Genomic DNA, 140,211 nt, shown 5'->3' on the forward strand with positions numbered 1-140,211 from the left:
AAATATCAGACCCTTGGCAATAGTTTTCTTGTTGTAGTTACCTTTCATGGTCCCCTTAGAAGTAGCCAACAGACTGTTGCTGCTGCTGAAAACCACTGCTCTACTGGACTGAACTGGGAGGAGCAAAGAAGGGATGCAAAGAAGATACTATCAGGTTGGTGGGAGACTAAGAATTCTCTCACAGCCAGCATGGACCAAACATTTGCCACAAAGAGCTGGAAACCTATAACACTAGAGGAAAAGCAAAGCAAACAAACAAACAAAAAATCCAACAAAAATGCTTTGCAACCACCTGCTCACCAAACTCAGTTTTAATTTTACAACACTTAGGAATGGAAAAAAAGATGACTTCTGCTTCTTCAGCCCATTGTGATAAATGTTATTTCACTCGAGACTTGTAGATAAAATCAGTTTAAGCCACATGTCTTAAATATGAGACTTTATCTGAATCAGTTTTAGAACCTGACCTTTATTGTAGTGCAGCAACACAGTAAGGCAGTTTATGCTAAATACGGTGATTTTTTCAGCATTCAGAATATACCAACAAATACAGAGCAGTTCATGAATTAGCTGAAATACCTTAAAGATACCTCAGGAGCGGGGGTGGGGGGGTGAAAGGAGACTTTTATCTGAGAGGAGGATATTTTTCTGATGTGTTTAAAGAAGAAAGTGCTTTAGAAACTGAAGAAAGGGCTGAACCGTGTGTGTGTGTGTGTGTGTGTGTGTGTGTGTGTGTGTGTGTGTGTGTAGGGCTTCACTTCCCCAGCAGGCTTGGATGAAGCTGGGTGCGCACGCTTGTCCTCTGCCATGGGGAGTAAGTCATAGCAGGAAAAGCACAGAGTTAACAAGCCTATTCACTGCATTTGGATGCTCTGGTTAAAAACATCCTCCACAGGAGCTCTCTGGTTAATACAGCCTTCACAGCTGAGCACAGATGTGGCTAGCAGCACCCCGTGAAACACACACCAGGCTGCCGCCCTCCACCACAAGGCTCAGACACCTGCAGGTGATGTCACCAATATCGCTTGTGCACCGGGAGGTCATTAACATGCCAAGCAGGTGCCACAAACCCCCAGACTCTTCGAAAGCACATGGCGCTGCCGCTCAGCAGCACAGAGCGTGTGGGTGATGGGATAACACAGGTGTGGCTCTCTCCAGCCAGGGGCTACATCAGCTTAGAGGTTCTGGAGAGAGGCTGATCTTCGCCTGCTCGTGTCCCTGTGAGTAGACATGCACCTGCTGACAGATGGGACAGCTTCTCTTCTACTTTGAGGGCAATAAATATCATTTGTACCTACTTGAAGCTCTTGGAGCTGTGCTCAGGCTCCCTGGTGTTAGCCAGAACCAGACCTTCATCTGGACAGTGGGCAGAGGAGACGGTGGATGCCAAGGTTTGGATCAGTGCTCACATCGGAAGGCAGGATTGGGTTCAGCCAAAATATGGGGCTTTTTTCAGCGTTACGTTGTCAGGGGAGAGAGCCCCAGCTGCCCAGGAGGTTGGGCAAATGAGTGACAGAAGTTCAAATTCTTCCTCTGCCTTGGCTTTGGAGAGTTCCCAGGCCATGGATCTGTCCAACTCGTCACAGCTGCCCTCTCTCTGGCCAAAAGGATAACTCAGCATCTGTTAGGGTGATGAAGCACCACCTTTCCCATGTCTCAGACTGAGACATCATCCGACAGACACGAGTACAAATCCCTTATGTAAAGGCAGGGACTGAATCTAGGTCTTCCACATCCTGGGTGAACAACAAGCTACTGAATTAAAAAAAAAAGAAAAAAAAAAGAAAAAAAAAGCTGCTTACTCCTTCTCCATCAGCTTGGCAGTGATCTCATTGCTTGGGTTCCATGTTACAAACAGGTGAAGGTTTTATATATGTGTGTGTGTGTGTGTGTGTGTGTGTATTTGTTAAAAAATCCATCTAACATATCTCTGTCAAATTTTGCTATTCTTTGCCTTTCATCAGAGGAGACTTTGCCAGCTCCCACAGCCACTGACAGACACTTTTATAGCAGCAAGGCCTTCTGGAGGTAGGAGATGGAGACCTTTTCTTTCAAATACAGACCTTCCCATCATCAGATATCTTGTCTAGAACAGACCACCGTAACTAATACCCTCCCTGGAGAGCACTAACGCAGCCTTATAAGGGTAGCGAGGAGCTTGCTAGCGTAAGAGCTGAGTTTCAAGAATAGCCTGTATCTCTTGGGGCAAGGTGGAGGCCCTGGTCCAGGACTAGCCGACCATGAACACAGTGTCTCTCTTGCTTCTTTGGTGATTAGGTTGTGATCCCAAGATCCAGAGCACAGCCTGGGAGAGTGAAGGGACCCCTTGGATCCAGGCTATTACTGAGAACTTTCCACTCATGACCCTGTGGTCTTTGGAACAGGGGTAGATACAGCCTGGATGGAGGAGGGCAGCAAGGGGTTTGCTGTCGCTTTGATTTACTGGTGGTTGAAGTTAATTCGTTACCTGTTTAATGGATATTTCACGCTAGGTGAAATTATTTGTTGTCCCTAATAGGGCTGATTAACATAGCCTTCAGCAAAATTAATGTCTCACCTATATGGGAATTCTGACTGCTGCAAGGTGCTCCTTGCTTCATTACTATGCATCTAATTAATTGGGCAAGGCGCCTGAAATTTTTAACAACTTTAAACTTTTTTTTTATTGCTTAAAAACTGCAGTTAAGAAATTTGGACTGCATTGGGCTGTGGCAAGGATATGCTTGGACTGGGTAATTCATGATGGATTGCTACCAGCAAATAGTAGAGAACATTAGAAAAACAAGTGCCAGACACTGGTCCCAGCACACCCCCAAGGCACAGCACTATGGCAAAGAGTGAAAAGTGAGTAAACTTGGGTTTTATGAAGAAGAAAAAGCAAAGCCACCTACGCATCAGGAAATCTCTCCTCTCTGTGTAGGTGGTGGAGGCCCCAAGATGAGTTATCTCTAAAGGGCGACTCTGGGGATACCTAGAGATCTTCATCAGTGTGGATTCAGCTCATGCAGAGGAGGAAATATCAGCTTTGCCAGCTGGGGCTTTTGGGTTTTGTGTTTTTTTGTTGTTGTTTTTTACAGCTTTTTCAGTAGCTCATTTTAAGATCAGTTAAAAAAAATGAGATCTTCTCCACCTCCTCAAATCATTTCTGTTGACCTGTTCTCACAGCTGTCATTCTACCAGACCCCTCTTTGAACGGGGCATGCTACAACAGATGATTTTACATCCTTTATCCCTCCTGCTTCTTCATGAGTTGTATTCATGGCTCTGACTTAGCAACAGGACTGTGGGACTTCTTGAAAATAGGGCAGCTTTTTTTTTTTTTTTTTTGCCGTGAGCCCACCTGCCGTTGCCCCCTTGCACTCCGTAGCATTTGGGGCAGGGCAAGGTTCGCCTGCAGGGGTGCTCTGAAAAGCTACCCCATACTTTGCTAGCTAAAGCCACCTTTTGCAGTATATCCAGCTGGAAGGCTGCTTTGTAACCTACCATGCTTGCTGTTTGCACCTGGTTTGTGAAAGGCAGAGGGTGTGGAGGCTCCTCCAGGGATCTGGCCTTTAACAGTCTTTGTGTCACCAAGTAATTGCCGCTTCTGCCAGCGTCCACTGCTGACTGATCTCTGCTCTACCGGTTACACCACCCCCTGAAGAGTGAGTGCATGCCTGGGGGTCTGCAAGGAATGCAGCTGCAGCAGCCTGGAGCTCAGCACAGCTGAACTGCTGCACCTCGTGGGTGGGTTTTGCATCCTGCTTTGAGTTTGCGAGCTGGCCTGTTCCTGTTCACCATGCCAGCGTGCCCACACTGCCCCAGGAGCGTGGCACAGCTGCAGAGCAGGCTCAGCTTGCAGCACCTCAAGCACTGAGTCAGCCAAGGGCCACTAGGTGTAGTTTGGCTTTGAGCAGGTCTGTTGGAGAAGCCAACCAGCAGAGCACAAGGATTACATGCTTTTTCACTGCCTTTTTGTCTAGGATTTTCTAATACATAAACCGCTGTCTCTTGCAGGTGCCTGTTAAGCCATGATCCATTGCACGCCTATTCTTGATTACCACAGTATCAGTTTTTGTTTTTCCTACCACCATTGCCGTCCACATGCATTTTTTTAATCAAGAAGATGAAGAAAAGATAACAGGCTTTGAGACTGGGAGCTCAAGGAAGTGCAGGGTCCAACAAACCACTCTTGTTGGACAGTGAATCCAGCCACTTCTGCTTGATGTGACGTAAGATCTACTGAACTCCCCTCTGGGGCACAATCATCTTACAGTTCCTATATCTGTGCCTTCATTTCCCAGGCTAACCCAGGCACACAAATTTGTTAGCCCACACTTACGTCTTGCTGCTTGCTAGAGCTTGAGCAAAACAGCTGGCTTCATCCACTCGCAAGGGGACAGAGGTCTCACCTATTCCTCCTTCAGACACATCATCTGACAGAGACAAGCTTAGCTTTGAGCCGTGCAGCACTCTGTAAACAGAGTTTTGCCCTGTGTGTGTAGCATCCCATATTCAAGGTGGAAACAGTTCCCAGGATCCCAAATTGCAACTGTTTTGCTTGGCTTTCTCTGTCTCATCAGATTTCTGCAAATCCCCCCACTTCCTCTGACTCAGCTGCTATAATTACAAGCACTCCAGCTCTTCATTTTCTGAGAAACAAAATGATTGCAGGTGACAGATTATGTTTTATTGGTGCCATCCTGTCATTTCAGCAGGGGAAAGTACAGCTTAAAAATCTGACTCTGCAGCTGTTGTTGGAAATAATATTAAAACTTTAAAGCTGTTTCTCAGTGACCTTTTGAATGGAGGATACTGAGGACCAGCAGTCATAAATCTAAACCCATTCATGAACCTGGATAGAGAGTGTCCCTTCTGCTGTCATAGCCCTATCAGCTATTGCTACCTCAAATATTGTCCTCTACCAGTACTTTTCAGGGAGGCACGACTACTGGCTTAGTCACAGTAATTTGTAGTAAAGCCATCTCAAGCAGAATAAGATCTCAGAATGACAAAAATCAAGGTGATTACAGATAGAAATCCCATATGCTGAGTCCTCACAGCTGTGCAGCTTCCATAGGAATCCCTGCCTGCAGGACAGACAAAGCTGGAGTTCATTTTTAGCTAACACACCACATAACTGCACTGACCCAGGCTCTCCTGGATTTGTGCTCAGTTTTCATTCAAGTCATACATCTGAAAATGAGGAGAGTGAGCCTGTGTTTGCAGAGATATGGGAGGTCTGCCAAGCTCCTTCTGCAATTGCAAGGAGGGTTTTACAGTGAATTTTAGTTACCACCTATTGCCATATATAAAGATATGAAACTATTACACCCACACGCTCAGGCAGAACCTCTTTTTCTGCTTAAATGGTCTGACATTTGAGTTTTAGTGGCATTGGGTTACAGCTGTTGATCATAGGTGTACAGACTGCACCTGTACCCTCGGAGGAGTAATGTGCAAGTAAGATTTATGTACCTTAAAACACTGAGGCCTTCATAGATTTTATAATCTCCTGAACTCTTCAAGTTTGCATGGCATGACCTCTCAACATCTTTGCTTGCAGCTTGCTAGTTTGAGCCTTGGTTTCCCAGCCCAAATGACCACCATCCTAGAATCTCCAAACTCCTCATCTCTCTCTCAGGGTATTTAAATTAGTGCTGGTCTCCACCTTACCCAAATCTTATTTCTACTTGCTTAGCTTGAGCCCAGTAACCTTGCTTGTGCCCGTAGCTACTTGACACCTTTGGTCCTGCTGGACCAGCTGGATTCTCTCAGCTCTTCCACTTTGAGATCTTTCCCATGTCCTGATAACCTCCGCGTTTTCCTCATTTGGTTTCTGTCCGTGACCCTACCCCAGTAACGGTCATCTTTTCCCCAGCAACATAGGAGCAGCTCTCCGTTTCTCCTCTGGTTTCCACCGCCTTTTACAACATCTGGTTAAAAGCACCTCTTTTGTCTGTGTCTTGTTTCTTGGGAGGCAGCACTTCACAAATGCCAGGCCAGTAGCACTGTTCCAGAACAAGTCCTGAGTTTGCTGAACGTGATCAGTGTAGCAGCTAACTCTGCCAGTGGCAGGAAGACGGCAGCCTTCTCACTTTCTTCTTTCTCACAAGCACGCACAGCTTACAGTGCCAACACAGAGAGCTATTTCCATCTTTCTGAGCTGCGCTTGTTTTCCCCAAGCCTCTAACTCTGAGGACTTTTGAGCAATGCCTCCTGCTTATTTTCTTTTTGTTCCTGGATTAGTGCAGGGTCCAGGAGTCACTCTGAGCCCAAGGAACACAAAAACATTTCCCTATACTGGTCTGATGTTTAAGCTCAGGCTGTTAAAACGTGCATCTCTGCACCATTCCTCCCTCGACTTTCAGTGACTGGAAAGCAAAATCATCAATCTAAAAGGTACATAAAACATATCTGCCGGGGGGGGGGGGGGTGCCTGAGGACAGTATTATTTCAGGACAACAATCGCCTTTGCAAATCACCCTTGGATGCTAAGGCAGGTTGGAGTAAGCACAAATTAAGGTGGAATAAACCAGTGTAGGTTAGTTTACTGTGCAACACTAGCAGCTCCACTGCCAGCTAATGAGATGATTCTCTGTGAATGGGGCTAAACATGCAGGTTAAGACTTTGTCATACTGAGGTCCTTCTCTGTACTTTTCAGAATGTTACATGAGGTTGTGTGAGCTGAAGGACTAAATATATACATATAAAGTATATATAAAAATACACACACACACACACACATATATATATGCTTGTATGTATATAAAAACTTGAGCCTGGCAGAGTATTTTGCCTGGGGAACATCTGGCTTCAACTCAAGTCATAAGAAAATTAAGCTAAGGAGGAGGAAAAAAAACATAACATTTAATGTTTACATTTCCACCAGCTACAAGTAGGCTTCTCCAGCTGATCTGCTTCATGGTGCAACTTGCTACAGCTGAGTTGTTAACCAGCTGTTTCATATCAAATCTGAAGGCTTTCCATATGACACAGAAAGCCTAGACGACAGGCAAACCATACTGCATTAAAGGGTAATATGAGAGTAATTTGTCATAAAAACATCCAGAAGAGCACCAGCTGCAGTTAGATGCTTCCTTCAGAATCACAACACAGACTTCATGGTTCTTAAAGAAAACACCCTGCATGGCTGATTACTGAATGACATGTGAAAAGTCCTCTGAAAGTGAGGAAAGAGTGGCATTACTCGACAGATGGATACACTGCTGCTCTGTTTACACGAGGCTTTGGGATCTGCTGGCTGTGTCTCCTGAAACACCAGGCAGGCTAATAGCCAGCTATCAAGCCAAGACATATAAGCACTACTTCCTATTGGAAGAAATTAATCTTGGGCAAGCTTGCTCTTAAACAGCAGAGTCAGAGGGAGGACATCTTACCAGAGAAGTGAAAAGCTAGCCATCGCTACTGGCCAGAAAGTAATACTCTATTGAGACCCCTCACATGAATAGCAGAGAAAAATATGAAGAGCTTGGCATTTCCATTCTTCATCCATGACTGGCTTCCCTTTGCAGATCTAGCTTTATCGACTTGGAAAGTGTGACTTGCATGCTTTGAAAGGACCAAAGTCACATGGAACTAGCCTGAGGACAGCCTTTACTTTTACCTTTGAAATCAGTGGTTGTTAAAGCTAATATTCCTGATAGCTTAAAATCCTAAGGATATCCTTCCAGGATATGATTCACCAGGTTTCTTCAGTCTTTCAGATAAAGATGCACTGATCTGATGGAAAGTTTGGGAGAAGCAAGTGTCAGGATGAGGAAGAAACATTCTCTAGCTTTGTCTTTAAATTTAGATAGACAGAGATGAGACCAGCTCAGCTACACTTCATCTCTTGTTCTTTAGAGAGACAACAGGCAGAACCTTTCCTCCTCTACATTGCCTCTTATGAGAGCAGCAAGGGAAAATTAGCAACGCCAACAGGTGTGGTGCAGAGTTTCTGAAGGGAGACACTAAAATCACTGAAAAAAAATGCTCCATTTTAAAACCAACAGCCCAAAAGGAGTAGAAGATAAACAAATAATGTAACAGTACAGAACCAAGAATACCAAGAAAAAAGTATCAAGACACATTTACTGTGGTCAGCCCTTCCTTTTCTAGTGTAATTGATTTATAAAAACAACATAACAAGCACTTCTCAGTATCTCCACATGCAAATCAGCTTACGATTTCAGCTTACTGTGGGGGTATTTTTTCTTCTGTGGTCCCCATGCCAACACACTTTCTCAGAATAGCAAACCATATGAAAAACAAACTATACATCCATGTTTTTGGTAAGTCTCAGCTCTTTAACCAAATATCCCATTTCTCAGCATCCAGGCGGTGTGTCAAATAGCTTGTAAAGTATTTTGTTTACTTATCCAACTGTAAGCATTTTTAAGTTTAACAACTTAAGCGTTGTCTAACAAAATATACTTCTCAAACACAACAGCAAGCAGAGATTTATGAAAATCTGTTGTTTACCACCCTCTTGTGGATAGATTCACAATTAAAAGTAATGTGTATACCTCACCTGTGTTTTTTCACAGCTCATCTCAATACTTTTTAGAAAGAACTCGTGAACTCACTGAGGCTATGGGACACATCCTAATGAACTGACCCTCAGTGGCACCCAAAGCCAGCGAGGCACAGGGCCAGGCGGATATATCACCAGTCACAAGGGCTGTGCCCATGAGAACTGGGAGAGGTGGCAGAGACAGAAAGCAGAGAGGTCCTCAGCAAAGTAGTTGCTCCTTAATACTTCAACAACACTTCCAAGTACAGCTAGCTGGAGATCATCTGAAAAAACTTTAGAGTATCCCGTTCAAGATATCTCCGATATAATGGCCCTTTGCCTCTCTCTAGAAAGCCTTGCGTGTCAAGCCCCATGGCTGGGACCTTGAAGCAAGAAAATTGAGAGCAGGTAGGAAGTATATATACATATATAAACACACACAAACATATGTGTAATACACATGTGTATACACATACACGTGCACATGCATTTTGGTGTGTGTACACATATCTGCATCTATAGTTTTCCTCAAGCTATTTCATTTCCACCTGCAACAGTAGTTACAGCCCTTTGATGTTGCTCCAGTCACTCAATATGATGGTATGGTAGGTGTTTGGTGCTACAAGATGATACCAACAGTCCAGACTTGACAAAGGAAAAGTTCAACCCATGATGTTTTTTAAGGTTTGAGGTTGGGAAATGATATTTATGTTCTTTCTACTATCACTTACACATGTAGGTTACAGAGCTGCTCCCATCTATACAAAAGTTTTAAAATAACTTCCTCCTTGCTAATAAACATTTTTTTTTCTCCTCTACTTTACAGGACTAACAGTCAGGACATCATAGGAACTTGATTATACAGCAATATCAGATTAACTGAATCTCATTGCTCTAGTACTGTAATAAGCTCCACTGGAACTGATATTTCTGAGCCTCTGGGAGAGCCAAGTGGTCTGCTACAGATTGAAGTCTGAGAGATGAGAATGAATATTGAGGCAACAAGACTTCAAGCAGGAACTGAGATCTCTATCCAAATTCTGCATAATAGGATTAGGTCCACATGTCACTCATGTGCAGCTCAAGTGAAAGGGAACTGGAGGCAACAAAGTCATGCTAACAAAGTCTGAATGCCAGTAATTTCACATGCTGTGCACGCATGTGAGTGCTAATTTCCCCAGAAGCCAGCATATAGAGCTATTGGCTCTCATATTTCCCATACTTTATCATCTTTATGAATCACACCGAATGCTCTGAGTCCTGGGGTACAGCTTCCCATTTGAGTCATGCCCAGAAACAAGGCCTTAAGAGAAGCATCCCAGTGCTGGAGAGAGAATGCCCAAATGAGCCTCGCTTCTCAACAACAAGATGCACGTGACGCTTTGAATCCATTATTTATGGCTTATAAGACATTTACACAAAGTGCTGCCAACTGTCTGCACACAAGGAACAAAGCCCTGTAAGAATTCATTCTTCAAGGTCAATCAACAGCTACAAAAACTTGAACGAATGCGGTAATAAGCTGCGTTGTGCCTTTTAGGTAACCAGCCAAGTTAGCACTTGCTCTAAGCAGATGTAACTCCTCTGCGCTCACTGCAGCGCACAGCCGTTGCGAGCTGGCGAGGGCTCTCCTTGCAGGCTGCAAGGTGGTGCCGCCGACGCGCTTTCGCCACTGAATGGGAATCCTGGAGAGGAGAGAGAAGGCGGGTCAGGACGGTTGGACAGGCAAGAATCCAGCTAGCAAGCACTCAAAAGACACAATAGTTTCTAGATCCTAGGAAAAGGTTGCAGAGACTAGTTTTAGGTGCAAACCTCAGATCATCAATTCTGTGCGTGCCCCATCTAAAGGATGCAGAGTAACGGAAAGAAAGGCTACTTTGTGGGACGGGGAGCTCTCTCGAGAAGTGCTGCCCATCTGCACCGTCACAAGCTACAGCCCACTTCTGCCTTTGCAGTGCCTGTAGACCGTGTTCAGTCCCAGCTCTTCCTGGTGTCCTTCTACATTTTCAACTGCAAGAATGAATACATTGAACAACTTTTTAGAGAAATGGCAAGCAGAGGAAACCTCCGTCTATGATGTTTGCATAGCATGAGTAAATGTAGGTTTATTGATCGAAAAAAGTGATGTCAATTCTCACCCAAGAGATTACACTCTTTGCTCCTTAGTTAAGGAGGAAAATACAACTCAGATATTTCTGTGGTGCTGGTGGGTTCAAGTTGTCTGACAGATTTTGGGGGAATTTGTGCAATTCAGGCCAAGGCTAAGCTGGTCTGTTTAGCATTTGACAAAACACCTATGAAGTCAAGCCGACTTCATGCAAATGTGAATGACTGAGTTGTATGGTCAGTAACAATTCAGTATGTTAGTGCATTAGCCACTGTAATTAAGAAACATGTAGAAATAAATTAAAAAAAAAAAAAGTCAGTTAAGGGATGCTTCACTGGCGTTTTCCAGGATGGTACACCTAGATACCCTAACACAATATCCTGCAACATTAAAGGAAAACCTCATGATGAACAGACAACAGCCATTCAATAAGGAGGGTGTTTTGCCCATGTTTCTATAATAATTTTGATGTGACTGGTCAGAAGAGAATTTAGCAAATGTGGCAAGCGTGACTAAAGTTCTATCTAATCTAAATCTAATCTGCTAACCTCAGTTTCTTTCAACTTAGAAGTTCCTGAGAAAAAGAGTAGAGTAGAAGGGTTTTGAATGCATATGAGCCACAAACCTCAAAGATTTGCAGTAACAGCGCTCTGAGTAGCAGTTCTTGTCTGCACTTTTGTCTTGTGAATGAATTCAAACAGCATTCTCCTCATATATTCATTAGTTATCTCCAAGTTGCTTTTGGTGACTTTTTGGGGGGAAACAGGACCACAAGATCATTCTGTATGACACTCCAGATAGCTGACTTGGTCTGATCTTCAGCAGAAGCATTGATACAGCTTAAGTTCCAGTTGGATGCAGGCAGTCAGCCAGCCTATGTAGAGGTAGCAAGTGTTTGATTAGGTGACACCTAACCAAATAAGAGAAGGGAGCACTCAGAGTGATCCTGGACTTTAACTATGGAGGAGGTATATACACATTAGTAGGTACTGTGAACACAAAGGAACAAAGAAATCCTTACTTCCACTGTTGCAATGATGGAAGCATTAGCTGCTAATGCAACCTCTCCTGAAAATTAAAGACAGGGTTTTTTTAGTCCAGATAAGCCACTATTATCCTTTCTACATTAGAGCTAGGAGGAAAAAAAAGGGGGAAAAAATCAAATCCTCCAAACCCAATAAGACACACTACCATAAAACATCTTTGACCCCACAAGGTTGTTAACAAACTTCCTAAGTCCTGAGGCAGAGCCTCTTACCAAGGATACATTCCAAACAAACCAATAAATAAAATTTTAAAAGTAGTTAGGAAAGGTTGTAGAGGTCAGTGACAACTTGTGTGGTCTCATAACGACAAATTATCAGCTCAAAAAGTCCATCTGAGGCAAACACAGATTGGGAGCTTCTTCCTTGTGTTAAAAATATTAATGCTATTTATACAAGGTTCCAGACAACCTCATACAGAACAGTAGGACAGGTAATTTGTATACATTCAAGAAAGATCTATTACAAGTAAAGAACAGAGAAGGCTGTGATGACAAGCAAAACAAACTGGCTTTTAGAGTATAAATAAGTCTGGAATGTAATGACTCAGAAGTATGCAGTTTCTGCAGTCCTTGAGGCCATCTAATTCTTCCCCTACAATATGCCAGCTCTTCTTGGCAGCAGAAATAGCACTTAACTTTGATGACAGCATTTTCGGTTAACACGCAACATTCTCATTAGGGGCATAGCCCCTAAATATTAGGGAATCAAGCCCTGCACTAATCCTAGAAGCTTCCCGTTAGCCCAGAACTTGCCCCACTAGTTTCAGGGAATTCTTCTTGCAGCGCAAGGATGAAGAAAGGTCCCCTTTCCTCTTCATACAGGCCACCAATGCTTAGCCTCCCTTATCTTCTGCAGAGGTGGTAGACTACCAGCAAGGCAAGCACTGCTAGTGATAGCAGTTTGCTAAAACACATCAGCAAGGTTCTCCCAAACTCTAGAGCTCTTATGCTTACCCTGCATTTGATATCCTAGTGGCTTTCCAAACTCTGCAGGATTCACCTCCTTTTTCTGCCATAGGGGCAGGAGAGATGTTTTCAGGGAATTAGACAGTCATGGTACTTCACCCAGTAAAATCACATCTCTTTCTCCACTTCAGTCTTTGGCAGATAAACTACAACCGATAAACACGGTAAAGTTAAACTGTTCTAGATTTAAATGGAGTATTGTGGCAAAATCCAGTACGTGAAAACCCTCTACATTAAATTGTTTTGGTACCACAAAAGCCAGGATTACAATGGATGAGCTACAAGGACCAAAGAGATCTTCTTGTGGTGAAGGAGTCAGACTCTGCTGAATCCAGTACAACACAGTCAACAAATTCTAATATTAGCAGAAGTACAAGCATCAGCCAGATACTTCCGATATATGTGGCAGGGTCAAGCTGTAGGAACTTTGAGGCATCAGCCCTATCCAAATCCTCCTCCCCAACACTCCTATAATCCTTTGGAGTCTGCAACATGAGTTATAACAGTTGTACTTTCCAGGTTGGAATTTGCATCATTTTTCACTGAAAAAAAGCATTTACATTAATCAGACATCTGTAACAAACAAGCGCAATAATCCACTCACAGCATGAATGTAACAGCTTCCTATTCATCCTGCATAACTATTTTACTTTCTACTAAGCTCTTCATATCACAGAATCCACACTATTTTATTCAAACAGTGCTTTAACAAAAGCTGAGTAGTTTGTTTCACTTAAAGCACACCTTCGCAAAAGGCATCCAGCCTTGCTCTGAAACAAATGAGTCGATCCATGATTGCACCTTGTACTTTGTTCCAATAGTTAGGTCATCCAAAATATCTGGCTTTAGTTTCTGGGTACTGGTTTATATTGTGTCTTCCACTAGATTAGCGCTAGACAGTTACTTGTTCCCTGTAAATGCACAGGGAAATCATGGACAAGGCAAAAAAAAAAAAAAAAATATATATATATATATATGCATCAGCCACCTAAACAGACACATTTCAGAGTCCAGACTATCCAGAGCACAAAGCAAGTCTTCACTGTGGGGCAAGGGGTGGGGGGAAATGAAGCCTTGTCAGTCTGCAGCACTTTGCTGTTTGAGAATTGGAGAATTTCTTTCTTTTCTAGCTTAAAGTTCATACTTGGATCTCTCACAGTAGTACTATGACTCACGCTGTAGTTATTTGTTAAAATATCTATATCCTTATGCTTGACATCAATCCTTTCTGCCACAATAATGAGCAAAGCTAATGCAGAGTACCTGATTTGTCAGCACCCTACTAAAATTTACGCAAAGTCCTTTTTTTCCACTGTACAAATCCTTCTCTGGTTGTGGTCTGGACTCTTGGTTTCATAGATTATCTTCTTCGCTTCATAGGTTTCGTCATTCTGGATCCTTGGTTTTGGAATCATAGATTCTACTGTTTTGGGATAAACAATGCCAAGTGTGCTGTATAATTTGGATTGCTCAATAACTGTTTTTGCCCAGGCTTTCACACACAATTTCACTAGGGAGGTGGGCAGATCCAACTATGCTGGCCTTAGAAGCAAGCCATGGTACTTTTAAGAGAGAAAAGAAAACCAGACCAGTTAATTCCCTCACCACAGTGTAACCTTATCCTCTCACCACACTTTTCAACATGTATAAGTTTTCTTTTTTTAATTAAATTACTATGGCACAAGCAACTTAAAAATGACAAATCATTTAGCTAGCTATAACCAAAGGAAGCAAATGAGTTTTGTACTACACGACTTATTTTCCAAATCATGTTGGCTAAAAATGACATTGTAATCAATAGCAATTTTACTATTTTTTTTGAATGGACTAACCCAACTACAATTATGCCAGTCTCTCCAAGAACAAGTAATGCTGACTCAGCCTTTTGGTTGTTCCCAGTATACCAGGATAATTCTGGTACAGTAAGTTTTTCATCCAAATCTTAAAGAAGAATTTAGACTGTTGAAATGAGCCTGCTGATGTAAAGTATGGAACATCCTCTATTACAGATATAACTAGTTAATTAAGTCTGCCTCTTCTTTCCTAAGTAATTAAAATATATTTTTACTGCTATGTGAATTTTAGTCCTTACAGAAAACCCATCCTCCTTATGCCTACCATAGATTCCCCCCCAATGAAGTCTAGAAAATTACATGAATTCACTTTCTCTTAGCCCGTATTACACATGATTTCACTTCCATGAAAATAGGAAGTCCTTCTTTCATGGGATGCTTACTATTCTTCATCTTTGGAAATTTTATCCTGAATCCTTATGTGTCAGAGAGCAGCCTTCTCCTCATTTAACTGGATTATATTTTTACCCATCTCTTTGCTATAGCATCCATACAAGAAGTTTGGTCTAAACTCAGTATTGACCTTGTTTTGAACAGGAGGTTGGACCGAATGACTTCCTGAGGTCCCTTCAACCTGAACACTATGAATTTTAGATTAGAGGGGGTTGAGAGCAGTTTTTTCATATGTACAATACTTTTCATCTTTTTGAAAATTAAGAATATACATTACAGCTATAGACAATCTCTGAAATGCCCTTGCCTTCCCCTAATTTGACTTGCCTGAAGCTGGACAAGTTGACACTTCATCTAGTTTTCATAAAGTTCCATTACTTGTTTTTATGTAATTTTTTTCATGAAAGCATAGGAAGACAAGTTATTAGTCCTGAGGTTAACACACTAAGCACTTTTATTTATAAAACAAATTGCAAAAAGTTCATACATGAATTTCCCCTCCTCATTATTACAAATGAACTAAATGCTTATTTTCGTGACCTTTTGTGTTCTATGAGCAACACAGCAAGTCTATTCCGAAGAAGTTTTATTTCCTTTGCATATGACTTGCAAAATAAGTCCTTCAGCTTTTTGCGCAAAAATCCCAAATGCAGCACGCTATGGCAGTCTGGTATGTTTAGGATGCTGTTAAAGAACTCTTTCCACAGTTCGGCATTGGCAACCCTGCAAAACAAAAACAAATAACTAAATTCAAACCATTAAAGCACTTTCCTCCGTTTACCTTGTTACCTCCCAAGTTACAGATTGGAGAAACTGTAGACCACACTAGAACAAAAGTGCAGTTTCCTCCTTGTAGCCACCCAGAAAATGGGGATGCCAGACACTTTACCATATTCACTGCTGAAATGCTTCCTGTAGTTAAATCAGCAACATCTATGACACCATTAACGTGAACTAAACTCACAGTTTAGAGCATCAAAAAAGCAAGTCAAGCAGCACTAAAAGCTATGACAGAAACTAACCTCAAACTTTAAATTAATGATACATCTTTCCATTAAAAGGAAGTTTCTGAAGAGATCTGACACCAACCTTCTGAAGGCTCCCTCAGGCATCCAGATACCATTTTCGTTCTTCACTTTCATGTAGTTACCAAAGAGCATGCAGTAGACAGTTGCTGCAATGCCAAAGTAGTCTGTCTAAACAAAGAATGACCAAAGTTCATGTTAAAAATATGCATCCAGCCCACTAGAAGTTATCCGAAAAAAATCCTCAAAGAGCCAAAAGGGCAAGCTCCATAAAAATAATACCTTTAGAGCAAAGATCAAGAGCTGGATCTGCCACACCAGTAAAGTCTAATATTTCTATACTCCGTCTATTCATGTCAGATGCATGCTTTCTAAGGTCCAGTTATTCAGAGTATCTCTATAGTCACATACCTGGTAGTTCCATGGTTTCTGTGTCAGCATTTCAATACATTGAAATCCAGATGTTTCACACCTTGCAGTAAATGCAGTTCCTTCAGGGAAAAGTTTCATGTCTATACTCTGTCCCAAGTCAATGAGTGTCAAGCCATGAGAGAGACCATCTATATCACACATATTATTGTCCAGAAACCTGCACTCAAGACAACAAGTAATGAACACAAAATATCAAAATTGTGATACAATGATGTGCCCGCATCTCGGGTAAAGGGAAATACTTGCTTTTCTCCAAGGATGAAATTATCAGGTTTAATGTCACCATGAATGATCTTGCAGTTGTGGAGCTCTTCAACCATACAAAGAATTTTTACAGCAAAATAGATTACAAGTGCTTGAGGCATCACCTTTTCAGGAAGCTTTTTGTAAATGTTTATGGCATTCTACGAACAAAAGGAAGATAGGGGGAAAAAAATGTTAGTTACAGGGAAACAACTTAATATGGATTGCAAGTCCACGTTGCTAAACACAAAATGTGTTCAGTCTAGTTGTATAAAGCTAACTGTAGAAGACACTTCTAAGAATTATGCTATATAGCAACAGTCTTAGTAGTAAGAACAGATGTTCAGAGCAAAAGCTGAGTACACTTACCAGCAATGTTCCATAGCCGTAGAGTTCACCAATCAAAATGCTTCCATTTTGAAAGAAATGAGCAGAATAAAAGTGGATGTATAGATGGTGTATACTTGGATCAAGTCTTTCTACCAGTTGTGTTGCTATATAGAACTCCCAATGACTGGCGGGTTTTTGGACCTGTAACGAAAGGTTGATTTACTAGGTAAATCTATTGGCATTAAAGCAGAAGATCATCTCAGTGTCTTAATGACAGACTCAAGTACCTAGGCACTTCTTTTAATCAAGTGCCTACTTTTAATCAAGGCACTACTTTAATCAAGTAGAGTACTTATATCTACAGATAACCTCAGAACAATACAATCTGCAATTAATCCTCTTGAAACAAGATTTCAATCAAGGACTGCAAATCCCTTATAGATTATACTTTCCTTTCTGGTAAGGTGTCCAGTGTTTTTTTGGAACACTGATGTCTCAGCCTCTTGCTGGCAACATGTATTTCCTTGAAGAGAAACTGTTTATGGCAATGAGTTCAAAAAAGGAAAGCCTTTCTGATTCTCCATATTTCCTCCAATACATTAAATATCAGATGTTCAAAAGGAAGTCTTAAATCAGCCACTTTTACATACTATAACTTCCACTTAAGGTGTTACACTAAAATGATTTATTTGTTGAAAGATCTAACTGTGGCAGAAGAGATCTACAAAAAGATTCCAAAGGTAAGAAAAAGACTTCATGTGGAGAATGTGAGGGAGTCACAAAACCACATTTTAACTATAGTAATTGTACAATCTAGTATAACTATCTTGGACTAAGCTGACTTTGCAATTACATACACTTTCCTTTCAGCACTGATCCTGGATTAAACACATTCTGTCATCAGTTGCTCATTCCTGCACTGAGAAGCAGCTTGGAAGACAATACAGAGCAGAGGTAGGAGTTGGTCAGTCTAGAATAGCAGGTGTTCTGCCATCAACAGGGCTGTCAAAGTATAAAAAGCCAGTGGAAAGGTAGTGGGCACATCTCTGCAAGAAGTACCGACATCTTCAGAGCAAGCCAATTATTTGAGCAACTTCATTGTCAATTGAGCAGCTTTATTGTCAATTCATACAAGTTTTCATTTGCTGTGGGCTAAGAGCATGCACACAAATAACTGCCTTCATTCAGGTGAAAAAGAGCCTTGCTGTAATTTGTGGGATTTAGGATACTTACAGCTACTTTTAAAGAGAAGATGAAGGTAAATTGAGCTTGGTGGTTAAATAAATTCCCAGGTAGAAAATGCATCAGATAAAGTACTCAAATTGAATAGGACTTTGAGGACAGACCAAAATGCCTTACCTTGTATACAAGGAAATATTCATACACAGGTATAGAGTATATTCATATAAAAGGAAACTCAGCAGAATCCATCAAGGGGTCAGATTAAGATTCCAGAACTTTCCATTTTTCTGAATCAACACTACTTACCTTCAATATTACTTTCTGATTGTTTTTAGGGTTACTTGCATCCAAGATGGAAGCCTGATAGACTTGAGCAAAAGCTCCTTCTCCCAGCAAGCAGTCCACATAGAATGAGTTGGAACCTTATTTTTGGGGTGGGGGGGGGGGAAAGGGGTAAACATCATTAAAGTCCTACTTGCAAACTTTACAAGACATTAATGCTCAGCAAACTAAAACAATAACTTACACTGGCCTTCCACTGCAGGTCTCCTTGCTAGCCATCCCCTCCCATGAAAAGGGCGCCCACAACCACTCTTGAGATCAAGAGTTCTGTGAAACACCATTTACTAGAAATTACAGTATTTAGAGTCTGACTCTCCAAAAGTAATGAAATGCCACAGTGAACTCCTTAAGTAAACACTGACATTAAGTCACACAAATATACTACAATTATCATCATACAGATTTTGTTGAAACAGGACTGCTGCTGTTCTACAGAGCTTGGAGCTGCATCACATATTACTAGGAAAAGGTTTTTGTTCCCTTTTCAGAACGGCTAATCAAAAATTATGTTTCAACTACAGGAGAGAAACAAAAGCAGGTCTAACTTCAAAGCTGAAGTTTAGATAATCTGTAAACTATTTCTTGAGCATCTTGTGAATATATGCATAAGTAAACCAGATTAGAAAAGTACTTTTAAAGGTCCCCTGAAAGACTGCAACAAGCGCTTCAAAGTAAAGTGTTTGAAGTAGCTCTTACCTAGTGGGAGTTCAGCCTTCAGTTTGATGGATGGAAGAGTAGAATCCCATTCAAAGTAGTTGGCATAGGTATTGAGTGGCTTAGGAAGCTTGGATAAGAATTTGCAAATCAATTCCTCATCCCAAGGGTTCTCAACAAGGACTTCAAGGAAAGAAGGATACTTAAGCTATAAGCAAAATGTCATTTAGAAGAGGTAACACAAGCTTATACTTGAAAAAGTGTCCCTCTTTGATCTTTCATCAGTGACAAGCTAGATAAGCATTGATTTTGATTTTTTTAAAAAAGGTGGTGTAGATATAAGTTTGTTCAGATTTTTTTTTAATCACAAGCTAAAAACATATTTCAAGTAAAGTCTTAGCTCGGACTAAGAATCCATCCTTAGGTATTCCTGAATACTCTGCACTTCAGAGCATCATTGGCACCATATAATGCAGATATTGCTCACACTTGTCCTTCCACATGAAATTTTGTCATTGTGCACAAACAGCAATGTCCTTCAAAAACCATAAGACAGTTTGCTCACTTCAGTGAGCTTTGTGTTAAATCAAACCACTGCTCCAAAAAAAAAAAAAAAAAAAAAAAAAAAAGACACTGCTTTCCAGTCTCCAATATGACAGAAGAAAACACCGTAGTCAATGCTCTATACCTGAATTTTTAATGCTCCTGTCCTGCTGAGTTCCAGATGGCTCTTCATAATAAATTTTGTTCACCCCAGCAGACAAGAAATATTCAGTTTTATTAGTTGCAGTTTGCTCACGTAGCTTTTGAAAAGCAGTTGTAGAGATAACTTTTCCTTGAAGCTCTCCTTGTTCTGCAACGTATTCAAGAGCAGGCCTACATATTTAAAACAAAATATTGTTAATCAACAGTACTGCTATGGCATTTTTTTTGCATCTTTAGTAAGCCAAAAGTATGTCAAAACTCCCTGCTTGCAACTTTTGCCGTAACAGAAATCAAAATGAAAATAGTAGACATTTCTTAAAATAAGATTAGGTTATATCCTGCTACTCAGTCTAATAACTTTTCAGTTAGTTCATTGGCCAACAATTTTAGCCAAAATTGAACAGTTTCCATAACGGTCCAAAATGTTTTAGTGGATCAGCGTAATATTCAGTTAACACTGACCACTGCTGCTTTGTGTTTTTTCTAAGATAAGAACCACAATAAATTTATCAGAAAAGCTTACATTAGGATTAAGGACATGTGTGATATATACTCTCCCCTTTTCAAACAATGCTCAAATCTGTTAGCACTGTGAACCTGGAGAACATGACCCTATTGTACATTCTTCCCAATATCAAATATTGTTTTTTTTAAACAGAACACAACTCTGAGCATGGTTATTCATAAAACTAAAATGCAAACCACTAAAATTAAGAACAGAAACCAACCAACCCCCAAATCCCTAAAGGAAAACACTGCATATCTACCTACATCTTTTTACCTTTAATAGTGAATCAGTCTATGGAAAGGCAGAACCTACTAGACTAATCTTAACCAGCATTTCTAGGATTCCTTCACTTATTAAATTCATTAACGTGAGGGTGAATTTCTTCCCTGTGAGAGTGACAAGAACACTGGAACAGGTTGCCCAGAGAGGTTGTGGAGTCTCCTTCTCCGGAGATCTTCAAGGCCTGCCTGGATGCAACCCTGTCTAACGTGCTCTAGGTGACTCTGCCGAGCAGGGAGGTTGGACTAGATGATCTCCAGAGGTCCCTTCCAACCTTACCGATTCTATGATTCTATGAACTCCTCACTGATAACCACAGATTGTATTCCACGAAAACTTGTGTCCAGAGTATCCAAGAACTCTGCACTGAGGTTATATCTCTTGGCATACCTAGTAGCAGTTTGGCCAAGCTGCTCCAGCTGACCTCTGTATAATAATAATATACTGGATAACACATCTCGTAAGTGAAGAATGCTGACAGAACAGGCAAGGTGAAGTCTGCCTTCAAATTCACATAGCATGTTCTCAGTTTCATCATGGCTCTCTGATCACTTGAAACAGTTCTTCTTGCACTTGGGCATGAAGTGTGTATTGCAGAAGAGACACAGGCTGAGCCTCTCAGAGCTTTTACAAACAGTACTGAAGCAGGTTCAAATTCAAGCCTGCACTCAGATTCACTAACTGTAGCCATCCAATTATTGGAAGTCAAAAATTTGCTGAACCTGTTTCGTCCACACCTTTTTGCAAACACTGCTTCCTCAAATGCAGCAATAGTATTGTCAGCTAGCTGTTATCACCACTGCCATCCTACATGCAATACATTTTTACAAAATCAGTACGATTGTTCAAGTCCTTGATGTTCATACAAAGTGTCAGGAAATTTAATCACAGAGCATTTTTAATGGCATCATGCCCATACCCAGATTCAATGAACTCCAAAGTGCTGTGATATACGCTAAGCGGAGACAATCTGATACTAATGTGCATCAGTTCTGGATTACTGGGAAAATATGCACCAGCCACAGCATAACAGGGCTGACTACTGTGACATAATTCCAAGTTTGCATAGCAGTCTAAAAAGCCTTGAAAAATCTTAGCATATAATGCCATACCTTAGATTCTCAGGCTGTGTCTGCTTGTTTGATGTTTCAGAGGGCTCCAAATCCATTTGCAGCAACTCATCCCCACAGGCTGTACAAAGAACAATAATACATGCTTGTTTTCTTCAAAAGGCAAGTGCATCATCAAGTGCTTATTTACCAAGACAAAAAGGCTAAAAGCAAATAAAAAACACTGCTGCTGTGAAACTTGCTAAGGTGCCACAGAGCTATGACTGAACAAGCCTATGTTAAAACATTCAAGGAAAGACAATAGATTGATTTTTCTGGGAAGAGTATTCCAAGCCTAAAGAAAGGCATACAAACAAAGGTCCTCATAGAAGAAGGTGCTGGGACTTAAGTCAGTTGTTTGACTACCCATAGACTTCTGAGAACCTTTTGGAGCAGTTCAGAACAGTTCTAACAGCACCATTCTTGCAACCTTTCTTTTCCTTTCATATTAATAAATTCCTGGAAAGCTTGTGTGTTAGGCAAACAAATTCTCCCACCTGCTCTTCTGCAGCAAATTTAGTTTTAGAGGTGGCAACACTGGTAGCCATATCTATGAAGTATTTAGCAAGTAACAAGGGCACAGAAATGGAATTGTACTGTATTCAGATACAGTGAACCTCAAGTATTTGTTTACTGCTGCCTTTTACCTTTTTCCTCCAAAGCTGATCGTGACTGTGTTAAGTAGCTGAATGGTGTTGATACAAGCTGGGCAGCTTCTGCAAAGTCTCTTGTGCTGTCTGGACTCGAAGCCAAGGTTTTATTGCTGTACTGCGCATACCACACTGTATAATCATCCTTCAAGAACTTTAGTGTCCGAGTTTCTTCCTAGACATGAAAATACATATTTAGGTTTAAAACTAAGCAATGAAAACCATTCTGTCAGACCTGTAACCTAGCAGCAACCTCTACAATCAGCCTCAAAAACAGAGTCTGTACATATCAACTTATCGTACTAGAGAAATAAAAAGGTGACCCAAAGCACAGATTTACATAATTTGGTATCACACACACGTGTTGGCAATCATCAATTTCTCAGCAAAATGGCAGAGAGCAAAAAATTGCCATGGGAGTCTAGAAAAAGCCTCTTCGTGATCATTTACACCTGAACAGCATATAATTTTATATTTCTCTTCAGCTATGAAAATTACTAAGTGGTTAGTAAAACACTAAGTTTCTTACTCCCCACCCTTCTTCCCTCAAGTAGCTGCCAAATCTAGTCTTCTATTGCAGCCAAATTTGTCTAAGGATAAAGGTCTCCTTGAAGTTTTATGAAAATTAACAAACGAAGGTGTTCATCCTCTTGGCAGGAAAGGATACCTAGACTTCAGCTAGGTATGGTTTAAAACAATATTGCAGGACTGGGATAGAATGAAGGTTGCTGCAAGGTCCTACTAAACAACTACCTACAATACACTCTGGTAGCTACATAGCCCATTTTCAAGGCTAACTCTTACAGTAAGCAAGCACTCACTTCCGTACAGTCAGTCAGGGGACGTTCTCCAATAGTTCTGGGCTCTTCTAACTTGTTTCTATGCTGTGGGATCCTGAAAACAAGCAGTTTAAAATAAATTCATAGTTATGATCAGTCTGCCTTGGGAAGACTGAGGCAAAAGTTAAGAATCTCACCTGCTGAAAGTTAGAGAAATTTCATTAGCTCAAAGAAACTATCCACAGTTATCCAGAAGATTAAGCATCTTAATCACATTGTCCAAACAGGAAAGTTGAGCAATTCCAGAGAAAAGCAACTAAAACTTTCTCATGTCACCTCCCCAGTTGCTAGTCATTTTATTCTAGCCAATCACAATACTGCAAATGCAGTCATAACAAAATTATATGGCATTCTCTATATGTAATTCTTAATATAATTCATTGTTACTTGCTTCTCTTACCTGCTGTTCTCTTTTTCATTCTCATCTTCAAAGATAGAAATCACAGGCTCAACAGGGGCAAGGTCATTAACTTGCAGACTTCCATCATGCTCTTAAAATAAGAGATCACTGATATTATCTTCGCCCAGCGAAGATGATTCCAAAGAGTCATGTTTTTACCCCAACCAAACAGCTGATAGACTTGAAATTGTAGATTTAAGGAAACTGCATGCTTATTTTCTATATAGGACAGACATACTGGAAACATCCTTTTTCCTTTTGAGGCTTATATAGAAACCTAACAAAATTGACTAAAAGAAGTAGACATGAAAAAGCTTGACACAGAGCAAGGCAGGATAGAATAGATATGTCCTCAGAATTGCCACTCTGTCCTTGCTGTAAGTTCATGAAATTTGGTAAGATTTTTCTGGCTCAGAACCAAGAGAAGCCAAGAGTACAGAAATCTCCCTGTTGGCCTGCATCAGATCAGCTATAACTGAGATTTTTCTGTGCCCACTGTAGTAAGCCAGTGCTGCTTCCTGACTTTCATACATCCTTAACAGTTATTGAAGAGCTTGCAACTCAGGCACTAACATCTAACCTGCAAGTGACCTGCTCTAGTCAGACTTTATATTCTCCTTGCCTCACATTGCTTGTGATACTCAAGATACACAAAGGGTGGAGACAAGTGTTTTAGAAAAAAAAAATTTACACATACAAAAGCATGTTCATTAGCTCTGCGCTTTTCAAACAGGTTTTGATGCCAGAAAATTGTCTAAAGAGAAGTAATTTGTTTAATATACATATTAATAGGCTTGCTGATAGCGAAGTGTTTCTGCCTTTCCTAGACTGGGCGTCAGAATTTAGAAAGTATCAGTAAATTAATTATCAGGAAAGAATTCGCTGCTTCATTCCACTTTAATCAAACTACTTGTCTCAATTATACAAGGACTGGTGGAGGAAGTAAGAGGGAAATAAAGTGAAGTGTTACTACAGATCATGGACTGAAAAACAGTACATACCACTTTTTCTGCAAAAGGCCTCAAACTGCTCCTCACTTTCCTCAAGAGGAGATGGTTCAGGCAAGATGGGCATTTGAAACATATCCATTAGAAATCCTTCAAAAAACAAACAAACTTCTCAGATTTCTCACCATGTAGGAATCACTGGTAAGCTAAATCAAGTGTCAACCATTGACTTCCTCCACTATCCTTGACTTCACACTTAAGCACTCCAGATAATTGAGCAAACACAAGATGATCAGAGACTTAACAGACATATCTGTTGGGGTCATTACCTTTTCATTTTCTTTTTCAAAGTGAAATTTAAAAGAGTAGAAGTGCCTGACTGTATAGCAAGTTCCTTCATCCTTTTTAGATAACTTCAGAACTAATGAACACCACAAGATTTTTCTATTTTCTTTTTGCAGATCTATATTCAACTGCAGGAGCTTGCTACATTGTAGCAGGTAAACATAATATAAAAATAGAGGGACATGGCAGGTAGTAAAGCATATAGAATGGATAAAATAGTATCAGAATATTATCTCTTCAGGTCTGACATCAGAAATGCAATTGTTATTTCCCTTTAATATTTTGAAAAAGCAATGTTTAAAATTGACAAATCTTTAGCATAAGCCTCCTTGCTTCAGCTTTGAGGAAAACTCAACGTCAACCAAAGCTCAGTTACAAGCTTTCTATTATTCTGCCACATTAGCCTGTTGTGGGTCATCAACTCAGAAACAAGAATCACTAAATGACAGTACAGCAAAACAGCTCAGAGCTTGCTACCCAAAGCAACCTAGTAGTTACATCAGTGATTTATCCAGGAGTTTCCAGTATGTGGCTGCTGGGATGTCAGCTAAAGAAATAGATGCTCTGCTAAGTTTCACTCCCGCCATAGTCAAAGAACACAAAGTTTTAGGTCATCCAATTAACTGTAAAAGAACACCAGTCCCATTAATTTTCCTCTTTCAGTAAATTGTGCATATATACACCACTAAGTAGCCTCAGTTAAAGTTCAGCTCCACTAAAATTACCAGGTAAGATCCTGTTAACTCCAGCAAGATAACTTCATTCCAAATGCTTACCCAATGCTTCCTTTGTATGAACTGTAGGTGAAGGTTGCACTTTGAATGGCGTTGCCTGCATTGGTCCTCCTAATGAAGTGTTTGGTGTAGCTTGAGAAGCATTTCCAGAAACAAAGGAAGAATTTCCAATTCCAGATGCTAGAAGAGAGAACAGTGCAATGACTTCTAAAGCTGCAAGTAGCCTGAGGATGTTTACTTCTCAGTAACTTTTCCACTAACTACTGAAAATTTGTAAACAAGAGTAGCAGAATGACAACTCTGAATTTCAGGGGAGCAGATTTTGACTTAGTCAGAAATCTGCTTGGCAGGTTTCCATAGAGAGACTGCCCTGAAGAACAAAGGCACCTCAGTCAGCTGAGTGGTCTTTGAGGACACCCTCCTCAGCACATGAGAATGGCCAGTTCTGACATGTAGGAAGTCTAGCAAAGGGGCAGGCAGGAAGCCAGCGCAGATGAACAGGGAACTCTTGACTGAGCGCAAAGACCGAAAGGAAGTGCATAGAAGGTGGAAAGAGGGATAGACTATATAGAAGGAATATAGAGTCCAGGCAGGTAGGGATGGAGTTAGGAACATCAAAAAGCTCAGATAAAAGGGGGAACTAGCAAGGGACATGAGGGGTAACAAGAAGAGTTATGTACAGAAAACCAAAACAAAGGTAACTCTGGACAAGCTGCTCTGTGGGACAGGAGACCTAGTAATAGATGACATGAACATGACATGATGCCTGATTTACTTTCATTCCTACTTTAAGTTCTACCCCCAAGTCCCTGAGGCTTGGGTGAGAGAAGTGTTACCTCAGAGGCTTTAAGAGTTTCCAACCTAGATTAATTCACAATTCTAGTGAAATACAAACAGCTTGTAAGGGTTAACAGTTTAGAACTGGAAGGGATTAACAGATCACATAGTGACAGGCCATCCAGTCCATCTCTCTGGATAGGTTATTGTTTCAGCCAGGTTATTCCTATATTGTTTCAATAGTTTGGTGTTATTTGTTCTGCCACATTACCTCTACAGGTAAGTAGAGGACAAAACACGCTCCCAGCAACTTTGCTACCTTAACCTAAGGAAAATCCTCTTCCAAAGGCAAGTCATCATTAAGCCACTCAAAAAGATAACCCCCCTAAAAAATCTGCAACGGGGTCAACTTTCCTGGAGAGCATATGTCCATCAAAATCATTGTAACTAGTTACTACCAGTAGACAATTACTGATGTCTGAGGAACAGGTGAAAAAAACCTGCAGAAAATTTAGTTATGTACTAAGACTCTTATAGAAGTTTATCTGATTGAGAACATTAAATATCTTGGTCATCTTAATGCAGAAGTAGCATACTGTAATGAAAGTTCAAGAAATCGTAATTCACTCTCTGCTCTTAGATCACACATACTCTTTGTGATTTCAGACATTTTCTGGAAAAAACTAATGAAGATCCTGTAATATTTCTAGTCTACAGAATTTCTACTAGAGACCCGATTAGGGGGAATCTCAGCTTAGAAAGTTTCTACTGTTTGTACAGTTCCTTTGGGAAAGAGTCAATAGTTAGGCAATCTTTGTAGCTATGAGAAAAGTGAGTCCTGTTTAAGATGGAAGGGAAATAAAAATACCATCCATGTGTGCCATCCATGCATTTTTTTTCCCAGGCTTCAAGCGTAAGTCAGAGCTACATGGTAAAGCCCCTCTATGTATTTATGCTGAATTAAGCAGGATGTTCTAGATCCACCAATATTTAAAGATCACATGCTATTCATCCCCAGCCAGTAGAAGTCATGGTAATAGCACCAGTTTTTGTCAAAACTTGGTTTATTACCTTCTTTCATGTCCACAGTAGTTAGTCCAGTAGATCTTTTGTTGGAGTGCCTTCAAGGGAAAGATTAAGAACATGAACTCAATCATACCGATTTCTTAAATTCCAGTTTCAGTTTAAGACTTACGGTAATGCACTTCAAGGAGTAAGGAGGTCTTTCCTGGCCTAGAATATAGGAAACATCCCAGGGAGACAACAGCTAATGATCCTATTTTCCCCCTTCCCCTCTGCACATGGGACTACCTTCAACTGCAGTTTATTTCGTGTGAATCAAGAAGTGCCATCTATTTTAAAAAATTAATAAGGCTACGCTACCTGTGACAAGTGTGATGTAAGGAATACATACAAACAAGACTGAGACTTTACAGTGCTACAGCACCCAAGCAGTCTGCACTGCAAAAGTAGAACTAAAATCTAGTTCACAAAATAACACATCATGCCATTAATCTCAGGCTGTGGTTCACTGTCACATGAAACCAATCAAAAAGGAACTCACCTAAACTCCCCCAAAACTGATTTTCTGCTTGGTTAGGAAGCTGAAATGACTCACCTAAGGGTTTGACAAGCTCCTGAGCTCTAGTATAAGACCAGTTGTATTATATGAGCACAAATGAAACATTCTTCTAGTGCACAGCTGTCAGATTAACTCAGATGCTGGTGAATTTCTACTTACTGCCACTAAACACTACTGTAATGTAAATATTTGCAGTGTGAGCAATTGCAAAGCACTAGGCTCCCATTTTCTGGTAGTTTGTTGCTTATATATGCCATGAAATTTGATCAATTTAATAGCCATTACAGTATTTGAACTACTCTATCTTACCATCGTAACTATTATTTATTCATACAGATCAAGTCAAAGATCCTTTAGAATGTTACTAGGAAACACCCAGGTTTCTCACACAGTTACCAATAGGCACAAAACCTGCAAGGCAGGATTTTATCCTTTAAAAAGGATAAAACACAGAGATTAAAGATTCTTCTTGAATGCGGTTTGCCTCCAACTCCATAACAGAAGTGAATGACAACTTATTTTCTCTTGTTGGCCAAGCCTACTCAGCCATGCTTATTTTGCCAGCTTAGTTTCTCCATCCCCTCCTCCTTATTCTATGCCCTGTATTACCTCAATCACACAAGCTAAAGTACACAAGTACAATTTTCTCCTCTGTGGAGCTTCACAGTCAAGATGCAACATACAGGATTAGCATGAACTGAGCATATCCCTTTATATTAGGCATATCAAGGCACCCAATGCTGAATAATCCCCTTCAATGACACACTGAACTTGCCCTAATATTTCAGCTCTGAGTTAAAGTTGTAATAGCTAAGATCAAAGGAATTCAAAGTCCAAAATAGGACTGCCAGTTATAGAAGTTTGATCTATGCCTTAATATTATAGTTTTAAACTACTCTATGAGGATAGAATTTAAAGTATTGAGATTTGCAAAGTCTTTGTTCACAAGACCCTTAATATCATCATATTAGTCTTAAAACACAAGGATCTTCTCTTGGTCATGATGGGGGACAAAGCTTGGTCTGAGAGATAGGCCAGTTACATCACTGGACATTTTCCTTAGAAATTCTGTACAAATTAGCACAACAGGAGGTTGTGTTAGAGACGATCATTTTCCACAGGCTACTTCAGAGTTCTTTTAGAAGAAAAGTAAGTATGCCTTTTTAGTTAATTCCCAGCTAGAATGTAGATACTGAGGACTGCATACTTTGCAGAACAAGAATTAGCCTGGTAATACATACTGTTCTCCAGGGCTCCCATTCTGAATTGAGCCTAGATGTGCTTGTTCCTGAGCTGGAGCATTATTGAACAGAGGGTGCAGCAAACTCTTCTGGAGACATTCAACTTCTGGCGGAGTTTTGATTGTGTCTTTCTTATATGTTGCTTCTACCAAGGAAACTGATGGCATCTGGTGGCCAACTGGTTCAATAGACTGCAGTGTACGAACAGTAGACGGTGAAGTACTTGACTGAGGCTGCTCTGGCACAAGACCCTGAGGGGTCTGCAGATCTGAGCTTTGACAAGATGTCATCCAGTTCTGCTGCAGAGCTGTACCAGGTGTCACATGTGGATGTACCTTTAGATAAGAAAAAGGCTTTTAAACCCCAAAACTGCATGAACAGGTATAATTATTGCTGTTTTACTTTTTATTTCTGGGTAACTAGAACAGTTTATCATGCATAAGAGGTGACTTTCATATGCTGCTATAACTGAATTGCAGAGGAGCAAAAACAAACTTCTGGAATCAACAATTAAAATATATTTCATTATGTATTTAAAATAATGCTAGGTGTCTATACTAGTCAGGCACTGCAGTCTATTTCCAGATTCGATTAACATGCTATTCAAGTTACAGTCTAAAGCACAGGTTATGAGGGTCCTTTTAGTACATACTTACAACTGCCTTATTTGGCTCAGCTGACACTGAAGATGACTGTTCCAATCTAGTTTCCTCCAAGCTTTTGGTGAGCTGAGTGAGCTGTTCCAGTTTCTGCTGCAGGGCTTGCAGTTCAAGGAGAGCCAAGTCTTTCTTTCTTATAGTTTCTCTCTCTTCTTCTTCTAAGGATAAAACCATAATACTAAGTAAAACAGGTAATCAGTATCCCACTGAGTTTCTCAGCACTTAATACATCAGCACTCAGACATAAGCTGCTTGAATTTGAGATTTGACATGTATATGACCAGTCTATATGACCAGTGGAGGAACACACTCAGCTCTGGGAGGGGGGATAAGTTGGGAGGAGCTGACACTTCCCTGAGGACTCATCATGTCTAAGCTTTCAGTCCTGTTTCTTCAAGGGAGAACAATACACTACCATCTCAACACTAGCTTGGCAAACAGTGGTAGTCCTAATGCTTTTAAGCAGGTGGTCACTGCCACAAACATCAGACAATTCATAAGACAGTATATCACTAGGCTGATATGTACTTTCAGTAGTGCCAAGCCTCAGTTCTGCTGCAAGCATGCTAGTGGCACCCTTCCTCAGACAGCAGGAAACTAACTCTGAAAGATTCTATCAAAGTGACCACCTGGTAAAGTTTGGGCAGGAACAGACCTTGTTGTCCATAGTGGAAGAGCTTCCTCTGTTGGGAATTATCATACATAACTACTGAATTTAAAAAAAATTCAGATTAAAAACACTTCATCTTCTCTCCCACCTGTTCCTTTCCCTGGTTCCACTGACTACAGTTTATCCTTTTTTTCCCCTTTGTCAAATGATATAATTACTTTACTCCAGCAACATCCCTTTTATCCCAAGGATAACTCGATTTTTTTTCCTTCTTAAATGGTCTTAGTCATGACTAAGTCACTTCTGAGGGGCTAGTCTTTATTTGCATTTAATTTGGTTTTGCTTCTTTGAGTTCCAAAGAATTTGTCTATCTAAACGCCTATCTATTTTGCCGCTGAAGTATAATCATACAACAAACAAGAGGTACTATATCTACAAGCTTTGCCCTGTCTCTGCATTCAGACCATTCCAGCTATAAATAGTGCTGAACATACAAGGGGCATCATACAGGTACATTTGCTATGCTAAGTAGTAAAAAAGAATTACTTAGCTTTGTTCTACTGCCTATGTAGTAATAGGAATCAAATTTTCAGTCAAGGCTTTTTTAAAAGTTATTTGGCAGCTGCTTTTCATCTAAGTGAAAAGTCTAGTGAGGAAGAGGTTTTCCTAGAAAATGGCTAGTCAGTTTAATTTAGGTGTTTTCTGCATGTAGACAGCTTTGTAAGGTGCATTGTAAAACCAAGCAAAGGTAAGAGTGCCACTTCCTCTGCTGTGGAGTGAGGCCAAGAACAACATTTGGTATCATATGTAACCATATGACAGTTTTTCCTCTAAATGTTCAACCCTTGTAGGGACTGAAGGTAAGTAATGTCATTATAGAGTACTCATCTGACACATTACCTGATGCTTCCAAGCTCATCCCACCCAGTTTTGGTGTGCAGATGCTAACTTGGGCTTTTGGAAAGTTTTCAAGTAACAAAATGTACTCTTTCTACAAACTTTACCTTATCTTTGTGTTCTGACCATTTCAACTACAAGCATGCCAGTGCTGAATATACAAGCGGCAAGACTTCAATATAGAGGTTGCAAAGAAATTCATATAACCCAGTTTCTGAAGCAGCTAGATGGAAATAAAGAAGAATACCCCATTCTTTCTGTCTTCTGAGGCGTTCACATTTCCTGAGGTATCTCTCAGCTCTTAGCTCCTCAAAAGAAAGTTCAGAGCCTTCACAAATGAGCAGGCTTTTATCATACATTACAACCTGCTCATATTCAACAATAGTTGAAGATGACTTAGGAACAACTTCAGATTTGGAGATGTATGTAATGTACTTTCTGTAAGGAAAAATAAAAACATTCTATTTAAGCTCATTATGAAAAAATAGCATGCTTCAAAAATAAATCTAATGTGACTATATCACTTTTTTTTTTTTTTTTTTTTTTTTTTTAAACTTACACTTCTGTTCCACCAAAAGAACAGGACTGAGTACCAGCAGAATCAGGACTCTACAGCAGGGAAGAAAAGAAACACTGTTAATATAGTTAACTACCCATTTTGACCAGACCAACAATCTGCAAGCCTACAATATTTAATTCTTATGGAAGAGAACAATTTAGGCCACAAGCATGGCAAGAACAGATCAAAGAGGTATGCAAGTCAGAGCCTTAAGGCAGCCACAGAATAGGTTGGTATCATCTAAGAACTTTTAGAAGACAGGCAAGATCCCAGAGAACTAAGATAGTCATACATCTGGAATAGATCTTCAGCTCTCAGAAGGATTCTGGAATTAGCTTAACAACTAATTCCTACTCCAAAAAGACAGGATAGTAAGTTACAGGACACATGGTGTCATTAAGAACAGACTGTATGGCTTTCTTTTAAGAGGTGCCCAGCCTCAAGGCAAAAGGGCAGACTGAAGATGTGATAAGGTTTAAGCTCTGTTCTATCATCCAATAAGTCCTTCAATATTTGCAGATGATACCAAACTGAAAGAGTTGCAACCATCTTAGAAGACAGAACAAAGTAGAGAGGAAAAAGGTTACATCAATTTCCTGTCCACAGTCTTCAGTTTCACCTTCCCATTCACCTTTCATTTATCGCATCAGCATGGCTGTGAGGTTTGGTTTTACCAAGCCTCAGAGCTGCCTTCTGGTATTCATTATCTAAGACAAGTTGCAAATAGCACTTTTTTAATTATGGGGAAGGAGATGAAAGACGACTACAGGGTGACAGGAATTGGACTCTGCAAGGTATGTGGATAGAACTTCAGCTAGAAGTTTTTGCAGACTGACCTGTCAAACTACGGAGTGCTCTACCAACATTCCCCTAGAGCAGCTCATTGACTGTGATAAAGTCATTTCCTAATGATTTACCAGATGAGATAGAAGTCTATAGCAGTCACTAATTCACTGAGAACTAGTCTGGAAATCTCTTCCTCTGGGATTGGATTCTTTTATTTGTTCTTAAAGATATTTAAAAACTAAACTTGATTTTTATGAAAGTCTAGTACAGGCAATTTCCAGGAAGCATAGCTGACAATACTATTCCGTCAAGGAGTGCTAACTAGCTGAATGCATCACTCTTTGCCTACAATTCTGGCCATACGTTGAGTGACTAATACATGTCTCCCAGTTCTTTTCAACCAAGATATTTCCATGCAGATGTGATACTTTTAGCAATATCTACCATCTCCAAAAAATGATGTTTTTATGCTCTAATATTCTATCTTTTTCCTTAGTCAATCAAGCTCAATCTACTCAGAGTTGCAGAGAATACGAAGGTGTCTTCCTCATAAAAGAAAATCCACAGACATTTTTCATGTCTCCTTGTCAAGTGAAGTCATTCATTAAGAGTCAGTTACCTGATTTTTGCAAACATATGCTGGATCATTAAGATTTGGAACATCTTCTTGAGGAGTCATTTGATTTTCAGCATGGGAAGTTTGAAGTGGCTTAACAGCAGCAGCAGCTGGGATAGAAAAACAAGGGTTTACATGAATAAATGGGAAAATGATTCCTACTCATTAATTTGTGAATAACTTCAAATATAGGAAAATACTTCATTCTGAAAACATTCATTTTAAGAATTTAAGATATCCAGGAAATATAACTTTCAGTTCCTATAGCCAATTTATTTTACTTCGTAGTAACTAAACCAACTCTGGAATTCAATTAAAGATTTCAGTTGAGTCTTCTAAAGTGCACATTATTACATGCTTGAAGGAAAGTGGTGCTATAATATCAATAGCAATGGTATAAGACATGAATTCAGCTATCAGGTAAGTCTAGCAAGGAGCACATGCTGGTCATGAAACTGAATTTTAAGTTTTTATTATTAAAATACTATTCCTCAGATTTCAAACTCTCAGTTTCAGTATCATTTTGGAACCATGACTCAGCTTCTTCCTCATCTTCATTGCTTACATTCCCAGCTATAATGCAGAATTGTACAGTAATATTATATTGAAGAGATCTAACTGCTTTACTGAAATAAAGCTCTGTTAGATGCCTTAATATTTTGGCTAGAGTAGAATCAACACAACAGGGTTTCCCATACAAACTTCTGTTAACTGAAGATCTGAGAGAAAGGAAGCATCTTCAAAGTAGCTTCACAGTAGCAAAACTGACTGCTTTAGTAATATACACCAGTAAAGCTAGCCAGAAGAGGAAAACAAAGTAGCTAACAATCATGCACAGGCGACTTGTTTAGTAGCCTTAAACAGAAAATACCTGATAGATAAGCAAAATTGCTAGATACCTTTTTGGAAAGCTGAGATACTGCTCACAGGAAGATTATCTTTAGCCTCATCTTGCATCAGAGGAAGATTCTGAGGCTCATAACTCTGCAGCCGGCTAAGTTGAAATAAACAGCAGTTACTATCAAGTCAGTTCTCTCCACCCCCCCACCCCCCATCCCAAGAAACTGTGGTTTCCTTGAACAGTGTTACAAATAACATTAAAGTACTCAGGATCATTACAGGACACTTACTACTGCATATGAACATATACTGTTTCTTTTATATATTCAAAAAGTCCACTCTAATAGATAGCAAAGGATAGAAAGCAGGTTCCTGTTCTGTCAGAACTAGAGGAACACACATGATTGCAAGCACCAACCCTAGTGCTTCCAATAGCTTAATACTGAACTTCAACAGATACCCACTCTCAAATAAGTGCTAAGTGACATGCACCACAAGAAACTGGACATACTCATTATAGGTTTTGGGGGGTTATGCTGACAATAACCCCACATTTCCTTAGAAATCCATCTCAAGATCAGGAACTGACACGTGATTTCACCGCAGTTCCAGTTATGGTTATAAACCAAAGACAGAGAGGGTCCAGCTGTAACTGAACTACACATTCAGCTGTCAGTGACAGTAAAAGCACATGCATGTACAGAGATTGAGTGGTATCCTGACACTGCAGCCAATTCATACATTGTGGAAAGTATATGAACATCACTAATTGGAAAACACAGCAATCATTAGCATGGCTAACTGCTTGAGTTTCCAAGTAACAAAGCTCACACATGGTATTTCCAAGATAGGTTGCCTGAAGTGGGCCAGGCTACATACCTTTTATAATTCAGATCTAGTAAAATTAGACTAGGCAAGAAATGAACCAATTGAGGGATTTTCTTTCTGGGTCCTACTTCACTGAAGACACTGTGGTTCAAGTTTTTCAAAACATCCTCTATAGCAGCCCATAATCAAGATATTTTGAACAGCAAAGCAGCATTAATGTTAAGCTTGTACATAACCTTCACATAAATAATCATTAGTCTACCTCTGCTAAAGCACAAGGTATATGTAGGCAAGAACAAAGTTTAACTGAACACTATCCAAATAGCTCAGCAAGTAAAAGGCATGTCAGAATTACCAGTATAACTGTTGCAATTTGTCTCTTGGTTGTGCCTGGTTGCGAAGTCCATTCCGAAGGATAATTCCAGCACACTGCACATTGCCTTCCTTTACAAGATGCTGAGCCCAAGCAGCATAGAAAGCAGATGACCTGACACCAATTCCTTGTCCATACAGGTAGTCAAAATACTGGCAAGGAGAAGCGAAGAACTCTCCCTGCATAAGATAAAGACACAGAGCCCATTAGCACTTTCAAAAGTCAAAGAAATTTTAAAAAGAAAATCTCTGGAAGAGCACTATTTTTTTCTAAACTTAAAGCAGTTGGTAGATAAGATACCTCTCATAAGCAAAATAGTTTAAAAAAAACAAACAAAAAAACCCCAAAAGTCAGCCTTATAATTAAAAATTCATCACCTCTCAGCAAGTCTGAGAAAGCACTCAAGATTTCCTGAGGAGTATAATATCTCTGAATTCTTTGCTACAACCTGGAATACTCTCCTTCCTCCCCTAGCCTCATTTAGACTTGGTCACTTATAGGCCAACCTACATTAGATGAGTGGGGGGGGGGAAGGGAAGCTAGTAAAACTGCTCATATTAAAGGTGGCCAGGCTCCAATAGAATTAACTAGCTCAGAGTTAGCTGTAATTTTTTTTTTGCCTAGACAAAGATTTTAAAGGAAAATGTATGCTACTTTACTCAGCATTTAAAGGCACTGTACCCTACAGTACAAAAAACATAAATAAAAACTCCCATTCTTCTCAATTTGGCACAAAGCCAGAGTACCTAAACAAGAACACAGTTGTTGCTTGCTGGGGGCTTGGATTCAAGACACTGTGGAGAAATAGCACAGGCTCATACCCTCTGACTCTTGCCCATTACTGCTCATACATATGAGCACCAATGACTCTAAGGGAGAGCTTGAACAACTAAGTGGAGCTCTGGGGTGAAGGACAGGAGAACCCAGGTGTTTTCTACCTTACAGGTGAAAGGCAAAAGGCTCAGGCAAAAACATCCTGTGAGTTAACACCCAGCTACAAGACTACTATCATAGGCACAGCAGGACCACAAAATCCTCTCTGAGAATCAAGAGCTGCTAGGGAAAGATGGGATCCATTTGATGCAACATTGCAAGAGCACCTTTTGATAACAGGCTTGCCAACCTAGCAAGGAAGATTTTTAAACTAAATGCATTGAGGAACAGCAATCACAGCCCACAATTAGGTGAGGCAACAGAGGAGAGGGTGGGGAGTAGGGCAGGGCGAGGGGACAGAAGATACCTAGGAAAAGGGACTCACCTCAAGCATCTATATGCAAACACACAGCTTAGCAAGAAGAGTAAAGGAGTTAAACTTTGTTTGCAGTCAGAGAACTAAAGAATGGCAAGGTATCTCTAATTTTTGTGGGTAGCTTAACTCCCAAACATGTATATACCTACCAGTTTAATACAGCAGTTAATAAACCTTGGGTCCTCATGGTACCTCTTGTCACTGAGGAAAGTCTTCACAAGATGCTGCAGGAGATCTGGCAAGAGGCTTTGCTTTTCTTGGTCGGGAAAACACTGCTCTACCCACTGCACATACCTGAAACGTAACCAAGCAAGATACAGGCCTGCCTGATATCAGAAGGTGATAGCCGGGGTGGGGGGAAGCACTGACCTGTCCCACGGATCCAGGGGGTCGCTCCCTTGGTAGTTCTGTATCTGAGCCTCGTAACTCCTGCGGGACGAGCAGCAGGTTGGGCACGGCTAAGGAGAGACCTGTCGTGTTCCCGCCTCCCCGGTCCGGGGGACGCTCTCCCCAGGGCCTGCCCCGCAGCTCCCAAGGGAGCACCCCCCCCCCCCCCCCCCCCCCAAGGCCCGAGCGCCACTCACCGCGCTGCCGCCTCCATCCCCCACCTCAAACCCACTGGCACCAACGGCTGCCGCCGTCGCCGTTTTAAACTCGCCGCGCAGGCGTGCCGCCTCCCCATTGGCTGCGCCGCTCTACCAATCCCAGCCGCCGCCGCGAGGCTCCTCCTCCTCCCCGGGGGGCGGTGCGGTGCGGCGCGGCCCGGCCCCGCGCTGGGCGGGCGCGGGCGGCGGCGGGCGCTGTCCGGGGGCCGGGCCTCGCTTCAGGGCAGTGCCACCCGTCTTGCTTTCCCCAGGTTCACCTCTCCACAACCTCTCTGGGCAACCTGGTCCAGTGCCCTGTCACTCTCACAGGAAAGAAGTTCTTCCGCAGGCTCAGGTGGAACTGCCTGCGGTTCAGTTTGTACCTGTTGCCTCTTGTCCTGTCACACGGGACAACGGAAAAGAGTTTGTCCCCATCCCCTTGACACCCTCCCTTCAGGTACTTACACACATTGATCAGATCCCCCCTCAGTCTTCTCTTCCCCAGGCTGAAGAGGCCCAGCTCTCGCAGCCTTTCCTCATAGGGCAGATGCTCCAGCCCTCTGGTCATCTTTGTAGCCCCACACTGGACTCTCTCCAGTAGCTCCGTGTCTCTCTTGTCCTGGGGAACCCAGAACTGGACATGGGACTCGAGATGAGGCCTCCCCAGGGCTGAGCAGAGGGGCAGGATCACCTCCCTCCACCTGCTGGCAACACCCTTCCCAATGCACCCCAGGAGACCAGAGGCCTTCTTGGCCACAAGGGCACATTGCTGGCTCATGGTCAGCTTGTCGTCCACCAGCACTCCCACGTCCTTCTCTGCAGAGCTGCTCTCCAGCAGGTCAGCCCCCAGCTTGTACTGGTGCCTAGGGTTATTCCTCCCTAGGTGCAGGACTCTGCACTTGCCCTTGTTGAACCTCAGGAGGTTCCTCCCTGTCCAGCTCTCCAGCCTGGCCAGGTCTCTCTGAATGGCAGCACAGCCCTCAGGTGTGTCAGCCACTCCTCCCAGCTTGGTATCGGCGGCAAACATGCTGAGGAGGCACTCTGTCCCCTCATCCAGGTCACTGAGGAAGAAGTTGAACAGGATGGGACCCCGTACTGAGCCCTGGGGGACGCCACTAGCTACAGGCCTCCAACTAGACTCCACGCCACTGACAACGACCCTCTGAGCTTTGCCTTTCAGCCAGTTCTCAATCGACCTCACTGTCCAGTCGTCTAACCCACACTTCCTGAGCTTACCTAGGAGGATGTTACGGGAGAGAGTGTCCAAAGCCTTGCTGAAGTCAAGGTAGACAACACCCACTGCTCTCCCCTCATCTACCCAGCCAGTCACTCCATCATAGAAGACTGTCAGGTTGGTTAAGCAGGATTTCTCTGTGGTGAATCCATGTTGGCTGCTCCTGATCACCTTCTTTCCCTCCATGTGTTTGGAAATGGTGTGCAGGATAAGCTGTTCCATCACCTTTCCAGGAATGGAGGTGAGGCTAACCGACCTGTAGTTCCCTGGGTCCTCTTTCTTGCCCTTCTTGAAGACTGGATTAGCTTTCTTCCAGTCCTCAGGCACTTCTCCAGGACTGTTCAAAGATGATAGAGAGCAGCCTAGTACTGACATCCGCCAGCTCCCTCAGTACCCATGTGCACATTTGTGGATGTTAAGTTTGCCTAAAAGATCTCTCACCCTGTAGGAATGATGCTGTGGAAACTCTGCAAATAGCTAACAAAACCTCAAGGACAAGGGAGAGAGGATATCCTAAAACAGCATTGCAAAGGACAACCAGCTCCAGCCAAATAGCCTCGAGAAAAGCACAACACTTGAAAGAATGTGAGGGGTAGACAAGACAAAAAGCAGCAGAATAACCTCAAGTAATCTGTAAGTTCATTAAGGCTTAGTAACATATTAAACTACATGCCCCTAAATGAATAATGAGATGATAATGACATGATAATATTGTTACTGCCTTCTTCTCCACTTCTCATGCTAATTAACAGGAATGTAAAAGCAAAAATGCAGAGCAAATACATGATGTAATAAAATTGTAACCAAGAGAAAAATTTGTACAAAGTACTCCCCCCAAAAGTATGCATAAGTAAAGAACGAACAAAGGAGAAGGTCTACTAGCTTGGTGGATCTGCCACCTAGCACCCAATCTCTGCACAGAAATCAAATAAACATCTTGATCCTATGTGTCTATTGGGTGCCTGCACACCCAGTAACAAAACCCAGTTTTGGGATGACAACCCAATCCTCCTCAACCAAAGGAAAGTCTTCCTTTCTCCAGACTTTCTCTCTTGTCTCCAGACACTGGTATTCCTGAAGCAAAGAAGGAATTCAGTAATTCTGCTTTCTCTGTCCTTTGTCCCCAAGGCCCTCACCCCACTCAGCAGCAGGCCCACATTTTCCCTAGTCTTCCTTTTGTTACTGATGTATTTGAAGAAGCTCTGAAACATGCAGCCCAGCAAAGCATTGCAGGACTTTGTGCCTGTTAGCATGTCACGAGGGTTGCAACCTGACCTCCCACCTTTGTGCTGTAAGAACTGCTCATTTTCAGAGACTGCTGCCTTTAACACACTAACATGTCACACACTGTTGCAAGAGCTGTTTATTTCATCTTATGCTTGTTCATATAAAAAAGTGACTGTAACAGAAAATTCCAGTTACAAGAATTAAGATATTTTATAACATAGTGAATGCTATGCTGTTTTGGGTAGTAGTGTCTTACTGTGAGAGTTAGGCACAATACACATGTCCACCAACTCTCCATATGCTTTTTCTTTACAGTATTTCTAGTTTCAACATTTTAAATGAGACTTTACATCAGATAAAGCTCATGCCACAACAACTCCAGCACTTCCAGCATCTGCTGCCTCTTCTGCCTTTTGATCTGGCCCGTAGGCAGATGACTGCAGTGGCAGACTGACTGAAGGCAGCCAGAGAACACTCTTGAGACTTAGGCACAGTTGAGAATTAGGCTCTTCCTTCTTGCTTGCTGTGGATTTCCTATATTACGCAGCAGCCTCAAAAGTGACATTGCTCGGTATAGCATCAGTAGGGGACAGGTTTAAGATCTCTTCGAATGAGGGGCCTTCGTCCTCCGGGGGTATTTCTGCCTCAAACATGCGCTGGAGCAGAGCATCAACTGTTCTGTACCCTGAAGGGGGTGAAAAAGTCACTCAACCTCCATTCCTATTTCTCAGTAAGAGTTAGGTAATGTCTTCCCTAATGAAGTTCCTATTCAAATCTTGTTTCCGCTTCATTTCACACTAATCACAAAACAAGTATCCACAAGTGCTCCCAACTGCCTTCTCCCAGTATTCATCTACTTTTAAGCATCCTGCATATTTGACAAGCGTTTTAACGCTTAAAATAAAGGTCTTACCCTTTATGAACATTCATTGAATGGATGTGTGATCTTACCAGCTGTCATAATGAGAAACATGGGCTTAAAGAGGATCTATCTACAGGACAGAAATAAGGTCAGTGGGAGGAAGAGTGCGTATTAAGCTAGGGGAAATGCAGCATGTAGTTACCCAGTGATCCAAGCCAGGAGGAAAGCAAGTGCATACAGGGAGCAGAGACGAGTAGAGAACAAGCTTCTTAACAGCAGGACCTGGGCCACTAAGACAGTGTCTTTACAGAGCTGATAAACATGCACCAAAGCACGTAGGAGAGTGGAAGAACATTGCTATAGAAGTAAAAAGACACAACAGACAACATTACAGACTGTCCAGGGTTCTGTAAATGCCTCCAGCTGGGTTTTGGCTGCCTTTTTAGCTCAAACTCACAGCCAACCTCATGCCTAGGAAGCAGAAGTGCTCTGGGAGCTTCCACAGAGACAGGACTACTAGACACAGTTCAGAGCTCTAGCCTCTTTTAAAGCAACTTTTGGTCAGACCAGCAGCAGAGTTACCACCTCCAGAAGTTTGTAGGGCAACACTTACGCTTGGAGGCAATTTTAAACACCAGCCCTTTAGCTTGTGGCTTTGATCCACCTTCTCCCTCAAGGTCATGCTCAGCACTCTCCATATTATCAAGGAGTTTTTCATCCTGGAGCTCCTCCCTATACAAGAAGGGACAAGAAGTTATTCCAGAGGATGGCCACATGTACATAGCATTAATAGAGTCTCTCAGAAAGGAGAAGCACTGCGGTCACCCTGCAGGTCTCCAGCATCTCTCCTGTCCTCTGGGCAACAGCCCTAGGCTGGAAGAGCTCACCAAGGCATGCTCTGTACTGCACTTTCACCTACCAGAACAAGGTAAGTGACTTTCTGCTACTGTCTAGACCAAGCCTCCATGCTTATGATACAGATTAGAAAGAGTTTTATGGCAAGGAAGTCTCAGACAAAAGCTGGGAACAGAGAAGGGTATTTTCCTGCCATCACACAGCCCTCATCTGATGTGTCAAGCCAGCCATATCCATCATCACTCTTTAGGGGACTTACTCTTGGATGCCCATTCCCAGTTCCTGGATTTTCTGTTCAATGGCTGTTTCCACTTCACTCTTCTCTAGTGAATACTCCACAAAGAAAGCCTCCAAAATGAATGATACAAAGATACTGAAAGAAACGATGAGCAGGATTACATAGCAGCATTTCATCACTAGCATCCTCCATGCTTGTGGGCATGTACCATTATCTCAATATTCCCAAGCACTACATACTCAGGGCTCATGGTAATGTTTGCTGGAAATGGGGAATTGTAAGTCATAGCACCAGAGAGCACTCAGAGAAAACAGCTGCAACAGGCTTTCTTACAATGAATATCTTGCTTTTCTCCAAGAGCTGCCCCATGCGTGACCCCTGGGATCATCAACACTACCCTGGCAGGAGGTAGAGCCCCTTCTCCTTCACTCCAAAATAGAGATGAGAGCAATTCAAGACTTACTTGACAATAATTATAACCATCACAATGTGGAAGGCAATGAAGTACAGTTTTGCAGGTTGAACAGTCACATTGGCAAATCCGCTGGCAAAGAGTATAACAGAGGAGTTAAGGGCTAGAGTGCTAAGGGAAGAGAACATTTTGCTGTAGAGTAGCACTAAGGGAGGAACCAGATAAAATTGCCTAGCAATGATCTTCTGAGAAAACATTCTGCAGGGATTATTTTTGTTGTGTGGCACTATATACACTTAGGTACACACAAATAGGGGGAGGACAGGAGGCAGGGGAAAGAGTATGGTACCATGGAGCTCTAGTTTGGACTTTCTATCATGAAGCTCTAGGCTGGACCTTCTACCACAAAGGATATCATGCCACTGATTAACTACAGTGAGCTCCAACAGGACTATGAAGGAAGAAGCAAAGTTATTGAAGTTGTTCTTGCAGTATTTCCCACGGGCAAACAGAGAGTCCTTGAGAGCTGGGTTTCCACACTCCAGGGCATAAGGAGCATTTGAGTTTGCAGGGAAGAACTGGATTTTGCCCTGGAATAACTCCATGCCAATGATAGCAAATACATAGTACACAACCTAGGAAGAGAAACTCCATTCATCACCTGTTTCTCCAGTAAGTAGCAAGACCAATAGCAGGTTTACTGGTTCCAGTAGAAGGTTTCCCCCTCCCCACCTCTTTTTAGTTCTGTTACAGCCACTGCAAGCTGCTGCAGAGTATATAGAGACAAAGAAACACAACCAACTTAAAGAGCAATTCCCACCCAGGAATTAAAAAGAACAAAACAAAAACAAACAAACCAACCAAAAACCACCCACACATATAAACCAGAGCTCAAGGACATGGAAATGGGAATTTTCAACCCATAAAGAGCTTGTTTTTAAGAAATGGTTTAAGAAATAGGTTTCTCATTCAGCTTTTTGCCCAAATCAGTTTAATTCTTTACAGTGTCTGAAGCCCAGACTATACAGAGCACTTTCAACGCCCTATGAAGCAAAATACTCCTGACCTCTGACCTGGTGACCAACAGGAACCCAACCTCTCTATGCACATTTACATGTGCAATAACCAAGAATCAAATCAACACTTACAGTTTTAAGGGCCCTCCATCCAGAGCTTTGCATTTATCTTCTTAAAAAAAACCCAGATTTTAAACGCATTCCTGCAAAGCTGGAGTGCTCTGAGCTAAAATACCAGAGTTTCTTACCAGAGTCAGCCCACCAAATGTCAGCATTGTCGGTACGATGTTTATCAGTGTGTTCATGATGACCCGGAACCTACAACAAGTGATTCATGACACCACCTTCCATGAGGATGCTCTGTTAAAGCCCATGCTTGCTTATCTTCACATCCCATCTAGCAAACACTCCCACATGTACCCATTTATTAAAGTCTTCAGAGAGCCTGCAGCACCTGGGCTCACCTCAGGCACATGCAGACAAGGTCTCTGGATGCCTTGAGTAGCCACAGTCAGTCCAAAGCACCCCTGCAGGGCAGCTCAAGAAACTGTCTCTCAGCTAGTCTTTGAGAAGGCTTACCCCACAAATGTATCCCTTTCCTGTTCTGTTAGTTACCTTTGAATGCTGTCAACAATCCTTATGAGCCTGAGGACCCTTAATATGAAGACAATGTCCAGGATTTGTTGGCTATTGTATTCTGTGGCTGAGAGAGGGAAAAAGAAAGATTGTTAAGCACTGACTATTCATAACAGGTAGCAATAAACTGAAAAATGGGCTTTACATCTACAGTTTCCTGCTTTTTCTGAAAAACTAAAAAATGCAAAGTGTTTCCCTCCTTGTAAAAAAAAAAAAAAAAAACAACAACAAAAAAAAAAAAAAACCAAAAAAACAGCCTAGGATAGTTCTTAGAAATCTTACAGGAAATTCCTTGACCTTTCTAAAGGCTTCCCAAACCAAAGATGATTGCAAAAGAGGACTCTTAAGACCACCAGGTTTCCCAAATGCATGCAGGTCATTTAAACTGCACTTACTCGATTTTAGAGTGGTGTTGAGTATTGTTGCAGTCAAGGCAGCAAAGATGATCAGGGTATCAAACCTAGCACAAGGGAAGGGTAATGCTGTTGGATTTGTGGGCAACAGAATAGGCTTTCAGCTGCCACACAAGAGACAAGTAGTGACCTCTCTCCCTATATCTGCACAGGGTACAGTTTTGCTTCATCTTAGATTTGCAGGGCAGGGAGATGGGAAAGCTTTGTTTAGCAAAACACTTCTCCCTTGCGCAACATGAGGGGGGAAGTGTCCGCGCACTGTAAAGCCATCCTCGTTAAGATACATGATCAAGGCTTTTTTTGCCTAGCGCTCAGATAACAAGAGAAAGCTCTGAGTTAGCAGAGGGGACAGAGAAAAGAAGACCCATTACTGCTAAGAAAGAGCATATTATCATCTTGTGCCAACAATCATTTCAACTACACCCTAGCACAGAAGTTGCCTCAGTCAGCCAATCTTCCTCAAGAGACTTTCAGTTCTTGAGAAGTAAAACACAGGGGTCAATTCACACTTCGCACTACCTTCACAACAGCCACCCATTCCACTCACCAGTTCCAGAATTGGTTTTTGCCAAAGAATATCCTTGGTTCATAAGTATACACTTTCAGGAGTATCTCAATTATATACAAAGCAAGGAAGACCCACTCTGCGTAGGAAATATAGGGGCTTTCCTCATCCAGAGCAATGAATATAGCATTTATTAGAATTATGACATCGTAAGTCCAAACAAATCCCCTGCAAGAAGAGAAAGAAAGAGCAATTGGTTTGGAAGTAACTAACTTTGACCTTCTTGGGAGTGGCAAAGTTCTTTGCCATTTAGAGAACTATCATTACTCATCCATTCTTCCTAAACCTGAGAGTTTAGTAGAGTTGCTCTGGCATTTAGCTTTGTTCTTGACATCCAACACTGAAAACAGCACATGCCTTCAAGGTACACCACTGTTTTCCTCAGTGTTAAACACAAACTTAGATACTGACTGCAGCCAATTTTCCACGAAATCAACTAGCATTTTTCAAGTAAAAAGACCAGAAAAGTAGAACAGAAGACTACACAAACTTGGGAGGAGTGGTTTATACACCAGATGTGTTTTACTCACAGAATCGTAGAATCAGTAAGGTTGGAAGGGACCTTGGGAGATTATCTAGTCCAACCTCCCTGCTCAGCAGGCTCACCTAGAGCATGTTAGACATGGTTGCATCCAGGCAGGCTATGAACATCTCCAGAGAAGGAGACTCCACAACCTCTCCGGGCAACCTGTTCCAGTGCTCTGTCACTCACAGTGAAGAAATTCCTCCTCATTCAGGGACCCAGCAGGCTGAGGAAATGGGTAGACAGGAATTTGAGTTCAAAGGGAAATGCAGAGTCCTGCACCTGGGAAGAAATAGCCTCATGCACCTGTACAGGCTGGAGGCCAACTGTCTGGAAGACAGCTCAGCAGAGGAGGTCCTGGGAACCCTGGTGGACAAGTTAAACGTGTGCTAGCAATGCACCCTTGTGGCAAAGGCAGCCAATAGCATCCTGGGCTACCTTACGAAGAGCGCAATCAGCAGGTCAAGGGAGGCAGTACTTCCCATCTACTTAGCACTATAGATCATATCTAGACACCGGCATACAAAGTGAATGCAGCAAAGAACCAGAGATCATTAAGACATTAGATCATTGGACACATGAGATGCTGAGAGATTTGCGATTGTTCAGCCAGGAAAAAAAAAAAGAAGGCTCGGGGGGTGTTATTAGTGTGTATAACCTGACGTGAGGAAGCAAAGATGGAGCTGGATTCTTATGAGCGAAATCCAATGAAACCACAAGAGGCAGCGGGCACTAGCTGAAATGCAATAAGTTCCATTTAAACAAGAGGGTGTGTGTACAAACCTGTGTATGTACATGGTTGGTTCAGGTATTTTTCTCTTAAAATGAGAGGACTGTCAAATGTTGCAGAGACTATGAAGTCCCATCATTGTAGATATTCAAAACCCAAACAGATATAGCCCTGAACAACCTCATCTAGTTGACTCTGCTTTGAGCAAGACTGTTACACTAGATGATCTAGCAGTTCTACAGGTGCAGCATTTAGTAGCTGTTACTGGAATCAAAAAAGCTGAACAAGTGAGACTGGAAGGGGTATGGACTCACAAACAGCTTAGTCTAGTTTCTGCACACCAGCAAAGGTAGACTAGGAGCTGGTCCACAGAATGTTTTTGAAAACAGGACTCAGTATTTGCCTGCACAGAGTATGCAGTTTCCAGTATGTCACTCAGAAGAGCATTTGCTTGCCATACCACTGCTCTGCAGCCCTTTGAATACTAAGGGCTACTTGCTCCAACAGCACAGACTTACCTGTGTCTAACCATGCTGCGCAGGAATTGGCTTGCCACAGAGTTGTAGATATGAGGCAGCCATTGCCCCAGTGGATGTCTGCGTATCTTCAGGGTAATCACCTGGATGTTGAGGAGATCTGCCAGGCGTACAAAGGACTTTTTGTCTGCATTTTTTTTTTTGGGGGGGGGGGGGGGGGGGGGAGAGGGTGAGGGGGAAAGAGGGGAAGGAAAACAAACAAAACAAACCCTGCAGATCAGTCTGCTATCCTAACAAAAAAGAATCCTGCAAATACAAGCTTGCCTGCATACGAGTTACAGCAATTCAGACTCAAAACTTGTTCCCTACAGCAGGCAAAGCACATGCCCTAAGTCGCATTCACCACACATGGAACTCAACACTCAGCAGCTCCTCTGCCCGACTTCTGGCAGACTAGCTCAAGCCAGAGCCCAACAGCTCACACAGACCTTTTATGACCAGGATGAACAGAATCTAGTATCAGGAGACTGGTTCGTCTCTCCTGATGTCCTGTCTCCATCAGGAGCAGAGGAAGAAGCTCCAGAGGAATGTGTGGGACACCACACTGCTTAGAGGAATCTGCTACTAAGGGAGGCTTCTCTTGGCATATGCTGAGAATGGGAGTTGCCACATTCCATGATCAAGCTTGCCATGTGAAGAGTTGCCCATGACATACAGGACACTACAACATAGCTGGTGTGAATAAGAACAGTTAGAGAGAACCACCTTTCAGGACTTGAGCAAACTGGAGAAGGAAGCAAGAGGAGAACCCTGGAGTTCCCCTCTGGGTCCATTACAGACCACAAGTCCCTTCATCAGAACCCCAAAGCATCAGGTTCCTGACCCCAGACTCCCCAGCCTCCTTCCCATTGCCTTGGGCACAGCAGGCCCCTGCTGCTCACCTATGAAGCCCTTTTGCTCATCATCTGATATGTGTAGCAGCAACTCTCGGTGGGAGTTACTGATATCAGGAGCCACCAGTTTGACAAGCCGCTTCCACTGGGCTTCTCTAACCACAAATTCTGCTCCCTCCTCTTCCTTCAGGAGGTTGAAGGCCTCTACCATCTTGCGGCGCTTCATGTAAGCAAGCTTGCGGATCTCATTCTAGAAAGAGTTTCAGGATTCAGACAGCTTCAGTTCCTCTTTCCCCTCCTTTGCTTTTTGTCTTGTTTTCATGCACAGCAATGCAAGAGGAAGTTCAAAGGAACACTCTTGGAGTTATATTAGACACCAAGTACAACATAATCAATGGGGTGAGGGAAATGCTATTTAACTGGCACCAGAAGCCCTGTGCATAGCGCTCTGGAGATCATTGGATCCCTTGCTGCTGGAAGATGCATTGAGAACTGGAAGAAAACTGCAAGAACATATTTGAAGGATAGTGTCTAACAAAAAGGAGATATGGGGGGATATCCTTCAAAAAAAAAAAAAGTCACAGAAACTGACAATCTTGGGTCACAGAAGCAGAAGTGTTGCATCCACATACGCTAGCCAAGAAAATATTGGGATTTCCAGCTTTAAGCCCTTGGTCACAACTACTGAACTGCACCTACTAGCTTAAGGTTGAGAAAATGAGACTTCTGATTTATTCAGACCTCCCTTTACACTTCTCTGCCATTGAGCATGCTGTAAAGGAAAGGAAGTGCTGTGTGCTTATAGACAGCTGAGAACAGTCTTCTGCATAGAGACAGTCTTTTTGAGCAAGGACATAATGCACAACAACATGATTGCCATCTTTTGCAACCTCCTGGGAGCATCCAGCATAGAGCCTTATTAAGTGCTAAATAAAGAACTTACATTCTGCATGATACAAGAAGTGGATCTGTGCTTGTCATTTGCAGAACCCCAGCAGATGACAGAAACTGTACATCTATTCAAGAGAAGCTGTTCCACATTCTCCAGAGGCAGAAGTTTTCCAAGATGCCTCCAAAGTTATACAGAAAAGCAGGCAGTTGCTTTAACTATTCACTCCTCCACACATTACCTTCAGGTGTTTTCTGTAGTTGTTGTACACAACAGCCAGGAAAACAGACATGAAGATATAGGTGTTGATGATGACATAGGTAATGAAGAATAGGGCATACCACCAGCTGAAGTCAAATGCTGGCATCCTAGAGAGGGGGAAAAGAGATTATTACTTGTAGAGCAAACAAATAGAAGTCATTTCAGGAAAACTGTCTTCCAAATGGATTTCAAAGTAGTTTGGGATAGCCAGATAACACCCCACCTCTGGATGGAAGAATCTGTCTGTTAGATGTGTTAGAAGAGTTTTCTTCTGCTATTTCTTCATCCTGTATTCATTTATCCCCTTTTGAGGGGATGGAAAAGAGAAAGCAGAGACACTAAATCTAGGCTGACAGAAGTTTAAGTGCAGAGTCTTGAAGTGGGGTCTTAACCACAAGTTGGTGAGTGATTGACTTTGCAGACCCTCACTGCAACATTGCAGTTAGGCCTCCACTTCCACTCACTACAGGGGAGCTAGTTGTGTGTCTCATCCTAAACACCAGGGATGCCTGGAACATCCCCACTTCTGTTCAGCACATCTCCAACACACAAGTGAGTATAATTTTACTATTATCTTTGAGGACTCCTTCACAGTACAAACTGAGACAGGAACCAAGTTAGAAAAAAAAAAAAAGGATGGAAGGCTCAGACCTTAACTTTTCAAGTTAGAAAAAAGCCTGCACATAAACCCTTGCAAGTATTAAAAAAAAAAAAAAAAAAAAAAAAACACACAACTTTTAATCAAGGTTTGTGCAGTGGTGTTGTCCCTGGAGTTTGAGCCTTTATTAGCTATTAGGTCATTTAGAAAGGAACATTTTCAGTGCATCTTTTCTAAAGATCTTCCTAATCTCAGTTTCTAGTTCAGATGCCACCTATAGAGCAGAAAGCTGACATTTCATGAAGACACTACAGTCTGGGGGAGGCGGAGGGGTGGGGGAAGCATATTGCTAATCCAAAAAAAGGCTGCCACGCCAAAAAGTTGTTCTAATCAGAGATTCTGCCAGGATGCAGAAGAGCCATGCACAATGCTCAGGTTGCTAAGCAAGCAATGCAAATGCTCAGGTTTATCTGTTGCATCAAGATTTCTGTCCAGGTTACCATGTGCCAAATGAGTAGAAACCCGAGTACAGTCTGACAGTAGAACAGGCAAAGAATTACACATTTCATGGTGGTCAGTGTTGAAGATGTTCCCTCCTCCTGCCTTTAAGATGTACATCCTAACTGGTATCAGCTGCTGCAGATGTTAAACAAAAGTGTGTGGTATTCTGCATACAGGGTCATGATTTCTCCACCCCTAGAAGCAGGGCATCAGCATTCACACACCAAGACTGTAAGCTCAGAAAACATACATGACATCCGGGCTGTTTGCTGTTGTCACCAGCACATATAGATCAAATACAATTTCCAGGTAGTTTGTAAAATATGGCAAGCCTTCCGCTGTCTTGAGATTCCTAGGAAGAAACAGACAACCTCAAGTTAAACAGAAAGACCACACATCCCATCCCACAACTGCAGGAATCTACAGTTTTCATATTCAGCAGTACAGCCTGGAGTTGCCAAATTCCCTCCCACCCAAAACCCATCACACTCATTCTTCCCAACTCTCTCTGAGCAGAAACATATTCATACCTGTCACTAAACAGCTTCAAGGCCATGAGGGAGAACATAAGAACACTGAACATGAAGAGCAAGAAGACATAGGTGATCTCTGGGAATGTGTTGCGGATGCTGCGGAATGCTCTTCGAATCTGCCAGGGGCAATGGAAGTGTTTAGAGGCAAGGCAGTATCTGCTTTTTTCCCTCCCCAGCCCATCAGAATGAAACACCTACACAGGGACAGACAGGCAAAGTGGGACACAGGAACTCCTGTTCCCTGGCAGGAGAGACTCTGACCTGAATGTGCCAGTTCTGTTCTGCAAAAGCCTGCACAAGAGTACCTCTTCATCCTCTGGATGACAGAAGAGAATTGAGGGAGACACCCAGTTTATGTACCACTAGGAACTCAGCTAGCTAAGTGACAAAGAACCTGGTGCCACTGCAGAGATGCTCATGCTCCCCTGGGCCACCAAATTTAAGCTCAAAACATAAGTTCAGTTGTTCTCTCCTCCAGGCCTCCACATCATGGTAGTTTATTCATTGCAAGTCAACACCAGAACAGCCTTGAGTAGCAGGGCAAAGATCTCCCCATGACAAGAGGAATTCAAGTCCAGACAGTCTGACTAAGAATTCATTTTCTGAACACAGTGTGACACTCATGCTTGTTTGCCTAGGAGACTTCCAGAAATAAGTAACCTGGCCCCTTGACCGGGGCAGGTTAAGAAGCTGAATTCATCCTGTACATCCTAGAGAACTGCTGGAGAAACAGTTTTGTCTGCAGTGCAGCTAGTGTTCACTCATCAAGGACAGGATCTAACTCTGCTTGCAAATGGAAGCTGTTCTTCCACACAGGCTGGACAGGAAACATCCTTCCTTACAGGAAATATGCTTCCCTCTGTGTGCTGTTATGCTTCATTAAGCATTACCTTGCCAAATACGCTGCTGCGATGATTTAGGTAAGAAGCTTCAGTTCCAGCTTTAAGCATGGGGCTCTAGAGAACAGTAACTCAGCCCAAAATGCAGGATAAACTTTGTGCTACTTTGCACAGAGGCTCAAGCAGCACAAGTATGAATGCACACAGCCCTTTTCTCCACCTCAGGGAAACTCAGAGGAACCTAAGTTTTGCCATTTCTGCCTAAAAGCCATTTTACTAAGCCTCTTGGATCTCAGAATGTAGCAGACTATCTAAAAAATAGAGGCCTGCACCACATACCTCCCACTAGAATTGTTCCTTACCTGACGACTCTCTGCAAAGTTGATCAGGAAGATGGGCCTCACTATCCTTGACCATCGAACGCTCCTCACATTGTATATCCTGAGGGTCCCATAGACTGCCAAGTCTGTTAGAGACATCTGTAGTAGAAAGAGGAATAAAATTCCCAGGAGCTATTCTAGAAATGTGTCTAGATAATGAAGACAGCAAGATTAGCCGATACAAGACATACAATTCTGTTGTGTGTATGAACAGGCTGAACTGTAGGTTGAATTGGCCGTGTCTTTGTGTGCATCAGACCCACATTACCAGGAAAGCAATAGGAAGATAAAAGGTACCTCTATACCGGCCACTTCAACCTTGGTGGCTACCCAGGCCTAACTCACCAGGATTGCAACCATGACACAGATGTTCTTGGTATCCTTCCAAAATATGTTGCGAGGGGTGACTTTTGCAAAATGCATAAGCCGGCCAGAGAACACCAGAAGGCACAACACCTCAATCAGAGAGGTGGCCTACAGAAAGAGAGAGAGAAGTAATGTCTGAATCAGAACAACTGAGTGCAGTACTAGCTCTTTGCACACAGATGAGGATGCTCAGGTTAGCATACAGGCAGAGAAAGAGGTAAGTCACTAGAAAAGTTTTTCTAGTGGGATTTTCTGTTGTTTTACAGGCTCACAAATCTGACAGTGAACAGCAGCTTTTTGTGAAATAGCCTTTTGTGAAATTTCCTGCTGAGGACAGCTTAGAGCTGGTAGACTTGTACATGTCTAGGATTCAGGGTTTACATCTGTCACAAGCACAATACAAATAAAGGCTGCAGAGAATCAGTCCTAATGTCAATACACCACTTCCACTTTGAGACACAAGGACTACACTTGAATCATACAGAAGGCTGGTGTTGTTTCCCAAGACAAAGAAAAGCAATGTGACTTCACTCATGGTCACATCTGTCACTGCTGATGCCAGCGATGGCAGCCATAGTCCCCACCTGGTTACTACGCCCATTTTTCCCCCCATTCCAGTAGATCAAAGCTATCAACAGGAAAAGGAGTACCAATTATCTCTTGAAACCTCTGAGAAAAACCCTTAACTTGCTCCAGTGTGCAACACGGCAGTAGCTGTGTTCCTGCTTCTATACTGCCTGGAGACTTACCAAGAATGGGAGTGGATACACAGCAGGTTCTTCAAACATCACAAGGGAAAGGTTGAGAAAGATGAAGAAGTAGGTGACTGCTTGCATCATCCAATGGTTATAGAGATAGTAAAGCCTGAGAAAGAAGGCAGTGGTACCGTAAGCCAGGGCTTCAATGCACATACCCAGGGGCTAAGAAAAAAAATCAGTCTTGGAAGAATATCTCAAACAGTCATGGAGGGAGAAGAGCACCAGTGCTGCAAGCAGAACAGAGACACATTTGCAAGTTTTTGCCAGCCTGGGGGATGGGGAAGGAGGGAACCTTCACATTGTGCCTAAACAACCTCAAATTGACTGGACACATTTCCCAAATCTCAGCTAGGGGCTAAGACCCACTGTTCAGTCCAATTAGCTTGTTTTTTTCCTCCCTGGTCCAGCCTTCCTTCCACTCTCATAGTAGAAGGTCCCTATGTTCCTTTTCAGAGAGCAAGAAGGCCAGAAAGAAAAAAACTCAATGAGGAACACCTGTGTTAAGACCTAAAACATGTAGATTTATTAAAATTACTTTTTTGTAATTATGTTATCCCTTAATTTGAGTGCTGACTTCCACTAAGGTCACACAGCCATGCGATACACAAGCTAAATCTTCTTAAATACCTAACCTTTCTTTGCAGGTTAAAAGCAAACAGACAAGACAAGTTACCAGAGAGAAGTACAGAGTTGTAGCATAAGCTATTTTAATACACAGGTCAAAAGGCATTCAATTCCCTAAGGCAGCAAAACTTCCAGTGAATGCTTGCATTAACCATAACCACATCTTAATTCCAAATTCCTCAAGAATCTTACTCCATGGCATGCAACAGCGGCTCCTTTTACTTATGGAACTCTCCTATGGAGGGAGCATGTTTTCCCTGATGATGTAAGAACCACCAACATTGCCAAATAATCACTTCATCTTCCCAATAGCCACCTTAAACAAAGGCTATAGGACAGATGATTATATAGATAATGTGGCATTCTGCCCTTGACAATACCATTTAGAAAACCCCTAGTTTCTGTGATTAACATTTAGTATACTCAGACAAAGTAAGACTACAGGTGCACAGTCTGTCTTCAGAAGCAGCTAGGCATTATAGCTACAGAATGATGTTTACCTGCTCAGTCAAACATTCAGAACTACTGTGTCTCCAAGACATCCTACAGCTTCAAGAGCTCCATTAGTCAAGAGATGGGAATTAAGTAAAGAGGATATTTTTTTGGGGGGGGGGGGGGGGGAGGGTGGGAGGAAGGAGGCAGGGCTACAGGAGTCATTAATGCTTACACAGTTTTGCTGGCAGTCTTTCACATCATCTTTCCCTTTCCAAACTAGCTAGCTTGTCTTAAGTACTACACACAGAAATGGTTTGCCTAAAGCAGCCCAAGCCTCAAGGAAAAGCTGTCTCTCTGCTTAGAGTTGCTCGGGCTCCTACCAGCAGGGGAAGGGGAGAAGAGCCACAGCCCCACACCCCTCCTGGGCAGGGCAGGGCAGGGCAGGGCTGCCCAAGCTTCCCGCGTCCCTCCATCTCCGCGGAGCGCTCATGCCAGAGGCTCGTTCTCGAAAGATGTCTTCCCCTTTCCCTCTAGCAGCTGGGGGTTTGCGCTCCTTTCCCCTTCCTCCAGGCTTCAGCCCTGCGCCCCGCGCCCCGCTCCGCCGCCGGCGCCCCCTGCTCACCTCACTGCCTCCGGCGAGGTCTCGAAGGGGATGTTCCTGTTGTACTGCGCGTCGGCGACGAACGCCGCTGCCAGCAGGAGACCCTGGGGAAAGCGGCAGAGGGGGGAGGAAGAGATGGCGCCGGGGGGCGCAGCCGAGCGGCACCTGCCCCCCAGCGCCGACCGCCGCCCCCCACCCCCCGCAGCGGGCCGGTACCCCGCGACGGCGGCACCCCTCGGGCAGCGCGGCGCAGGGCTCGCTCCCCCACCGGTACCTGCGAGGCGGCCGCCGCCATGGCCGCGGAGAGCGGGAGAGCAGCTGACCCCCCCCAGCGCGGCCCCGCCGGATTTAACGCGCCGCGGCCGCGCCGAGGCGGGGGGGTCCGGCCGCGCCGGGCGGCCCCCGCGGGGCGGGGCCTGGGGGCGTCTTGTACCAAGCGCCACCCGCTGGAGGGGGGGGGGTGCTGAGCTGAGGAGCACACGGCGAGGCACGGGGACCCCATGCCCGTCCAGCGTGCAGCCCCGCGGGCTGCGCCGCCTCCGCCGCCCCTTCGCCGTCTCTCTGGGGAGCTTCCGGAGCCAGCGCGGAGCCGGTGTCCCCCCCCCCCCCCAAGCCCAACCGCTGTCCCCCCCTCGGCGGCCGCCACGTGGTCTCGCCCAGCGGAGAGTTTTGTCCGCCGCGGGCCGCCGTAGGTGAGGCTGCTGTCGCTCGGCGTTGTCATGGCGCTGGAGGCGCTGCGGGCGCGCGGCGTGCGCCTGGCGCTGCTGGCGGCCTTCGCGGCGGGCGTGCTGGTGGGCTGGCAGGCCGGGCGCGCCCGCCGCCGCTTCCTCCAGTGGCGCAAGCGCCGGCTCCAGCAGCGCCTGGCCGCCGCGCAGCAGCAGCTGGAGCTCGCCTGAGCGCGCTGAGCCGGGGGGGCTCCGCTCCCGCGCGCCGTAAGTTTGCCAGCCGCGGTGGGCCTGAAGCGGCGCCGTTGTCAGGTTAATTCTGTTCTAAGAAAAGCAGCGCTAAGTGCGTGCCGAGCCCGAGGCTCCTTCCCCTGCTTGAGGAACGTTTTCCGGCTTTGGGTTCTCTGTTGCTGCTGGCTGCTGTGGCTGGATGGGGTTTTACTGTCTTTGCAGGTTGTTTAGGAGGGGAAAAGCAACTCTCTGTTTTGTTTCCTTTAACAGCCTGGTGTTGATGGGAGCAGACAGCAAATGTACGTAACAGGCTCATCTTGCATCTCTGTCTAAGTGGATTTAAAAGGAACTATTTTAAAAATCATGTTACAGCATGGGAAGGAAAGCATCTTGTAGAGTTCCAAGATGAAACTGCTGTCAGAAAAAAGATCTTCACCCACATCAGACTAAATAAACCATCTAGCAAAGCGTTGAGAAATGAATTATGAACAGAACAGCAACAAATATTTTTCCTTATTTGGAAGGACTAGCTCTACTTAATTTTGCTTTGTAATCCTAAAGTCATCTACTGAGATATATATTGTATATTGTTCTGTGCTTACCAAGAGGTACTACTGGTACATTATACTGTTAAAAAGTATACATGGATTAAACTGGTAAAAAGCTTATGTGGTGTATCCTAGGTATGTTTATTGCTCTGATAAGTAAAAGTATAACCTTAAGGGCACCATGGGGGGTTTCATAATTCAAAGTACAAAAATGAAAAAAATGGGAACAATTAAGTGATGATACACCTGCATACACTGGTAGGATGAATTAGTGTATTAAATTAGTTATGGTTGTGCTTTGGACATTGAACTTGAGGCAACATAAGGTAGTGTATTATATATTCTATCATGTGGTCATTGCACAGATGACACTGATTCTTTAGACTTGCTATTTTGTGCCACAGCCACTTCCAGCAAGTGGACATCACGACTTAAAGCTCTTGATGTTTTCCCTTGGACTTACGCCTCATACTACAGATAGCAGCAGTTTGTTCCTTTCTTTTGGTCCTCCAAGAGTATTTCCTTGAGTCTGAGAGAAAGTAGTGTGCCTAGTTTGTTTCAGAGTATTTATTGTAAGCTGTGCAGACTGCTGGTATTAAATTTTATAATCTCAATTGAATTATACCCCTGCTTTTTCTCGAGGCGTGTAGATTTTTTTTTTTTTTTTTTTACTTGGTGGTTATTTTAGCTTTTGATGTGTTTGCATAGGGGAAGTCTAACTCTTGTGGCTTGGGCAAACCTATTTCTGATGTGGTGTAATGTACTGTGCTTGCCTTCAGAGCAGATTGAGGATTTAATTAAACGACTCCCATCAGTATGCTAATACTAGCCCCCCCCCCCCAAAAAAAAAAGCAAATTGAAAAAAAAAAACAAAACAAACTCCTCTGTTCTGTGCCCTTTAACATCGTGAAATGTTGATTAGTAACCGAATAAGCAGTCTTGTGGCCTGCTGCTGGAAACAGGCTTTGCACCTTTTAAGGCTGCGTCGGTCCGCGCCGGGGCCTACAGCTCCCAGCATGCCTCTCGCGCCGCCCCCGGGCGTGACGCCATCTCCGCGCGCCGCGGCGCTCGTTGCCTAGCGACCATGGCGGGGCGGCGGGCTCGGGGCCCGCTGCAGCGGGTGCAGCGGCGGAGCCGGGAGCTGCAGGAGCAGGTGGCGGCGGGCGGGGGAAAACGCGGGCGGGAGAAAGGCGGGCGGCGGCGGCTGACAGTGGCTGTGGTGTGTTGCAGGTGGCGGCGCTGCGGGCAGAGAGCGCGGCCGTGGTCCCCGGGCAGCGGAAGGCCCTGTCACAGAGGTGAGGTGGCGCCCTGGGCCCGGGGGGTCCCTGCCCGCGGGGAGGGCAACAGACACGGCCTGTGCGGGAAGGGGTGGAGGTTGTGTCCCGTCCTTTGCCTTTGTCTCCTGTCAGCCCAAATCTCCTTCGTCTCGGCCTCTGAGGGCTTCCATCGCTCTGGCCTCTCCCTTCTGCAGCCCCTACCCGTGCCAGCATCCTGAGAAGAGCAGAGCTGGCCTCCTCGTGCTGCCTCTGCTTTGACGCTCACATAAACCTATCTGTAAACCCCGTGTTGGGAAGGGGTTTTGCTGCTAGTTTGGTTTTTTTGGCCCGTAAAAGAGTCCTCAGTTCCTATCTCTGACTCAGTAGTGCACGGGTTCATGTAATCGGGCATCTTGCTCTCTGTGTCTGCAGGCAGGTCTGTATATTCTTCAGCTGTCTCATGTCCGGGCTGTGAAGAAGCATCAGCTTATTTGTATGTTGCATAGCTGGGAGTTGGTTTCTGTGCAGAGCATGAGCCTGGCTCAGTTCTTCCTCTGGATTCATAGCTACGTATTTCTGCAGTCCTGAGTAGCAAGATCATGCTTACATCAGTAGGACATGAAGTGACTATAAAGCCAAACCTGTCCCTGAACATTTGCAGGATCAGATACTTAACTCTCTAGCCACCGCTCCTGTGTTGGCTATGAGAGTACACATGACAGTCTCACCTATGTGAGTGTGGTATATTTTGCAGCTTACAGAACCCATCCATTTGGTCTTCTGCATTTTAGCAAGAGAAGACAGGGAATTGATTTTCAAACAGTAGATGCTACCCTGGCAGTTGAAGGCTAGTCCTTGACCCATTAGCTACCAGGCATCAATTTTCTGTGTTGCTACAGTGTTGAACAACCTAGAGGGCTGAGGCATAAACCCACGCCAGCCACTGGCTGGTGAGGTTGGGCCACTCTGAATAACAAAGCCCTTTGATGTGTCAAGTAGTATGTGTAGCTGTAAGAAGTCCACCTAGGAACCATTCTTTATTTATTTAGATGTGTGTAAACGAGCAGGTTTCACTAGGAAGTTTCACTTTTTAAAAGAATATTCAGTGATGTCACCATGATGCTGTACTGTCACTTTTTAGATTTGAATACTGCGTATGTGGAGAAAGCAACTTGTGCTGCTAAACACTACCTGCTGCTCTACCCTAATGCTGCTTAGCGCTCAGCAAAGCCTTCAGTTGTTCATGCACACTAGCCATCCTTTTTGCTTTCTCATGACTTGATGCTCTTGAAAAACAAATTAAACTTTTTCTATATCAGCATGTCATTACTGGAAATTGCTTAAGTGGTCAGCTGAAGATCTGAGGTCAGCCGCCTGGAGTGGGCTGGAAGAAGCACATGATGATCAATTTCTTTGATATTCCCTGGGAATGAAAAGAAACAAAGGACTCTGAGGAAGTTGTGATCTACTGTGCTACTCCTGCGTTAACCCCAACCCCTTTCCTTAGAGTTGATACTGGGATCAGTTCAACCGTAATGAGCTAGATCAGCTGTTGGCCTGGTACAGAGTCTGGTGTTTGATAGCATATGCCTGTGAAATAATGTAAGTACAGGTAAGCATGTAGGCAAACATCGCAGAGATGCATCATACAGGTAGATACCTCCTGAATTTTCTCCCTGTGTTTGATCATCTCAGGTGTAGCCTTGGTTGTGCCACTGCACTCAGACACTGTGGTTGTGTTTGATATCTGTTGATTAATATTCTTCTGTGAATTTGTCTGATTCTTTGGTGAAGTCACATTTATAGTAGTGCCTACTAGCAAGTAGTTGCAGGGATTAATTACTTATTGTAGAAAGAACTACCTCCTGGTTGTTTGGAATCTAGCCCTTGTAGATTAACTCCGTGTCCTCTCATGCTTGCATTGAAAGATGAAGCAGACAATAGTTACTCATCTACCTTCTCCATTTTTCTCATAGATGTGCTGATTTCTGTCTTGTCCCTTCTCACTCATCCCTTTCTTTCAGGCTGAAGCAATACACTAGCTGCTTTCCAGTCCTCACAGATAGAGGTAGTTTTAAGTGAGCATTTGCACATTACACATAAACAGTTTAGCTATTTCATCCTTCAGTTCCTCAAAGACTCTCGTGTGGCCACCTGTTTGTCACCAAGAAATTGTAAGGACCAAACAACAATTTCATTTTGTTTCTATTCTACAACATCTTCTACTGATGCTTCAATTTTAAATAGTTTTGTTAATATACTTCTTGTAAAGAAGTACTAAATTCTTGGCTTATGAGTTGCCACTTGGGCAAGTATTGGTATTTGTAAAACTGTATATATGCACAGTTGTGTGAAGATCTGGGTATCTACAAATTTCAGTGATTATGCATGATTTGGGTTACGTTTTTATCAGAGATAAGAAATCACAGTCTATTTGTTTTGCTTTCAATATAGATGTATGCAGCTGAAGAAATCTGTAGAGGAGAATGCAATTGTACTTCATAATTTGAAAAAGGTAAGTATACAGAGAAATTTGTTAATGATTTTCCTCAAAATGCATCACACTGAATGTTCAGAGAACACCAATGTCCTTAGATTTTTAGATGCTTTAGGACAAGAGCAATGCCTAGCACTGTATAAACCCTGACTGCTGTCTCTGAGAAACATTTAATACAAATATTACATAAAAGCATATTTTTTATACTTCACTATGTACAAATTCTGGACTTAAAATGTTTATCAACCAGATATGTTATACTGGCAGTGGAGAATGCAGATTTGAAATTTAACAGGAAATAAGAGGGTAATAAGAAGGAAATAAGAGTAAGAGGGCAAGAGAGATGTCACTGAACAGGGGATGACAGCAGCCAAGGAGGGTGAAATCTGTTGAGAAATGTCTGGAAAACTAGCTCTTGAGGGGAATTTTAACTTTGTTTGATTGTTTGAGCAATTGATTATATTCTTCTTTCCCAGGCTGATGAGCCTGCACCTGTAGGGAATTATAATCAGAGGAAAGAAGAAGAAGAAAAACTATTGCGAAAACTCTCTCAGCAGCTGCAGAAACTTGCTGTGATCTTGGATCAGGATAATGGGACTACAAGTTACACTGTGTAAGTAGCTTGAATAAATAAAATCTGCACTTTCATAAAATTGTACATGCGGGCCTGGAAAGGACCTTGAAATATTGTTAGTACATCTCCTTTGTTATCTTAACATAGGATTAAAAATGATGGACAAGACGTTTTCTGTGTATGGCCATGCAAGATGTATGCATACTTATTGGTGCACTAACACCAGACACTGCCTACTTTGAGATAAATTAAGCTCAGATCCTCCCACATACTGAAGTAATGCCTAATTCTTGTCTGTTTCTTCTGGAAAACTTTCTCCTCTTGATGCATTTCTCTTTTTATTTGGTGTTACCCATGTTTTATCATAGCTGAATGGCAGAGAGAACATTGCAGGATGAAAGACATAGAAGCACCAGCAGCACAACGAGACGTGCTACAGCTGAAATTTGTGCCACAAAAGTGAGGTTTCACCAAGATCTCTGGAGGTTGCAGCCATTTTGCCACAGAGGAAAAAGATGAAGAGAAAGAGTAGTAGAGCTATAAAATCAAAAAGTGCAAAATCAGAGCTTCTCACAAGACTGGAGGAGATAGAATAGAGTATTCCATAAGCAACAGTGCATGCGACTGTTCAAGAGCAAAAATACTGAAGAGCTAGTTCTTGTGGGGCTTGTTTTATTGGTGCAGTCAAGAATGACTTGCTGGATGTTTCTAAGGGTGGTAGTTAACAACTGAAGAGGAAAAAAAATGTGGCCATTGAGAGGAGTGAATGCACTGTGATGTCTGCCTTTAGGGATGAAACACCATTTAGGATTTTGGGGTTTCTTCAGAACAGCCTGGAGAGTAAAATGCAGAAATGAAAATTCTATATCTGGATAATAAACTTGTAGAGAAGCCCATATTGCAAGTTTTTAGAGAAATTTTGAGAAATTCTGTAAAAATAAAAATTGTAATATTTTATATTTTTTTGGGAGGGTAGAGATGGGGGGAATCAGAAGGATGCTCAAACAGAAGATGAAAATGAAGAGGATGATGGTGATGAAGAAGAAAGTAGTGAGGAGGAAGACAGCGATGAAGCAGATGATGAAGATAAATTGTTGGATGATCCAGATGTTAAAGAATGTATTGCAGTGGGAAACTTTAATGCACAGCAAGAAGGGGACCTCACATTTAAAGTAAATACATCTCTGTAAAAGTTGCTTTCACTGTTCTATTATTGCAGATAATCCTGTACAAAGTGGGAACTGTAATTAAATCACATGCTTCTGGAATTCGTCAATTTGGAGAATTTGAGGAGAAATGGTTTTTCCTGGTGCACAGTTGGCCAGGTGGAGTTCAGTGTCCTTTTGCCATCTTCTGTAGTGGCAGAGTCTATAGTAGTACTCTCTAATCTGTTCTGAGTAGAATTTGAATAACAGTCATATGACTTTTTTGAAATACTTGGGTTTAAACCTATTAATTTTATTTTGTGTCTGCGTCTCTTTCCAATGGTGAAGAAAGGTGAAGTCCTGCTTATACATGACAAGAAGGCTGATGGCTGGTGGGTAGCTGAAAATTCAGAAGGGGAGAGAGGCCTTGTTCCTAAAACCTATCTTGCGGTTAGTATACTGTCACCTTATTCCATTAGAGAATAATCTCTGTTATCTTATGTATATATTATCAGAAAAATAGCTGTATAAAATTGATCATAATGCTTACATGGTTACACAATGCTCTTTTGCCAATTATTTTCAAATAATACCAGATATGTATGTGTATGAAGGTAGTTAGCAACAACAGTACTATTGTGCCTGTGAAGATGTCAAATACGTGATTATTACAGAGAAGCTTCTTAGATATGAAAATGATAATCTTTGTTACTGAAGGTCAGCTCTGAAGGCCACAAGTGGCTATGGAATAACTCATTCTTTTCATGATTTATATGAAATATGAATTCATATGGAAGATGGAATATTTTGTAATTTAACACAAAACAACCTTTTCAAAAATAGATTTTGAAGATTTGTAACTTTTCTTATTATTGAGAGTATCTTACACATATTAGTGTGTGTACTGTACGTGTACATCCAGTGTGCAGTTGTGACAAATGTTTACGTGTGAGTACATGGTTTGGATCAGTTGAGTCCTGCTAGTCTGGAACCAGAGCTTTTCAAAATGTAATTAAAGACTGTGTTGGGTAGCTAACTTTGTACTTAATGATGCTGATGCATTTTTCTCTTTAAAGAGTGTACTTTGTAAATATGTTCTCTTGTTTAATGAGCATTTGCAAGAACACGCTGGTCTCCTACTGTAGCTGCAGAACTAAGGGGTCTCTTCTGCAGTTACAGTGCTCTAGAGTGATGGATCATTTCCTTCTAAAGTATGAAGACATGCTATGGTGGGAGAATACTTTTTTTAATAAAAAAGAAAAAAAACCAGAACTATAATGAAAGCAAACATTTTCCATTTCTGAACCTGAATTACAGGTCTATAATAAAGATGAAGAAAGCCAAGAAGACAGTGAAGAACAGATAGAGGTGGTAGATGAAACAGCAGATGGAACCAAAATTAAAAAAAGGCAAGTGTAGTGATGCAAAAGCAAATGTGTGTAAAATTATTCTGTCTTCTCCTTAAATATGGCAAAATATTACTTACAGTGAAAATACCTCACCATTGTATTTGGTTCTTTGTGTTTTCAGTAAAGGAGACACTTCGATTTTTCTCTATTTACTAATTTCAATTGGGAGATATAATTTCCTAGGTTTTGAGGGAAATTTTGCTTTGGTTTGCCTTATTTTTTTTTGTCTCATAATCGAAGAATGACTGGGTCATATATTGGATCAGGTTACACCTCATGAGCTACTCTACCAGTTAGTATTGGTAGCTGGAAATATGCCATTATTAAAGATGGTATCTGTACAAGATACTAAGTTTCTGGTATTTGAAGACAAACACATGGATTTCATTTTAAAATTTTTGTCTGCATGGTGATACATTTATAAAAGAATAATACTATTTTTCTTCTAGGACAGATTCTCACTGGAGTGCTGTAAGAAAAGCTGTCACAGAGGTAGGTATATTTCTTATACTGTAACTTAAGCTACCATAATATTAATTACTATGTAGAGTAAGCTTGGTATTTTAACAAATGCTTTATTTTATTGTATAAATAAGTGTTAATAAGCATCTCTAGCTTGTTTTCTCTAGCAAGAAAAGTTAAGGTTCTCTAATGCTTTTGAAATAGGCTGCAGCCCAGCCTGTGTGTCTAAATGAAGGCACAAATGAGATGTCTTTTGTTGTTTTGTTTTGCCATAGTAGTGCTTCACCAGTTCTTGTTTCAAGGTGTGGTTTTGTTCTGTAACTCACTGCTATGGTACTTCTCTGAAATGGAAGTAGGATTTAGCAAAGCAGGAATCTGCCTAGGGTCATGCACAAAACAAAATAAAAGATGTTTTGGGGAATGAGGTTAAATTAGAAGACTTGACTGATGCCCCAGACCTTTCATACGGCTGTGTGAGAGCTGTATACTGGTACAGAATTAGATGTTTAATAGCTGGAATACCAATATCAAAATTTTTTTGAGTAGAATGACACAGTAGAGATATTGGCAACCATGGGAGCTGTTCCTGCAGGATTCCGCTTATCCACACTTTTCCAGCTCTTAGAAGGTAAGGTTTTATTACAATAATTGCACTGCAGGATTCTCAAGCACTTGTGGATTTCTTTTGTCATTACTTTTGGTCAAGTAATCTCAAAACACTTCCCGTGCATCTTTTTCTCCAATTCAGTCTTTATTTATCTGGGTGAGGTCCTGGCCACACGAAGGCAATAACAAATTTCTTAATGACTTCAAAGGTTTTCGTCTCCAAGGATACTTCCTGTTGACATTGCAGAAATGGATTTTATATACATACATACATATAAAAGTTTTCTACCCTTCTTTTGTGGAGCTCTTTGAAGTCTCCTCACAGAATTTAATGCACATCCCATATCTTTCTATCATTTAAAAATGTTTCCAAAATGGCTCTTTTTCTTGATTTTATTATTGTGCATCTGGAATGAAACATTGCAGTACAGATGGTTTTGCACCTTCTAAAGGGCACTTGTAGAAGATACCTCTATAGTTCTGTTTGGACTAGTCAAATATTCTAAAGGATTTTATTCACATTTGAATTGTGGGCAATGTTCATTTTGTGACAGTAAAGGTCATAGAAATTTTAAGAGTTTTTAAAGTTCCTTTTGTTTTGAGAAATATGTTGAGATAGATGAAATTTTGTTTGTTCTTTTGTGATGAAATTTAAAAATCACATCCCTTCAGGATGAAGGAAACGGAGAGGGAGGAGTGCAAATAACAGAATAAAATGTTGTCATCTTGTAGATAATCAATTTCGAGCAAGTTACTTTATACAGCCTGAACTTACTCCCTCCCAGCTGGCTTTCAAAGACTTGGTGTGGAACTCTGAAAAAGATACTGTGAGTATTACTAGTGAGAAAGCTATGATACTGTTGTGTTATGAGGGAAATAACAGAATCTGTAAGTGTGAATTACTAGCAACCTAAAAAAAACCCATATCATATTATTGGGTAGATACTGCTGTGAAGCAGATGCCAGATTTTTTTGATGTCAATGTAGACTCCTTAGGCAGTAGATGTTACCGCACTTTACTAACAAGAAAAAAATCAAGAGAAGTTGTCATGTTGAGTTTTATGTAAGAGTTTCATCTTGGGCTTCTGGATTTCTTTCCTGTCTGGAGTGAAACAGATCTGCATGGCTGACAGGTCTGAGTTGTTAAAGCCTAAACTTTTGTAAGTCATTTTGAAATCACTCATTTCATTTGGCTTCTTTCATTCTGACTCACAATTAGATCTTGATTTACACCATTGTTAGACTACTTACAAAATAATTCTGGAAAAAACAGTAGCTCAGAAATTGTAATTGTCAGTAAGTCCTGAAATACTTAGGGAGGAAATTCATGGCAATATTCCCTCTCTTTCTTATGTGCTGCACTAAATATCTGTACCAATTTCCTTAGAAGAGAGCTGAAGAAGGCTTATGAAGAAATTTTGCTGCTAGTGCTTCACCAGCTTTAAAGATATAAGAATCTAATCTAGTGAACACTATCTTCTTAATAAACAAACACAAATAATAGTACATACAGAAAGAGCCTGTATGAAAGATTAAATCTTCCTTTTGTTGTCTGTATTTTAGATTCATCAAAGAACAACTCGAATATCCATGATTGTAACTTTATGGAGCTGTAAAATGATTCCTCTCCCAGGAGTCAGCATACAGGTTCTTAGTAGACATGTTCGACTTTGTCTATTTGATGGCAATCGGGTAAGTTACTTGGCTATCAAAAAAAAAAAAAAAAAAAAAAGTCTTGATCAGGTGTAATGCTTTAGGATCTTTCAGGAGTTCCTTAGGAACTGTAGTCTCATTAAAAGAGAAAGAGCCCTAAGTTCCTTAGCTGCTTTTGAAAATACTATGGATGTACTGATAATCCAATCTTGTCAGTAAGGATATGGTGTTTTTCGGCTCATTTCTTGGAGCATAATAATTTAAACTTTTTTTTTTCCAAACATAATGCTTACATATTCATAAGCATGTAAAATCCAAACAGCTTTTTTGAAATTGTATGGTATATAATAAAGAAATTAACAATATAAATTAATGATGTTTGTATAAATTGCTAGATACACACCACAATAGTTGTAATTTTAGGAACAATTAATTTCTTTAAATTCAGATAAAAATATCAACAAAAATTCATCTGAATCTGATAGCCTAATGGGAGCTAGGCTGCCGCAGCTTCATTCCCTCCAGGTGAATGAATAGCGAGGCTGAGCATGTATGTCCAACAGATGTAAACACATACACATATGTATACACAGGGCAGGCACATGGATCAGCACAGACAGAAACACTCAGCTCATACACAAACACAATTAGCACCAGCAACCTCTTCCTACTCCCTTCTCTGGCCATTCAAGAGGAAGGTCTTTCAATGAGAATTATATAATCATATACAGTGTGGATCCCTCCAGTAATCTGGGCCTAGACACTCGCGCTATCCTGTAGCTTGCCCCAGTATCCCCAGTAGCTGGTACCTGGACATATGAGCCCCCAAGGCCTGCAGCCCCTCTCCAGCTGCTGGTACAGATCTTGCCCATGCATGTGAATGCATGTGCAACCCAGCTAGGCACACTGTGGGTAGCTAGCCCCTGCATCCTTCCTCCCCACCAGTTGCCTCCCTCAGAGAGAGACATATGTGGGTCTCACTTGACCCTAAGGCCCCACAGTCTCTCCAGCAATTGTCCTAAACCCTCTGGTCCCCCTAGTAGCCAACTCTCCTGTGGACTTCAACATCTCTAGAGACACACATATGTGCACACCTGACTCTTAAGGCCAGCTCACTAGCTAGTCTGACTTGTTATTTGTTCGAAATTGCACACTGACACACACATCTTCACCCACTCTGATTGATGCCGCTCCAGACACACAGGACTCTGGCTCATGGTCTGACTCCAGTTGCTGGCATGTAGGTCTCCGTACACACACATGCACGCAGAGAGCTCCTCACTGAGGAAAATGAAATGGAGTTTAATGGGGGGACAGGACAGACTACTGATCAGGCTCAGGGTATGGCCTGACAAGCATATCGACCAGTACCTGTGTACAGGCAACTGGCCCCTTTTACCACCTTATCCATCTATTTTCTCACCCTTGTTCTTCCCTGAATCACCTTGATCTCTCTCTTTTCCCACCTTTGGTTACTCCCATAAAAATCCTGTAGTAAGTGTTGTGCAATCCCTAAATGCTCCTCCTCTGCATGCCACAATGTGTCCCTTACCCTTAGTCCCTTTAACCTCTTCTGGCCTGCAAAGTGATCTGGAGAACCTCTCCCGTTGACTCACTGCAGTGGGTGTCACACCCAGCCTGTAGGACTGATAGGTCTTTTTTGTGACTGCTCCAGGAGGCTCCATTTCTGTGTGTGTGTAATTGGGGTTCCTGGACCTGCTATTGTGTCTCAGTATTTGTAGAGAAGAGCCTTTGGGCTGGTTCTCTGCTGTGATGGGCCTGGGAGTAGCTGGGTCAGTATTATTCAGGTTTCCTCCCTGCTATTGTTCCTCTGTGCTCCTTTGCGTGCGTGCATGCAGAAATGAGCTTTTTTTTTTTTTTTTTTTATCATGTAACCTACCACTAACAATCTGGCAGTTTAGCTGTTCTGTTCCCCTGAATGCTCCTGGGGGAAATCGGAGTATATTACTGTACTTTATGAAGCAGGAATCCTTGGAAAGTACTCTGCTTGTGATTCTGTCCATGGTTTCAGAGAATACTTTCTCTATAGTCCTTTAAACTGAAACTATTTGATGAAGAGCAAGTGTAATTTTCTTTATTGCATGCAGATGGTTGGATTAATGTTAGATAATACTGCATTTTCTTAAAGTTGCATACCTTTCCAGGAAAAAGTTGTCTTAGCATTCTTCCCTGCTCTGATGTTTTAGGTGCTCAGTAACATTCATACAGTGAGAGCTACATGGCAACCTAAAAATCCCCAAACATGGACCTTTTCTCCAAGGGTAGGTATCTAGTTCAGAAAATGACATCGCCAGTAACTGTTTACAAGTTCTTTTTTTGCATATATTTATTACTTCTTGCATTCTTGCTGAAATAAAATGTACTACAAGGAATTCTCAGTAGGTCAATACTTTACCTGAGCATTTGGCTTTCAATAGCTAATTGTCTTACTGTGAATATACTGTCTTAGCCCCTGAGTAACTGTTGAGAGGAGATGTAAATCCTAATGTGTGGACTGTTTGCTTGTCCTTAAAACAGGACTTTTCTTGGCTTGATTGAAGTAACAGTCATTTCTCTCCTGAGCCAAGGGGAAACTGCTGGGGAAATAAACTGCTGACATACCTACGACTGGTCATCTGTAGATCTCCAGGCTGTTAATCAAAGGTCTAAGCATTGTTGTTTTTCCTAGAACCAAAATAACATCTAGAAGAGAAAGATTTGCTGAAATATGTGAATTCAGACTAACTGAAATAACACTTTTAGGAAAGCTGAAGTGCTGGTTCCTTCCTTGCCTGTAGCCATGACACCTTGAACAATGGTTGAACAGACTCGTGTGTTGTTGTTTTTTTAATTAAAAAAACACTTTGGAGAAAAGGAGTAGATAGAAGAAAAAGCAGCAGGAGGGCTTGATGATCCAACAGATGGCACTGGTTAAGTATGAATCAATATTAAGCTCACATTAGATAGTGTTCATGGAGAAAGAAAAAGTGATATCTTTTACCCCAGTTGTGGCTGTGGTTTTGGAGAGAATTAAATGCTTTTTAATACCTTACATTCTTTGATAACTTCTCACTAAAAAAAGAAAGTACCTTGCTAGCATAGCTATGCTACTTGGCAAGATAAAGAATAAGGGGAGCAGGGGATTCAACTGAAATTGGTTCTGTGCTCATCACTTTTTTATATATCATAGAATGGAGTCTTAGATTTTATGTGAAAGTCTGTCTTCAATGACCTTTAAAAATCAGAATTTTTTAAATATGTACATTCACTTTTTTTCCCTCCTGCATTAGGTAACAGGCATTTTACCCAGTTTGCTAGATGGTGACTGTTTCGTCAGGTCCAATTCTTCATCTTCAGACATTGGCATATTATTTGAACTTGGCATCACTTATATTCGCAATGTAAGTGTATGAAGTTGCAGACTAAGTCACTGCAAGTGTTACCAAAAACCATGTACAACACAAGTACATGTTTATAAAGTGGATCTGCTGTCCTAAATTCTGCTTTAAGATGCAGCATCTCAACACCAAACTGTGAGGCCCAAGTGAAAATGTAGCTGAATTATCTCTATTTTATGCAAGACTATTAAAGTCCTGCTGATGAACAACATGTCAGTAATCGATGATTCACAGAGACCTAATGGGGCATAATGGCACTTCTCTTCTAATCTGAGTAGTCAAGATTATGTGAAGTTGTCTCCTCTGTTTACAGAATGAGGTCAAATGAAGGCTGGAGGGTGTACACATTCCTAGCTGTTAGTAGTGCTTCTGGGTCTTAATCTCTCTGCTTGGTCTATCAGGTTGTCTTAGAAAGAAATGAACAATCTTTACCCCTAGTTTATATGTATGGAAGCTGGGGTACTGAAAAGTGAATTGGTAACTATCAGGGTCACACAGCAGACCTGGTGCAGAGGAAAAATGGAAATGGAGTTGATCTTGTGTACCAGCCCATCCATTTCCCAGGCACTCTCTCTCTCTGGTACTGTGAGTAAAGCTCTCTGATGCACAAGATCACTGATGGGGAAACTGTTGGCTCTGGAATCAAATGGCTAACTCTGTTTTTCATTTACATTTGTTTTCTTTCCTTCCTTTATTTCTTTAGAACATCATTGCAGGTTTTGGGAGTTTCACCTTTATATCTGTGGATTTCTTTATTTTCAGGAGCTTGATATACTTAGGAATATCTTAAGTGTATGCTGCCTGTCGTTATAAATCCTGATCTCTTAAATGTGTTTATTAATGACCAACTTCAGCACAACTATTTGATATTTGGTAAAACATCTTCAAACACCTTTGAAAGCGACATTGACAATGTTTGCTTACCATGAATCTGATTTTTTTTTTTTTACCATTTTAAGGGAAATTCTTTATGGAATATTCTAAATAGTTATTTATGGTTCAGTTACCCATTGCAGTTTAGCTACTTGAGTTAGTTGCTCTTTTATTTTCCAGTCAACAGGTGAAAGAGGAGAGTTAAGTTGTGGCTGGGCATTTCAGAAGCTTTTTACTTCTGATGGAATGCCTGTTTCTTCCAAGTAAGTTAGTCTTGATTTTCCTTTCTTGCTTCCGCTCATTTCCCTCCCCCCCATATATCTGTATGTATATATATATATATGTGTGTGTGTGTGTGTGTATGTGTGTATATATATATATAATTTTCTTGCTTGTTTTTAATGCAAATGCTTGTTAGGCTACAAGTAAAGTTCATATTTCAATTCTTGCTCATTGATATGGACAGGATATATCCAGTCTAATATGCAGGTTGTACTGAATCTCCCAGTGCAAACACTGGTTTTGCTTTCACACACACTGTACTTTCAAACAAACTATTTTTTTGTGGGAAAAGTGCTCCCTGAACCAACATTCAGATCTGACATGCTGCAATTTAATATTTGTTTAAAAATAGTCCTCAATAGAATTTGAAGCTATGGAAGTGCCTAAGTGAGTTAGGAGTTCTTAAGAGCTTTATTTATAAAATTAAAACCTTAAGTAAAACTTAAATTTTAATTTAAATCCTTTTAAATTCTGCTCTTTCTCTTTAGCTACCTGACCTGTGTGTGTATATGTGTGACTTCTATAGGTTTCTTTTGGCATTCAGAGAATGGTAGATAAAGGAGAGATGCTATTTGCACTGATGGTGTGAACTTAATTTGCACTCCTCTTTTGTATCCATAGGATATGATACAGCTTTTATTTAGATCACTTCAGTGTTTTCCATTGAACCTATTTAATCTCTGCACATGGCTCTTAAATATTCTCCACTCTTTGTAGCAGAAATACTCTTTTTGCTATCCAATCTCTGTAGTAAGGCTGCTAGGTCACCTCACCTTACTGTCCTGCTCTCTAGATTGTCTCTGCAATCGATATAAAGAGATAAAGACTACCAGGAGGACTGTAATGAAGACTGTGCTGTCCACCCAACTGAAGTGCTAGAGCATGGTTTTGTTTTTTAACTATACGCCCTTATAGTTCCACGGACACTTCTTCCAAGCTGGAAGAAGAAAACCAGATTAGACCTTCATTTCACAGTACATCAGCCACTGGAATAGCTGCACCATCTCTATCTGCTCTTTTACCTAGGTGTGAAATATGTGAAATTAGTATTAAAAATATTCCACTTTTCAAGATGAATAAATTAATATTAAAAATGCTCCACACTTTGAAACTAAAATTGGCTAGCTTTCTCACCTTGGAAAATACATTTCAGTGACTAAAAGTTCCATCCTTAAGTGTGCAGTAACCATTAGTTCCTAGGACTTAAACTAGGCAAAAAGGTTGTGCTTGTAACATTAGCATCTCTTATCCACCTGCTTTTCCAGAATGATATGAATATAAAGTCAATTTCAGGTTTATCATTTGAATTTTGATTACTTAGTAATTGGGCTTAGACAGTTCATATAAAATATTAGCAATAACCACAAGCACCTTTTCTGTTTTCTTTATTTGAGATAGCAGATAGGTTTTATCAGAGAACAGTGTGATACACTTCTCACGTATATTTTTTCATTCAGCTATGCTGATTTTCTTTCACAGGACATATGAACTGCTACTAAATGGTGGTACTCCCTATGAGAGAGGTGTTGAGGTTGACCCATCAGTATCAAGAAGAGGTTTGGTTTCTCCTAAACATTTCATAAATGAAGTCATGCAACAAATGTTTCATCTATTTCAGAGCATGCAATACTCAGCTACACTCTTGTTAGTAGGTGTTTACTACAGCCCAGTTTTGTGTTATGTGTTGCCATTTTGTCACTTTGCCTAGGAAATAACTAATTTTTAGGGCTGGTGGGTATCAGAACTGTCTGTCAGTGCCAATATTTCTGTAATTTCCAGTGTCTGTAGGTTGAGGATTACTTCTGATACATGTATTCAATTCTTTCTTTAATCCACACTTTACAATTCTTGGCCATTGGATAATAGTACAAGATTTAGCAATAAAATTGGTCTGTAGAGTTCCCAATCCAGACCAGCTTGTTTCTGTCCCTGTTGTTGGGATACCTGGTGTGAGGGGTACAAGCATAACAGGTTGTGGGCTGTGCTGTGAACTGTAGCAGGAAACTGAGCTAGATGGAAAGAACTTGCCCAAAAGACAGAAGCTTGCCTGAAGAGGTGATGATTGCAAGATGGAGTCTGAACAGGCAATCAGGAAGGGACTCCTTAGCCCTGCATTGCTGCTAAAGCCTCGTATCTTGAACTGAGTGAATGTCTGTGTTCCACATGTGCATAAAAACACTCCAGAGCATTTGCACTAGTTCTTCCCTGTTGTCTTGAATGCAGAGTTCATTTAGATGATAGGTCACACAGGAGGTGCTGTGGCTTTTCTCTGGAAGCTGTAATAACATCTATTTGCCAGTGACACACATTGCTGCAAGTTATAGAGGGCCTTTGCCTTTTGGATAAAGACACCTTACCTCCATTTTACTCCATGTATGTTATAATGAATCCACTCTTTCTAGAGAGGGGTAATAGCTTATGTTAGACCAAATGTTGGTGTAACTGGAAAATTCAGAAAAGTTTTCAGGCATTCTATTCCGCTTTCATGTCTTTAGGCTATCCTTAAACCAATATAGTTTCAGCAAAACAAATCTTACCAAGTTGAAATGTCCATTCTTGTTACATAATTCTTAATGTTCTTTCAAAATGACTGATTTTGTGTTTTGCGATTTATTTCTCAAGCAAGTGGTAGCGTTTTTCATCAAATTATAACACTCAGAAAGCAGCCTGCACTTCTCGTGAAACTGAGATCATTAAGCATGCAGTCAAAAGACATCCTGAAGTAAGTATTTGTTTATGTTGCAACAAAATTAAAAAGTATTTCAGATAATTTAGAATGGTCCTAGAGATCCCTGGAACACTGGCTACGGATGTCTCTGAAGTTTGTGTCACCTTTACATTGTACTCAACCTCTGTTTGAGGCTTAGAGCTATTTTATTGAGTGAAAGAATACCCCTAAAAGTGAAGCAAAAAGCTTTAAAGCAAAGGGGGAGGAGAAGGGAGAAAAAATGGAAAACTGCAGCAGCAGGAATTTGCCCCAGGCTCTGGAAATCTGGAAGATACTTTCAGTGCTTTCATGTTAAGTTAGTGTGTATGCGTTTAAATGAAATGTTCAGATAATTAGTACAAACCTCAGAACTTACATGGAAGTGAGCATAAATAGCTCCGTAAGCTAATGTGAAGTTTAGAAATTGATCCTATCTTGTTTCAATCTTTCTGTGTTCCCTAAAACTTAATGTTATAGCTGTATCTATGTATATCTTCAAAAGTTGCAATAGACTCATGAAGATGCCAGTATGAGCTAATAAACGTATCTTCATGAATCTGTTGTTACTCTCAAGTTTTGGAGAAAAATGCTTTGCAGGAACAATTTTGAATAAAAATCTCAACTTCATATTCTTTTTCCCCAATAGTTTGCTACCGGAAACATTAATTGGTAGTATGTGCTACATCCATCTCTTGATATTTTATCGACAAATACTTGGTGATGCACTCCTGAAAGACAGAATAAGCATGCAAAGTGCCGGTAAGAATTACTGTTGTAGAGAGGAACTTAAGCATGGAGAGCATGTTGACTTCAACAGGAGAAAGATCAGGTTCTTGATGAAAATTCTTTCTGAGGTTTCCCCTTCATGAGATTAGACAGGGGCCTGCAGGGGAAACTCTCACTAATATGGGGTACTCTTAGAGTTGTGCCCCCTAATAATGCTGGCATTGAGATCTGACCATCTCACATAGTTAGGCAATTATACTCTCTAGATAGAGGGTCTCAATATTATAACTTTCAGCCTGCAGGTGGGGACAAAATGAAACCTCTTGTCCCTGTTGATAAAAGAAGACAACCTCTCACTACAGCTATCATCACTGATCACCATCAGTGTGTTTGCATTTCAAACTAGTAATGTTTCAACTTGCATCTAATGAGTTTCTCTGACGTCAGTTCCCACAGCAGGATGCAAAAACTGCAAGAATAGTTTTGTTTGCTATGAAGTATGAATCAAGTGTTTTCAATGAAACTTGCATCAAAAAAAGCCACTCTTATGTGGGTAGATAAAGGGACTATTTGGAAATGTTTCCTTTTTACCACCCATGCAATGAGAGATTATACATTCACAAAGGCTTACTCATTCATTTCTAGCGTATATTTGTTCTTGTGAGTGGTAGAAGGGATCAGACAAACTTTTCTGTCATTAGGATCAGCTATTCCTGATTTTTCATGGAGCAGGAAGAGGCAGGAGAAGTGGAAGAGCTCTGATATAAAACTCTGCATCTTACTCCTTCCATCTCTTTTTTTCAATAAAAGTATAATAGTTTATATTCTTCTCTATTTTAAAATTGTATTTGAAATATAGCAAACTTATATTTCTTAACTGTACTATACGTGAATTATATCAGTACTGCAAAGTAATTCTTTCATGTGTTTTCTCTTGTCTTGTCTCCAGAGAGAATTATATATCAGCTATTCCCAAGACAAAAAAATTTACATATGCACATACTAACTTTTTAAACCTACAACCTCTAGCCATATTTAGATATCTAAAATTATAGGTTCATCTTTCAAAGATGCTCAGAAGTTAACTCCCATCCTGATTTTCATGAACATTAGTATACATTCTGAGTGCTCAGTGTCTGAAACATCAGACTCTTAATAAATAGTCTATTTAATAAACTCATCACAGAGAAACTGAAAATGCTTAGTTTTTAAAGGTCAGTTGAGAACTGCCATACTTACTTGATTTGATCATTATGATGCAGGCTAATAAATAAAGATGATGACTTTTGTTGGAGTTACGTTGCATCTATTTTGATTCAGTCTTGATTTGAAATGGTAGAAGCTTTATCCCAGTATTTCAGAATTTGTTCCAATAGGTAACTGTCATCACTATTTTGTGATGTAACAAAAGATTGCTCCCGTCATTTAAAAGTCAGCTAAAAATTTGGAAATAGGTAATTGAAAGTTGCTATAAAAAGCAGTTGGTTCTGGCTTACTTCCTTGAAATGTTCTGTTGTTAGTAAACATGTATTGCTTACTCCACTTTTGATCAACTTCAACATGAAGAAACAACATTGTACCTTTAAATAGTTAAAATCACAAGCAAAAGAAAACATTTTGACCGAAGTTCCTCTATAATATGTCACCTGTAGTACTACTATAATCTCATCTACAATCTCATTGACAAAAATATAACAGGCCCCCACAGCCACTGAGGTTTTAAGCATGTGTCTTGCCTTGTAACAGAGCACAGGGAGACAGGTCTGCCCTTTCTAATTTTGATACAGCCTGCTTGTTAAGCAGAAATGAGACCCACTTATGACCCTATGGATATTCTGGACAACATGCAGGAGACCTACACTGTTTGTTAATGTGCCCCATTTGGTAAATTTACCATGCCACTTGTTGTTATCTGGTTATCATAAAATCACACACAACGTGAGCCAGATTAAGGTAAAATGGAAGAATGTTTATTCATAACATCCAAAGCAGGCAGCACAATGTCAGATGTTTATAAAAAAAAAAAGACAGGTGCAGAAATGAGGGGAAGAAAGATTTTAAACTACCCTTAGATTAAATCAGTGTGGTCTCTCGCTCACCGGCATCTCATCATAAACTGGCAACGAGCATTGCATCTTCCATGTGCATCTTCTTTTGCAGATTGTAGCCATTAGAGAATTTGCTACAGAAAGCTCTCTTTGGAGAATGCAGCCCTTAGAAAGCTCTTCAACTTTCCCTGTTGCTGTGGAGTACTGTTATAGCTAATCTTCCTTTTGAAGTCTTCTGGGGAGGGGGAGGCTAGGGAGGGCTAGTCTGCTATCTTGAAATGCATTATCCTTGAATGTGCTTGTTTTATGTTTCAGATTTAATCTGTAATCCTATTTTAGCAACTTTCCCTCAACTCATGGATCAACCAGACCTGATGGATGCACTTCGGGTATGTTATCTCTGTAAGGTTCAACACATCTGACACACTAGGACTTCAAAGTAGTTTGCAAAATTTGAGCTTTTTTTTTTTTTATCCTGTGCAGTGATGAATGAAAAAGCCACACAGTGGAAAAGTTATGATTACTGAAGTACGTGTAGATCTCTTGTGCCTTAGCACCTTCAAAGTCGCAAGAGAATGCATGAATACCTTTAGAAGGGATGCAGAGACAGGAATTAATTAATTTAAACACTGCTAGCTGTGTAGCTACAGCAACACATTGCTCAGGCAGATTAGCTATTTGAATGTTTGTCGGGCTTCTAGAGTACTGCGTTCATGACATGTAAGAGGTTAGCTTCTGACTGGCAGTTGCAGAACAGTGCTCACCCTATTTACACTGCAGTCCCTTGCAGGTGTCCGTACTAGACAACAACAGCTGAGTTATTTCTGCTCAAAGAACAGTACTGTTAAAACTTGTCAGTATTTGGAGTTAGGCTATATTTTTTTTCTCTGGAACTTTTTAGTCAAGGAAGTTTATCTGTTGTGCATGAAACCATTCGTTTGATAACACTTAGTTATTACCTATTCTTTTTGGATAGCAATTAAACAAAGGTTTTAAAGTTCTACACAGGTTTTGATGCTTTGCATTTGTTTTTTCTTTTTTCTTTCTTTTTTCTCCATGTTGCATTCCAAAGGTTGGATGATCAAAAAAAAAAAAAAACAAAACAAAAAAAAAAAAAAAACACGTGTTTATAGGGTAGAGAAAATTAACCAGGGTTATGATTGATTGTTCTAAATGGCAGATCCCCTTCATTTCATTTATATGGCTCTGATAGTTGAAAAATCTCAAAATCCTTGCATCTGTAAAATCAGGTGGGATGGCTGTTTGCTTAAATCGCCTAATATGACATAAGGGGGAATAAATATGACACAAGGGGGAATGAGGAATGAGAGAATGGTGGGGCTGCAACAGCAGCATATGCTGCTGTGGGACTGCAATAAGAGAGGTTTTTCAGCTAATAATGGAACTTTTCTAAATCTCCACAATCTGTCTGATGTAACATTTTACATTATATTTTAGAGCGCTTGGGCGGATAAAGAAAGAACTTTGAAGAGATCAGAGAAGGTAAAATATTACAGGTGGTTCTTTGACATATATTAGAACTAATTCAAAATAGCAGCTCTCTGACAATGTTATTACTAGTTAACTATCCCTTTCGCCATAGGTATATTTAGAAAATATAGATATGCTAAATACAGTTCTTCACATTTCTTACCATATTTATAATAGCAAGCTAGAAAAGAAGGAATATGAAATTAACTTGCAACTTTTTGTCTCAGTGTTTATATATATTTCTTAACAGGAAGCTATGATAGATCCACAACCAAAATATGGTTGTTTCATAATGTGCTTCTAAGAGTTCGCTGGTGAAAACTTTCCACTTGTACGAAAGTTGCTATGCATGTCCACAAAACAGTCTTTCCTCTTCCAGCTTCTGAGCCCCAGTTCCCTCACATTCTGCTGGGGAGAAAGGCCCCCAGATTCTGTAATCTGTCTACTGCAAATGGTTGTAACCTCCCATTTTGGCAGGTAGGTAGCTGCAGAAGAACTGAATTGGCCGTGTCACATGGGCTACCTGTATCTTATCCTATCTCCTGTTTGCTGAGTGTAGAGAAGGCATATCTGTGAGAAAGGCATTGGTTGTTGATCCTAGACATTTCACTTCTTGGGAGCAGCAGAAGGATATTTCATTCATTGTGCATGCTAGTGAATAGATACACAAGGAGAGTTCTCCATTTATGCAAAAATACGAATCAAAAAGCCCTTGTGTCAGAACAGCTTTTTCAAAACTATTCAACTGAAATGAAAGCTGATTTGCTCAAAGAATTAGTAGCTCCTCAGGATCCTGGAACCATCCAGTTTTACCTGATTTGTGATATGCCACTCCCACAACAGGATTGCTGCCTGGCATGACAGCTAGTTCTTTTTCCTCCTTGCCTGCTTACATGACACAGCTGCTAAATCACCTGCTGAGACATGAACCATTCCTCCTCCAGGGGTAGCAAAGAGATATCAACGTCAGTCATATTGCTCACGCTTTTGGAACATTTCTAGAAGACTCTCAGTGGACAGTGAGTTTTTGAGGAGGTAGCGCTTTGTGTATGTTCTTCTTGCATGGAAGAGAGTATTCTAGTTTATTTGGGAAACAAGACATGCAAATCATGTTTGTTTAAAGTAAAGCAGTCAAGGATCTTTCAGTGTTTGATACTTGATGGCTGATTCTTAGTCTCTAGGTTTTACAAACTGGTCATTACCTGGGAGAGTACCATTCTCCCCAGATACAGAGTGACTTGTCAAAATGTGAAATAACATTACTTACAGCATGGCCTTATTTCCTCCTGAGAGCCATGCTGTTGTGATAAGCATGGGACTGTTCCAACTCTCTGCCTAGGGCAGTAGAGAAACAAGTGGAGTTTGAGCTTCCCAGGCAGGGAGCATATGTGCACTTCCCCCGGGACTGCTGCAAACACAGTCACTTAACTTGTGCATGCAGGGAGTATAGGAAGAAGTCCACATACACTAATATTTGATGAAGAAATATACATATACTCTGAGCAAAGGGCTTTCAGTAATCATTGTACAGATTGCTTTGCTATTTTATAGTATCATTGGCAGCACAAGCCACTTAATGCAAAGCAGCTAAAAAGTGCAAAGATCTCCTTTAGATTTGCAAAGGCTTGAACAAAAATAATTTCGAAAGCTGGGAAGTTTAGAGGTGAATTTATGTAGCAGAGCCTCAGATTTTCCATAGTAATAAATCTACCTCCAACAAAATTATTTCTAGAAAAAAAAATTAGGGAGCGATGGGGGAGCTGTCATTAAGACTACTTTGATTAATCCTAAAATATTAAATATTTAAACATTAATAAAAGAAGAAAAGGGCATTCACACTTTATTATTCCAACATTTCAGTGTGTTTCCTCCATTCACCCAACCCAAATTAAGAGTCTTTTGCAAGGGGCTTATTTGGATGAAAATAGGTTTAGTCAGATGATTGCTTTGTAAAAGATAATTAGTACTGTAGGGTGTGAAAACATCAAGGCTGACCCATTTGTGATATGCCTAAGCCAAGTTTAAGTACAATTCAGAAAATTTCTCTTAGTATAGCTGAATTATGTCATTAGGTAACTAGAGAGGATACAGAATGTTGCGTCTTGGAGTTTAATTGGGTATTGGAGCAGAAGGTTGTTACAGGTAGCTAGCCCCTGTGGGCCAAGAAGAAATCTGGAAGTTAAGACCTCTTGAACATAGATGAATCATCATGATGGAGAGCAAGGAGGGCTGTAGAAGGTTGCAAAGCTGAGATTTAAGTCAAAATTTTTAATACCAGACTACACAGCAATGCTGCCTCAGGCAAATTTTAGTGAGAGATTATATAAGAAAAATCCAGTATGAGGATGGTGAGGGGAACTTTTGCATACCGAGAAGCTTGTGTTCCATTTGGTGATTTATTCAGAGATGCAGTCTTGTTCCCTGGAGAAACCCCCTATGTGTGAAAGCCTCTATGACTGACAAGGTAAGTGTCATTAAATTTCCTCCTCAGCGGATGTGGTGGCATCTGAAAAATTGGCTGTTAATCACTCGTTGGTGTTTGGAAGAATAAGTGGATTGGAGGATATATTTGTTAATCTATAGGCTATATATATAGTTCTGGTGGTGAGTTTCAAGCTTCTCTGGACTAACGGGCATTTATTTAGCAAGACTGAATCTCCCATTGTTCTGGGAATTGGGTCAGCTGAATGCTTTTTTGGATTTTTTTTTTAACTGTGTCTATATGAATCTCTGCAGAAGTGCTTGAAAGCACTGAAATATTTTTCAATATTTTTCTTCTTTGCAGAGAGACCAAGAATTTATGAAGTCTCTGTTTGCCCTGGTGTACCATGACTCTGTCTTTCCTCTCCTCCAGTCCACTTTCCTCCCCAGTCACAAGTGGGCTGATGAAGAGTCTGAAGCATCTCGCTGGAAGGTGATTGCTGACTTCTTGAAAAAGAGCCGTGAGAATGATGGTGCACTTCAGTTTTTGCTGTCATCAGAAAACACTCACAAAGCTTTTGATATCTCAGAGTTGACTTATGATTTCTTAGGAGAAACTAGGAAAAACAATCCTGTAGTATGAATGGATTACAGAAGAACAATACAGGGTATAAAAGAATCGAGTAATAATATAAATGAATTCTTAACGCAGAGAAATTGTGCCTATCCAAAACAGATTTTGTAAGATTTTTTTAATATACTATCTGAATAGTAATAAATATTTTTACATATCTTAACACTAACATTTAGAGAGTCTAAAAAAAGTATGTTATCACTTTAGGAAATGGAAACTATATTTTAAATTTTCCACTTGGAAGTGTTAGCCAAAGCTACAGTTGTCAGTACCTACATGTGCCCGGTGTAGCCAAGTTGGCTGTTGCGGTACACCTAAGCTGAACTAACCCTGAGGTGTCACTTTTTTCATGCAGCTTCCAGTTAATTTCCAATTAAGTTTTAGTCAGTTTGAGTCCCAAACAGAAAACTATCACAGAACCCAAGTAGACTGATAGTAGTTAGGCAAGGAAAATAGTGATTTTTAAGAATGCTGTTGAGCAAGGTCATCCAGTGAGTAAAAAATTCATCTTTTGTCCAATCAATGGACAGTAGGTTGCTCTTTATTTAGACTGTTTGTGCTGTTTTCCTTTCCCACTCAGAAAAGGTTGGGTTATTCATAGGAATGTGCTTGACTCACCTAATACAAATAAAAGTTGGTGGGAATTCAGGGCATGCTATTTCCCTTATGCATGACAATGCCACACATCCAGTGCCTGTGGGGAGTAGTGGGGGAGATGGTTGTGGGAGCATGAAGTAGTCTGAACACAAAGGGGAGGAGACAAGAAGAATGGAAAGGAAAATACTTGGCGCTTGAAAGAGTGCGAGGGACAAAATTTGATTGCAGTGAATGTTCCTGTCCCAGCATGGTGTGGAATTGACCATGAAAGGTGTCCTTTCTTTTTTTCTTTTTCTTTTTTTTTCCCCTCCATCATTTAAAACCTCTGAATTGATCATGCATGGCTTATGCTGTCTATCTATGGCAGTGTTGGGCACAGCTCAGATCCTTGCTGCTTTCTTGACCCTGTGTCAGTGCCAAGGAATGTAACGTGGGTCAAGGTAACTGGAGGGTTACTGAGGACCCCTTCAGCTCAAGGAAGTAGTGTCATGCCAGGCTGGGCTAGTCTATGACTGTGTCTGTGTGGGTGTGTCAGTTTAAACCTAGCATGGGAGTGGTGTGGCACAAATACAAGCGTAACAGTCAGAGCGACGGTAGCTGAGAAGAAATGGCATCAGCAGGTCCCACTCCATCCACTGCCTCAGCACAGCCCTCCCTGCCATCTGGACCAGCCGTGTTTAAAACAGTCCCCTATATGTTCATGCTACCTGAGATAGTAAGTATGCTGAGCTTTGCTTTGTTTTAAAACCCAAATAATTGTGCGAGCAAATTGTGGGGCTGAAAACCTGGGATTAGCTCCAAGAGATCCTAAACAGTGGAATGGGAAATAATATATTTTCTTTTAGCCTATACTGAACTCATAAAGGTGGTCTTGGGGCTCATGGCAACGTGAGGATGAGATGATCTCCAGCATCATTCCCAAGCCTGTAGAGAGCTGTCTGCTCCTTTGTAGAGTTGAAGTGTTTTTAGTTATGAAATAGAAATTGGAAACTACCTGCAAATTAAGGAAAATGTGTTCTCTGTATGAAAGTCTGTGGAGGAATAAAAGGATGTAGACAGGTGGGCTTTTGGTTATGTGTGAGATTTCATATTTTTTTTTAAACATTTCTGAGTCCAGAGGGCATCCCATGTGACCAGTTAAGATAATTGCTGTTGTACTTTGATACGTAGTTCATAACCACAACCCTGATTGCCGGCAGCGTGCACTACCCATGCTTTCCTGGGTGCATTCACTGCAGCTATTTGGAAGTCACATTGTGAAATTGCACAAGCTGTTGCAATGATGAATTTAGATTCACTATATGTATCTATCTAGAAGGGGAGGGTGGTTGAAGAAAAGTTCAGCCTGAAGGAATTTTTTTTCCCCCAAAGACACTCTAAGGCCATATATCCTGACTTAGAGATGTCATTTCTTTACCCCTGCTCCGTGGGCTCTGTGGTGGTGCCTTTGTTGTCTTCCAATTTCATGTCTGCCAATTTTGGAGCTGAGGTTCTCCTTTAGCAGTGTCTCCCAACTGAGCCATGGGAGAGAGGTGTTTTTGTCATAGCCCAGTAGCTGAACTTTGTTGCAGGCTTGCTCCTCTGTGCTGCCCAGGGCCAGGAATGACTTGGTTGATGACAGCAGGCTCAGATCTCCCAGCAGCAGCGTGTATCGGGAGGAGTTTCATCCACAGGAGATACAGCTGCACAAGGCAGAATGAGCTTATTCAGATAATCCTCTGTGTATTATTTATGCACAGTAAATAGTTTAGGTGGATCCAGAACAGAGATTCATTCTGGGCTGGCACACTGAGTTAGGTGGTAACTTCCTCCTGCTGTGATTTCAAACTTGGGAGAGCTAATGTACAAGCAGGGCTGGGCTGATGTGGACAGTTAAAGTTGCCTGATATTTTCCCAGGTAAAACCACAGCCCTCAAATTGAGATTTTCCTTCTGTCGAACATGGGAGGAATTGTTTTGTTTTCTTAAGGAATGTATTAAGTCATTTCCCAAGGAAGATATTCAAGGGAAATAGTTTCAGCTTATGTTAAAAAAGCAGTGCTATGTTGTCATGCTTTGGGAGGGTGGAGAGCAATGGATAATTTTCCGTTTGGGAGTCATCCACTTTTTAAATAGTGTACAAAGCTGTTGTCCTTACTCCTCCCAACCCCTCTCCTCACCCCTCCCCCCCAAAGGAGGAAATCTCTGTGACTGACATTTTACAGGTGTGAACTTGGATATAAAAGGGATCAAAGGGCTTGCTACTGGGTTGGAATTGTTGCCAAATTGGGAGAACAGCTAATATGCTAGAGATAGAGGTATCATTGGGAGAGGCTGTGGGGTCTTCATCTTGAGAGATATTCAAATCACACCTGGACAAAGTTGCCTTGAACAGTCTGATCCAGCTTTGAGTCAGTTCTGCTTTGAATGAACACCTAGAGTAAAGAACTCCAAAGGTCCTAGCCCACCTTCACCTTTCTACAAATCTCTGTATTTTCCATCCAGACCCCCACATTGTTATGTTAAAAGAGCAGCAGCAATGTGCTGAGAGAGAAACCCACAGCATTTGTCCTGATCAGACAGGCACTGAGAGCACTCAGAGCAGGGCAGACGCACCATCTCAGGTGAGCAGGTGTCTGTCAAGATCAGTGTTGTGCAGGTGTTGCTACCCCATGTCCCTGTGATCTCATCGTGCTTGTGCCCATGGCTTGAAGGAAGAGTAGACATGGGGTGCTGCTGCCTCTGCATGGAGAGTTGAGCCAGAGCTTCCTTGTTTGTAGCTGTGGGTAGGTCTGCAGCACCCCTAGCAGATGTGGCTCTCCTTTACGCTACTGACGTCTGTGGTTTCCATATGTGCAAACAAACACCCAAGGGCTGCAATGTTTCCAGTGCTGAACAGCCATACTGCTCTGAGCACCGGCTGCCAAATGCTGGGAGGAGACACAGGTGTCTGATGTAGTCTGGCACGATTCCAGAGCTGAAATCCCATTTTTGCTTCATGTCAAGGCCATCCCCACCCCAGGCTGTAAGGGATCTGGTCTCCCTAGGTCACACCCAGGACCTGAACCACACTTGCTTCTTGACCTCTGGCAGAAATGTGGCCGGGGAGGGGGGGGATTTCTGAGGAAGCCACCAATGGAGAGAGAAGCTCAGACTGATTGCTATCTGTCACTGCTGCCAGGGCTTGGTGTCTGAGGGCGCATTAGACCTGATAGAGGGTTCAACTTGTTTTTGTCCGTTAGGCACAGTGAGGGGATGGTGGAGCTCCTGTACAGCTGGGCATGGGGGCTGAATGTGAGCTCAGGTTTCACAGGATGTTGCTGCCATAGCGACACCTTCCTGTTCCTTTGCATGTCTTGGGGGAAAATGCAGCTCCCCTGAATTCCCGGGTCAAGGGGCAGGTTTTAGGCTTGTATGTGGTGGCCTTTCGGGCTGGGTTTGATCTTTCCAGCAAGTTCCTCTCAGTTCAAATTTTGTGGCTCCATCTCATGCCTAGGGAGTGTGTTGTGGCTAGCATCATTCACGGGAGACTGCTGGCTTTGGATGAATCCTGGTTGTGTTCACTCAGCAGCCCAGGGAGTGTTACCAGCACACGCTGTCCTGGCCTTCATCCCATGCTGGTTGGCAAGAGCCAGCAGAGCATGGCACAAGCAGTTTGATGGTGTTGGGTAGCATAAAATGCAGGATGGGTGGTGGTAGGAACAGCTAGGAGGGGTCTGATACTGGATTATTCAGTTGTAGGCAGCTCAGGTGCAGCATCTCTTCACAGCTCATAAATACCTCCACAAAGATAGCAGAGCCCAAAGACAAAGGTCACATGTTTTATCAGCATTCAAGATTGTCTTCCTAGAATTGCCTGTCATAAAGATGTTCCCAGCCCCTCTTCTGCATATGAGAGCAGCTGAGATTGGAGCTCAGCCCTTAGGTGGCTCCTGCAGCCTTGTCCTTCCTGTGCTTGTACAGCACCCACGTCCTTGCTGCAGCCACACATGGCACCTCTTGGAAAGGAGCCCTTTGAAAGCACCTGCCATCCAGGCATCTGCCCAATTAGGGCCAGCTCTAGCATGCTGCCAGCTCATGGAGGTGTCAGGACAGCTTGGCAGAGAGCCAGACTGCTGGCCAAGCAGGAGACACAGCCTGCTGGGAGGCCACCAGGCTGGTGCAAACAGCATCCCTGGCCATAGACTGTCAGCCAGCAATTGCTCTGAGTGTTCAGCAGTCCCTGGTGGGGGTTATCATCAGCTTTGGGGAACATCCTCCAAAAGGAAAATGCTTCTGCTTAGTGCTCAGCATGCTCCCATGAGCACAGGCCACCCCAACACCACTGCTACGTGGCAGAGTGAATCACAGCCTGGTCTTGCCTGAGCTGGTAGAGCTCATACTCCAAAGGAAGTGTCTGTAAGGACCTGACAGTATTTGGAGCAGGGCTATGACCCTCATCCAGCCCCATCCATGCTGGCTTTGCACCACCTGCCTTTAGTCAGCTGCCATCAACAGGCATTGTGGGACGGGCAGAGTCCAGTGCGGGTTGTTGGAACCATGGGGAAGGGAGGGAAGGAGGGAGATCGGAATGAATTCACATAGAGCAATTTGTTCTCCCCAACCCATGTTCACCAGAGATGCATGTGTTTGTCCCTGGCAGGTCTGTGGGGCCTGGGTCTGGATCCTCATTGCTGCCACCTCCGTCTCTTTTCCACTGCTGCAGGGATGGGTGATGTATGTGTCCCTAACCTCCTGCCTCCTCTCTCTGCTGCTCCTTTTAAGTTACCTCTTTGGATTTCACAGAAACAACGAGAATTGGAGAGTGCTGGTAAGGATGGGCTCGGAAACTGGGCAGAAGTTGGCAGCAGCAGCTAATAACAGCAGGGCAAGCACAAAGCTGCTGCGATTTGCACTGTGTTTGTTCTCAGCTGGTTCTAAGCCATTGTGCAGAGGGATGTCATCCCCTCAATGGAGGCACAGTCAGGCCTCGGCTGGAAATGCTGGGGGAGAGGGTGGGGGGTAGGGGGGGAATTGGTGCCATGCCATTGCCTGGGCACCTGGCTGAGTCCCTTTGAGGGGGCAGGACAAAGGGGGAAGGGCTCAGGGAGCAACAGGAGCAGTCCCCACCTCTGTCCCAGTCCGCTTGCAAGCCCTTGGCCAGGCCCTATGTTCTCCACTTGAAAACAGGTTCTTGGGACTCTGCATTGCCTGGGAGTGAGATGATTTGACACCAAAGCTGAGTAATGCCTGGCCTCAGCCCCTGCCATTGCACGGTGCTGTTCTTCAAACTGCAGGTGGTTTCTGAACCTTTCCCAGCAGACTCAGTTTCTGTGTCTGTGCCCCATACCAGTACCCACGCCTGCAGAGGATATACCGTGGCATCTCTTGACCTTAGGGTGAATTGGAGAAGGGTGACAGTGGAGTGGGTTTTAATCCATGCCACTCTCTTGTTTTGCAGGACAGCTTGTATCACGGTGCCACAGCCATTTTGTATATGAGTGCTGCTGTCTTGCAAGCCAATGCGACTATCCACTCTGAGTCGGGCCCAAACTCGCCACTGTACTACCAGCTCAACAGTGCTGCATCGGTGAGTTGGGCACTTCCAGTTCAGAGGGGTTTTCTGCCCATGCACACACTGTCATCCTCCATGGGCTCCAGTGAGGCACCAGAAAACCCCAAGCAGGTCAAAACATTGGCAATTTCTGCCTAGGGAGAAGCAGGAGCAAATGTTCAAGCTCCGTTAGGGCCAGCCTGAACCAAGCCTTGTCCAGCCCAACAGTGTGTTGCACTTTGCAGCCAGACATTACACTGCATGTCCATGAACTCTGGATGTGCTTCTGAGGTTTGACCCCCTTTCTCCATCACCTTAGGCAGCTAGAATGGATTTCTCTGTTACAAGCACCTCAGGGACAGTCTTGCATGGCTTCTTCCTGGGAAATGTTGAGGCATTGCCTCTTCTACTGAGGCTGGAAAGAGAGGTCTAGTCTGGGAGTTTTCCTCAAGACATGAGCACTGAGGGAAGATGGAGTTACTCAAAGAGAGTAACTCCTCGGAGCCAGGCAGCATTCTGACTTCAGCTTTTATTCCTCTTTCTCTCTTGCAGTTCTTTGCCTTCATTACGACCTTCCTGTACGTCCTTCATGCCTTCAGCATCTACTACCACTGAGCCTGGAAGACATAACAGCCTTTGCAACTGCAAAATGTCAGCTTTCCCAGAGCGAGAAAAGTACATGTTTCCAGCAAGGATTTCCCTGCCCTGATACTGTATTGTATCCCATGGAGATGATGGTTATTTTTGTCGCTGCATTGAAGGAGGGATTTTTTGTATGGTTGTGTCATGTCAGTGTGGTGATAGGGGACAGTTCTCATCTGGTCTGTGCACTCTGCTTTCCTGCAAGGGGAGGTATTCAGCTGCTCATGGCACTGCTGATTCTCTCTCTGATGGCTGCTGCCCTTTCCTGGCCCAGAACAGCTGTGAGACCAGCCCTAATGCAAAGAGCTGGTCATGAAGCTTGCCACCAGACACTATGGCTGGACAATGGGAATTGGATATGGGCTCTCAGCCAGCTGCTGTCCCTGGTGACCCACTGAGCCTAGCAAAGGCCAGGGACTCCCTGGAGAGGACTTCTTGGTGCTAGGCCAAACCTCTACTCTGATTCCAGGTCAGAATTAGGGCAAAGCATGCCCCATGCTGCCCACTGGGACAGCACTGGGCTTATCCACTTTATCTTGGTCCAGGTCCCTGTGCCTATGGAGGCTCCCCATGGCCCTGCTTCACATCCCAGGTGATGCTAGCAGTAAATCTTCTCAAAGCACCAGAGCAACCCTGGGTGGATGCAGATGCAGAGCTGAGAGCTGCATTGCTGCAGCAAACCTGACAGCCTGCCAATGCTAGTGCCATGTGCAGAGCATGTAAATGTTATGTCCCAGATCAGCATTTATTCAACCTTGCTAACACGTGCAGTCCTGCTGTCATCCAGGGGTCTGTGCATTGGCCTTATAGGGGCTTGGAGAGCTTAATACAGGCCCCTCTGAGCACCCTTGGGGCCCTTCTGACACATCCCATTGAGGCTGTAGGGGTCTTGTGCCCTGCAATGATCCTAGTGCATTGCAGCGATGCTTGTTTTTTAAGATAGGTTTGATCCTCCAAACTATCTGGGCTCAAGATATGGGCCAGAGGATCCCTTCCCTTTCAGGTCACATACTTGTGGGCATTATATAAAATAAGGCGCAGATGGTATGGGTCCAACTACCTCTACCTCAAAGTAGGGGCCCTCACCATCTCTCACCTAATGTACTCATGAGAAAGGTTTGTCTGACCCTTCTGACCCTGCAGCTATCCTGAGAAGTCTGCCCCACAGCTTCCTCCCCCCACCCCCCAAAAAAATCCCATTGTCTTCCTTTCTTACACTTGATGCTTCAGATTTCTCCATGTCCCTTGGGGACAGGACAGCTGTTTATTCCCTGCAGCACTTTCGCTGGTTCCTCCTTCCTGCCCACTGCAAAACTCTCCATCATGCTCCCAGATCTGCATCCAACCCCCAGATGGCTCTGCTGTGTCAGTGCTGCTGGCTTGCACTGTCTTGCCAACACACCCAGTGCTACCCAGGCTGCTTTGTCCAAGCCCTGGAGCTGGGGCACTTGTTATGGGGAGTGGAGCAGCAAGAAGGCTAGTGGGAGGCCCTTGGCGAGAGGTGACAGGATCAGCGCCCATTTTTGGAGCTACATGTGCTGGGCATGCAGGGCCAGGGAGGAGGCAGCTGCATCACTTGCTTCCAAGTCCTGGCACCTGCAGAGTGGAAAGCGCTGTACATAGGGCCTGGCCTAAAGAGGTGCTTCTTCCAGGGAGTCACTGGTGTGCAGAGAGTTAATGTGTGCTGCTCATCTCTGGCTGTCATGGCCAGAGTCCTGTGACTTTGCTGGGCATCTGAGTGAGTTTGTCAGAAAGAAATAAGTGCTCTGTATTATGGAAAAGGAAAATGACCTCCTTGGGCTCCAGACTAGAAAAGCAATTAAAAGAAAATGAAATGTCTTGGGAAATACCATTATTTTAGGTCATTTTTGTTATTCTGAGGTACCTCATCTCTTTCCAAGATGCTAGGGATGAACCACTTTGAAATATGACTGCCCTTGTTTGTCTTGGGATGCATCTTCCTCTGTGAAAAATTTCCCAGTCCTGCTGCTTGCCAGTAGCCAGCAGATTCTGGCTTGCAGGAGCTGCTAGTTGTCCTCATGCCTATTATTGTGACCAGCTGGTGCAGGTAAGGACATGCTAACACACAATGCAGATAAAGGGGATATGAGGCTGCCCAGCAAGATTGATATAGCTCACCCAAATTGCCCTCAGGTGTAAATCAGTGTTGCCCACTGCCACCCCAGGGCTTGGTTCTGCATGCTGAATGCCTGCAGAAATGGCTCTCTGTAAAGCCACTCACAGCTGCCTATATCCCCCCCAAACCTCTCATGTGGCCCCGTCTGCCCTCTCCTGTCAAGGCTCTGAAGCCACCAAGAAATCCCTGGTCGCAGGATTTGGCCATATCAGCAATGTTTGCGGCTGTTCACCTGCTGGCGGGAAGGAGGATGAGGAAGAATGAGATCGGTTGCATTTGGCAGCCACCTGCCACTGCATCTCCCTCCATGGCACAGCTGTTACTTCCTTTCAGCTGGTGAAAGCTCCTGCCAGGAGTGTCCTTTTCTCCTTCTCTGACTCCTTTCTTCTTTACAGCTGCTTTTCCCTTTGTTTTAGCCAGAGTCCTGCCAGTACAAGTCCAGCTCATTATAGCAGAGTATTCTATGGTCCTGGACCCTCCCTAACCATTTCAGTCTGAGGTATGGCAGACAGCATGTCCCCACAGAGGGGCAGAAGGGAATCCAGCAGCTGGTAAGCTTGGGGTGACCCTGCAGCAACAAGGACATCTCTGCACATCTCTGGGCTGCAAATCCCTCCCTGGTATCCCATGATTTGAGGGTTTGGGACTTGAAGCCCTCCACCACCCTCAGTGATGGGAATGCTCTCGTTGTCATCCCTGCCCCATGCCTGTGGCTACGTGCTCACTTGAGTCCTTAGGATGTGGGCTCATTGCCTGGGGCTGCCCAGGCCATCCTGATACAGCTCCCATGGTGCAGTGTGTGCTGTGCTGCAAGAAAAATAAACCATGCAGCTTCTTTTCCCACATCCTGCTTCAGTGTTCCTCCTGCTGCCCTCACTCTGGCACGTAGTCCTCAGTTATCGCTTGGGCATGTCTGGGTCATCAGAGGAAAGGGAAAATCTTACCATGGTGGAGTCAATGAGTCAGGATATAGCGCAGAGGGGATATAACGCCACAGAGGCAAAATGCAATAGAGATAGCACACTGGGTTTGTATTGTTATAACAATTTCAGTGAAGTCTGAGTTATACAACAGGTATGTAAGAGAGTATGTAACCACGCAGTTTACAACACAATGCCTAAATAAATCTGTCTGAGGTTCTCCTCAGGGAGCTGCGCATTGCTGCTGGCGAGGCCCTGGGCAGGGCCCCCCAGACCCAGCTGCATCCTCCTCTGCCCTGGCCCTGCCTGCCCTGGGCTGGTCCCTCCCTGGATTTCCTTTGGGCTATCCAGTCCCTCCCAGTACTTCAGGCCCTTTCCCCACCCCTCCCCAAACCCAGAGCTCTGATGACACTGCAAGATCTGCAGAGGGGGCTCCAGATGTTGCCAGTACCTCCCCAGATCGGGTTGAACTCCCTAGTTCCTTGGTGCACCTTTGGTTGAGCCCCTGGCCTCTCAATGCACCTTTCAGCGAGGCCAGGAGGCCTCTGAGAGCTTTCGGCGTGACCTGGAGCGGTTTCCTGGTGTGGGCCTGGGGCCTCTGTGTGTGGCTGCAGCGATGCACAGAGCACCAGCATATGCTGCTCCCCGGCCATGTCCTTCCTTCTTCCTCAGCAACATCACTGCTGCCCCCTAGGCCCCTCCAGCACTTTCCAGCCTTTGGGCATTTTTTGCTGCTGGTTTTTGGAAAATAGAACCAGTCCAGACCCAAGCAAAATTGCTGCATTTCAAACCCCAAGGAAGGAAAGTAGAAGAGAAACCTTGTTGCTTTGGGGACATGGTCTAGCCCTAAAGGTCCTGTGTGGCTGGTACTCATAATCGCCTTTCTTTCCTGCAGTCACATGCACTTGAACCACAGGTACACTTTCCTTTTCAGAAAACAGCTTGATTGCATTAAGTGCCAACATTGGTTTTCACTGATTACGTCAGCTTTTGTTTTGATGTTGGGTTCATCCTCAAAATTGAAAGAAGGAAGATGGAACTTTTTCGAACCTGGCACATACTTACAAGAACCATTAATCTTGAAGATGACGGCTAATAACTAACTGTACACTTGGCATTTGAGCACTTTCAAATAATATGTCTATGCAATGAAAAATTAAAAACTGGAAAAAATAAGAATGTCAAAACTTTCCAGAGTTGTTCGGGGATTGCTACAAGAAGCTGAAGCAGAATCTGCATGTGTCAGTGGAATTGTTAACATTTTGTCCATGTGAGTGTTAAATGACTTAGATTTGTGATTATAAGAGTGATTCATTTAGCTTTTGTATTGTGACCAGCAGATCTCAAAGCACTTGAAGTTTTCCTGCACATTATTTCCTGCCTGTGCTAAACCCAAGTGGTGTCTGGACAAGAGAATAGTAGATTTCAGTTCTCCTCTCTACTATGTCATTTTCATAAATTTATTTTTGTGGGCAATGTTTTTGTTGAAGTAAGTCAACCTCATGCCTCGGCTTTGCTGATAGTCACATAGAAGATCATCTCAGGGTTTCACTGCATTTTGCCCTTCTTTGTGGTGCTGTGAGGATGTCAGTGTTCTCCTGGTCAAGGTAGGTCATTGGGGAGGAGGAATTTATTGACACGGTGCTTCCTACAAGCTTTTTTTTTCTTTCCTGTGCTGTTTCTTCCAGTTTGCATGTCCTTTACCTTCCTTTGGCTTGGGCTGTAAAGAGTGGGAAGCTATTCCCTCAAGTTTTTCCACCTCTAAATGGGCTGCTTTTAATAAAATAGTCCCCTCACAAAACAGATGATATAAAAAATTAAACACCCCATCAGCTGGGCTGCCTTGCTGGGAGGGAGCTCCAGCCTGCCTGGCCTGGCTGCGGGCAGGGCTGTGGTGCGTGCACTCCTGCGATGAGCTGTGTGTGGCCTCAGCCCTCTGCGCTGGGCGGGCGGGGCTGGGGCAGGCGCTGCTGCTACCTAGCAACAGAGCAGCTGGCCACTTCCTATTGGCTGTGCTCTAGGATGCACAGACCCACCCCCCCCCCAGCCAATCAGACGGCGCCTCAGGGCATTGAGTCGTCATAATGGGGGTAGCTGCTTAGTACCTGCGCAGCCTCCCCGCGGGGAGGTGAGGCCTGGCTGGCCTCCGCGCGCCACCAGAGCGTGGGGGGCTCGTGCAAGGACTGTAATGTGCCCCAGCGGTGGCCCCAGCGGAGCCCGGCAGGTTTGCCCTAGGAGCTGGCAGCTCTGGGAGCCTGACGCTTCAGCGCTGGTGTCAGGATGGAGCTCAGAGAGCGCGTCTGGAGGCTGCATGTAATCCTGGGCTGAAAGCACTGAGGACCTGGCATCCAGAGGTAGGTGAGGAGAAGCCCGTGCATCACATTTGCTGCTCTTCCCCCTTCAGTGGAATGAAGGTTAACCCCGGACTAGTCCTTCTGCAACTCCCAGGTTAAGGCTGGGCTCTCCAGGAGGAGGCTTAGCAAGACCATGCGTGTTCTCATAAAGAGGACCTGGAGGCCTGCTAAGCCGTGGGGTTTATAGAGAATGAGGCCTCTCAGAGGACTTGCAGGGGGTATTTTGATTTAGACAGGATTTTTTGTTTGTTTGTTTGTTTTTTCAGGCATTTTCCCTCTATGTTGTCATTGGGGCTGTTTTTAATATTTACTTGGGTAAATTTCTACTTAGCCAGATTTTCACCCTCTCTCTGCTTCCATAACAGTTCCAGGTGTTTGAGGTTTCTCGAGGGGTTTTTATTTTTAGCAAGATCTAGTGCTTTCCTATCGGTTGCTTGAGGGTTTGTTTGTTCGCTTTTGTCCTTTCTGCCCACTCCCACCCTTTGGCAAGGTTTCCTGTGGCTGTCTTACGTGTTTTGGCACTCTTCTAGCAGCTTTTGTGGGGTTTTCTTCTTGTGCTTTATATATTTAGGCAGGGACACGTCCTTTAGCATGCATACATGGACATGGACTAGATCAGACTTGTGCAAAAGTGTTTGAAGATGTGGATTTTTATTATTAAAGGGCGTGAGGCTGTTAAATATGATCCTCAACATAGCTGAAGGTACAACTCTAAGGCTTTGCTTTAAATTCTCCATTAGACAAGCAGGCTACATTGCTCTGAATTCTCCTCACTTTTGGCCCTGTGAGACTGTCTAAGAGCCAGAGATCCAACCAGCTGAATGATAGGCTGAGGTCAGCTGATTATGGTGCTTATATGAGAAGATTGGTGGGTGAGAGAGGAGCATGTGAGGACAAGTCATCACAGTATTTGGGAGAAGAAAAAAAACAAAATCAGTGAAAATTTTTCTCACTCTCCTCCTAGCGAGGAGGAAATGAAAAGCTTACATCTCAATGGGAGTAGAATAAAGGTCAGTGAGTTGTTTTTGCTTATAAAGGCAGACTTAATTCTATCTTTTCCTAATTACAGTGTGTCCATTTAGATGTTATTTTCAACGATGATCTTGCGAGCTACTATGTGCTGAGACCACAACAATCTGAATTATACACGGACAGTCTTAGCATTCACTTAGCTGTGATTATTATAGAGTGGGCTGGCATAGCCAGGTTTTTAGGCTCCTAAAGTAGAGATTTGTTTGACTTCTTGGAAAGAAGTTCACAGCAAATACCTTGTGTCACATCACCAAGCTGCCAAAATCAGCAATGCTGATATATCAAGACCCTTTTCTCCAATGGCATTATGTCAATATTCTGGTATTTCATTCTTTCCCACTGGTACTAAGTTGAGATCGTAGACTATTCAAAGTTTGTGTGAATTCATAACTAGTAATGCACTGCTTCAGAGAGAAATTGAGTAAAGTTCAAGCACCTAAAGAAAGTGACATAAAAATAAACAACTTCTTCCCTGAAAGTTTTCAAGTTATAAAAACTAGCTAACGCTTCATTTGCTCAGGAGTTTTTTAGCCTGTATCTGACCTCATCATCAGCATCCTATGATATTGAGAAACAGTTAACAACTAATTATTGCCAGTTAACTGTTGCTGTTAAAAGTATATTGAAGCTTTCAGTGAGTCTGACCAGATATCTCTAGATATGGTTTATGAAGCTGTTGAGCATTCAAAACTGGAAAGGATAGAAGACATACTCCAGAAGATCTAAAATGTACATAATACTTAGTATCTTCAATAGGAGGTCCTAGCAATTGAAATTAGGCATTAAAATATGAGATTGAGATATCGATTGCTGCTTTCCATCTCAAAAGAGAAAGACAATTATAGTGCCTTCCCTTGACAACAGCCTCTTCACAACACTAGGTATTTGGAAAATAAGAGGATCATTTTGATGCTTATCATTATATCCTTAAATTTATAAAAAGCTTCATAGTGAAATTATTCAGACCCTGCCTGTGAGATAAGATTATTGGTGTAAAACATATAGGCTGAAACCATACACTGAACAACAGTACAAACTAGGCAATGACTGTGTAAAAAAAGAGCTTCAATCTTTCCGTGCCTGACGTGGGGAGTAGAGTCCTGACAGGCGAAATGAATTGTATGGTAAATAACTGAGAAAAGTAGTAGAAGGAGGCATTGGTAGCACTGGCTCAGAAGATGAGGAGGAATAATTGGGTACACAGAGCTAGAGAAGGAAGAGGAGCCATTCCTAAATCCTACCAAGAGAATGAAAAGAAAATGGAGAAGAAGTCTTAAGCTCACAGGCCTGAATGTTTCGGAGCTATTTAAAAAAAAAGGCCCTGGAACAGGATGAGGAGCTATTTGACAAATAAAAAATCTGTTTCCACAGACAAAGAAAACGACGAGGAGAAGGAGGAGGAGGATGAAGACCAGCAGTAGGAAGAAAAGGAGGAGGAGGTATTCTTCGTGCGAGCCCGGAGGAAGAGGAAGGAGCGGAGGAGGAGGAGCGGTTCGGTGCGTCGGCCCGGTGGAGGTGGAGGGGCCTTTTGTTGCACCGTGCGAGAAAGGGAGAGGAGACGCTTGTAACTGCTGGCAAGAGAAGGAGGAGAAGGAGAATGGTTTGGCCACGGCGATGCAAGGGAGGTGTTTCACGCAGAGTCCTGTCGGAGACGGAAGAGCCGTTTGTGGCCTGGTTGCAGAGGAGGAGGACTTGGATGAACTGTGTTTGTTGCAGAGGTGGAGAAGGAGGATTTGGAGGAGCTATTTGGCGCACGGACTTGGCGGTGGAGAAGGATCCAAGGAATGTGCTGTTGCGGAGGAGGAGGAGGATGAGGAGAAGGAGGAGGAGGTGTTCTTCGCGCCAGCCCAGAGGAGGAGGAAGGAGCGGAGGAGGAGGAGGAGCGGTTCGGCGCGCGGGCCCGGTGGAGGTGGAGGGGCCTTTTGTTGCACCGTGCGAGAAAGGGAGAGGAGACGCTTGTAACTGCTGGCAAGAGAAGGAGGAGAAGGAGAACGGTTTGGCCACGGCGATGCAAGGCACGTGTTTCACGCAGAGTCCTGTCGGAGACGGAAGAGCCGTTTGTGGCCTGGTTGCAGAGGAGGCGGACTTGGATGAACTGTGTTTGTTGCGGAGGTGGAGAAGGAGGATTTGGAGGAGCTATTTGGCGCACGGACTTGGCAGTGGAGGAGGATCCAATGAATGTGCTGTTGCGGAGGAGGAGGAGGAGAAGGAGGAGGAGGTGTTCTTCGCGCCAGCCCGGAGGAGGAGGAAGGAGCGGAGGAGGAGGAGGAGCGGTTCGGCGCGCGGGCCCGGTGGAGGTGGAGGGGCCTTTTGTTGCACCGTGCGAGAAAGAGAGGAGACGCTTGTAACTACTTGCAAGAGAAGGAGGAGAATGGTTTGGCCACGGCGATGCAAGGGAGGTGTTTCACGCAGAGTCCTGTCGGAGACGGAAGAGCCGTTTGTGGCCTGGCTGCAGAGGAGGCGGATTTGGATGAACTGTGTTTGTTGCGGAGGTGGAGAAGGAGGATTTGGAGGAGCTATTTGGCACACGGAGTTCGCGGTGGAGAAGGATCCAATGAATGTGCTGTTGCGGAGGAGTAGGAGGAGGAGGAGAAGGAGGAGGAGGTGTTCTTCGCGCCAGCCCGGAGGAGGAGGAAGGAGCGGAGGAGGAAGAGGAGCGGTTCGGCGCGCGGGCCCGGTGGAGGTGGAGGGGCCTTTTGTTGCACCGTGCGAGAAAGGGAGAGGAGACGCTTGTAACTGCTGGCAAGAGAAGGAGGAGAAGGAGAACGGTTTGGCCACGGCGATGCAAGGGAGGTGTTTCACGCAGAGTCCTGTCGGAGACGGAAGAGCCGTTTGTGGCCTGGCTGCAGAGGACGAGGACTTGGATGAACTGTGTGTGTTGCGGAGGTGGAGAAGGAGGATTTGGAGGAGCTATTTGGCGCACGGACTTTGCGGTGGAGAAGGATCCAATGAATGTGCTGTTGCGGAGGAGGAGGAGGAGGAGGAGAAGGAGGAGGAGGTGTTCTTCGCGCCAGCCCGGAGGAGGAGGAAGGAGCGGAGGAGGAGGATCGGTTCGGCGCGCGGGCCCGGTGGAGGTGGAGGGGCCTTTTGTTGCACCGTGCGAGAAAGGGAGAGGAGACGCTTGTAACTGCTGGCAAGAGAAGGAGGAGAAGGAGAACGGTTTGGCCACGGCGATGCAAGGCAGGTGTTTCACGCAGAGTCCTGTCGGAGACGGAAGAGCCGTTTGTGGCCTGGCTGCAGAGGAGGCGGATTTGGATGAACTGTGTTTGTTGCGGAGGTGGAGAAGGAGGATTTGGAGGAGCTATTTGGCGCACGGACTTGGCGGTGGAGAAGGATCCAATGAATGTGCTGTTGCGGAGGAGGAGGAGGAGGAGGAGAAGGAGGAGGAGGTGTTCTTCGCGCCAGCCCGGAGGAGGAGGAAGGAGCGGAGGAGGAGGAGGAGCGGTTCGGCGCGCGGGCCCGGTGGAGGTGGAGGGGCCTTTTGTTGCACCGTGCGAGAAAGGGAGAGGAGACGCTTGTAACTGCTGGCAAGAGAAGGAGGAGAAGGAGAACGGTTTGGCCACGGCGATGCAAAGGAGGTGTTTCACGCAGAGTCCTGTCGGAGACGGAAGAGCCGTTTGTGGCCTGGTTGCAGAGGAGGCGGACTTGGATGAACTGTGTGTGTTGCGGAGGTGGAGAAGGAGCATTTGGAGGAGCTATTTGGCACATGGACTTGGCGGTGGAGGAGGATCCAATGAATGTGCTGTTGCGGAGGAGGAGGAGGAGGAGGAGAAGGAGGAGGAAGTGTTCTTCGTGCCAGCCCGGAGTATGAGGAAGGAGCGGAGGAGGAGCGGTTCGGTGCGTCGGCCCGGTGGAGGTGGAGGGGCCTTTTGTTGCACCGTGCAAGAAAAGGAGAGGAGACATTTGTAACTGATGGCAAGAGAAGGAGGAGAAGGAGAATGGTTTGGCCACGGCGATGCAAGGCAGGTGTTTCACGCAGAGTCCTGTCGGAGACGGAAGAGCCGTTTGTGGCCTGGCTGCAGAGGAGGCGGACTTGGATGAACTGTGTGTGTTGCGGAGGTGGAGAAGGAGGATTTGGAGGAGCTATTTGGCGCACGGACTTGGCAGTGGAGGAGGATCCAATGAATGTGCTGTTGCGGAGGAGGAGGAGGAGGAGGAGAAGGAGGAGGAGGTGTTCTTCGCGCCAGCCCGGAGGAGGAGGAAGGAGCGGAGGAGGAGGAGGAGCGGTTCGGTGCGCGGGCCCGGTGGAGGTGGAGGGGCCTTTTGTTGCACCGTGCGAGAAAGGAGAGGAGACGCTTGTAACTGCTGGCAAGAGGAGGAGGAGAAGGAGAACGGTTTGGCCACGGCGATGCAAGGCACGTGTTTCACACAGAGTCCTGTCAGAGACGGAAGAGCCGTTTGTGGCCTGGCTGCAGAGGAGGCGGATTTGGATGAACTGTGTTTGTTGCGGAGGTGGAGAAGGAGGATTTGGAGGAGCTATTTGGCACACGGACTTGGTGGTGGAGAAGGATCCAATGAATGTGCTGTTGCAGAGGAGGAGGAGGAGGAGGAGAAGGAGGAGGAGGTGTTCTTCGCGCCAGCCCGGATGAGGAGGAAGGAGCGGAGGAGGAGGAGGAGGAGCGGTTCGGTGCGCGGGCCCGGTGGAGGTGGAGGGGCCTTTTTCTTGCACCGTGCGAGAAAGGAGAGGAGACGCTTGTAACTGCTGGCAAGAGGAGGAGGAGAAGGAGAATGGTTTGGCCACGGCGATGCAAGGCATGTGTTTCACGCAGAGTCCTGTCGGAGACGGAAGAGCCGTTTGTGGCCTGGTTGCAGAGGACGAGGACTTTGACGAACTGTGTGTGTTGCGGCGGTGGAGAAGGAGGATTTGGAGGAGGTATTTGGCGCACGGACTTGGCGGTGGAGGAGAATCCAATGAATGTGCTGTTGCGGAGGAGGAGGAGGAGAAGGAGGAGGAGGTGTTCTTCGCGCCAGCCCGGAGGAGGAGGAGGATCGGTTCGGCGCGCGGGCCCGGTGGAGGAGGAGGGGCCTTTTGTTGCACCGTGCGAGAAAGGGAGAGGAGACGCTTGTAACTGCTGGCAAGAGAAGGAGGAGAAGGAGAACGGTTTGGCCACGGCGATGCAAAGGAGGTGTTTCACGCAGAGTCCTGTTGGAGACGGAAGAGCTGTTTGTGGCCTGGTTGCAGAGGAGGCGGACTTGGATGAACTGTGTTTGTTGCGGAGGTGGAGAAGGAGGATTTGGAGGAGCTATTTGGCACATTGACTTGGCGGTGGAGGAGGATCCAATGAATGTGCTGTTGCGGAGGAGGAGGAGGAGAAGGAGGAGGAGGTGTTCTTCGCGCCAGCCCGGAGGAGGAGGAAGGAGCGGAGGAGGAAGAGGAGCGGTTCGGCGCGCAAGCCCGCAGGAGGTGGACGGGCCTTTTGTTGCACCGTGCGAGAAAGGGAGAGGAGACGCTTGTAACTGCTGGCAAGAGAAGGAGGAGAAGGAGAACGGTTTGGCCACGGCGATGCAAGGCACGTGTTTCACGCAGAGTCCTGTCGGAGACGGAAGAGCCGTTTGTGGCCTGGCTGCAGAGGAGGCGGACTTGGAGGAACTGTGTTTTTTGCGGAGGTGGAGAAGGAGGATTTGGAGGAGCTATTTGGCACATGGACTTGGCGGTGGAGGAGGATCCAATGAATGTGCTGTTGCAGAGGAGGAGGAGGAGGAGGAGAAGGAGGAGGAGGTGTTCTTCGCGCCAGCCCGGAGGAGGAGGAAGGAGCGGAGGAGGAGGAGGAGCGGTTCGTTGCGCGGGCCCGGTGGAGGTGGAGGGGCCTTTTGTTGCACCGTGCGAGAAAGGGAGAGGAGACGCTTGTAACTGCTGGCAAGAGAAGGAGGAGAAGGAGAACGGTTTGGCCACGGCGATGCAAGGCAGGTGTTTCACGCAGAGTCCTGTCGGAGACGGAAGAGCCGTTTGTGGCCTGGTTGCAGAGGAGGCGGACTTCGATGAACTGTGTTTGTTGCGGAGGTGGAGAAGGAGGATTTGGAGGAGCTATTTGGCGCACGGACTTGGCAGTGGAGGAGGATCCAATGAATGTGCTGTTGCGGAGGAGGAGGAGGAGAAGGAGGAGGAGGTGTTCTTCGCGCCAGCCCGGAGGAGGAGGAAGGAGCGGAGGAGGAGGAGGAGCGGTTCGGCGCGCGGGCCCGGTGGAGGTGGAGGGGCCTTTTGTTGCACCGTGCGAGAAAGGGAGAGGAGACGCTTGTAACTGCTGGCAAGAGAAGGAGGAGAAGGAGAACGGTTTGGCCACGGCGATGCAAAGGAGGTGTTTCACGCAGAGTCCTGTCGGAGACGGAAGAGCTGTTTGTGGCCTGGTTGCAGAGGAGGCGGACTTGGATGAACTGTGTGTGTTGCGGAGGTGGAGAAGGAGGATTTGGAGGAGCTATTTGGCACATGGACTTGGCGGTGGAGGAGGATCCAATGAATGTGCTGTTGCGGAGGAGGAGGAGGAGGAGGAGAAGGAGGAGGAGGTGTTCTTCGCGCCAGCCCGGAGGAGGAGGAAGGAGCGGAGGAGGAGGAGGAGCGGTTCGGCGCGCGGGCCCGGTGGAGGTGGAGGGGCCTTTTGTTGCACCGTGCGAGAAAGGGAGAGGAGACGCTTGTAACTGCTGGCAAGAGAAGGAGGAGAAGGAGAACGGTTTGGCCACGGCGATGCAAAGGAGGTGTTTCACGCAGAGTCCTGTCGGAGACGGAAGAGCCGTTTGTGGCCTGGTTGCAGAGGAGGCGGACTTGGATGAACTGTGTGTGTTGCGGAGGTGGAGAAGGAGGATTTGGAGGAGCTATTTGGCACATGGACTTGGCGGTGGAGGAGGATCCAATGAATGTGCTGTTGCGGAGGAGGAGGAGGAGGAGGAGAAGGAGGAGGAGGTGTTCTTCGCGCCAGCCCGGAGTAGGAGTAAGGAGCGGAGGAGGAGGAGGAGCGGTTCGGTGCGTCGGCCCGGTGGAGGTGGAGGGGCCTTTTGTTGCACCGTGCAAGAAAGGGAGAGGAGACGCTTGTACCTTCTGGCAAGAGAAGGAGGAGAAGGAGAACGGTTTGGCCACGGCGATGCAAGGCACGTGTTTCACGCAGAGTCCTGTCGGAGACGGAAGAGCCGTTTGTGGCCTGGCTGCAGAGGAGGCGGACTTGGATGAACTGTGTTTGTTGCGGAGGTGGAGAAGGAGGATTTGGAGGAGCTATTTGGCACATTGACTTGGCGGTGGAGGAGGATCCAATGAATGTGCTGTTGCGGAGGAGGAGGAGGAGGAGGAGGAGAAGGAGGAGGAGGTGTTCTTCGCGCCAGCCCGGAGGAGGAAGGAGCGGTTCGGCACGTGGGCCCGGTGGAGGTGGAGGGGCCTTTTGTTGCACCGTGCGAGAAAGAGAGGAGACGCTTGTAACTGCTGGCAAGAGAAGGAGGAGAAGGAGAACGGTTTGGCCACGGCGATGCAAGGCACGTGTTTCACGCAGAGTCCTGTCGGAGACGGAAGTGCCGTTTGTGGCCTGGCTGCAGAGGAAGCGGACTTGGATGAACTGTGTTTGTTGCGGAGGTGGAGAAGGAGGATTTGGAGGAGCTATTTGGCACATGGACTTGGCGGTGGAGGAGGATCCAATGAATGTGCTGTTGCGGAGGAGGAGGAGGAGAAGGAGGAGGAGGTGTTCTTCGCGCCAGCCCGGATGAGGAGGAAGGAGCGGTTCGGCGCGCGGGCCCGGTGGAGGTGGAGGGGCCTTTTGTTGCACCGTGCGAGAAAGGGAGAGGAGACGCTTGTAACTGCTGGCAAGAGAAGGAGGAGAAGGAGAACGGTTTGGCCACGGCGATGCAAAGGAGGTGTTTCACGCAGAGTCCTGTCGGAGACGGAAGAGCCGTTTGTGGCCTGGTTGCAGAGGAGGCGGACTTGGATGAACTGTGTGTGTTGCGGAGGTGGAGAAGGAGGATTTGGAGGAGCTATTTGGCACATGGACTTGGCGGTGGAGGAGGATCCAATGAATGTGCTGTTGCGGAGGAGGAGGAGGAGGAGGAGAAGGAGGAGGAGGTGTTCTTCGTGCCAGCCCGGAGTAGGAGGAAGGAGCGGAGGAGGAGCGGTTCGGTGCGTCGGCCCGGTGGAGGTGGAGGGGCCTTTTGTTGCACCGTGCAAGAAAGGGAGAGGAGACGTTTGTAACTGCTGGCAAGAGAAGGAGGAGAAGGAGAATGGTTTGGCCACGGCGATGCAAGGCAGGTGTTTCACGCAGAGTCCTGTCGGAGACGGAAGAGCCGTTTGTGGCCTGGCTGCAGAGGAGGCGGACTTGGATGAACTGTGTGTGTTGCGGAGGTGGAGAAGGAGGATTTGGAGGAGCTATTTTGCGCACGGACTTGGCGGTGGAGGAGGATCCAATGAATGTGCTGTTGCGGAGGAGGAGGAGGAGGAGGAGAAGGAGGAGGAGGTGTTCTTCGCGCCAGCCCGGAGGAGGAGGAAGGAGCGGAGGAAGAGGAGGAGGAGCGGTTCGGTGCGCGGGCCCGGTGGAGGTGGAGGGGCCTTTTGTTGCACCGTGCGAGAAAGGAGAGGAGACGCTTGTAACTTCTGGCAAGAGAAGGAGGAGAAGGAGAACGGTTTGGCCACGGCGATGCAAGGCACGTGTTTCACGCAGAGTCCTGTCGGAGACGGAAGAGCCGTTTGTGGCCTGGCTGCAGAGGAGGCGGACTTGGATGAACTGTGTTTGTTGCGGAGGTGGAGAAGGAGGATTTGGAGGAGCTATTTGAGCACGGACTTGGCAGTGGAGGAGGATCCAATGAATGTGCTGTTGCGGAGGAGGAGGAGGAGAAGGAGGAGGAGGTGTTCTTCGCGCCAGCCTGGAGGAGGAAGGAGCGGTTCGGCACGTGGGCCCGGTGGAGGTGGAGGGGCCTTTTGTTGCACCGTGCGAGAAAGAGAGGAGACGCTTGTAACTGCTGGCAAGAGAAGGAGGAGGAGAATGGTTTGGCCACGGCGATGCAAGGCACGTGTTTCACGCAGAGTCCTGTCGGAGACGGAAGAGCCGTTTGTGGCCTGGCTGCAGAGGAGGCGGACTTGGATGAACTGTGTTTGTTGCGGAGGTGGAGAAGGAGGATTTGGAGGAGCTATTTGGCACATTGACTTGGCGGTGGAGGAGGATCCAATGAATGTGCTGTTGCGGAGGAGGAGGAGGAGAAGGAGGAGGAGGTGTTCTTCGCGCCAGCCCAGAGGAGGAGGAAGGAGCGGAGGAGGAAGAGGAGCGGTTCGGCGCGCGGGCCCGGTGGAGATGGAGGGGCCTTTTGTTGCACCGTGCGAGAAAGGGAGAGGAGACGCTTGTAACTGCTGGCAAGAGAAGGAGGAGAAGGAGAACGGTTTGGCCACGGCGATGCAAGGCACGTGTTTCACGCAGAGTCCTGTCGGAGACGGAAGAGCCGTTTGTGGCCTGGTTGCAGAGGACGAGGACTTTGACGAACTGTGTGTGTTGCGGAGGTGGACAAGGAGGATTTGGAGGAGCTATTTGGCGCACGGACTTGGCGGTGGAGGAGGATCCAATGAATGTTCTGTTGCGGAGAAGGAGGAGGAGGAAGAGAAGGAGGAGGAGGTGTTCTTCGCGCCAGCCCGGAGGAGGAGGAAGGAGCGGAGGAGGAGGAGGATCGGTTCGGTGCGCGGGCCCGGTGGAGGTGGAGGGGCCTTTTGTTGCACCGTGCGAGAAAGGAGAGGAGACGCTTGTAACTTCTGGCAAGAGGAGGAGGAGAAGGAGAATGGTTTGGCCACGGCGATGCAAGGCACGTGTTTCACGCAGAGTCCTGTCGGAGACGGAAGAGCCGTTTGTGGCCTGGTTGCAGAGGACGAGGACTTTTACGAACTGTGTGTGTTGCGGCGGTGGAGAAGGAGGATTTGGAGGAGCTATTTGGAGCACGGACTTGGCGGTGGAGGAGAATCCAATGAATGTGCTGTTGCGGAGGAGGAGGAGGAGAAGGAGGAGGAGGTGTTCTTCGCGCCAGCCCGGAGGAGGAGGAAGGAGCGGTTCGGCGCGCGGGCCCGGTGGAGGTGGAGGGGCCTTTTGTTGCACCGTGCGAGAAAGAGAGGAGACGCTTGTAACTGCTGGCAAGAGAAGGAGGAGAGGGAGAATGGTTTGGCCACGGCGATGCAAGGCACGTGTTTCACGCAGAGTCCTGTCGGAGACGGAAGAGCCGTTTGTGGCCTGGCTGCAGAGGAGGCGGACTTGGATGAACTGTGTGTGTTGCGGAGGTGGAGAAGGAGGATTTGGAGGAACTATTTGGCGCACGGACTTGGCAGTGGAGGAGGATCCAATGAATGTGCTGTTGCGGAGGAGGAGGAGGAGGAGGAGAAGGAGGAGGAGGTGTTCTTCGCGCCAGCCCGGAGGAGGAGGAAGGAGGGAGGAGGAGGAGGAGCGGTTCGGCGCGCGGGCCCGGTGGAGGTGGAGGGGCCTTTTGTTGCACCGTGCGAGAAAGGGAGAGGAGACGCTTGTAACTGCTGGCAAGAGAAGGAGGAGAAGGAGAACGGTTTGGCCACGGCGATGCAAGGCACGTGTTTCACGCAGAGTCCTGTCGGAGACGGAAGAGCTGTTTGTGGCCTGGTTGCAGAGGAGGCGGATTTGGATGAACTGTGTTTGTTGCGGAGGTGGAGAAGGAGGATTTGGAGGAGCTATTTGGCACATTGACTTTGCGTTGGAGAAGGATCCAATGAATGTGCTGTTGCGGAGGAGGAGGAGGAGAAGGAGGAGGAGGTGTTCTTCGCGCCAGCCCGGAGGAGGAGGAAGGAGCGGAGGAGGAGGAGGAGCGGTTCGGTGCGCGGGCCCGGTGGAGGTGGAGGGGCCTTTTGTTGCACCGTGCGAGAAAGGGAGAGGAGACGCTTGTAACTGCTGGCAAGAGAAGGAGGAGAAGGAGAATGGTTTGGCCACGGCGATGCAAGGCACGTGTTTCACGCAGAGTCCTGTTGGAGACGGAAGAGCCGTTTTTGGCCTGGTTGCAGAGGAGGCGGACTTGGATGAACTGTGTTTGTTGTGGAGGTGGAGAAGGAGGATTTGGAGGAGCTATTTGGCACATGGACTTGGCGGTGGAGGAGGATCCAATGAATGTGCTGTTGCGGAGGAGGAGGAGGAGAAGGAGGAGGAGGTGTTCTTCGCGCCAGCTCGGAGGAGGAGGAAGGAGCGGAGGAGGAAGAGGAGCGGTTCGGCGCGCAAGCCCGCAGGAGGTGGACGGGCCTTTTGTTGCACCGTGCGAGAAAGGGAGAGGAGACGCTTGTAACTGCTGGCAAGAGAAGGAGGAGAAGGAGAATGGTTTGGCCACGGCGATGCAAGGCACGTGTTTCACGCAGAGTCCTGTCGGAGACGGAAGAGCCGTTTGTGGCCTGGCTGCAGAGGACGAGGACTTTGACGAACTGTGTGTGTTTCGGCGGTGGAGTAGGAGGATTTGGAGGAGCTATTTGGCGCATAGACTTGGCGGTGGAGGAGAATCCAATGAATGTGCTGTTGCGGAGGAGGAGGAGGAGAAGGAGGAGGAGGTGTTCTTCGCGCCAGCCCGGAGGAGGAGGAAGGAGCGGAGGAGGAGGAGGAAGGAGCGCTTCGGCGCGCGGGCCCGGTGGAGGTGGAGGGGCCTTTTGTTGCACCGTGCGAGAAAGGGAGAGGAGACGCTTGTAACTGCTGGCAAGAGAAGGAGGAGAAGGAGAACGGTTTGGCCACGGCGATGCAAGGCACGTGTTTCACGCAGAGTCCTGTCGGAGACGGAAGAGCCGTTTGTGGCCTGGTTGCAGAGGACGAGGACTTGGATGAACTGTGTTTTTTGCGGAGGTGGAGAAGGAGGATTTGGAGGAGCTATTTGGCACATTGACTTGGCAGTGGAGGAGGATCCAATGAATGTGCTGTTGCGGAGGAGGAGGAGGAGAAGGAGGAGGAGGTGTTCTTCGCGCCAGCCCAGAGGAGGAAGGAGCGGTTCGGCACGTGGGCCCGGTGGAGGTGGAGGGGCCTTTTGTTGCACCGTGCGAGAAAGAGAGGAGACGCTTGTAACTGCTGGCAAGTGAAGGAGGAGAAGGAGAACGGTTTGGCCACGGCGATGCAAGGCACGTGTTTCACGCAGAGTCCTGTCGGAGACGGAAGAGCCGTTTGTGGCCTGGCTGCAGAGGAGGCGGACTTGGATGAACTGTGTTTGTTGCGGAGGTGGAGAAGGAGGATTTGGAGGAGCTATTTGGCACATTGACTTGGCGGTGGAGGAGGATCCAATGAATGTGCTGTTGTGGAGGAGGAGGAGGAGAAGGAGGAGGAGGTGTTCTTCGCGCCAGCCCGGAAGAGGAGGAAGGAGCGGAGGAGGAAGAGGAGCGGTTCGGCGCGCGGGCCCGGTGGAGGTGGAGGGGCCTTTTGTTGCACCGTGCGAGAAAGGGAGAGGAGACGCTTGTAACTGCTGGCAAGAGAAGGAGGAGAAGGAGAACGGTTTGGCCACGGCGATGCAAGGGAGGTGTTTCACGCAGAGTCCTGTCGGAGACGGAAGAGCCGTTTGTGGCCTGGTTGCAGAGGACGAGGACTTTGACGAACTGTGTGTGTTGCGGAGGTGGAGAAGGAGGATTTGGAGGAGCTATTTGGCGCACGGACTTTGCGGTGGAGAAGGATCCAATGAATGTTCTGTTGCGGAGGAGGAGGAGGAGGAGGAGAATGAGGAGGAGGTGTTCTTCGCGCCAGCCCGGAGGAGGAGGAAGGAGCGGAGGAGGAGGAGGATCGGTTCGGTGCGCGGGCCCGGTGGAGGTGGAGGGGCCTTTTGTTGCACCGTGCGAGAAAGGAGAGGAGACGCTTGTAACTTCTGGCAAGAGGAGGAGGAGAAGGAGAATGGTTTGGCCATGGCGATGCAAGGCACGTGTTTCACGCAGAGTCCTGTCGGAGACGGAAGAGCCATTTGTGGCCTGGTTGCAGAGGACGAGGACTTTTACGAACTGTGTGTGTTGCGGCGGTGGAGAAGGAGGATTTGGAGGAGCTATTTGGCGCACGGACTTGGCGGTGGAGGAGAATCCAATGAATGTGCTGTTGCGGAGGAGGAGGAGGAGAAGGAGGAGGAGGTGTTCTTCGCGCCAGCCCGGAGGAGGAGGAAGGAGCGGTTCGGCGCGCGGGCCCGGTGGAGGTGGAGGGGCCTTTTGTTGCACCGTGCGAGAAAGAGAGGAGATGCTAGTAACTGCTGGCAAGAGAAGGAGGAGAGGGAGAATGGTTTGGCCACGGCGATGCAAGGCACGTGTTTCACGCAGAGTCCTGTCGGAGACGGAAGAGCCGTTTGTGGCCTGGTTGCAGAGGAGGCGGACTTGGATGAACTGTGTTTGTTGCGGAGGTGGAGAAGGAGGATTTGGAGGAGCTATTTGGCACATTGACTTGGCGGTGGAGGAGGATCCAATGAATGTGCTGTTGCGGAGGAGGAGGAGGAGAAGGAGGAGGAGGTGTTCTTCGCGCCAGCCCAGAGGAGGAGGAAGGAGCGGAGGAGGAAGAGGAGCGGTTCGGCGCGCGGGCCCGGTGGAGATGGAGGGGCCTTTTGTTGCACCGTGCGAGAAAGGGAGAGGAGACGCTTGTAACTGCTGGCAAGAGAAGGAGGAGAAGGAGAACGGTTTGGCCACGGCGATGCAAGGCACGTGTTTCACGCAGAGTCCTGTCGGAGACGGAAGAGCCGTTTGTGGCCTGGTTGCAGAGGACGAGGACTTTGACGAACTGTGTGTGTTGCGGAGGTGGACAAGGAGGATTTGGAGGAGCTATTTGGCGCACGGACTTGGCGGTGGAGGAGGATCCAATGAATGTTCTGTTGCGGAGAAGGAGGAGGAGGAAGAGAAGGAGGAGGAGGTGTTCTTCGCGCCAGCCCGGAGGAGGAGGAAGGAGCGGAGGAGGAGGAGGATCGGTTCGGTGCGCGGGCCCGGTGGAGGTGGAGGGGCCTTTTGTTGCACCGTGCGAGAAAGGGAGAGGAGACGCTTGTAACTGCTGGCAAGAGAAGGAGGAGAAGGAGAATGGTTTGGCCACGGCGATGCAAGGCACGTGTTTCACGCAGAGTCCTGTCGGAGACGGAAGAGCCGTTTGTGGCCTGGTTGCAGAGGACGAGGACTTTTACGAACTGTGTGTGTTGCGGCGGTGGAGAAGGAGGATTTGGAGGAGCTATTTGGAGCACGGACTTGGCGGTGGAGGAGAATCCAATGAATGTGCTGTTGCGGAGGAGGAGGAGGAGAAGGAGGAGGAGGTGTTCTTCGCGCCAGCCCGGAGGAGGAGGAAAGAGCGGTTCGGCGCGCGGGCCCGGTGGAGGTGGAGGGGCCTTTTGTTGCACCGTGCGAGAAAGAGAGGAGACGCTTGTAACTGCTGGCAAGAGAAGGAGGAGAGGGAGAATGGTTTGGCCACGGCGATGCAAGGCACGTGTTTCACGCAGAGTCCTGTCGGAGACGGAAGAGCCGTTTGTGGCCTGGCTGCAGAGGAGGCGGACTTGGATGAACTGTGTGTGTTGCGGAGGTGGAGAAGGAGGATTTGGAGGAACTATTTGGCGCACGGACTTGGCAGTGGAGGAGGATCCAATGAATGTGCTGTTGCGGAGGAGGAGGAGGAGGAGGAGAAGGAGGAGGAGGTGTTCTTCGCGCCAGCCTGGAGGAGGAGGAAGGAGGGAGGAGGAGGAGGAGCGGTTCGGCGCGCGGCCCCGGTGGAGGTGGAGGGGCCTTTTGTTGCACCGTGCGAGAAAGGGAGAGGAGACGCTTGTAACTGCTGGCAAGAGAAGGAGGAGAAGGAGAACGGTTTGGCCACGGCGATGCAAGGCACGTGTTTCACGCAGAGTCCTGTCGGAGACGGAAGAGCTGTTTGTGGCCTGGTTGCAGAGGAGGCGGATTTGGATGAACTGTGTTTGTTGCGGAGGTGGAGAAGGAGGATTTGGAGGAGCTATTTGGCACATTGACTTTGCGTTGGAGAAGGATCCAATGAATGTGCTGTTGCGGAGGAGGAGGAGGAGAAGGAGGAGGAGGTGTTCTTCGCGCCAGCCCGGAGGAGGAGGAAGGAGCGGAGGAGGAGGAGGAGCGGTTCGGTGCGCGGGCCCGGTGGAGGTGGAGGGGCCTTTTGTTGCACCGTGCGAGAAAGGGAGAGGAGACGCTTGTAACTGCTGGCAAGAGAAGGAGGAGAAGGAGAACGGTTTGGCCACGGCGATGCAAGGCACGTGTTTCACGCAGAGTCCTGTCAGAGACGGAAGAGCCGTTTGTGGCCTGGCTGCAGAGGACGAGGACTTTGACGAACTGTGTGTGTTTCGGCGGTGGAGTAGGAGGATTTGGAGGAGCTATTTGGCGCATAGACTTGGCGGTGGAGGAGAATCCAATGAATGTGCTGTTGCGGAGGAGGAGGAGGAGAAGGAGGAGGAGGTGTTCTTCGCGCCAGCCCGGAGGAGGAGGAAGGAGCGGAGGAGGAGGAGGAAGGAGCGCTTCGGCGCGCGGGCCCGGTGGAGGTGGAGGGGCCTTTTGTTGCACCGTGCGAGAAAGGGAGAGGAGACGCTTGTAACTGCTGGCAAGAGAAGGAGGAGAAGGAGAACGGTTTGGCCACGGCGATGCAAGGGAGGTGTTTCACGCAGAGTCCTGTCGGAGACGGAAGAGCCGTTTGTGGCCTGGTTGCAGAGGACGAGGACTTGGATGAACTGTGTTTTTTGCGGAGGTGGAGAAGGAGGATTTGGAGGAGCTATTTGGCACATTGACTTGGCAGTGGAGGAGGATCCAATGAATGTGCTGTTGCGGAGGAGGAGGAGGAGAAGGAGGAGGAGGTGTTCTTCGCGCCAGCCTGGAGGAGGAAGGAGCGGTTCGGCACGTGGGCCCGGTGGAGGTGGAGGGGCCTTTTGTTGCACCGTGCGAGAAAGAGAGGAGACGCTTGTAACTGCTGGCAAGTGAAGGAGGAGAAGGAGAACGGTTTGGCCACGGCGATGCAAGGCACGTGTTTCACGCAGAGTCCTGTCGGAGACGGAAGAGCCGTTTGTGGCCTGGCTGCAGAGGAGGCGGACTTGGATGAACTGTGTTTGTTGCGGAGGTGGAGAAGGAGGATTTGGAGGAGCTATTTGGCACATTGACTTGGCGGTGGAGGAGGATCCAATGAATGTGCTGTTGTGGAGGAGGAGGAGGAGAAGGAGGAGGAGGTGTTCTTCGCGCCAGCCCGGAAGAGGAGGAAGGAGCGGAGGAGGAAGAGGAGCGGTTCGGCGCGCGGGCCCGGTGGAGGTGGAGGGGCCTTTTGTTGCACCGTGCGAGAAAGGGAGAGGAGACGCTTGTAACTGCTGGCAAGAGAAGGAGGAGAAGGAGAACGGTTTGGCCACGGCGATGCAAGGGAGGTGTTTCACGCAGAGTCCTGTCGGAGACGGAAGAGCCGTTTGTGGCCTGGTTGCAGAGGACGAGGACTTGGACGAACTGTGTGTGTTGCGGAGGTGGAGAAGGAGGATTTGGAGGAGCTATTTGGCGCACGGACTTTGCGGTGGAGAAGGATCCAATGAATGTTCTGTTGCGGAGGAGGAGGAGGAGGAGGAGAATGAGGAGGAGGTGTTCTTCGCGCCAGCCCGGAGGAGGAGGAAGGAGCGGAGGAGGAGGAGGATCGGTTCGGTGCGCGGGCCCGGTGGAGGTGGAGGGGCCTTTTGTTGCACCGTGCGAGAAAGGAGAGGAGACGCTTGTAACTTCTGGCAAGAGGAGGAGGAGAAGGAGAATGGTTTGGCCACGGCGATGCAAGGCACGTGTTTCACGCAGAGTCCTGTCGGAGACGGAAGAGCCGTTTGTGGCCTGGTTGCAGAGGACGAGGACTTTTACGAACTGTGTGTGTTGCGGCGGTGGAGAAGGAGGATTTGGAGGAGCTATTTGGCGCACGGACTTGGCGGTGGAGGAGAATCCAATGAATGTGCTGTTGCGGAGGAGGAGGAGGAGAAGGAGGAGGAGGTGTTCTTCGCGCCAGCCCGGAGGAGGAGGAAGGAGCGGTTCGGCGCGCGGGCCCGGTGGAGGTGGAGGGGCCTTTTGTTGCACCGTGCGAGAAAGGGAGAGGAGACGCTTGTAACTGCTGGCAAGAGAAGGAGGAGAGGGAGAATGGTTTGGCCACGGCGATGCAAGGCACGTGTTTCACGCAGAGTCCTGTCGGAGACGGAAGAGCCGTTTGTGGCCTGGTTGCAGAGGAGGCGGACTTGGATGAACTGTGTTTGTTGCGGAGGTGGAGAAGGAGGATTTGGAGGAGCTATTTGGCACATTGACTTGGCGGTGGAGGAGGATCCAATGAATGTGCTGTTGCGGAGGAGGAGGAGGAGGAGAAGGAGGAGGAGGTGTTCTTCGCGCCAGCCCGGAGGAGGAGGAAGGAGCGGAGGAGGAGGAGGAGGAGCGGTTCGGCGCGCGGGCCCGGTGGAGGTGGAGGGGCCTTTTGTTGCACCGTGCGAGAAAGGGAGAGGAGACGCTTGTAACTGCTGGCAAGAGAAGGAGGAGAAGGAGAACGGTTTGGCCACGGCGATGCAAGGGAGGTGTTTCACGCAGAGTCCTGTCGGAGACGGAAGAGCCGTTTTTGGCCTGGCTGCAGAGGACGAGGACTTTGACGAACTGTGTGTGTTTCGGCGGTGGAGTAGGAGGATTTGGAGGAGCTATTTGGCACATAGACTTGGCGGTGGAGGAGGATCCAATGAATGTGCTGTTGCGGAGGAGGAGGAGGAGAAGGAGGAGGAGGTGTTCTTCGCGACAGCCCGGAGGAGGAGGAAGGAGCGGAGGAGGAGGAGGAGGAGCGGTTCGGCGCGCGGGCCCGGTGGAGGTGGAGGGGCCTTTTGTTGCACCGTGCGAGAAAGGGAGAGGAGACGCTTGTAACTGCTGGCAAGAGAAGGAGGAGAAGGAGAACGGTTTGGCCACGGCGATGCAAGGCACGTGTTTCACGCAGAGTCCTGTCGGAGACGGAAGAGCCGTTTGTGGCCTGGCTGCAGAGGAGGCAGACTTGGAGGAACTGTGTTTTTTGCGGAGGTGGAGAAGGAGGATTTGGAGGAGCTATTTGGCACATGGACTTGGCGGTGGAGGAGGATCCAATGAATGTGCTGTTGCAGAGGAGGAAGAGGAAAAGGAGGAGGAGGTGTTCTTCGCGCCAGCCCGGAGGAGTAGAAAGGAGCGGAGGAGGAGGAGGAGCGTTTTGGCGCGCGGGCCCGGTGGAGGTGGAGGGGCCTTTTGTTGCACCGTGCGAGAAAGGGAGAGGAGACGCTTGTAACTGCTGGCAAGAGAAGGAGGAGAAGGAGAACGGTTTGGCCACGGCGATGCAAGGGAGGTGTTTCACGCAGAGTCCTGTCGGAGACGGAAGAGCCGTTTTTGGCCTGGCTGCAGAGGACGAGGACTTTGACGAACTGTGTGTGTTTCGGCGGTGGAGTAGGAGGATTTGGAGGAGCTATTTGGCACATAGACTTGGCGGTGGAGGAGGATCCAATGAATGTGCTGTTGCGGAGGAGGAGGAGGAGAAGGAGGAGGAGGTGTTCTTCGCGCCAGCCCGGAGGAGGAGGAAGGAGCGGTTCGGCGCGCGGGCCCGGTGGAGGTGGAGGGGCCTTTTGTTGCACCGTGCGAGAAAGGGAGAGGAGACGCTTGTAACTGCTGGCAAGAGAAGGAGGAGAAGGAGAACGGTTTGGCCACGGCGATGCAAGGGAGGTGTTTCACGCAGAGTCCTGTCGGAGACGGAAGAGCCGTTTGTGGCCTGGTTGCAGAGGAGGCGGACTTGGATGAACTGTGTTTGTTGCGGAGGTGGAGAAGGAGGATTTGGAGGAGCTATTTGGCGCACGGACTTGGCAGTGGAGGAGGATCCAATGAATGTGCTGTTGCGGAGGAGGAGGAGGAGAAGGAGGAGGAGGTGTTCTTCGTGCCAGCTCGGAGGAGGAGGAAGGAGCGGAGGAGGAGGAGGAGCGGTTCGGCGCGCGGGCCCGGTGGAGGTGGAGGGGCCTTTTGTTGCACCGTGCGAGAAAGGGAGAGGAGACGCTTGTAACTGCTGGCAAGAGAAGGAGGAGAAGGAGAACGGTTTGGCCACGGCGATGCAAAGGAGGTGTTTCACGCAGAGTCCTGTCGGAGACGGAAGAGCCGTTTGTGGCCTGGTTGCAGAGGAGGCGGACTTGGATGAACTGTGTTTGTTGCGGAGGTGGAGAAGGAGGATTTGGAGGAGCTATTTGGCGCATGGACTTGGCGGTGGAGGAGGATCCAATGAATGTGCTGTTGCGGAGGAGGAGGAGGAGGAGGAGAAGGAGGAGGAGGTGTTCTTCGCGCCAGCCCGGAGGAGGAGGAAGGAGCGGAGGAAGAGGAGGAGGAGCGGTTCGGCGCGCGGCCCCGGTGGAGGTGGAGGGGCCTTTTGTTGCACCGTGCGAGAAAGGGAGAGGAGACGCTTGTAACTGCTGGCAAGAGAAGGAGGAGAAGGAGAACGGTTTGGCCACGGCGATGCAAGGCACGTGTTTCACGCAGAGTCCTGTCGGAGACGGAAGAGCTGTTTGTGGCCTGGTTGCAGAGGAGGCGGATTTGGATGAACTGTGTTTGTTGCGGAGGTGGAGAAGGAGGATTTGGAGGAGCTATTTGGCACATTGACTTTGCGTTGGAGAAGGATCCAATGAATGTGCTGTTGCGGAGGAGGAGGAGGAGAAGGAGGAGGAGGTGTTCTTCGCGCCAGCCCGGAGGAGGAGGAAGGAGCGGAGGAGGAGGAGGAGCGGTTCGGTGCGCGGGCCCGGTGGAGGTGGAGGGGCCTTTTGTTGCACCGTGCGAGAAAGGGAGAGGAGACGCTTGTAACTGCTGGCAAGAGAAGGAGGAGAAGGAGAACGGTTTGGCCACGGCGATGCAAGGCACGTGTTTCACGCAGAGTCCTGTCGGAGACGGAAGAGCCGTTTGTGGCCTGGCTGCAGAGGACGAGGACTTTGACGAACTGTGTGTGTTTCGGCGGTGGAGTAGGAGGATTTGGAGGAGCTATTTGGCGCATAGACTTGGCGGTGGAGGAGAATCCAATGAATGTGCTGTTGCGGAGGAGGAGGAGGAGAAGGAGGAGGAGGTGTTCTTCGCGCCAGCCCGGAGGAGGAGGAAGGAGCGGAGGAGGAGGAGGAAGGAGCGCTTCGGCGCGCGGGCCCGGTGGAGGTGGAGGGGCCTTTTGTTGCACCGTGCGAGAAAGGGAGAGGAGACGCTTGTAACTGCTGGCAAGAGAAGGAGGAGAAGGAGAACGGTTTGGCCACGGCGATGCAAGGCACGTGTTTCACGCAGAGTCCTGTCGGAGACGGAAGAGCCGTTTGTGGCCTGGTTGCAGAGGACGAGGACTTGGATGAACTGTGTTTTTTGCGGAGGTGGAGAAGGAGGATTTGGAGGAGCTATTTGGCACATTGACTTGGCAGTGGAGGAGGATCCAATGAATGTGCTGTTGCGGAGGAGGAGGAGGAGAAGGAGGAGGAGGTGTTCTTCGCGCCAGCCTGGAGGAGGAAGGAGCGGTTCGGCACGTGGGCCCGGTGGAGGTGGAGGGGCCTTTTGTTGCACCGTGCGAGAAAGAGAGGAGACGCTTGTAACTGCTGGCAAGTGAAGGAGGAGAAGGAGAACGGTTTGGCCACGGCGATGCAAGGCACGTGTTTCACGCAGAGTCCTGTCGGAGACGGAAGAGCCGTTTGTGGCCTGGCTGCAGAGGAGGCGGACTTGGATGAACTGTGTTTGTTGCGGAGGTGGAGAAGGAGGATTTGGAGGAGCTATTTGGCACATTGACTTGGCGGTGGAGGAGGATCCAATGAATGTGCTGTTGTGGAGGAGGAGGAGGAGAAGGAGGAGGAGGTGTTCTTCGCGCCAGCCCGGAAGAGGAGGAAGGAGCGGAGGAGGAAGAGGAGCGGTTCGGCGCGCGGGCCCGGTGGAGGTGGAGGGGCCTTTTGTTGCACCGTGCGAGAAAGGGAGAGGAGACGCTTGTAACTGCTGGCAAGAGAAGGAGGAGAAGGAGAACGGTTTGGCCACGGCGATGCAAGGGAGGTGTTTCACGCAGAGTCCTGTCGGAGACGGAAGAGCCGTTTGTGGCCTGGTTGCAGAGGACGAGGACTTCGACGAACTGTGTGTGTTGCGGAGGTGGAGAAGGAGGATTTGGAGGAGCTATTTGGCGCACGGACTTTGCGGTGGAGAAGGATCCAATGAATGTTCTGTTGCGGAGGAGGAGGAGGAGGAGGAGAATGAGGAGGAGGTGTTCTTCGCGCCAGCCCGGAGGAGGAGGAAGGAGCGGAGGAGGAGGAGGATCGGTTCGGTGCGCGGGCCCGGTGGAGGTGGAGGGGCCTTTTGTTGCACCGTGCGAGAAAGGAGAGGAGACGCTTGTAACTTCTGGCAAGAGGAGGAGGAGAAGGAGAATGGTTTGGCCACGGCGATGCAAGGCACGTGTTTCACGCAGAGTCCTGTCGGAGACGGAAGAGCCGTTTGTGGCCTGGTTGCAGAGGACGAGGACTTTTACGAACTGTGTGTGTTGCGGCGGTGGAGAAGGAGGATTTGGAGGAGCTATTTGGCGCACGGACTTGGCGGTGGAGGAGAATCCAATGAATGTGCTGTTGCGGAGGAGGAGGAGGAGAAGGAGGAGGAGGTGTTCTTCGCGCCAGCCCGGAGGAGGAGGAAGGAGCGGTTCGGCGCGCGGGCCCGGTGGAGGTGGAGGGGCCTTTTGTTGCACCGTGCGAGAAAGAGAGGAGACGCTAGTAACTGCTGGCAAGAGAAGGAGGAGAGGGAGAATGGTTTGGCCACGGCGATGCAAGGCACGTGTTTCACGCAGAGTCCTGTCGGAGACGGAAGAGCCGTTTGTGGCCTGGTTGCAGAGGAGGCGGACTTGGATGAACTGTGTTTGTTGCGGAGGTGGAGAAGGAGGATTTGGAGGAGCTATTTGGCACATTGACTTGGCGGTGGAGGAGGATCCAATGAATGTGCTGTTGCGGAGGAGGAGGAGGAGGAGAAGGAGGAGGAGGTGTTCTTCGCGCCAGCCCGGAGGAGGAGGAAGGAGCGGAGGAGGAGGAGGAGGAGCGGTTCGGCGCGCGGGCCCGGTGGAGGTGGAGGGGCCTTTTGTTGCACCGTGCGAGAAAGGGAGAGGAGACGCTTGTAACTGCTGGCAAGAGAAGGAGGAGAAGGAGAACGGTTTGGCCACGGCGATGCAAGGCACGTGTTTCACGCAGAGTCCTGTCGGAGACGGAAGAGCCGTTTGTGGCCTGGCTGCAGAGGAGGCAGACTTGGAGGAACTGTGTTTTTTGCGGAGGTGGAGAAGGAGGATTTGGAGGAGCTATTTGGCACATGGACTTGGCGGTGGAGGAGGATCCAATGAATGTGCTGTTGCAGAGGAGGAAGAGGAAAAGGAGGAGGAGGTGTTCTTCGCGCCAGCCCGGAGGAGTAGAAAGGAGCGGAGGAGGAGGAGGAGCGTTTTGGCGCGCGGGCCCGGTGGAGGTGGAGGGGCCTTTTGTTGCACCGTGCGAGAAAGGGAGAGGAGACGCTTGTAACTGCTGGCAAGAGAAGGAGGAGAAGGAGAACGGTTTGGCCACGGCGATGCAAGGGAGGTGTTTCACGCAGAGTCCTGTCGGAGACGGAAGAGCCGTTTTTGGCCTGGCTGCAGAGGACGAGGACTTTGACGAACTGTGTGTGTTTCGGCGGTGGAGTAGGAGGATTTGGAGGAGCTATTTGGCGCATAGACTTGGCGGTGGAGGAGGATCCAATGAATGTGCTGTTGCGGAGGAGGAGGAGGAGAAGGAGGAGGAGGTGTTCTTCGCGCCAGCCCGGAGGAGGAGGAAGGAGCGGTTCGGCGCGCGGGCCCGGTGGAGGTGGAGGGGCCTTTTGTTGCACCGTGCGAGAAAGGGAGAGGAGACGCTTGTAACTGCTGGCAAGAGAAGGAGGAGAAGGAGAACGGTTTGGCCACGGCGATGCAAGGGAGGTGTTTCACGCAGAGTCCTGTCGGAGACGGAAGAGCCGTTTGTGGCCTGGTTGCAGAGGAGGCGGACTTGGATGAACTGTGTTTGTTGCGGAGGTGGAGAAGGAGGATTTGGAGGAGCTATTTGGCGCACGGACTTGGCAGTGGAGGAGGATCCAATGAATGTGCTGTTGCGGAGGAGGAGGAGGAGAAGGAGGAGGAGGTGTTCTTCGTGCCAGCTCGGAGGAGGAGGAAGGAGCGGAGGAGGAGGAGGAGCGGTTCGGCGCGCGGGCCCGGTGGAGGTGGAGGGGCCTTTTGTTGCACCGTGCGAGAAAGGGAGAGGAGACGCTTGTAACTGCTGGCAAGAGAAGGAGGAGAAGGAGAACGGTTTGGCCACGGCGATGCAAAGGAGGTGTTTCACGCAGAGTCCTGTCGGAGACGGAAGAGCCGTTTGTGGCCTGGTTGCAGAGGAGGCGGACTTGGATGAACTGTGTTTGTTGCGGAGGTGGAGAAGGAGGATTTGGAGGAGCTATTTGGCGCATGGACTTGGCGGTGGAGGAGGATCCAATGAATGTGCTGTTGCGGAGGAGGAGGAGGAGGAGGAGAAGGAGGAGGAGGTGTTCTTCGCGCCAGCCCGGAGGAGGAGGAAGGAGCGGAGGAAGAGGAGGAGGAGCGGTTCGGTGCGCGGGCCCGGTGGAGGTGGAGGGGCCTTTTGTTGCACCGTGCGAGAAAGGAGAGGAGACGCTTGTAACTTCTGGCAAGAGAAGGAGGAGAAGGAGAACGGTTTGGCCACGGCGATGCAAGGCACGTGTTTCACGCAGAGTCCTGTCGGAGACGGAAGAGCCGTTTGTGGCCTGGCTGCAGAGGAGGCAGACTTGGAGGAACTGTGTTTTTTGCGGAGGTGGAGAAGGAGGATTTGGAGGAGCTATTTGGCACATGGACTTGGCGGTGGAGGAGGATCCAATGAATGTGCTGTTGCGGAGGAGGAGGAGGAGAAGGAGGAGGAGGTGTTCTTCGCGCCAGCCCGGAGGAGTAGAAAGGAGCGGAGGAGGAGGAGGAGCTGTTTGGCGCGCGGGCCCGGTGGAGGTGGAGGGGCCTTTTGTTGCACCGTGCGAGAAAGGGAGAGGAGACGCTTGTAACTGCTGGCAAGAGAAGGAGGAGAAGGAGAACGGTTTGGCCACGGCGATGCAAGGGAGGTGTTTCACGCAGAGTCCTGTCGGAGACGGAAGAGCCGTTTTTGGCCTGGCTGCAGAGGACGAGGACTTTGACGAACTGTGTGTGTTTCGGCGGTGAAGTAGGAGGATTTGGAGGAGCTATTTGGCGCATAGACTTGGCGGTGGAGGAGAATCCAATGAATGTGCTGTTGCGGAGGAGGAGGAGGAGAAGGAGGAGGAGGTGTTCTTCGCGCCAGCCCGGAGGAGGAGGAAGGAGCGGTTCGGCGCGCGGGCCCGGTGGAGGTGGAGGGGCCTTTTGTTGCACCGTGCGAGAAAGGGAGAGGAGACGCTTGTAACTGCTGGCAAGAGAAGGAGGAGAAGGAGAACGGTTTGGCCACGGCGATGCAAAGGAGGTGTTTCACGCAGAGTCCTGTCGGAGACGGAAGAGCCGTTTGTGGCCTGGTTGCAGAGGAGGCGGACTTGGATGAACTGTGTTTGTTGCGGAGGTGGAGAAGGAGGATTTGGAGGAGCTATTTGGCACATGGACTTGGCGGTGGAGGAGGATCCAATGAATGTGCTGTTGCGGAGGAGGAGGAGGAGGAGGAGAAGGAGGAGGAGGTGTTCTTCGCGCCAGCCCGGAGGAGGAGGAAGGAGCGGAGGAAGAGGAGGAGGAGCGGTTCGGTGCGCGGGCCCGGTGGAGGTGGAGGGGCCTTTTGTTGCACCGTGCGAGAAAGGAGAGGAGACGCTTGTAACTTCTGGCAAGAGAAGGAGGAGAAGAACGGTTTGGCCACGGCGATGCAAGGCACGTGTTTCACGCAGAGTCCTGTCGGAGACGGAAGAGCCGTTTGTGGCCTGGCTGCAGAGGAGGCAGACTTGGAGGAACTGTGTTTTTTGCGGAGGTGGAGAAGGAGGATTTGGAGGAGCTATTTGGCACATGGACTTGGCGGTGGAGGAGGATCCAATGAATGTGCTGTTGCGGAGGAGGAGGAGGAGAAGGAGGAGGAGGTGTTCTTTGCGCCAGCCCGGAGGAGTAGAAAGGAGCGGAGGAGGAGGAGGAGCGGTTCGGCGCGCGGGCCCGGTGGAGGTGGAGGGGCCTTTTGTTGCACCGTGCGAGAAAGGGAGAGGAGACGCTTGTAACTGCTGGCAAGAGAAGGAGGAGAAGGAGAACGGTTTGGCCACGGCGATGCAAGGGAGGTGTTTCACGCAGAGTCCTGTCGGAGATGGAAGAGCCGTTTTTGGCCTGGCTGCAGAGGACGAGGACTTTGACGAACTGTGTGTGTTTCGGCGGTGGAGTAGGAGGATTTGGAGGAGCTATTTGGCACATTGACTTGGCGGTGGAGGAGAATCCAATGAATGTGCTGTTGCGGAGGAGGAGGAGGAGAAGGAGGAGGAGGTGTTCTTCGCGCCAGCCCGGAGGAGGAGGAAGGAGCGGTTCGGCGCGCGGGCCCGGTGGAGGTGGAGGGGCCTTTTGTTGCACCGTGCGAGAAAGGGAGAGGAGACGCTTGTAACTGCTGGCAAGAGAAGGAGGAGAAGGAGAACGGTTTGGCCACGGCGATGCAAGGCACGTGTTTCACGCAGAGTCCTGTCGGAGACGGAAGAGCCGTTTGTGGCCTGGCTGCAGAGGAGGCGGACTTGGATGAACTGTGTTTGTTGCGGAGGTGGAGAAGGAGGATTTGGAGGAGCTATTTGGCACATTGACTTGGCGGTGGAGGAGGATCCAATGAATGTGCTGTTGTGGAGGAGGAGGAGGAGAAGGAGGAGGAGGTGTTCTTCGCGCCAGCCCGGAAGAGGAGGAAGGAGCGGAGGAGGAAGAGGAGCGGTTCGGCGCGCGGGCCCGGTGGAGGTGGAGGGGCCTTTTGTTGCACCGTGCGAGAAAGGGAGAGGAGACGCTTGTAACTGCTGGCAAGAGAAGGAGGAGAAGGAGAACGGTTTGGCCACGGCGATGCAAGGGAGGTGTTTCACGCAGAGTCCTGTCGGAGACGGAAGAGCCGTTTGTGGCCTGGTTGCAGAGGACGAGGACTTCGACGAACTGTGTGTGTTGCGGAGGTGGAGAAGGAGGATTTGGAGGAGCTATTTGGCGCACGGACTTTGCGGTGGAGAAGGATCCAATGAATGTTCTGTTGCGGAGGAGGAGGAGGAGGAGGAGAATGAGGAGGAGGTGTTCTTCGCGCCAGCCCGGAGGAGGAGGAAGGAGCGGAGGAGGAGGAGGATCGGTTCGGTGCGCGGGCCCGGTGGAGGTGGAGGGGCCTTTTGTTGCACCGTGCGAGAAAGGAGAGGAGACGCTTGTAACTTCTGGCAAGAGGAGGAGGAGAAGGAGAATGGTTTGGCCACGGCGATGCAAGGCACGTGTTTCACGCAGAGTCCTGTCGGAGACGGAAGAGCCGTTTGTGGCCTGGTTGCAGAGGACGAGGACTTTTACGAACTGTGTGTGTTGCGGCGGTGGAGAAGGAGGATTTGGAGGAGCTATTTGGCGCACGGACTTGGCGGTGGAGGAGAATCCAATGAATGTGCTGTTGCGGAGGAGGAGGAGGAGAAGGAGGAGGAGGTGTTCTTCGCGCCAGCCCGGAGGAGGAGGAAGGAGCGGTTCGGCGCGCGGGCCCGGTGGAGGTGGAGGGGCCTTTTGTTGCACCGTGCGAGAAAGAGAGGAGACGCTAGTAACTGCTGGCAAGAGAAGGAGGAGAGGGAGAACGGTTTGGCCACGGCGATGCAAGGCACGTGTTTCACGCAGAGTCCTGTCGGAGACGGAAGAGCCGTTTGTGGCCTGGTTGCAGAGGAGGCGGACTTGGATGAACTGTGTTTGTTGCGGAGGTGGAGAAGGAGGATTTGGAGGAGCTATTTGGCACATTGACTTGGCGGTGGAGGAGGATCCAATGAATGTGCTGTTGCGGAGGAGGAGGAGGAGGAGAAGGAGGAGGAGGTGTTCTTCGCGCCAGCCCGGAGGAGGAGGAAGGAGCGGAGGAGGAGGAGGAGGAGCGGTTCGGCGCGAGGGCCCGGTGGAGGTGGAGGGGCCTTTTGTTGCACCGTGCGAGAAAGGGAGAGGAGACGCTTGTAACTGCTGGCAAGAGAAGGAGGAGAAGGAGAACGGTTTGGCCACGGCGATGCAAGGCACGTGTTTCACGCAGAGTCCTGTCGGAGACGGAAGAGCCGTTTGTGGCCTGGCTGCAGAGGAGGCAGACTTGGAGGAACTGTGTTTTTTGCGGAGGTGGAGAAGGAGGATTTGGAGGAGCTATTTGGCACATGGACTTGGCGGTGGAGGAGGATCCAATGAATGTGCTGTTGCAGAGGAGGAAGAGGAGAAGGAGGAGGAGGTGTTCTTCGCGCCAGCCCGGAGGAGTAGAAAGGAGCGGAGGAGGAGGAGGAGCGTTTTGGCGCGCGGGCCCGGTGGAGGTGGAGGGGCCTTTTGTTGCACCGTGCGAGAAAGGGAGAGGAGACGCTTGTAACTGCTGGCAAGAGAAGGAGGAGGAGAACGGTTTGGCCACGGCGATGCAAGGGAGGTGTTTCACGCAGAGTCCTGTCGGAGACGGAAGAGCCGTTTTTGGCCTGGCTGCAGAGGACGAGGACTTTGACGAACTGTGTGTGTTTCGGCGGTGGAGTAGGAGGATTTGGAGGAGCTATTTGGCACATTGACTTGGCGGTGGAGGAGGATCCAATGAATGTGCTGTTGCGGAGGAGGAGGAGGAGAAGGAGGAGGAGGTGTTCTTCGCGCCAGCCCGGAGGAGGAGGAAGGAGCGGTTCGGCGCGCGGGCCCGGTGGAGGTGGAGGGGCCTTTTGTTGCACCGTGCGAGAAAGGGAGAGGAGACGCTTGTAACTGCTGGCAAGAGAAGGAGGAGAAGGAGAACGGTTTGGCCACGGCGATGCAAGGGAGGTGTTTCACGCAGAGTCCTGTCGGAGACGGAAGAGCCGTTTGTGGCCTGGTTGCAGAGGAGGCGGACTTGGATGAACTGTGTTTGTTGCGGAGGTGGACAAGGAGGATTTGGAGGAGCTATTTGGCGCACGGACTTGGCAGTGGAGGAGGATCCAATGAATGTGCTGTTGCGGAGGAGGAGGAGGAGAAGGAGGAGGAGGTGTTCTTCGCGCCAGCTCGGAGGAGGAGGAAGGAGCGGAGGAGGAGGAGGAGCGGTTCGGCGCGCGGGCCCGGTGGAGGTGGAGGGGCCTTTTGTTGCACCGTGCGAGAAAGGGAGAGGAGACGCTTGTAACTGCTGGCAAGAGAAGGAGGAGAAGGAGAACGGTTTGGCCACGGCGATGCAAAGGAGGTGTTTCACGCAGAGTCCTGTCGGAGACGGAAGAGCCGTTTGTGGCCTGGTTGCAGAGGAGGCGGACTTGGATGAACTGTGTTTGTTGCGGAGGTGGAGAAGGAGGATTTGGAGGAGCTATTTGGCACATGGACTTGGCGGTGGAGGAGGATCCAATGAATGTGCTGTTGCGGAGGAGGAGGAGGAGGAGGAGAAGGAGGAGGAGGTGTTCTTCGCGCCAGCCCGGAGGAGGAGGAAGGAGCGGAGGAAGAGGAGGAGGAGCGGTTCGGTGCGCGGGCCCGGTGGAGGTGGAGGGGCCTTTTGTTGCACCGTGCGAGAAAGAAGAGGAGACGCTTGTAACTTCTGGCAAGAGAAGGAGGAGAAGAACGGTTTGGCCACGGCGATGCAAGGGAGGTGTTTCACGCAGAGTCCTGTCGGAGATGGAAGAGCCGTTTTTGGCCTGGCTGCAGAGGACGAGGACTTTGACGAACTGTGTGTGTTTCGGCGGTGGAGTAGGAGGATTTGGAGGAGCTATTTGGCACATTGACTTGGCGGTGGAGGAGAATCCAATGAATGTGCTGTTGCGGAGGAGGAGGAGGAGAAGGAGGAGGAGGTGTTCTTCGCGCCAGCCCGGAGGAGGAGGAAGGAGCGGTTCGGCGCGCGGGCCCGGTGGAGGTGGAGGGGCCTTTTGTTGCACCGTGCGAGAAAGGGAGAGGAGACGCTTGTAACTGCTGGCAAGAGAAGGAGGAGAAGGAGAACGGTTTGGCCTCGGCGATGCAAGGGAGGTGTTTCACGCAGAGTCCTGTCGGAGACGGAAGAGCCGTTTGTGGCCTGGTTGCAGAGGAGGCGGACTTGGATGAACTGTGTTTGTTGCGGAGGTGGAGAAGGAGGATTTGGAGGAGCTATTTGGCACATGGACTTGGCGGTGGAGGAGGATCCAATGAATGTGCTGTTGCGGAGGAGGAGGAGGAGAAGGAGGAGGAGGTGTTCTTCGCGCCAGCCCGGAGGAGGAGGAAGGAGCGGAGGAGGAGGAGGAGGAGCGGTTCGGTGCGCGGGCCCGGTGGAGGTGGAAGGGCCTTTTGTTGCACCGTGCGAGAAAGGAGAGGAGACGCTTGTAACTTCTGGCAAGAGAAGGAGGAGAAGGAGAACGGTTTGGCCACGGCGATGCAAGGCACGTGTTTCACGCAGAGTCCTGTCGGAGACGGAAGAGCCGTTTGTGGCCTGGTTGCAGAGGACGAGGACTTGGACGAACTGTGTTTTTTGCGGAGGTGGAGAAGGAGGATTTGGAGGAGCTATTTGGCGCACGGACTTGGCAGTGGAGGAGGATCCAATGAATGTGCTGTTGCGGAGGAGGAGGAGGAGAAGGAGGAGGAGGTGTTCTTCGCGCCAGCCCGGAGGAGGAGGAAGGAGCGGTTCGGCACGTGGGCCCGGTGGAGGTGGAGGGGCCTTTTGTTGCACCGTGCGAGAAAGGGAGAGGAGACGCTTGTAACTGCTGGCAAGAGAAGGAGGAGAAGGAGAACGGTTTGGCCACGGCGATGCAAGGGAGGTGTTTCACGCAGAGTCCTGTCGGAGACGGAAGAGCCGTTTGTGGCCTGGTTGCAGAGGAGGCGGACTTGGATGAACTGTGTTTGTTGCGGAGGTGGAGAAGGAGGATTTGGAGGAGCTATTTGGCACATGGACTTGGCGGTGGAGGAGGATCCAATGAATGTGCTGTTGCGGAGGAGGAGGAGGAGGAGGAGAAGGAGGAGGAGGTGTTCTTCGCGCCAGCCCGGAGGAGGAGGAAGGAGCGGAGGAGGAGGAGGAGGAGCGGTTCGGCGCGAGGGCCCGGTGGAGGTGGAGGGGCCTTTTGTTGCACCGTGCGAGAAAGGGAGAGGAGACGCTTGTAACTGCTGGCAAGAGAAGGAGGAGAAGGAGAACGGTTTGGCCACGGCGATGCAAGGCACGTGTTTCACGCAGAGTCCTGTCGGAGACGGAAGAGCCGTTTGTGGCCTGGCTGCAGAGGAGGCAGACTTGGAGGAACTGTGTTTTTTGCGGAGGTGGAGAAGGAGGATTTGGAGGAGCTATTTGGCACATGGACTTGGCGGTGGAGGAGGATCCAATGAATGTGCTGTTGCAGAGGAGGAAGAGGAGAAGGAGGAGGAGGTGTTCTTCGCGCCAGCCCGGAGGAGTAGAAAGGAGCGGAGGAGGAGGAGGAGCGTTTTGGCGCGCGGGCCCGGTGGAGGTGGAGGGGCCTTTTGTTGCACCGTGCGAGAAAGGGAGAGGAGACGCTTGTAACTGCTGGCAAGAGAAGGAGGAGGAGAACGGTTTGGCCACGGCGATGCAAGGGAGGTGTTTCACGCAGAGTCCTGTCGGAGACGGAAGAGCCGTTTTTGGCCTGGCTGCAGAGGACGAGGACTTTGACGAACTGTGTGTGTTTCGGCGGTGGAGTAGGAGGATTTGGAGGAGCTATTTGGCACATTGACTTGGCGGTGGAGGAGGATCCAATGAATGTGCTGTTGCGGAGGAGGAGGAGGAGAAGGAGGAGGAGGTGTTCTTCGCGCCAGCCCGGAGGAGGAGGAAGGAGCGGTTCGGCGCGCGGGCCCGGTGGAGGTGGAGGGGCCTTTTGTTGCACCGTGCGAGAAAGGGAGAGGAGACGCTTGTAACTGCTGGCAAGAGAAGGAGGAGAAGGAGAACGGTTTGGCCACGGCGATGCAAGGGAGGTGTTTCACGCAGAGTCCTGTCGGAGACGGAAGAGTCGTTTGTGGCCTGGTTGCAGAGGAGGCGGACTTGGATGAACTGTGTTTGTTGCGGAGGTGGAGAAGGAGGATTTGGAGGAGCTATTTGGCGCACGGACTTGGCAGTGGAGGAGGATCCAATGAATGTGCTGTTGCGGAGGAGGAGGAGGAGAAGGAGGAGGAGGTGTTCTTCGTGCCAGCTCGGAGGAGGAGGAAGGAGCGGAGGAGGAGGAGGAGCGGTTCGGCGCGCGGGCCCGGTGGAGGTGGAGGGGCCTTTTGTTGCACCGTGCGAGAAAGGGAGAGGAGACGCTTGTAACTGCTGGCAAGAGAAGGAGGAGAAGGAGAACGGTTTGGCCACGGCGATGCAAGGGAGGTGTTTCACGCAGAGTCCTGTCGGAGACGGAAGAGCCGTTTTTGGCCTGGCTGCAGAGGACGAGGACTTTGACGAACTGTGTGTGTTTCGGCGGTGAAGTAGGAGGATTTGGAGGAGCTATTTGGCGCATAGACTTGGCGGTGGAGGAGAATCCAATGAATGTGCTGTTGCGGAGGAGGAGGAGGAGAAGGAGGAGGAGGTGTTCTTCGCGCCAGCCCGGAGGAGGAGGAAGGAGCGGTTAGGCGCGCGGGCCCGGTGGAGGTGGAGGGGCCTTTTGTTGCACCGTGCGAGAAAGGGAGAGGAGACGCTTGTAACTGCTGGCAAGAGAAGGAGGAGAAGGAGAACGGTTTGGCCACGGCGATGCAAGGGAGGTGTTTCACGCAGAGTCCTGTCGGAGACGGAAGAGCCGTTTGTGGCCTGGTTGCAGAGGAGGCGGACTTGGATGAACTGTGTTTGTTGCGGAGGTGGACAAGGAGGATTTGGAGGAGCTATTTGGCGCACGGACTTGGCAGTGGAGGAGGATCCAATGAATGTGCTGTTGCGGAGGAGGAGGAGGAGAAGGAGGAGGAGGTGTTCTTCGCGCCAGCTCGGAGGAGGAGGAAGGAGCGGAGGAGGAGGAGGAGCGGTTCGGCGCGCGGGCCCGGTGGAGGTGGAGGGGCCTTTTGTTGCACCGTGCGAGAAAGGGAGAGGAGACGCTTGTAACTGCTGGCAAGAGAAGGAGGAGAAGGAGAACGGTTTGGCCACGGCGATGCAAAGGAGGTGTTTCACGCAGAGTCCTGTCGGAGACGGAAGAGCCGTTTGTGGCCTGGTTGCAGAGGAGGCGGACTTGGATGAACTGTGTTTGTTGCGGAGGTGGAGAAGGAGGATTTGGAGGAGCTATTTGGCACATGGACTTGGCGGTGGAGGAGGATCCAATGAATGTGCTGTTGCGGAGGAGGAGGAGGAGGAGGAGAAGGAGGAGGAGGTGTTCTTCGCGCCAGCCCGGAGGAGGAGGAAGGAGCGGAGGAAGAGGAGGAGGAGCGGTTCGGTGCGCGGGCCCGGTGGAGGTGGAGGGGCCTTTTGTTGCACCGTGCGAGAAAGAAGAGGAGACGCTTGTAACTTCTGGCAAGAGAAGGAGGAGAAGAACGGTTTGGCCACGGCGATGCAAGGCACGTGTTTCACGCAGAGTCCTGTCGGAGACGGAAGAGCCGTTTGTGGCCTGGCTGCAGAGGAGGCAGACTTGGAGGAACTGTGTTTTTTGCGGAGGTGGAGAAGGAGGATTTGGAGGAGCTATTTGGCACATGGACTTGGCGGTGGAGGAGGATCCAATGAATGTGCTGTTGCGGAGGAGGAGGAGGAGAAGGAGGAGGAGGTGTTCTTCGCACCAGCCCGGAGGAGTAGAAAGGAGCGGAGGAGGAGGAGGAGCGGTTCGGCGCGCGGGCCCGGTGGAGGTGGAGGGGCCTTTTGTTGCACCGTGCGAGAAAGGGAGAGGAGACGCTTGTAACTGCTGGCAAGAGAAGGAGGAGAAGGAGAACGGTTTGGCCACGGCGATGCAAGGGAGGTGTTTCACGCAGAGTCCTGTCGGAGATGGAAGAGCCGTTTTTGGCCTGGCTGCAGAGGACGAGGACTTTGACGAACTGTGTGTGTTTCGGCGGTGGAGTAGGAGGATTTGGAGGAGCTATTTGGCACATTGACTTGGCGGTGGAGGAGAATCCAATGAATGTGCTGTTGCGGAGGAGGAGGAGGAGAAGGAGGAGGAGGTGTTCTTCGCGCCAGCCCGGAGGAGGAGGAAGGAGCGGTTCGGCGCGCGGGCCCGGTGGAGGTGGAGGGGCCTTTTGTTGCACCGTGCGAGAAAGGGAGAGGAGACGCTTGTAACTGCTGGCAAGAGAAGGAGGAGAAGGAGAACGGTTTGGCCTCGGCGATGCAAGGGAGGTGTTTCACGCAGAGTCCTGTCGGAGACGGAAGAGCCGTTTGTGGCCTGGTTGCAGAGGAGGCGGACTTGGATGAACTGTGTTTGTTGCGGAGGTGGAGAAGGAGGATTTGGAGGAGCTATTTGGCACATGGACTTGGCGGTGGAGGAGGATCCAATGAATGTGCTGTTGCGGAGGAGGAGGAGGAGAAGGAGGAGGAGGTGTTCTTCGCGCCAGCCCGGAGGAGGAGGAAGGAGCGGAGGAGGAGGAGGAGGAGCGGTTCGGTGCGCGGGCCCGGTGGAGGTGGAAGGGCCTTTTGTTGCACCGTGCGAGAAAGGAGAGGAGACGCTTGTAACTTCTGGCAAGAGAAGGAGGAGAAGGAGAACGGTTTGGCCACGGCGATGCAAGGCACGTGTTTCACGCAGAGTCCTGTCGGAGACGGAAGAGCCGTTTGTGGCCTGGTTGCAGAGGACGAGGACTTGGACGAACTGTGTTTTTTGCGGAGGTGGAGAAGGAGGATTTGGAGGAGCTATTTGGCACATTGACTTGGCAGTGGAGGAGGATCCAATGAATGTGCTGTTGCGGAGGAGGAGGAGGAGAAGGAGGAGGAGGTGTTCTTCGCGCCAGCCCGGAGGAGGAGGAAGGAGCGGTTCGGCACGTGGGCCCGGTGGAGGTGGAGGGGCCTTTTGTTGCACCGTGCGAGAAAGGGAGAGGAGACGCTTGTAACTGCTGGCAAGAGAAGGAGGAGAAGGAGAACGGTTTGGCCACGGCGATGCAAGGGTGGTGTTTCACGCAGAGTCCTGTCGGAGACGGAAGAGCCGTTTGTGGCCTGGTTGCAGAGGAGGCGGACTTGGATGAACTGTGTTTGTTGCGGAGGTGGACAAGGAGGATTTGGAGGAGCTATTTGGCGCACGGACTTGGCAGTGGAGGAGGATCCAATGAATGTGCTGTTGCGGAGGAGGAGGAGGAGAATGAGGAGGAGGTGTTCTTCGCGCCAGCCCGGAGGAGGAGGAAGGAGCGGAGGAGGAGGAGGAGGAGCGGTTCGGTGCGCGGGCCCGGTGGAGGTGGAGGGGCCTTTTGTTGCACCGTGCGAGAAAGGGAGAGGAGACGCTTGTAACTGCTGGCAAGAGAAGGAGGAGAAGGAGAACGGTTTGGCCACGGCGATGCAAGGGAGGTGTTTCACGCAGAGTCCTGTCGGAGACGGAAGAGCCGTTTGTGGCCTGGTTGCAGAGGAGGCGGACTTGGATGAACTGTGTTTGTTGCGGAGGTGGAGAAGGAGGATTTGGAGGAGCTATTTGGCACATGGACTTGGCGGTGGAGGAGGATCCAATGAATGTGCTGTTGCGGAGGAGGAGGAGGAGGAGGAGAAGGAGGAGGAGGTGTTCTTCGCGCCAGCCCGGAGGAGGAGGAAGGAGCGGAGGAAGAGGAGGAGGAGCGGTTCGGTGCGCGGGCCCGGTGGAGGTGGAGGGGCCTTTTGTTGCACCGTGCGAGAAAGGAGAGGAGACGCTTGTAACTTCTGGCAAGAGAAGGAGGAGAAGGAGAACGGTTTGGCCACGGCGATGCAAGGCACGTGTTTCACGCAGAGTCCTGTCGGAGACGGAAGAGCCGTTTGTGGCCTGGTTGCAGAGGACGAGGACTTGGACGAACTGTGTTTTTTGCGGAGGTGGAGAAGGAGGATTTGGAGGAGCTATTTGGCACATTGACTTGGCAGTGGAGGAGGATCCAATGAATGTGCTGTTGCGGAGGAGGAGGAGGAGAAGGAGGAGGAGGTGTTCTTCGCGCCAGCCTGGAGGAGGAAGGAGCGGTTCGGCACGTGGGCCCGGTGGAGGTGGAGGAGCCTTTTGTTGCACCGTGCGAGAAAGAGAGGAGACGCTTGTAACTGCTGGCAAGAGAAGGAGGAGAAGGAGAACGGTTTGGCCACGGCGATGCAAGGCACGTGTTTCACGCAGAGTCCTGTCGGAGACGGAAGAGCCGTTTGTGGCCTGGCTGCAGAGGAGGCGGACTTGGATGAACTGTGTTTGTTGCGGAGGTGGAGAAGGAGGATTTGGAGGAGCTATTTGGCACATTGACTTGGCGGTGGAGGAGGATCCAATGAATGTTCTGTTGCGGAGGAGGAGGAGGAGAAGGAGAATGAGGAGGAGGTGTTCTTCGCGCCAGCCCGGAGGAGGAGGAGGATCGGTTTGGTGCGCGGGCCCGGTGGAGGTGGAGGGGCCTTTTGTTGCACCGTGCGAGAAAGGGAGAGGAGACGCTTGTAACTTGTGGCAAGAGGAGGAGGAGAAGGAGAATGGTTTGGCCACGGCGATGCAAGGCACGTGTTTCACGCAGAGTCCTCTCGGAGACGGAAGAGCCGTTTGTGGCCTGGTTGCAGAGGACGAGGACTTTTACGAACTGTGTGTGTTGCGGCGGTGGAGAAGGAGGATTTGGAGGAGCTATTTGGCGCACGGACTTGGCGGTGGAGGAGAATCCAATGAATGTGCTGTTGCGGAGGAGGAGGAGGAGAAGGAGGAGGAGGTGTTCTTCGCGCCAGCCCGGAGGAGGAGGAAGGAGCGGTTCGGCGCGCGGGCCCGGTGGAGGTGGAGGGGCCTTTTGTTGCACCGTGCGAGAAAGAGAGGAGACGCTAGTTACTGCTGGCAAGAGAAGGAGGAGAGGGAGAATGGTTTGGCCACGGCGATGCAAGGCACGTGTTTCACGCAGAGTTCTGTTGGAGACGGAAGAGCCGTTTGTGGCCTGGCTGCAGAGGAGGCGGACTTGGATGAACTGTGTGTGTTGCGGAGGTGGAGAAGGAGGATTTGGAGGAACTATTTGGCGCACGGACTTGGCAGTGGAGGAAGATCCAATGAATGTGGTGTTGCGGAGGAGGAGGAGGAGAAGGAGGAGGAGGTGTTCTTCGCGCCAGCCCGGAGGAGGAGGAAGGAGGGAGGAGGAGGAGGAGCGGTTCGGCGCGCGGGCCCGGTGGAGGTGGAGGGGCCTTTTGTTGCACCGTGCGAGAAAGGGAGAGGAGACGCTTGTAACTGCTGGCAAGAGAAGGAGGAGAAGGAGAACGGTTTGGCCACGGCGATGCAAAGGAGGTGTTTCACGCAGAGTCCTGTCGGAGACGGAAGAGCCGTTTGTGGCCTGGTTGCAGAGGAGGCGGACTTGGATGAACTGTGTTTGTTGCGGAGGTGGAGAAGGAGGATTTGGAGGAGCTATTTGGCACATGGACTTGGCGGTGGAGGAGGATCCAATGAATGTGCTGTTGCGGAGGAGGAGGAGGAGGAGAAGGAGGAGGAGGTGTTCTTCGCGCCAGCTCGGAGGAGGAGGAAGGAGCGGAGGAGGAAGAGGAGCGGTTCGGCGCGCGGGCCCGGTGGAGGTGGCGGGGCCTTTTGTTGCACCGTGCGAGAAAGGGAGAGGAGACGCTTGTAACTGCTGGCAAGAGAAGGAGGAGAAGGAGAACGGTTTGGCCACGGCGATGCAAGGCATGTGTTTCACGCAGAGTCCTGTCGGAGACGGAAGAGCCGTTTGTGGCCTGGCTGCAGAGGAGGCGGACTTGGATGAACTGTGTTTGTTGCGGAGGTGGAGAAGGAGGATTTGGAGGAGCTATTTGGCACATTGACTTGGCTGTGGAGGAGGATCCAATGAATGTTCTGTTGCGGAGGAGGAGGAGGAGAAGGAGAATGAGGAGGAGGTGTACTTCGCACCAGCCCGGAGGAGGAGGAAGGAGCGGAGGAGGAGGAGGATCGGTTCGGTGCGCGGGCCCGGTGGAGGTGGAGGGGCCTTTTGTTGCACCGTGCGAGAAAGGGAGAGGAGACGCTTGTAACTTGTGGCAAGAGGAGGAGGAGAAGGAGAATGGTTTGGCCACGGCGATGCAAGGCACGTGTTTCACGCAGAGTCCTCTCGGAGACGGAAGAGCCGTTTGTGGCCTGGTTGCAGAGGACGAGGACTTTTACGAACTGTGTGTGTTGCGGCGGTGGAGAAGGAGGATTTGGAGGAGCTATTTGGCGCACGGACTTGGCGGTGGAGGAGAATCCAATGAATGTGCTGTTGCGGAGGAGGAGGAGGAGAAGGAGGAGGAGGTGTTCTTCGCGCCAGCCCGGAGGAGGAGGAAGGAGCGGTTAGGCGCGCGGGCCCGGTGGAGGTGGAGGGGCCTTTTGTTGCACCGTGCGAGAAAGGGAGAGGAGACGCTTGTAACTGCTGGCAAGAGAAGGAGGAGAGGGAGAATGGTTTGGCCACGGCGATGCAAGGCACGTGTTTCACGCAGAGTCCTGTCGGAGACGGAAGAGCCGTTTGTGGCCTGGTTGCAGAGGAGGCGGACTTGGATGAACTGTGTTTGTTGCAGAGGTGGACAAGGAGGATTTGGAGGAGCTATTTGGCGCACGGACTTGGCAGTGGAGGAGGATCCAATGAATGTGCTGTTGCGGAGGAGGAGGAGGAGAAGGAGGAGGAGGTGTTCTTCGCGCCAGCCCGGAGGAGGAGGAAGGAGCGGAGGAGGAGGAGGAGCGGTTCGGCGCGCGGGCCCGGTGGAGGTGGAGGGGCCTTTTGTTGCACCGTGCGAGAAAGGGAGAGGAGACGCTTGTAACTGCTGGCAAGAGAAGGAGGAGAAGGAGAACGGTTTGGCCACGGCGATGCAAAGGAGGTGTTTCACGCAGAGTCCTGTCGGAGACGGAAGAGCCGTTTGTGGCCTGGTTGCAGAGGAGGCGGACTTGGATGAACTGTGTTTGTTGCGGAGGTGGAGAAGGAGGATTTGGAGGAGCTATTTGGCACATGGACTTGGCGGTGGAGGAGGATCCAATGAATGTGCTGTTGCGGAGGAGGAGGAGGAGGAGGAGAAGGAGGAGGAGGTGTTCTTCGCGCCAGCCCGGAGGAGGAGGAAGGAGCGGAGGAAGAGGAGGAGGAGCGGTTCGGTGCGCGGGCCCGGTGGAGGTGGAGGGGCCTTTTGTTGCACCGTGCGAGAAAGGAGAGGAGACGCTTGTAACTTCTGGCAAGAGAAGGAGGAGAAGGAGAACGGTTTGGCCACGGCGATGCAAGGCACGTGTTTCACGCAGAGTCCTGTCGGAGACGGAAGAGCCGTTTGTGGCCTGGTTGCAGAGGACGAGGACTTGGACGAACTGTGTTTTTTGCGGAGGTGGAGAAGGAGGATTTGGAGGAGCTATTTGGCACATTGACTTGGCAGTGGAGGAGGATCCAATGAATGTGCTGTTGCGGAGGAGGAGGAGGAGAAGGAGGAGGAGGTGTTCTTCGCGCCAGCCTGGAGGAGGAAGGAGCGGTTCGGCACGTGGGCCCGGTGGAGGTGGAGGGGCCTTTTGTTGCACCGTGCGAGAAAGAGAGGAGACGCTTGTAACTGCTGGCAAGAGAAGGAGGAGAAGGAGAACGGTTTGGCCACGGCGATGCAAGGCACGTGTTTCACGCAGAGTCCTGTCGGAGACGGAAGAGCCGTTTGTGGCCTGGCTGCAGAGGAGGCGGACTTGGATGAACTGTGTTTGTTGCGGAGGTGGAGAAGGAGGATTTGGAGGAGCTATTTGGCACATTGACTTGGCGGTGGAGGAGGATCCAATGAATGTTCTGTTGCGGAGGAGGAGGAGGAGAAGGAGAATGAGGAGGAGGTGTACTTCGCACCAGCCCGGAGGAGGAGGAAGGAGCGGAGGAGGAGGAGGATCGGTTCGGTGCGCGGGCCCGGTGGAGGTGGAGGGGCCTTTTGTTGCACCGTGCGAGAAAGGGAGAGGAGACGCTTGTAACTTGTGGCAAGAGGAGGAGGAGAAGGAGAATGGTTTGGCCACGGCGATGCAAGGCACGTGTTTCACGCAGAGTCCTCTCGGAGACGGAAGAGCCGTTTGTGGCCTGGTTGCAGAGGACGAGGACTTTTACGAACTGTGTGTGTTGCGGCGGTGGAGAAGGAGGATTTGGAGGAGCTATTTGGCGCACGGACTTGGCGGTGGAGGAGAATCCAATGAATGTGCTGTTGCGGAGGAGGAGGAGGAGAAGGAGGAGGAGGTGTTCTTCGCGCCAGCCCGGAGGAGGAGGAAGGAGCGGTTCGGCGCGCGGGCCCGGTGGAGGTGGAGGGGCCTTTTGTTGCACCGTGCGAGAAAGAGAGGAGACGCTAGTTACTGCTGGCAAGAGAAGGAGGAGAGGGAGAATGGTTTGGCCACGGCGATGCAAGGCACGTGTTTCACGCAGAGTTCTGTTGGAGACGGAAGAGCCGTTTGTGGCCTGGCTGCAGAGGAGGCGGACTTGGATGAACTGTGTGTGTTGCGGAGGTGGAGAAGGAGGATTTGGAGGAACTATTTGGCGCACGGACTTGGCAGTGGAGGAAGATCCAATGAATGTGGTGTTGCGGAGGAGGAGGAGGAGAAGGAGGAGGAGGTGTTCTTCGCGCCAGCCCGGAGGAGGAGGAAGGAGGGAGGAGGAGGAGGAGCGGTTCGGCGCGCGGGCCCGGTGGAGGTGGAGGGGCCTTTTGTTGCACCGTGCGAGAAAGGGAGAGGAGACGCTTGTAACTGCTGGCAAGAGAAGGAGGAGAAGGAGAACGGTTTGGCCACGGCGATGCAAGGGAGGTGTTTCACGCAGAGTCCTGTCGGAGACGGAAGAGCCGTTTGTGGCCTGGCTGCAGAGGAGGCGGACTTGGATGAACTGTGTTTGTTGCGGAGGTGGAGAAGGAGGATTTGGAGGAGCTATTTGGCACATGGACTTGGCGGTGGAGGAGGATCCAATGAATGTGCTGTTGCGGAGGAGGAGGAGGAGAAGGAGAATGAGGAGGAGGTGTACTTCGCACCAGCCCGGAGGAGGAGGAAGGAGCGGAGGAGGAGGAGGATCGGTTCGGTGCGCGGGCCCGGTGGAGGTGGAGGGGCCTTTTGTTGCACCGTGCGAGAAAGGGAGAGGAGACGCTTGTAACTTCTGGCAAGAGGAGGAGGAGAAGGAGAATGGTTTGGCCACGGCGATGCAAGGCACGTGTTTCACGCAGAGTCCTCTCGGAGACGGAAGAGCCGTTTGTGGCCTGGTTGCAGAGGACGAGGACTTTTACGAACTGTGTGTGTTGCGGCGGTGGAGAAGGAGGATTTGGAGGAGCTATTTGGCGCACGGACTTGGCGGTGGAGGAGAATCCAATGAATGTGCTGTTGCGGAGGAGGAGGAGGAGAAGGAGGAGGAGGTGTTCTTCGCGCCAGCCCGGAGGAGGAGGAAGGAGCGGTTAGGCGCGCGGGCCCGGTGGAGGTGGAGGGGCCTTTTGTTGCACCGTGCGAGAAAGAGAGTAGACTCTAGTTACTGCTGGCAAGAGAAGGAGGAGAAGGAGAACGGTTTGGCCACGGCGATGCAAGGCACGTGTTTCACGCAGAGTCCTGTCGGAGACGGAAGAGCCGTTTGTGGCCTGGTTGCAGAGGAGGCGGACTTGGATGAACTGTGTGTGTTGCGGAGGTGGAGAAGGAGGATTTGGAGGAGCTATTTGGCGCATGGACTTTGCGGTGGAGAAGGATCCAATGAATGTGCTGTTGCGGAGGAGGAGGAGGAGAAGGAGGAGGAGGTGTTCTTCGCGCCAGCCCGGAGGAGGAGGAAGGATCGGAGGAGATGGAAGAGGAGCGGTTTGGCGCGCGGGCCCGGTGGAGGTGGAGGGGCCTTTTGTTGCACCGTGCGAGAAAGAGAGGAGACGCTTGTAACTGCTGGCAAGAGAAGGAGGAGAAGGAGAATGGTTTGGCCACGGCGATGCAAGGCACGTGTTTCACGCAGAGTCCTGTCGGAGACGGAAGAGCCGTTTGTGGCCTGGCTGCAGAGGAGGCGGACTTGGATGAACTGTGTGTGTTGCGGAGGTGGAGAAGGAGGATTTGGAGGAGCTATTTGGCGCACGGACTTGGCGGTGGAGGAGGATCCAATGAATGTGCTGTTGCGGAGGAGGAGGAGGAGGAGGAGAAGGAGGAGGAGGTGTTCTTCGCGCCAGCCCGGAGGAGGAGGAAGGTGCGGAGGAGGAGGAGGAGGAGCGGTTCGGCGCGCGGGCCCGGTGGAGGTGGCGGGGCCTTTTGTTGCACCGTGCGAGAAAGGGAGAGGAGACGCTTGTAACTGCTGGCAAGAGAAGGAGGAGAAGGAGAACGGTTTGGCCACGGCGATGCAAAGGAGGTGTTTCACGCAGAGTCCTGTCGGAGACGGAAGAGCCGTTTGTGGCCTGGTTGCAGAGGAGGCGGACTTGGATGAACTGTGTTTGTTGCGGAGGTGGAGAAGGAGGATTTGGAGGAGCTATTTGGCACATTGACTTGGCGGTGGAGAAGGATCCAATGAATGTGCTGTTGCGGAGGAGGAGGAGGAGAAGGAGGAGGAGGTGTTCTTCGCGCCAGCCCGGAGGAGGAGGAAGGAGCGGTTAGGCGCGCGGGCCCGGTGGAGGTGGAGGGGCCTTTTGTTGCACCGTGCGAGAAAGAGAGGAGACGCTTGTAACTGCTGGCAAGAGAAGGAGGAGAAGGAGAACGGTTTGGCCACGGCGATGCAAGGCAGGTGTTTCACGCAGAGTCCTGTCGGAGACGGAAGAGCCGTTTGTGGCCTGGCTGCAGAGGAGGCGGACTTGGATGAACTGTGTTTGTTGCGGAGGTGGAGAAGGAGGATTTGGAGGAGCTATTTGGCACATTGACTTGGCGGTGGAGGAGGATCCAATGAATGTGCTGTTGCGGAGGAGGAGGAGGAGGAGGAGAAGGAGGAGGAGGTGTTCTTCGCGCCAGCCCGGAGGAGGAGGAAGGAGCGGAGGAGGAGGAGGAGCGGTTCGGCGCGCAAGCCCGGTGGAGGTGGAGGGGCCTTTTGTTGCACCGTGCGAGAAAGGGAGAGGAGACGCTTGTAACTGCTGGCAAGAGAAGGAGGAGAAGGAGAACGGTTTGGCCACGGCGATGCAAGGCACGTGTTTCACGCAGAGTCCTGTCGGAGACGGAAGAGCCGTTTGTGGCCTGGTTGCAGAGGACGAGGACTTGGACGAACTGTGTGTGTTGCGGAGGTGGAGAAGGAGGGTTTGGAGGAGCTATTTGGCGCACGGACTTTGCGGTGGAGAAGGATCCAATGAATGTGCTGTTGCGGAGGAGGAGGAGGAGGAGGAGAAGGAGGAGGAGGTGTTCTTCGCGCCAGCCCGGAGGAGGAGGAAGGAGCGGAGGAGGAGGAGGATCGGTTCGGTGCGCGGGCCCGGTGGAGGTGGAGGGGCCTTTTGTTGCACCGTGCGAGAAAGGAGAGGAGACGCTTGTAACTTCTGGCAAGAGGAGGAGGAGAAGGAGAATGGTTTGGCCACGGCGATGCAAGGCACGTGTTTCACGCAGAGTCCTGTCGGAGACGGAAGAGCCGTTTGTGGCCTGGTTGCAGTGGACGAGGACTTGGACGAACTGTGTGTGTTGCGGCGGTGGAGAAGGAGGATTTGGAGGAGCTATTTGGCGCACGGACTTGGCGGTGGAGGAGAGTCCAATGAATGTGCTGTTGTGGAGGAGGAGGAGGAGAAGGAGGAGGAGGTGTTCTTCGCGCCAGCCCGGAGGAGGAGGAAGGAGCGGAGGAGGAGGAGGAGCGGTTCGGTGCGTCGGCCCGGTGGAGGTGGAGGGGCCTTTTGTTGCACCGTGCAAGAAAGGGAGAGGAGACGCTTGTAACTGCTGGCAAGAGAAGGAGGAGAAGGAGAATGGTTTGGCCACGGCGATGCAAGGCAGGTGTTTCATGCAGAGTCCTGTCGGAGACGGAAGAGCCGTTTGTGGCCTGGCTGCAGAGGAGGCGGACTTGGATGAACTGTGTGTGTTGCGGAGGTGGAGAAGGAGGATTTGGAGGAGCTATTTGGCGCACAGACTTGGCGGTGGAGGAGGATCCAATGAATGTGCTGTTGCGGAGGAGGAGGAGGAGGAGGAGAAGGAGGAGGAGGTGTTCTTCGCGCCAGCCCGGAGGAGGAGGAAGGAGCGGAGGAGGAGGAGGAGGAGCGGTTCGGTGCGTGGGCCCAGTGGAGGTGGAAGGGCCTTTTGTTGCACCGTGCGAGAAAGGAGAGGAGACGCTTGTAACTTCTGGCAAGAGAAGGAGGAGAAGGAGAACGGTTTGGCCACGGCGATGCAAGGCACGTGTTTCACGCAGAGTCCTGTCGGAGACGGAAGAGCCGTTTGTGGCCTGGCTGCAGAGGAGGCGGACTTGGATGAACTGTGTTTGTTGCGGAGGTGGAGAAGGAGGATTTGGAGGAGCTATTTGGCACATGGACTTGGCAGTGGAGGAGGATCCAATGAATGTGCTGTTGCGGAGGTGGAGGAGGAGAAGGAGGAGGAGGTGTTCTTCGCGCCAGCCCGGAGGAGGAGGAAGGAGCGGAGGAGGAGGAGGAGCGGTTCGGCGCGCGGGCCCGGTGGAGGTGGAGGGGCCTTTTGTTGCACCGTGCGAGAAAGGGAGAGGAGACGCTTGTAACTGCTGGCAAGAGAAGGAGGAGAAGGAGAACGGTTTGGCCACGGCGATGCAAGGCACGTGTTTCACGCAGAGTCCTGTCGGAGACGGAAGAGCCGTTTGTGGCCTGGTTGCAGAGGAGGCGGACTTGGATGAACTGTGTTTGTTGCGGAGGTGGAGAAGGAGGATTTGGAGGAGCTATTTGGCACATGGACTTGGCGGTGGAGGAGGATCCAATGAATGTGCTGTTGCGGAGGAGGAGGAGGAGGAGAAGGAGGAGGAGGTGTTCTTCGCGCCAGCTCGGAGGAGGAGGAAGGAGCGGAGGAGGAAGAGGAGCGGTTCGGCGCGCGGGCCCGGTGGAGGTGGCGGGGCCTTTTGTTGCACTGTGCGAGAAAGGGAGAGGAGACGCTTGTAACTGCTGGCAAGAGAAGGAGGAGAAGGAGAACGGTTTGGCCACGGCGATGCAAGGCACGTGTTTCACGCAGAGTCCTGTCGGAGACGGAAGAGCCGTTTGTGGCCTGGCTGCAGAGGAGGCGGACTTGGATGAACTGTGTTTGTTGCGGAGGTGGAGAAGGAGGATTTGGAGGAGCTATTTGGCACATTGACTTGGCTGTGGAGGAGGATCCAATGAATGTTCTGTTGCGGAGGAGGAGGAGGAGAAGGAGAATGAGGAGGAGGTGTACTTCGCACCAGCCCGGAGGAGGAGGAAGGAGCGGAGGAGGAGGAGGATCGGTTCGGTGCGCGGGCCCGGTGGAGGTGGAGGGGCCTTTTGTTGCACCGTGCGAGAAAGGGAGAGGAGACGCTTGTAACTTGTGGCAAGAGGAGGAGGAGAAGGAGAATGGTTTGGCCACGGCGATGCAAGGCACGTGTTTCACGCAGAGTCCTCTCGGAGACGGAAGAGCCGTTTGTGGCCTGGTTGCAGAGGACGAGGACTTTTACGAACTGTGTGTGTTGCGGCGGTGGAGAAGGAGGATTTGGAGGAGCTATTTGGCGCACGGACTTGGCGGTGGAGGAGAATCCAATGAATGTGCTGTTGCGGAGGAGGAGGAGGAGAAGGAGGAGGAGGTGTTCTTCGCGCCAGCCCGGAGGAGGAGGAAGGAGCGGTTAGGCGCGCGGGCCCGGTGGAGGTGGAGGGGCCTTTTGTTGCACCGTGCGAGAAAGAGAGGAGACGCTAGTTACTGCTGGCAAGAGAAGGAGGAGAGGGAGAATGGTTTGGCCACGGCGATGCAAGGCACGTGTTTCACGCAGAGTCCTGTCGGAGACGGAAGAGCCGTTTGTGGCCTGGTTGCAGAGGAGGCGGACTTGGATGAACTGTGTTTGTTGCGGAGGTGGACAAGGAGGATTTGGAGGAGGTATTTGGCGCACGGACTTGGCAGTGGAGGAGGATCCAATGAATGTGCTGTTGCGGAGGAGGAGGAGGAGAAGGAGGAGGAGGTGTTCTTCGCGCCAGCCCGGAGGAGGAGGAAGGAGCGGAGGAGGAGGAGGAGCGGTTCGGCGCGCGGGCCCGGTGGAGGTGGAGGGGCCTTTTGTTGCACCGTGCGAGAAAGGGAGAGGAGACGCTTGTAACTGCTGGCAAGAGAAGGAGGAGAAGGAGAACGGTTTGGCCACGGCGATGCAAAGGAGGTGTTTCACGCAGAGTCCTGTCGGAGACGGAAGAGCCGTTTGTGGCCTGGTTGCAGAGGAGGCGGACTTGGATGAACTGTGTTTGTTGCGGAGGTGGAGAAGGAGGATTTGGAGGAGCTATTTGGCACATGGACTTGGCGGTGGAGGAGGATCCAATGAATGTGCTGTTGCGGAGGAGGAGGAGGAGGAGGAGAAGGAGGAGGAGGTGTTCTTCGCGCCAGCCCGGAGGAGGAGGAAGGAGCGGAGGAAGAGGAGGAGGAGCGGTTCGGTGCGCGGGCCCGGTGGAGGTGGAGGGGCCTTTTGTTGCACCGTGCGAGAAAGGAGAGGAGACGCTTGTAACTTCTGGCAAGAGAAGGAGGAGAAGGAGAACGGTTTGGCCACGGCGATGCAAGGCACGTGTTTCACGCAGAGTCCTGTCGGAGACGGAAGAGCCGTTTGTGGCCTGGTTGCAGAGGACGAGGACTTGGACGAACTGTGTTTTTTGCGGAGGTGGAGAAGGAGGATTTGGAGGAGCTATTTGGCACATTGACTTGGCAGTGGAGGAGGATCCAATGAATGTGCTGTTGCGGAGGAGGAGGAGGAGAAGGAGGAGGAGGTGTTCTTCGCGCCAGCCTGGAGGAGGAAGGAGCGGTTCGGCACGTGGGCCCGGTGGAGGTGGAGGGGCCTTTTGTTGCACCGTGCGAGAAAGAGAGGAGACGCTTGTAACTGCTGGCAAGAGAAGGAGGAGAAGGAGAACGGTTTGGCCACGGCGATGCAAGGCACGTGTTTCACGCAGAGTCCTGTCGGAGACGGAAGAGCCGTTTGTGGCCTGGCTGCAGAGGAGGCGGACTTGGATGAACTGTGTTTGTTGCGGAGGTGGAGAAGGAGGATTTGGAGGAGCTATTTGGCACATTGACTTGGCGGTGGAGGAGGATCCAATGAATGTTCTGTTGCGGAGGAGGAGGAGGAGAAGGAGAATGAGGAGGAGGTGTACTTCGCACCAGCCCGGAGGAGGAGGAAGGAGCGGAGGAGGAGGAGGATCGGTTCGGTGCGCGGGCCCGGTGGAGGTGGAGGGGCCTTTTGTTGCACCGTGCGAGAAAGGGAGAGGAGACGCTTGTAACTTGTGGCAAGAGGAGGAGGAGAAGGAGAATGGTTTGGCCACGGCGATGCAAGGCACGTGTTTCACGCAGAGTCCTCTCGGAGACGGAAGAGCCGTTTGTGGCCTGGTTGCAGAGGACGAGGACTTTTACGAACTGTGTGTGTTGCGGCGGTGGAGAAGGAGGATTTGGAGGAGCTATTTGGCGCACGGACTTGGCGGTGGAGGAGAATCCAATGAATGTGCTGTTGCGGAGGAGGAGGAGGAGAAGGAGGAGGAGGTGTTCTTCGCGCCAGCCCGGAGGAGGAGGAAGGAGCGGTTAGGCGCGCGGGCCCGGTGGAGGTGGAGGGGCCTTTTGTTGCACCGTGCGAGAAAGAGAGGAGACGCTAGTTACTGCTGGCAAGAGAAGGAGGAGAGGGAGAATGGTTTGGCCACGGCGATGCAAGGCACGTGTTTCACGCAGAGTTCTGTTGGAGACGGAAGAGCCGTTTGTGGCCTGGCTGCAGAGGAGGCGGACTTGGATGAACTGTGTGTGTTGCGGAGGTGGAGAAGGAGGATTTGGAGGAACTATTTGGCGCACGGACTTGGCAGTGGAGGAAGATCCAATGAATGTGCTGTTGCGGAGGAGGAGGAGGAGAAGGAGGAGGAGGTGTTCTTCGCGCCAGCCCGGAGGAGGAGGAAGGAGGGAGGAGGAGGAGGAGCGGTTCGGCGCGCGGGCCCGGTGGAGGTGGAGGGGCCTTTTGTTGCACCGTGCGAGAAAGGGAGAGGAGACGCTTGTAACTGCTGGCAAGAGAAGGAGGAGAAGGAGAACGGTTTGGCCACGGCGATGCAAAGGAGGTGTTTCACGCAGAGTCCTGTCGGAGACGGAAGAGCCGTTTGTGGCCTGGTTGCAGAGGAGGCGGACTTGGATGAACTGTGTTTGTTGCGGAGGTGGAGAAGGAGGATTTGGAGGAGCTATTTGGCACATGGACTTGGCGGTGGAGGAGGATCCAATGAATGTGCTGTTGCGGAGGAGGAGGAGGAGGAGAAGGAGGAGGAGGTGTTCTTCGCGCCAGCTCGGAGGAGGAGGAAGGAGCGGAGGAGGAAGAGGAGCGGTTCGGCGCGCGGGCCCGGTGGAGGTGGAGGGGCCTTTTGTTGCACCGTGCGAGAAAGGGAGAGGAGACG

The 140,211-nt window shown here is 48.1% G+C and overlaps 3 protein-coding genes and 1 long non-coding RNA gene across 6 annotated transcripts; 2 read left to right on the top strand and 2 right to left on the bottom strand.

The window, feature by feature from the left end:
- Positions 1-15,386: 15,386 nt before the first annotated feature.
- Positions 15,387-37,201, bottom strand: BUB1 (BUB1 mitotic checkpoint serine/threonine kinase). Its single transcript, XM_062571288.1, has 25 exons — positions 37,185-37,201; positions 36,970-37,029; positions 36,750-36,894; positions 35,334-35,530; positions 34,276-34,304; positions 33,314-33,432; positions 31,909-31,958; positions 31,597-31,787; positions 29,840-30,000; positions 29,184-29,518; positions 27,432-27,481; positions 25,626-25,763; positions 24,559-24,654; positions 23,558-23,648; positions 23,140-23,212; positions 22,316-22,493; positions 21,672-21,750; positions 19,756-19,943; positions 19,110-19,250; positions 18,378-18,493; positions 16,929-17,090; positions 16,563-16,720; positions 16,296-16,473; positions 15,949-16,055; positions 15,387-15,582 (listed from the first exon to the last, which is right to left on the bottom strand). The coding sequence occupies exons 1-25, from the start codon at positions 37,199-37,201 to the stop codon at positions 15,387-15,389; spliced, it is 3,255 nt and encodes a 1,084-aa protein (XP_062427272.1).
- Positions 37,202-39,763: 2,562 nt separating this feature from the next.
- Positions 39,764-54,433, bottom strand: LOC134138260 (uncharacterized). The gene is made up of 19 exons (XM_062571659.1): positions 54,324-54,433; positions 54,071-54,153; positions 52,381-52,495; positions 51,611-51,739; positions 51,248-51,364; positions 50,044-50,162; positions 49,764-49,865; positions 48,395-48,521; positions 47,313-47,514; positions 46,414-46,558; positions 44,625-44,810; positions 44,060-44,124; positions 43,644-43,731; positions 43,277-43,346; positions 42,428-42,647; positions 42,064-42,154; positions 41,622-41,735; positions 41,121-41,239; positions 39,764-40,330 (listed from the first exon to the last, which is right to left on the bottom strand). Exons 1-19 carry the CDS (start codon positions 54,342-54,344, stop codon positions 40,185-40,187), a joined length of 2,259 nt encoding a protein of 752 aa, XP_062427643.1. The 5' UTR covers positions 54,345-54,433; the 3' UTR covers positions 39,764-40,184.
- A 316-nt stretch (positions 54,434-54,749) lies between these two features.
- Positions 54,750-55,613, top strand: LOC134139139 (uncharacterized). The gene is made up of 2 exons (XR_009958079.1): positions 54,750-54,981; positions 55,216-55,613. It is a non-coding gene; the product is annotated as an uncharacterized LOC134139139 (long non-coding RNA).
- A 934-nt stretch (positions 55,614-56,547) lies between these two features.
- Positions 56,548-88,294, top strand: LOC134138261 (nephrocystin-1-like). 3 transcript variants are annotated; one of them, XM_062571660.1, is made up of 23 exons: positions 56,548-56,646; positions 56,724-56,788; positions 59,204-59,264; positions 59,723-59,859; positions 60,797-60,992; positions 61,314-61,415; positions 62,283-62,374; positions 62,824-62,866; positions 63,383-63,464; positions 64,175-64,269; positions 65,006-65,134; positions 67,303-67,377; positions 68,386-68,496; positions 69,547-69,629; positions 71,128-71,204; positions 72,271-72,370; positions 73,002-73,114; positions 75,445-75,518; positions 76,588-76,632; positions 79,406-79,534; positions 84,893-85,060; positions 85,691-85,819; positions 86,336-88,294. In XM_062571660.1, the coding sequence occupies exons 1-23, from the start codon at positions 56,578-56,580 to the stop codon at positions 86,396-86,398; spliced, it is 2,238 nt and encodes a 745-aa protein (XP_062427644.1). In that variant the 5' UTR covers positions 56,548-56,577; the 3' UTR covers positions 86,399-88,294. The 3 variants fall into 3 exon arrangements, with proteins under 3 accessions (XP_062427644.1, XP_062427646.1, XP_062427647.1); XM_062571662.1 differs by lacking the exons at positions 84,893-85,060; positions 85,691-85,819; positions 86,336-88,294 and adding an exon at positions 77,000-77,097 and having other exon boundaries at positions 79,406-79,519; XM_062571663.1 differs by lacking the exons at positions 56,548-56,646; positions 56,724-56,788; positions 59,204-59,264; ... (15 more) ...; positions 76,588-76,632; positions 79,406-79,534 and adding an exon at positions 79,833-80,987.
- Positions 88,295-140,211: the final 51,917 nt, after the last annotated feature.

Source organism: Rhea pennata, chromosome 3 (genome assembly GCF_028389875.1).
Source record: "Rhea pennata isolate bPtePen1 chromosome 3, bPtePen1.pri, whole genome shotgun sequence".
NCBI lineage: Eukaryota > Metazoa > Chordata > Aves > Rheiformes > Rheidae > Rhea > Rhea pennata.

Coding starts and splice junctions, on each gene's coding strand:
- LOC134138261 (XM_062571660.1), top strand. CDS start 56,578: ATGGCGGGGCGGCGGGCTCGGGGCCCGCTGCAGCGGGTGCAGCGGCGG. Junction 60,993..61,313: donor AAGGGGACCTCACATTTAAA/GTAAATACATCT, acceptor CCAATGGTGAAG/AAAGGTGAAGTCCTGCTTAT. Junction 62,867..63,382: donor TAAGAAAAGCTGTCACAGAG/GTAGGTATATTT, acceptor TTTTTTGAGTAG/AATGACACAGTAGAGATATT.
- LOC134138260 (XM_062571659.1), bottom strand. CDS start 54,344: ATGGCGGCGGCCGCCTCGCAG. Junction 51,740..52,380: donor TGTATCCACTCCCATTCTTG/GTAAGTCTCCAG, acceptor CTCTTTCTGTAG/GCCACCTCTCTGATTGAGGT. Junction 42,155..42,427: donor TGTAGTTAATCAGTGGCATG/ATATCCTTTGTG, acceptor CCTCTGTTATAC/TCTTTGCCAGCGGATTTGCC.
- BUB1 (XM_062571288.1), bottom strand. Junction 27,482..29,183: donor AATGGGAGCCCTGGAGAACA/GTATGTATTACC, acceptor TTTCCCTTGAAG/GCACTCCAACAAAAGATCTA. Junction 22,494..23,139: donor CCCTGACTGACTGTACGGAA/GTGAGTGCTTGC, acceptor TTTCATGTCTAG/GAAGAAACTCGGACACTAAA.